General features: G+C 37.4%; 6 protein-coding genes across 7 annotated transcripts; 1 reads left to right on the top strand and 5 right to left on the bottom strand.

Moving 5' to 3' along the window:
- Positions 1-31,383: 31,383 nt before the first annotated feature.
- micall2a (mical-like 2a) lies at positions 31,384-42,722 on the bottom strand. The gene is made up of 18 exons (XM_074696995.1): positions 42,371-42,722; positions 42,073-42,121; positions 39,668-39,809; positions 39,424-39,575; positions 39,167-39,297; positions 38,733-39,097; positions 37,490-37,622; positions 37,213-37,409; positions 36,532-36,589; positions 34,934-35,093; positions 34,687-34,810; positions 34,480-34,544; positions 34,174-34,297; positions 32,239-32,341; positions 31,898-31,971; positions 31,696-31,810; positions 31,571-31,617; positions 31,384-31,492 (listed from the first exon to the last, which is right to left on the bottom strand). The coding sequence occupies exons 1-18, from the start codon at positions 42,511-42,513 to the stop codon at positions 31,413-31,415; spliced, it is 2,262 nt and encodes a 753-aa protein (XP_074553096.1). The 5' UTR covers positions 42,514-42,722; the 3' UTR covers positions 31,384-31,412.
- A 2,709-nt stretch (positions 42,723-45,431) lies between these two features.
- Positions 45,432-47,973, bottom strand: LOC141809399 (visual system homeobox 2). The gene is made up of 3 exons (XM_074696393.1): positions 47,739-47,973; positions 47,279-47,436; positions 45,432-45,842 (listed from the first exon to the last, which is right to left on the bottom strand). The coding sequence occupies exons 1-3, from the start codon at positions 47,971-47,973 to the stop codon at positions 45,432-45,434; spliced, it is 804 nt and encodes a 267-aa protein (XP_074552494.1).
- A 12,802-nt stretch (positions 47,974-60,775) lies between these two features.
- On the bottom strand, positions 60,776-84,421 carry ints1 (integrator complex subunit 1). Its single transcript, XM_074696453.1, has 47 exons — positions 84,267-84,421; positions 83,887-84,177; positions 83,607-83,803; positions 83,334-83,471; positions 83,092-83,251; positions 82,886-82,991; positions 80,968-81,154; positions 80,734-80,879; positions 80,519-80,660; positions 80,255-80,431; positions 80,054-80,162; positions 79,858-79,978; positions 79,704-79,781; positions 79,458-79,615; positions 78,666-78,762; positions 78,479-78,570; positions 76,832-76,892; positions 76,557-76,754; positions 76,346-76,475; positions 76,078-76,257; positions 75,849-75,998; positions 75,579-75,758; positions 74,077-74,181; positions 73,824-73,991; positions 73,599-73,710; positions 73,366-73,524; positions 73,138-73,284; positions 72,956-73,054; positions 72,747-72,871; positions 71,085-71,339; positions 70,836-70,995; positions 70,628-70,759; positions 70,386-70,554; positions 70,184-70,307; positions 69,991-70,106; positions 69,802-69,889; positions 67,629-67,864; positions 66,451-66,580; positions 64,937-65,070; positions 64,642-64,834; positions 64,431-64,555; positions 64,245-64,354; positions 64,021-64,134; positions 63,860-63,930; positions 63,664-63,755; positions 63,456-63,565; positions 60,776-62,226 (listed from the first exon to the last, which is right to left on the bottom strand). Exons 1-47 carry the CDS (start codon positions 84,319-84,321, stop codon positions 62,111-62,113), a joined length of 6,543 nt encoding a protein of 2,180 aa, XP_074552554.1. The 5' UTR covers positions 84,322-84,421; the 3' UTR covers positions 60,776-62,110.
- Positions 84,422-91,937: 7,516 nt separating this feature from the next.
- On the top strand, positions 91,938-103,273 carry mafk (v-maf avian musculoaponeurotic fibrosarcoma oncogene homolog K). The gene is made up of 3 exons (XM_074697002.1): positions 91,938-92,064; positions 101,758-101,836; positions 101,916-103,273. Exons 2-3 carry the CDS (start codon positions 101,792-101,794, stop codon positions 102,351-102,353), a joined length of 483 nt encoding a protein of 160 aa, XP_074553103.1. The 5' UTR covers positions 91,938-92,064; positions 101,758-101,791; the 3' UTR covers positions 102,354-103,273.
- A 5,317-nt stretch (positions 103,274-108,590) lies between these two features.
- Positions 108,591-134,042, bottom strand: tmem184a (transmembrane protein 184a). 2 transcript variants are annotated; one of them, XM_074697654.1, is made up of 10 exons: positions 133,586-134,042; positions 131,908-132,129; positions 126,552-126,717; positions 125,556-125,646; positions 121,368-121,443; positions 116,462-116,553; positions 114,300-114,469; positions 114,027-114,224; positions 110,124-110,370; positions 108,592-109,799 (listed from the first exon to the last, which is right to left on the bottom strand). In XM_074697654.1, the coding sequence occupies exons 2-9, from the start codon at positions 132,127-132,129 to the stop codon at positions 110,141-110,143; spliced, it is 1,245 nt and encodes a 414-aa protein (XP_074553755.1). In that variant the 5' UTR covers positions 133,586-134,042; the 3' UTR covers positions 108,592-109,799; positions 110,124-110,140. The 2 variants fall into 2 exon arrangements, with proteins under 2 accessions (XP_074553753.1, XP_074553755.1); XM_074697652.1 differs by having other exon boundaries at positions 108,591-110,370.
- A 783-nt stretch (positions 134,043-134,825) lies between these two features.
- psmg3 (proteasome (prosome, macropain) assembly chaperone 3) lies at positions 134,826-137,095 on the bottom strand. The gene is made up of 3 exons (XM_074697100.1): positions 136,976-137,095; positions 135,640-135,864; positions 134,826-135,277 (listed from the first exon to the last, which is right to left on the bottom strand). The coding sequence occupies exons 1-3, from the start codon at positions 137,087-137,089 to the stop codon at positions 135,125-135,127; spliced, it is 492 nt and encodes a 163-aa protein (XP_074553201.1). The 5' UTR covers positions 137,090-137,095; the 3' UTR covers positions 134,826-135,124.
- Between the last annotated feature and the right edge of the window lie 6,648 nt (positions 137,096-143,743).

Genomic DNA, 143,743 nt, shown 5'->3' with positions numbered 1-143,743 from the left:
GTGTTTGAGTCGAAACGCAGAAATAGAACGAGATCAGGGTCCACAGAGTCCACAGAGTGAGCGTATGCCTCCCCTGTTGCTGTTTAAAAATCCACAGGAAAATATATACACTAAGCACTTTCTATTACACAGTGTAGCTCGCAGACAGAGGCACAACCAGGGGCGCCCTCTACAGGCCGGCTGCCAGCTCACACCGGCTCAGTCTGACAGCACGCCTGCTGCAATGCTTCATTTGTCATAGCAGATGTTCAAAACTATTTTCCCTGGAAGCCTAAAATCTGAAGAAGTAAATTAATATCCCACCCCTCCCGTTTTAAGTCCCTCAGACTCAGTTCATAGCCTGCACTAAGTGCCCTTGTTGACTCAATTGGATTAGCACTAATATGTAAACACAGGAGGTAAGAGGAGTAATCCTCTAATAAGGGGAGAAAAAAGTGAAATAAATAAGTTGAAATGCCACGCCGTGCCTTGAACAGAGGCATGTGTCGGCTGAGCGGGATCTGTGCAGACGGAGAGCAGGTATTAAACCTGGACCGGGGGAGACGAGGAGGCAAACTGTTGTGACCATTCAGTGACAGCGTAATTACTCGTTTGTAACTGGGTTGGATAATAGGAATACAGCCTCCAGGGGATAAGACAAAGACTTGTTAATTATTAAAGCTTACATCAGCCAGGCACTAGAGAGTTGCAATTATTAATGTTGTTGTTCTTGTTTGTGCTTAAACACTACCTCTGCTGTTAATATGCTCATTAACCTAAATGAGTGATTTTATTACTCTTGATTTGGTGTGGGGTTTGTTCAGCCAATCAGGGCTCGGCTGTCGCTGTTTACTGAGGGAGAAACACCGAGGACAGGTGATGGCAGAGACAACGAGCTGATTAACTCTCAGATTCAGACTGAAAAACAAATACATGGACGCACGGTGACGTCTGCGATGAATCAGAAACTTCAGTTAGTTTCATCTCAAAGAATCGATGGATCATAGGATCAGGATTCTTTGTTCAAAAATCTTTTCTTTCTGGGTTTAATCCTTCATTTTAGTCTTTATTTATAAGTGTTTAAAAAGTGTTTTTGTCTTATTATTAGTGGAAAATGTCTTTTTAGACTCAATCTGAGCCACATTCACCTGATCAGACTTATTTCAAGTGATTTAAAGACAAAATGAGGTCTGAATTGCTGTAACAAGCTAAAAAATCTGCCAATGGAAAAAGAGAAAAGTTACTCGTATTAAGACATTTTTCTAGTTTTAAGCAAATTTTCCAGCAAATTCAAACAAGACATTTTTCTGGACTGATAAGTTGAAAGTGAAATAAGACAATTTTTACTTAAAATAAGAGAAAAACACTTGATGAGATTTCAGTTTTTTGCAGAGTGAGCTGGGTTGGTTATATGTTAAGGTGTCAGATCCCCTGAGTAAATCCTAAAAAGGGACTGAGCATTTTTTTTTGGAAAACATGGCTCCTGATACAGTCTGTAGACATCATCTTCATCTTAATCATTTAGTTTTTTCACTAGTGGTGTTAAAAAAGCAATTAAAAAAAAAAAACCCCGCAAAAATCGCAACAAAATAAATAAATAAATAAATAAATAAAAAAAAAAAAAAAAACGAAAAATAAAAAAACAGAAAAATTAAAGAATCACATTCTGAATCAAATCAACACCCCAAGAATTATAAGTATTAAATCATGAAAAAAGCATATTAATATAATCAACATAATCTCCTCTTTCCCAGACAGAATTTTACATTGCACTCAAAAACTATTTTCAAAAACTCACTCAACTTTATAAGGTCAACAAAAAGTGCTGGTTAAAAACAGATACAGATATACAAAATAGTGAAATAACAGTAAAATATAAGCAGAGGAAAAAAAAAAACAAAAAAAAAACAAAAACAAAGCAAAAACTGTTGAAACGTGCAGGAAAATAACAAGGTCAGGAGGTTTTAACTATGATGTGTCAGTTAAAGTTAAAGGTGGAGCAGAGGAGGTGAGTTTTTGGTTCAGTCTTGATGGTGGGGGGTCAGCAGGGGTCAGATGTGCTAGGGAGTGAGCTCAAAGGGAGGGGGCAGAAAGAAAATTTCTAAACCTATACAGCAGCCAGCCACCAGGGGGAGCAGTTTTTGTAGAGACCTCACTTTGAGCCAAGCAAGATGACGTCCATTTTTTTTTTACCGTCTATGGTCATCACAGCTTGTTAATTAAAAAATACACACACATGCTTCTGGCTTCAAACAAAAGTTGGTGTATGACGACACACCCGGCTTTTATACATGTTCCGGGGCCACTAAAGGCCTTTGCACACAAAGTCAGTTTACTCGTCCGAATCTTAGGCATGTTAAAAAAAATGTGATCCCATGTTATGTTGATCATGTTCACACACTCAATCCAAAACTTATGTCCATTTTTTTTTTTCGGAACAGGTACGAATTTTGCATATTTTTTGCATCTGTGTCGCTTGTTTCCAGGGTAGTTTGACCATTCAGAGATGCCGTAGGCTACCTGCAAAATCACATTTTCTGACATGTTTTCTCTACACATTTTGGGTGATGTTTAGGTGATGAATGAAGACTTGTGTGTGTGTGTGTGTGTGCAAACTGACAGCCACTGCTCAGGATCACTCTTGATGATTAAATTTTTTTCGTACAACGAATTTTCGCAAATAATACAGAATAAACGCATCGGAGACCGTGTGCAAGGTGATGGGTATTTTTCATATTACGGATCCAAAAAACAGACTCATTGTTCAAAGATCTTAACTCTTGGTTTGGTTTATTTGTTGATTGATTACAGTCCACTTTCATTTACCACAGAGTAAAAGGACAGCTTTAGCTTTCGCGGCTAATTTCCAGCTGTAGTCCGAGGCCAGTTTCCCGAAATGTAGTAATTCTGTTTTAAAACACAATGAAATACAATAAAACCCATTACATGTGTGGTCATGTCATTTCAGATGTCTGATCTTTCACTTAAACTTTACCCATAAACGTCTGGTTAGGCCCTGGCAGCAGTGATTTCAGCGTCCGCTCTGTTGTTGATGCTCCTGAGGACTCGCTAATTGGAGCTGTCTGCTGACGGAGGGAGAGGAGAAGAGGCTCTGACACACGCTGTCACATGTGCTGCAGCCGTTAGCTAAAGAAATAATGTGTTTCTGTACATTTCTAACCAAGGATGGTGATTAGTTTAGCTTAATGTTCCTCACATGTTGATAAAAACAGCTCCACCTAAAGCTGACGGTGATCCCTGAGCTGGTGAATATGTGATCCAACCCGTCAGCTGACAGGAAGAGAAAAACTTCAAATCGACAAACAATCAGAGAAATGTTCGAGCAAACAAGCAATTATATCTGTCCTGTCTCCACCCTGAGCTGGAAGCAGCTTTGGAGGGTGTTCCTCCTCCTAATGGGCCCCGCGGGGACGAAGGGGTTAATTGATGCAGATGTTGATCGCTTTTACACACCAAGCAGGGAGCATCTCCCCGGTGGCCCCTATTAGAGGCAGTTTTAATGAAGTGCTAAACAGAAGGCTTTCCTACAGCGCGGCCCGTCCTCGGGAAAGCTCGGGCGAAGAAAGCACTTCACAGGAAAACAAGGTCCCCTATTGATCGGCACGCCAAATAACTGAATCCTTTCCCAATCAATGCTTATTTCTCAACTTATGGAAGCTAATAGACGGCGCGGTGAGAGGAAGTCAATCAGAGAGGGGTTATATTAGCTTAGGGCACATGACGGAGTGTGTGCCTGTCATCAGGAGGAAAACGCTGCAGGTTATTCTGGCGATGGCGCCGATGGTTCTTTGGTTTATTGGCACTATTGTTTGTTAGTTTGTCAGATGAGATTCATACGGTGGCCCTGAAGTGCAAAACGCAACCACAAAATCAAAACACAGACAAAAAAGAAAACACACAAACAAAAAAGGAAGCAAACACAAAAAAGTGCTTTCTTTTTTGTGTTTGTTTTCTTATTTGTTTTTGTTTTCTTTTTTGTGTGTGCGGTGAACTTGCTTTTCTTGTATTCGCTTTCTTTTTTGTGTTTTTTTCTCTTTTGTGTTTGTTTTCTTTTTTGTGTGTGCTTTCTTTTTTGTTTTCCCTTTCTTTTTTGCGTTCACTTTTTTTTGTATTTGTTTCTTTTTTAAATGTTTTTGATTTCTTTTTTGTTTTCCGTTTCTTTCTTGTGTGTGCTTTCTTTTCTGTTTTTCCTTTCTGTTTTGTGTTCACTTTTGTTTTTGTGTTTTTCCTTTTTTTTGTGTGCGCTTTCTTTTTTGTGTTCATTTTCTTTTTTTGTGTGTTTGTTTCTTTTGTGTGCGTTTTTGTTTTTGATTCCTTTTTTTCCTTTCTTTTTTGTGTGCGCTTTCTTTCCTGTTTTCCCTTTTTTTGTGTTCACTCTTTTTTTGTTTTTGATTTCTTTTTGTGTTCACTTTTTTTTGTGTTTATTTCTTTTTTGTTTTTGATTTCTTTTTTGTTTTCCCTTCCTTTTTGTGTTCACTTTCTTTTTGTGTTTTTGTTTTCTTTTTTTGTGTTCGCTTTCTTTTTTGTTAACTTTCTTTTTTTGTGTTTGTTTCTTTTGTGTGGTTTTGTTTTTGAATTCTTTTCTGTTCTCCCTTTCTTTTTTGTGTTCACTTTTTTTTTGTTTTAGTTTTCTTTTTTGTGTGTGCTTTTTTTTGTTTGCACTTTCTTTTTTGTGTGTTTTTGTATTTTTATTGTGTTTGCTTTCTTTTTCGTGTTTTTTATGTGCGTTAGCTTTCTTTTTCGTGTTTGTATTCTTTTTTGTGTTCGATGTCTTTTTTGTGTGTGTGTTTTTTTTGGCGGTTGCGTTTTGCACTTTAGGGCCACTGTAGGATTCAGGCCACTAAAACACATGAGTCAAACCAAAACCCACACCAAAAAAAGACTTTTCCTGCAGCAGAGGAATCATCCCGGGTTAGGTGGCGTTGGGTGAAGTGATGGTAATGTAATGGGGCTTCTCACGCGGCGTTACCAGCTCATAGTCACTAAATTCTCCTCATTAAAATGACAAACCCAAACACACGGCTACTCAGGCGTGATCTTCAGCTGTGTATGGCATCTGGCCCTGACGCACCTCCGCCCCCAACTCCCCAGAGCCTCACACACACACACACACACACATATGCACACTCGTATGGACACAAACACACAGTAACCCCAATCAAATTTTAAAACAATCAGCATTCCTTTCATTTCCAATTTAGTCACCTGCCATGGCGCCCTATTAGTGTCCACCATGATCCAGCATCAGAGGCTTACACACGAGCACGCCGGCGCCCTCGCCTCACGTTCCCCCCCGTCAGCCTCTCCCTCCATCCGTCAGCCTCCTCCTTCCTGATTATCAGGAGACACCAATTTCAAAGAGACATCTTAATAGTGATGTCAACGTATTAATTAGAAGTGTTAATGAGCTAAAAGCAACCCAAATTAAATTAATGCAGCAATAGACAGAGAGCGAAATTAGCTTCAATTTCTGTAAATGATTCTGAAGTGTGCACAACGTATCAGCCTGTCTGAACATTCCCATCCCCCAAAGCTAATCAAGAGCTACATTGCAATTAGCTGCTTAATTAAAGCAACACTCTGCTCGGAAAATCCGGCACAATTAAGTAATGGCTGTTATAGCATGAAGACAGACTGTATTTTTCTTCTGGAGGAGAGGGAAAAAAATAGAAAACAACATATTCTCTCCCTAATGGCCTGCAGGGGATTGAGCCAGCCAAGATGTGCCAAGATGGAGAGGTTTCCATCTCACGCTTCAATGGGGATCTTTGCTCCAGCTGGAAGCCTTGTGAATCAATGACAGCGAGGCGGATCAAACTGCCGTGCCCAGGGTAGCTGAGACATCTGAATTGGCACGGGCCGGGGTGACTGTGTCCTAATCACCGGCTCTGTTTTAGCAGCTCGATGGCTTCCAGTTGGACGGAGGAGCCGCAGACTATTGACACTCGGCACATATTTCAGCGGCGGACCTGTTACTGATCCCCGTGGCTGCAGACGTTGTTGTCCTTCAGTCCCTGCTGGTGTGGCTGCAGTTTAGCAGCACGGAGGGATAAACACTGAGAGAGCCAGAGGAGGGAGGTGGCAGCAGAGTTATCTGTGATTGTAATTCATTTAGCCTTAAAAATATGAAAACAGTCAGCAAACACAGAGCGGGCGCCTAATTGGAAAACTTTGAGCTGATTAACACCTGAAGAGGAAATTTCCTGAAGAGCCTGAAGTCATTGGACGGCGTGCTCCTTTTAATAAATGACAAATAAATAACTCAGCGGCTTAAATGAGACAAAACGATGAAGATATGTTTTCCTCAGTGAGCTTAAAAACATTCGTGAGGATTTTCAGAGCGCTGCACAAACTCCAAACAGGCCTGAAAATCAGAAACATGTTTAAATGTCCAGATTCAATTCTATTACAATTTTCGGGGCTGATTCAATTTAACGTACGGTTCTTCGATATGTACGGTTTTTGCGATCTAGTGTGCTTTTTTAACGTTAGACCATGTGAAAAAGTTGAAGTGATGATAATAACGTCTTCAGACTTTATCAGGAGCCGTATTTTTACATAAAATGCTCATCACGTGAGTCAGAGAGAAACATGTCGCCCCCTGCTGGAGAAAAGTAGTAACTGTTTTCCAACCCAGTTTATAAACAAAGACTGAAATTAAGACTTTGAATCTGAAAAAAAAAAAAAAAAAATTCTGACAAAGAATCACGATTTTGATATTGTCAAACAAAAAAACATATATCCATTTTCTTTTTTTCTACCATCCCTAAAAAACATCCTGAACAAAGCCCAAATACTGACAGCAAATGTGCTGCAAAGACATGAATGTTACAAATCTAAAAGTGAACATTTCCACAAACAAACTTTGGCAGAGCTTCTGAAGAGCGGTTAGCTTTGTCAGCAACTGTAAAACACTGTCAGACTGCTACATAACATACAGAAAGCTGGCACATTAAGCATCTTCAAACCTTCACACATTCAGAGAGTATACAGGATAACAAACACATCGTAAATGATCTAGACATGCTAACGCTAACGTTTCTTCGGCAGAGGATCAGCTTCTTCCAAGGGGAAACATCCGGTTCGTAAAAAATGAAGCCTACAGTTTAGAAGTTATTAGGGTCGTTTGATTGTCCAATCAGAGACACAGCTCAGGTCACATGACTGTAGCTGTTTGAAAGGAAACTCAAAGCCAGCGTCATATCAAATGTGGCTGCTTCCGCGGATCAGCTTCTTTTCACAAGTCGTTTTGACTTTACAATGCCAATAAATACACGTACGTATGAAAATAGAGAAGGTTTGGAAGTTACGCCGGTCTGTTCATAAGCTCTTATGATTCCTACAAGTTTTTGACGCTGAGTGTGTATGAATACCAAGGGGAAACATCCGGTCAGTAAAAATGAAGCCTGTGCTGAAGTGCTGAAAGTCACTCTTCATTGAGGATCTTCTTGAGTCTGGCTGCAGAAAGACCGTAAGTCACGTACACACCCAGCCATAAAAACAGACTTTTACAGCATTAAAAACATATTTACAGCCTGGTTCAAAAACAGCTTGGGTCTAAAACTCTGATTTCACTATCAGTACACACTGAACGTTGAGTGAATATTTTTCTATCTTGGCAGTTTAGAAGTTATTGGGATCATTTGATTTTCCAATCAGAGCCACAGCTCAAGTCACATGACTGACAGGCGTCCTGTAGCTGTTCGAGTGGAAACTCAAAGCTGACGTCATATCAAATGTAGCTGCATCCACGGATTGGCTTCATTTCACAGTACAGGAGGTCCTCGACTTGGACTTGCGTCGTTTTGACTTTACGACGCCAATAAATACATGTGAGTTAGAAAATAGAGAAGGTTTCAAAGTTACGCCATTCTGTTTGTGAGCTCCTACGACGTGTACTAGCTTTTGCGGAGTGCGTATGAACCATAGACTGTATAAAACATGGACGTAGTCTCACTGATGTCACCCGTCTGTTTCTGAAACGGAAAATGAAGCAGATCGGCTATAGCGGCCATATTGGTAGTGGCAAGGGCTTTGCCTACAGCCATAGGGCGCCTGTTGGTCACATGACCCTCAGCTGTGCCTCATATTGCGGGGGCTCGCGATCTTAATATCCTCTGAACGGCCGCATTAGAAAAAAATTCACCCCCGTACAGTGGGAGCTGGTAGTGAAATTAGCGACTCAGGCAGGAGACGTTTTTTGAACCAGACTGTAAATAGGTTAATTTCTGCTTTGAAAATGGCTTTTTTTTGGCTTGGTGTGTTTGTGACTTCCTGTTCTGGGGCCAGCCTCAAGTCGACACTGGAGAAACAGCAGATTTTAGCACTTCAGCATCATCTCATATTCTCAGACCAGAAGTTGCCAAAATACCGCTGTCACAGGCGCAGCTATTGGCAGCCAGAGTCTGTGAAGTAGAGACAGTGAGGGATTCTGGGAGAATCTGAGTGGAGCTGGGTGACAAAAATATAATTCTTTTTTTCTTTAGAGAGTCGAATCACTTCCTGACTCTACCTCCCGACATATTTTACAATCCCTGAAAAAAATTCACGAGAACGTCAGCTGTCAATCATCGTTAAACGTGACGTAAAGCCTCGTTTGTAACCTCGTATAACTAATGAAAACAAAACCTTTCAGAAAAAAGAGGACGTGGATACAAAGCAGCCAAATGATATCTTGAAATCACCACAACAATCAGACATGAGAAACATTTCTACCAGGTGTATTAATATTTTAAAGTTTGACCACAGCCCATCTGGAATGACTGGGGAGATGGATTTTTGACTTATACTGCAGCCAGCCACCAGGGGGAGCAGTTTTTGTTATTTAGAGTTTTATTTAGAGATTTAGGGGGTATTTAGGGTAAAAATCCATCTGTATCAGGAACAGACGAGTGACGTCGCAGAGGTTACGTCCATATTTATATAGCCGATGGCTTCTTCACGCTCAATATTCCTAATCACGCGTAGGAAAACGTGACTTCAGTGTTAACTAACATGATGAAGAAGCCGGAAAAGGCAATGACGGTTGTTTTCGGCCTCGAATTTTGAAAAAATAAAAATACGAATGTCATTTACAGACGTCAGACAATCTGGCCTTTACTGGTTTTGATCGTAAGGAGGAGATCAGGACAGAAACTAGCCCAGTTTCCCAGTTCAGGACTCAGACTTTCAGCAGCAGCTGTCAGATCCTTCCTGTAAGTCAGAAACACCCTCTGATTTCTCAGTTGAGCTGGAAACCTCCCACTCCACCCAGTTATTTTCTACCTTTTAGAAGTGCCTGAGTGAGCGCTGAGCTGTGGTTAACAGCTTTTTTGGAGGTGGAGTCCAGGGACCGGGGTGTCAACGCCATCCTTCAGCAGGTGTAGGCCACAGCAGAGCATATGCCGTCAGGTAACCAGGCGCTTTTCTCTGTGGAGGCTCCACTGTGAGCCTTTTCCCTGGGCCGGGCTGCTTCTGCTGGGAACCAGTCGCTCACAAACACCATCTGCCAGATCCCAAGCAGCCTCACACACACCTGAAGACCAAAAACCAAAGGGAGAGGACTCTTTGTGCTGCGTTTATAGCTCCTGAGTTCCTCTTTAGGAGTCAGCCGTGTAAACATAAAGGAGTTAAAAGCAGCAGGAAGGAAGGAGAGGTGGCTCAGACCCCGCAGAGCTCCAGGATACCTTTCCCTTTAGCTGGAGAGAGGGGAAAAGACACCTGAAGTGTTTGACGCTAAATTAGCTTTTCAAAGACAATAATTAGACTTCTCCCCTAAAGGTAAATTACCTGCTAACCAACTGAACTGTGTTCTAATTATAGGATCCTGCCTCTGAGCCACCGCCAAGGATCCTTGTTCCTAGCAGGGAGATGTAAAACACATTAAGTGGTAAAGCCCGTAGAATAGAGAGGAAACATGCTCTGTGCTCGTAACAAAGAGGTTAAAAAACGGAGGAATCACTCAGATACCTGCGCTAACCTTCAGAGGATTTAAACGAGATGACTCCAGGTGGCAGGCGTCGCTCCTTCAGAGCATCCTGACGGAGGAGGTTGACTGAGCAGCTGGATGGATGACAGCGGGTACTTATCTGTGCTCTGCATATTCTGCAGCAGATGTCGTGACACTGCAAATTGATCTGTAAGACACACAGTCAGAAAAAAGATACTGAATATTTACACTCACTGTGTAATAAAAGCTGCATGTGCAGGGGTCTGCAACCTGTAGTTTCACAGGAGACGTTTTTCCTTAACTCACCTGGATTAAAGTCAGTCAGGAGCCAGAAAACCTACTTCATCTTCACAATAAAGTTTATAAGATTCCATACATAGCTTGAATCTAGGGGATAATTATCTAAATGAGAATATTTTGGATTTTATGGAATTGGACATGTGACGTCATCTTTTTTTTTTTTTTTTAATTTCAAATAAATTCACAAACATTTCAAGAAATTTTGAAATTCAAACATTTGCAGAAATTGTAAAAATATTTTTTGAAATTTTAAGAATTTGCAAAACTATCAAAGGTTTGTTGAATGCAAAAAAATTGCAAAAATCTAAAAAAAAATTTGAAATTCAAAAAGTAATTGAAATTATGGAAATTTGCGATTTTTTAAATTTCAAAACATATGCCACAATTTCAAACAAATTTATAATTTCAAAATTTTTGATTTTTTTTAAGAAAATGTTTAAATCTTAAAGAACTTGCATAGCTTTAAAGAACTTTTGAAATTTTAAAAATGTACATTTTTTTAAAATTAAATTTAATGCAGTAAATTTACCAAAATTAAATTTTTTAATTAAAAAAAAAGGGATTTTTTTTTAAATTGAAATTTCAAAGATTAGCAAATTTTTTTTAATAAAGAAAACCACAATTTTAAAGAATTTAATGTCAATTTTTGGCCAAAAAAATAATAAAAAGAAAAAGAAAAAGAAAATAAAGAAAATGTTGAAATCTAAAAAAAACTGTAATAGCTTTAAAAAACTTTTGACATTTTAAATATGTACAAAATTTCCAAAAGTTATTTAAATGCAATAAATTTGCCAAAGTTTAAAAAAAAAGAAAAAAAAAAGGAATTTCAAAAAAAATAAACGAATTTGAACTTTCAAAGCTTTGCAAAAATTTTCAAATTTGAAAAAATATGCCAACATTTCAAACAATTTTTCAATGTTATTTTTTGGCAAAAAAAATAAAAATAAAATCAATTAAAACATAAAGAAAATGTTGAAATCTTAAAAAATTGCAAAGCTTTTAAAAAAAAAACTTTTGAAATTTTAAAACTTTTTTCTAATTGCAAAATTTCAAACATTTTTGAATATGTCAATCATTTACAAAAATGTCTGTTTCTTCCATAAATACTTGAATTTAATCACACATATAGATTATATTGCTTAACTTATTCTTTGTTGTTTGCTAACGTTTTGTCACATATCAAGCATGTATCATAAGTCGGCACATTGGCAGTTAAATGAATAGGAGGAGGAGGTGAAGTAGAGCGGTGGCAGGCTTTATTGACAGATGTGATACAGATTTAGTTCAACTAAATGTTAACGCAAGATTTTATTAAGTGTCAGTGTCTTTAATCATCAATACCCTCTGGAAGAAAAATAAGAATATCTTTTAAAGCTACGGGAGCCACTGTAAAGGAGTCAAAGAGCCACAGGTTGAGGATCCTTGTGCCTGTGGGAGGAGGTGGGAGGAGGTGGGGTCTGCTCGGCCTTTGGGTCCAGGTAATTTCTCCTTGTTCTGAGCTCGGCGCCTCCCGCCAGGCGGCACTGTGGCGTTGGATCGGGCCACACATTTGAATTCATCAGCCGTGCTGATAGCCCCGCACTAATTAATATGTAAATGTGACATTGTTTGTTTACTGCTGTGTCAAACTTTGATGCGAGGAGCGGCTTCCAGGTTAACAGAGATTTAGTGGAGATTGAGGGCTGGAGACCTGCCACGTGCGCGTCCCGAGCAGCCTGTAATCGAATATTTTATTTAAATACATCCTCTAACACTGTACGTCTGCACGGCTTAAAACCTGGGAGACAGGCTAATGATATTTTATTAAGCCAGAGTAATTGAGGATCCCATCAAAATATGTAATTAAACACTTAAGCATAATTATCCAACACAGTAGGAGCTCCAATGAATTAATTACAAAAACGTCAATACATCAATTTATTTGAATTCCTTTGTCCCTTTTCTACTTGTAATAATTAACATTTTAATTGCCTTAATTTGTGATGAGCAAAAGGAATTCACACTTTGTGCAGCAGGAAGAAATGTGAGCTCACAGGAAGCAGGAAGAGGAATGCAGATTAGAGCAGAGAGGAGAGAAACTCCTTCACCGTTTATTTCTCTGGATTAAAAGTCAGACACATGCACATGTGTGTGTGTGTGTGTGTGTGTGTGTGTGTGTGGGTATATGTTCATTATCAGCAGGCTGCCGTGGTTTTGATGCATACCTGGAGAGCAACTTAATATCCTCAGGCCACTACTACATGTCAGGCCGTGAGAAAGATACACACACAAGACAGAGGAGCATCTCTGGCCCCGGTGGAGCCATTTACCTTTCTCCAAGTAGGTTCAAGATATTAATTAAGATAAATCTACCTCAATTCACACATTCTGCCATCTTCCTATTTATCAGAATTATGTTAATCATTTCTGTAGGGCACAAGAATTATTACCAATCTTGCTGGTAATTCGTATTAACATTCAGGACTTAATGATTTTGCATTCTTGTTCCATGCAAACGGCGTGCTCCATGACATGTTTGCAGCACGCGGCGGTTAAATCAGTGACACGTTCCAAACACGCACGGAGCACACGCCTGCAGTGCTCCCCACAAACAATGCAGGATGTGTCCACGCTTATCACGCTCAGCCTTACAGGGTTTGTTCTCCAGGATGCACTTTTTCACAAAAACAAGCGTCTCACAGAGATCTCAGACGTCCAGAGCCTTCTCTGTGGAGTTAATTAAACTCTGAGGAGAGAATTAAGACAGGACGGCTGCTTGCTTTTTGTGCAGGGCGGGCCGACAGGTGGCTGAGGCCTGCACAGGTGACAGCTCCATCAGACGGTGGGACGGGCAGGTCCCCTCGGTGCAGGACTCTCCTGTCAGGAAAACCTACTGCAGGTCTGCAGAGTGGTTGGACCTGGTCTCAGCTTGGAGGGATCCGCCGGCTGACGGTTGGCGGTGCAGCAGGGTCAGGGTCTGGGGGCAGGAAGGAGGGAGCCGGGCTAAAAACAGGGCAGATCACACTCCTGCACAAGCTGCGGACTAATGAGGGTGAGGACGAGGCCAGGCCGTGCTATGTGATTAAATTTAGATCTGGAGGGAGATCTTGACCCACGGTGGCCCACGTCTAAGTGACATTTACCCAGGAGAAACACAGTGCAGCTGAGGCTTATTAACCTTTTATAGATCTAAGCACTGCCGCCCGTCTTAATTGGCAATCAGATTATTAAATAGATCAAATTCAGAGTGATTTGATCCACAATGCGGAGGCTTGTGGAGACGATGCGTGCATCAGATCCATGGAGGAGATTCAATCTGCTGGATTCAACTATAGGAGAAGATTTTCAATCAATGAAAGGATCGCAACAAGCGCTGCTGAAGGAAGGTCCTGAGGTTCACGCTGAAGAAACTGTCAATAATCAGGAAACAGAAGAACAGGAAGTCATAACGATGTGCAGTTTTCTTTACCCAGAGTTCCTGGATTCACAGCCCAACACTGTCAGAGATACTCACAGATACTCCACCTGTGGCCTCTTTGGTTCGTCTGTGTGTGTGACATGTTGTTTGTCTCTTTTCCTTTTGTTTAGGCCTGTTGTAATCATGAGTTTAATGATTTTTACTGTATTTTAAATCCTAACATTTGCACTTTGCGCTGCCTACTGAAAACTGGATGAGGACCACAGCTGGAAAATAAAAAATCAGAAATACTTGATTAATCCCAGAGGGAAATTTGGTTTGACCATCACTCCTCACAAAGAACAGCAGTTAGAAAATAAGATGTAAAAGGGTCATAACATAAAATAAGTGATGGATAAACAATAAAATTAGGGAAAAAGCAGCAGCAAGTAACAAAATAAACAATAAGTACTAAAGCTGATAAGTGAAAAATTTATTAACCTTAAAAAGCTGAAGCTGAGCCTTTTACTGAGCAGTAAACTAAGGAATAAACTAAATAAACTAACAGCATACACCTCTGTGAACAGAGACATGGGCTACATTTACGTTAGCCAAACAATTTAGGTAAAAACTCTTTGCCAAGTTTTGCAGATGAATGTGCGTTTTGAAAAAAAATAAATAAATACAAAAAAATAAATAGATAAAGAAGAAGATATAAAGGACTACATGAAAGTGCAATAGGTGTTATTTAGTCTGGGGAAATATGAAAAACATATTAAATAATAATAATAACAATTTAAATAATAAAAAATAAAATAAAATAATAATAATAATAATAATAATAATAATAATAATAATAATAATTTATTTATTAATTTTAATTTTCTTTAAAATTTTGTCTTATTTTCCAACCTTAAAATGATGTCTAGTCGATTGGTGGTAACTTTGATTTTTTTCTGTTTTAAATATTGAAAGTACAGCAGTTGAAAAAATGATATATAAGGATGATAACATAAATTAAGTTATAGATTTACAATAAAATAAGGGATAAAGCAGCAGTTAATTACAGAATAAACAATAAGTACTAAAACCAGATTAAAAAAAAGATGAAATATTAACCTTAAAAGCTAACGCTGACTCTTTGTTTGTGCAGTAAACTAAGGGGGACCAAACCCTAACCCTCCACAAAACAAAACAAAATAAACTGGAACTAGATTTAGCAAAATGCTCAGCCAATAAGAACAGAAACTCTTACTGTCAAGTTTTTTTTTTATCTGATTTTCAGTGGAAAATGTCTTTTTTAGATTAATATGAGCCACATTCACCTGACCAGTGCAGAAAAATGTCTGATTTTTTTTTTTTAAGTTATTTAAAAACAAATTGAGGGCTGAATTGGTGTAACAAGTTAATGAAAAGTCAATGGACCAAGAGAAAAGTTTATTGTACTAAGACATTATTCTAGTCTCAAGCATTTTTTTACTTAATACAGCAATTCAGACCTCATTTTTGTCTATAAATAACTTGAAATAAGACATTTTTCTGGGCTAAAAAGTTGAATGTGGTTCATATCAAGTGGGATAAGACAAATTTACGTAAAATAAGAAAAATAAACACTTGATAAGATTTTATTTTTGTTGCAGTGCAAAGAGTGACAGCATACACCTCTGTGAACAGACACATGAGATAACGTTGGAGTCAGCCACACGATATAGATATAAACTTTAAGCCAAGTTTTGCAGAGAATCATGCATTTGGATAAAATAAAAAAGAAGAAAAATATAGAAGTGAATAAAAGTGCCATAGAAGTGTTATACAGTCTAGGAGGATATAAAAAAAGCATATGATTGAATTATCATTATAATAATAATAATAATAATAATAATAATAATAATAATAATAATAATAATAATAATAATAATAATTATTATTATTATTATTATTATTATTATTATTATTATTATTATTATTATTGTTATTATTATTATTGTAATTATTATTATCATTTATGTATTTATTTATTTTATTTATTTATTTAATATTTTTTATTTTATTTTGCAGCCTCAATTAATTTATAGTGGATTAATGGTAACTTTTATTTTCCTGTTTTAAATATCTTAACAGTTTATATTTTATTGTTAAATGTGTTCAAAATCTCCAGTGATGGGAAATGTCTGTAGTGTAATTTCTATTTGTTGTCATTTTCAAAAAAAAAAAAAAAATCAGACTTTAGGGTCTCAGATTAGAATAATTTTCACAGTAATTTGTATTTTTATTTTTATAAAGAACGATGTTAACCCAGTAAGCAAAGCTAAATCCCTCAACACTCCTAAAGAGCTGTGCTGCCTTTACTTTATTTTGTACGTCTTGTTCACACAGATTAAACGACAGTGTGACAGAGAAATGTCATGTCAGAGTGAATGACTTCCTGATCTTTGTTCAGACCGACCCTGAAAACACAGAAACATGTTTTCTCTGAGAGACGTTCGTCGACAGTTTCTGCTTGATGCCAGTTTTAAAAAGAACATGAGACAGATCCGTTCAGCCAAATATCATCAGTACAACAGATTTTTGCAGCAGCTCGCGCAGATATTCATTCATTCAGAAGCAGACGGCCACTTTCATGGACTTCTTACAGTCAGTTAAGATGACCGACAAGCAGTGGGAACATTAGTTCTGTGCCACAAGTCCCATACATCAACTGTCTTGTGGCGGCTACGGGAGGGGATCAACATATTCTAAATGAGCAGACATAATCCCACTGAATGTGGAGTTAAGCCATTTCATAATTAGCAGATTTTCTAATGTATGCCAGGCTTTAATGACCTTTGCAAATGAGAATGGTTGTTTGAATTTCCATCCTTCACATCGTTTTATCCCTGCCATATCTGCCTGATAGAATGAGTGCACCAGTTGATGATACGCGTAAGCTTAATGAACAAGTGCACACACTTCTGAATGGAAACTGATGGGCTCAGGCCGGGGAGATTGGAAATGCATTTCCACACCTTGCATATCATCATCATGGCCATAAGTGGAGCCTCTCTGACCCGTTAACAATGCATTTCAAGCCTTTTGCTTCAATTAGGTACACTTCTCCCTCAGATCTCCCTCATCAAAACCTTATTAGCTCGCTATACTATAAAAATATACAAGTCTCCTATAGCCCTGCTAGCTTTAACTGTTGTAAATGACAACATTATCCTTCGTCAACAGTGCAGATGACAATCAGGGAGAGCAGAGAGTCGCCTTCAGTCTGTTAATCACAACTTATCACGTCGATTTATACAGCCGGACAGAAACTCAGAGGCTCTGCAAACTGTTTCTTTATCATTCATGTGACGGTTTACATAAAACAAACTATTTACTGATCCTTTAGCATTAGAAGTGATGAATTTGGGGCTAATGGCACATGCTTCTTAATACCTGTACGTCTTATTCTGGATGTTATTGACTTTGTTCCGAATTTGATGGTTAAAAAAAAAAGATGAAAATAATGCATGGATATTTAAAACTGGTGGAGACCAAATACAGAGGACATGCCGGCCTTTCTTCTGTCAGGATGCACGTTGTAGTGGCCGGCTATATGTAGTGCTATCGGCAGCGTGACAACAAGCTAACTTTGTCAGTTTGTAGCGTAGCTTAGCAGCTGCTATATTTCTTTCTCTCCTCACAGCCCGGTGCTCTGAGACGTGTCTGTAACGTGTAACGTTAGTGAATCCTGGTTCTGTCCTACCAGAGCTCATCTACCAACTCCAACCTCACCAAGCAGAGCTAACGTAACCTGGCCCTTCATTTTATTGATAGACTCAAGTTTGAACAGACCACTGCAGAATAACTGCTGACTGTGGGTTGGGGGCAACATTAGCACAAACAGGTTAGCACTTTTAGCCTTTAGACGTGTTTCAGCCTTAAGCTCATGTTTTATCCTCAAGTTGTGTTTTAGCCTTTTTGGCACAAGTTTAAGCCTGTAGCTCGTGCTTCTTCCTTAAGATTGTTTTTTTTTATCCTGTAGCTCATGTTTACAACGTTAGCTTTTGTGCTATCCTTTTGCTCATGTTTTAGCCTTTTGCTTGTGTTTTAGCCTTTGGCTTGTGTTTTAGCCTTTAATTTGTGTTTTCACCTTAAAGGGGTGCAAGTTATAGCCTTTAACTTGAGTTTGTTCTTTTAGGTCATGTTTTAGCCTTTAGCTTGAGTTCCAACCTTCAGCTTGTGTTTCAGCCTTTGTTTCATGTTTTAGCCTTAAACTTGTGCTTTGACTTTTAGCTTCAATTTTAGCCTTTGGCTCATGTTTTAGCTTTTAGCTCAAGTTTTAGCCTTTAGCTTGTGTTTTCACCTTAAAGGCACGAGTTATAGCCTTTAGCTGTGTTCTATCCTTGGCTCATGTTTTAGCCTTTAGCTTGTGTTCTATCCTTCAGCTTGTGTTTTAGCCTTTGGCTTGTATTTTAGGCTTTAGCTTGTGTTTTAGCCTCTAGCTTGTGTTTCAGCCTTTAGCTTGTGTTTTAGCCTCTGGCTCATGCTTTAGCTTTTAGCTCATGTTTTAGCCTTAAGCTTATGTTTGATACTTTAGCTCATGTTATAGCCTTTGACTCATGTTTTAGCGTTTTCTTCTGTTCTAGCCTTTAGCCTGTATTTTATCCTATAGCTTGTGTTTTATCCTTTAGCTTCTGTTTTAGACTTTAACTTATTATTTATCCTTTAACTCATGTCTTAGCCTTTAGCTGGTGCTTGTGCTCAATCTCTCTCGTGTTTAGCTTTCACTACAAAATTGGTCCTGCTCGACCTGACCAGGAAGCTAAGAAGTAGCATTTAGGAATAACTTATATTGATGCTGATAATCTCAATTTAAGGTGTGGGTTGGGATCAGGCAGATATCTAGAAGAGAGATTTTTTTCAAGATCACTAAGAAACTCCTTACAGGGACTTAAAGCTTCAGTTTAATAAATGAATGACTGTCAACAAATGTTTTGATTAAACACAGATAAATCAGACTTCCAATGATAGCGCAGACATGCTGTAACTAAAGCTACTGTAAGCTAAGCTAACTGATCATCCTGTCTCCAGGTGCAGGGATCTGTTTCCTGTAGTTTGGAAACATTAACCCTCACATGGAACAATCCCTTCACGCTCATCCAGCGGCCTGCAGCAAACTGCGGTTTCTCCTCGGCTGAGAAGTTTTGGGCTGTTTGACTCGGTGGCTCAGAAAGACTAAGAGTTAAATCAAATTACAGCTGTGATGTATTTAACGCCGCACACTCGGCTGCCTGGCTCTGCCCTCGTCAGACGCCTGCTAAGACGCCACGTGGTGGGCTCTGCCAAAAGCCACCAACATTCATCATGGCTTTAATGCTATCAAAGTCTAATCTGTCTGGGATTTCATGTGTGTTAACATACTTACAAACGCAGAGAGCAAACACTCCAACAGCACTACATAAATGTCTCAATATATTAACGAGACAATAAACAACCTATTCAATTCCAGGGATTTGCATGAGAAACGTGAGCATTAGGGAGCAGAGACAAGTCCTCTGCCTCTCTGCCGAGGGAGCCGTGGCTTCAAACATGATCCTTTGTCAGACGGGATGGGAAAGCAGACGCAGCAGCCCCTCGCTTCAGATCGAGGCTCACAATGGCGTAGATTAGACGCAGCCTGACCACAGAGCCGCACTCGGCTAATTGCTTAATTAGCTGACCCAATTCTATAAGCTTCTTTGGGCATATTAACAGCAGCTATGTAACAAATACTTGTGTTTCACAGAGGTGCTGTTTGTTTATGGAATTACAATAATGAGGATCAAACACAAACATATGCTGGGTGGCTCTCCTTTTATGGCGTTTCAGCTTTACAAAATAAAAGCTTTGTTTTCCTGACGAGCTGTAATTTCTGTAAAATCCAGCTTTAGCCTGATCCTGCTCCAAATCACGCCTCACACCTGCTATTATCTGTTCTTTTCCTCGTTTTAAAAAAAGAAAAAACAATTAAGCCACTTTGGGGAATAGTTTGACCGCCCTCTCAATATTTCTGGACATTTGAGCAGCGACGGACAAACCAGAGAGAGAGCGGAGAGAGGGGGAAATCTTATTAGATTGAATGATGATTGAAATGGATTTACATTTCCTGCATGCATACTTTACATGATCTTTGCTCAGCACAGGGAGTTGTGGGCAAAAGAGCACTATTTGTATGAGATGAACTCATCTATATGCTAATTCATTGGCATGTAGACCTGCTTCATTTCTTCCATTCAGGACTGTTTACCTATTAGCTCTTATGGATGCAAAGGGAATTGGAATATTAAAACCAAAATGCTAAGGAATACAGAGCATTAGCAGTACATCAGCTGTTATTATATTTATATTATGGACACATTTTTGCCCTTTGTTTAAGCTGGAACCAAAAGCCAACTTCCCGGACACTTCTCACAAATAAAATAAACAACTCCGTCACTTAAGTCAGACTTGTTGCCCCTGACGAAGGCAAAGAGGGTTTTTTTAGGTAGGTCTTCAAAGGATGGGAGCAGAAGTTCATAAGGTTTACTTTTTAATTTTACAAAACATTAATTTCAAACACAAAAAAATGCAAATCATGTGTTGGAGTTTGCAGTTTTTGTCCCATTTCTCAAATGTCAAATTTCCTCTTAAAAATTAACACTAGTTTAAAACAAGTTTATGTTTGTTATTTTCAGCATTATGTTTTCAAAATAATCATTAAAACCTGACAAAGCTGTTTTAAAATTTATTTAAATAATTTATTTAGATAAAACTACGGTGGCCTGTGTGTGTCAGATGATTTTCAAAAGCTACAACACGAATGCAAACCCCACAACACACCGGAAGTTAAAAGAGGTGACTCATCCAAACGGACACAGAAAAGTTGTTAAAGTTAGTAAATGATTAAATTCATCTGTGATAAATGAAGCTTTAAAGGTGTCACCTTGTGATATCCTTTAGTGATGCACAATATATCAGTATCAATATCGCTATCGGCCAATGTTGGTCATTTTTTAACGTATTCTTTCAAGACCCAAATAATCTTGTTTCCAATGACTCTGTAAACACTAAAACTACCTAAGAAGAGGTACCTCATCAGTAAATATCAGTTATCGCCCATAACAGCAATTTTAATATCAGATATTGGTATCAGTATCCCTAATATCCTTCATAGTTCTTATATTTCTTTATTAACATTAGCATTAGAGCTATATCTATCAGAACTTAAGTTACAAAAGAAAACTATCATTGACTCACTTTCACAACTCTTCTCAGTCTGTTAGGAAAACTGTCCTCTTAACTTCCATTTTGGCTGAACTTCCATTGTGGCTTTTGCAAATTGGCTGACACCTATCAGCCACCGTATAAAATAGTTGACTTTGTGCGTGTCTGAGAAATCTGCATCAACTGTGTTACCCGTTGAAAAAAACCCTATAAATCATCAATGGTTTGCTCCAAAGTCACATGACCCCAATCAGCTGAGGTCCGAACCTTTTTGGTGTGAACCTTGGAGAAAGTGTGTCATGTTTCAGCTCCTCCTCATCAATATTTCATCAGAGTGATTGTCTGTACATGGGGCGCATTAACTGTTCATCAACTGTGTTTCCAACATTTTCTGGTGGACTTACCAGGGGCTCGGCATGGGTGGGCCCCAAGGGTCCCACGCCCACACACTTTCTGACAGGCCCACCTCAAACTTTTCTTTGAAAAAATAATCCTCTCTTTTTTCTTTTGTTTTTTTTTTAATTTATTTATTTTTTATTTATTCATTTAATATTAAAAAATATATAATAATAATCATTAATATCAATTTCTTTCTTTTTTGAATTTATTTATTTTTTTCATTTTTTTTTATTTTTTATTATTTAAAAAATTAAATTACAACAATCCTTTCTTTCTTTTTATTTTTTAAATTATTATTATTTATTTTATTTTATTATTTAAAAAAAAAAAAATCCTTTATTTATTTTTTACAAAATCTGTTTAAACTCTTTCACTGCCATTGACGTATATAGACGTCATTTCAGTGCGGAACGTTGCCCGCTTAAGAACAGAAAAAGGTAGAGACAATCTGTTTTTTTCTGATGAAAGAAGAGTGTCTTCTCTTTATTTTGTATTTTTGTAGTTTCTGTGTTTACAGAGTCATAGAACTCAATATTCTGTGGGTCTGGAAAGATAGGTCAAAATGTGCTAAAACGGCTGGCAGTGAATGAGTTAAAGAGGAATATTGTTAAATTTTGACGCTCATTTTCTTATCGTAAGACGCCCTGTCTTTGTGAAACGAGTTAGTCAATCTTTTTGCCTGTTGGTAAAAAAGTTATGACTCATTCAGCCTCATGTTAAACTGTTAGGACTAGGGAATGATTTTGAAAAGTCTGTAGATTTTTGTCTTTTATTTAACTGTGGTTAATGTTGCTGCTCTTACAGACTATAATGTACAGGAAGTTGAGGCAGCGCAGCTCATTGGTGCGTTAGAGCGCCACTCTTTGGCCAATACCATGCACTAAAATTTTATCAAATTAAAAAAATAACAATGCTATAGATGTTATAAAGAGCAAACTGTGAAGAAAAGGAGCAGAAATATGAGCTGATGGAGATCAGGTGGTGCCATGTTCAGGGTCTGCAGTTAGCACAAGGGACAAAACTGTGTTAGCATCACTAAATGTGGTAGTTACTGGGATTTTTGAGCCATAATTCTTTTAAATGTTGTCTAAAATGTGAATTAAATGATGAGGAACATTTCTAGGGAGCGTAGTCTGACAGAGAAACGTCACAACTTTTGTCCATAACAGTCGACTGACTTCATTAGAGCTTAATCATGTTAATTAATGATAGTAGAGTCATTCTTAAATGATGCTGAAAGAAGGAAAACAGCTTCAGCGTCCTGTCCTCCAGGATCCAGTTTGAAACGTGCAGAAACGCCGTCGTGGCTCATCGTGGTGATGTCTGACGGATCACGTTACAAGTGATGCCTAAATGCTAATGTAATTTCATATGAACCGGGCTGAAAGAGATGCAATCAGCCGCTCCTGAATCAGCCCACTGTTGTGTTTAAGAGGATGACAAACCCCTTTCTTATTGTCTATGTAATTCACCAAAATTGCCACTTACAGCCGCTAAGAGCAGGACGTTTCATCTCCAAGCTTCCTCTGGTCTCTGCTACTCATCCCATTTCTACTTCCTCCAAAAGTGCCACCACTTCATTAACCTTGCCAGGCGTGAGATAAGAGAGGCAGTGCATCAAAGCTGCCTGCCCACAGAGAGAACAGAGCCCTGCATGTCTCCATCACACACACTGGCACACACACACACACACACAGAGTCCACCAGCCATCCGGCATGCAGAAAGGACCTTTTGTGTTGCAGTCTGTCATTCAGGAGCGGTTTTATCCCTCTTTGTGAGCAGGAAATCATCATGTTTTAAATGTAATTCTGAGTGGGGTGGAAACATTTGCTGGTGGTGGAGGTTTTAAGGAAGTTTGATTGGAAATGAATGCAGGATAATTGGTCTGGGTTGGACTCTTTATGCCTCAGAGCCTGCAGACACTTATTTAAGGTGTCTCATCGCTGTGGAGGTACACAGGGCTGTCATCAGACGGGAGAAAAAAAGCCTGAAAATGAGAAAATTAAACAAGAAAAGCATCAAAGCCAACTTCAGCGCGATGAGTAACAACTCCTGACTTCCTCAAAGCATGAAAGTAGATGCTAGGAAATGTATTAACTGAGTCACAATATTGTTTTACTTGCACCACATACAAATCTCTCTGGTGCATTTAATCCCTCTACCCACAGTTTCTCAGAAAGGAGGATATAAATTATTTTCCTTTGGTGGAAACTGCAAATCCCTGTCTGGATTCTGTTAAAAGGCTTAAAATGTCACTAAATGCCAAGGCTGAGACTCCTGCTAACACGCGGGTCTTTAAGACAAGATGTTAAAGCGCTGAAAGTTACCTGAAACTGATGAGGTTAATATTCTTATCACAATGTGAGGCTGCGGTGAAAGTGGATATTGAAAATAGCCGGGTAACCCTTTAATATGAGAGGCTATCACCAGGATTAAAGCATAAACAGCAATTACACATTTAATTGTTTATTGTCAGAAGCATTTGGAAAACATGGGAGAGTGTAAAATGAAAGGATTTGGATGTTGTAAGAAGTGTGTGTTACAGACGAGGAAGGCAGAGGAACGTGCAAATGAGTAATTTAGCATGAATATCCTCTCCATCCCTTTACGCTCATGTGACCACGTTGCAGCAGCACGGACGGGTCTGTCACCAGGATCTGGAGACGAGGACAAAGCAGCAGAGAGGTTTGTGCAAGGAGGTAAAAGACGGTGCATTAAGTCCAGCTCTGAGGCAGCACACAGGAGGGAGAGTGAGACATTCTGCTATCTATTAAGACTTGCCTCGTGTATATATTGTGTTTGGGAGGAATTTTACTGATCCACAAAACCAGCGGGAACGGATAAGAGTGAGTCCCTAAGACCATGTGGTAAGCAACTGCAGAGCAGAATCTCAGGCAAGTTGAAAGTTGCCGTGGCGTCGAGGAGAAAGTCTGGCAGAATCCTGCGCGCCCGCTGATAACATGCTTGGATTAAGGATGTTTAAGGGAAGTGAAAATTATTCATTTGAGATGGATGAAAGCTGCACTTGTCAAGTCTACCAGTCATGCACTTTATACATTTCATTTCCACTCGCCAGCATGCATAATTTCCCCTCAATGCAAATTTCTACACACTGGAAATTGTAAGCATATTTACCCCGCTCCCTAACACATTCCCTGACACAGAAAATGGATCATCTCCGTCCAACAGGAGGGGGGGACGACGACAAAACAATGCTGTTTTTGTTTGCAGAGGTTTGAGAATCTAATTCTGTGCGAGGAAAATAAAGTCACAAGAGTGAAGACGCAAACAGACGCTTTCTTTTTAAATCAAATCAGACAGGAGCAGCTTTTTCCTCCTGCTCAGGCTGGAATCAAACCCAGCTCACACCTAATTATCAAAGAGAACTATCAAAGAGAAGAAAATAAAATAATAAAAAAAAATAAATAAATGAAAATAAATAAATAAAAATATAATAAAATAAAATGAGTATAATATATATAAATATAATATAATACAAATAAATAAATTATTCTTTTTAAATCAAATCAGACAGGAGCAGCTTTTTCCTCCTGCTCAGGCTGGAATCAAACCGAGCTCACGCCTAATTATCAAAGAGGAAAAAATAAGATAATAAAAATAAAAATATTTAAAAATAAATAAATAAAAATCATAAATATAATATAAATAAATACAAATAAATAAATAAATAAAAATTATAAATATAATATAAATATAATATAAATAAATATAATATAAATAAATATAAATAAATATAATATAATTTAAAATAAATACAAATAAATAAATCAATAAAAATTATAAATATAATATAATATAAAAAAAATATAATATAAATATTTAATAATATAATATAATATAAATAAATAAATAAATAAAAAAAATAATCTTTTTAAATCAAATCAGACAGGAGCAGCTTTTTCCTCCTGCTCAGGCTGGAAACAAACCCAGCTCATGCCTAATTATCAAAGAGAATTATCAAAGAGAAAAAAATAAAATATTAAAAATAAAATGAAAATAAATGAATAAATAGAAATAAATAAATATAATAGAAAATAAAATAAATATAAATAAATAAATAAATAAAAATATAAATTTATTATAAATACATAAAAAATATCCTTTTTAAATCAAATCAGACAGGAGCAGGTTTTTCCTCCTGCTTTGGCTGGAAATTATCGCAGCTCACGCCTAATTATCAAAGAGGAATCGTGTTGTGATTGCAGGGACTGGTTGTAAGTCAGAAAAGTCTCAGCCTGCGTGTTGGTTTAGAGGCTTTTAGCGGGAACATGTACTGTAGATCTGTCTCTCCGTACAAATATTATGATCTCTCTGATGAGAATTAAGTCTCCAGCCTGGATGGCCAATAAATTAGAGGCACGCTTCTCGTTTACTCATCAGAGCTAATGAGCCTGATAAAATTACCTCGAGGATCATAATTACAGGCTAGTGGCAGAGACTCTGGCTGAGACACACACACACACACAGAGTTCAGAGTGTGTGTGTGGAGAGGAGTGTTTCAGCTTTAACTCTTTATTTTTCTCCTCAGGAGGCCGAACACAGACACACACCACAAAAACTGAAATCTTATCAAGAGTTTTTGTCTCATTTTCAGTAGAAATGTCTTTTTAGACTCAATCTGAGCCACTTTCACCTGATCAGTCCAGAAAAATGTCTGATTTCAAGATATTTAGAGACAAAAAATGAGATCTGAATCTGCCAATACAACAAGAAAAAAAGTCTTAATACAAGAAACTTTTCTCTTCTTCCATCATATGAAGTCTAAAAAGACATTTTCAGCTCTGAATTGCTGAAACAAGTAAAATAAACAAGAATCTGCCAATGGAACAAGAAAAATTTGCTCGAAAATGTGCTTAAAACTACAATTTTATCTTTAAACAACTACAACATGACATTTTTCTGGACTGCTCGTGTGAATGAAGCTCATATTTAGCATGGAAGGGCAATTTTAACTGAAAACAAGTCAAAAACACTTGATAACATTTCAGTTTTTTGCAGTGTTCTCATCTTGTTTTTTTTTTACGCTGCAAAAAACTGAAATCTTATCGTGTTTTCGTCTTATTTTGAGTAGAAAATGTCTTTTTAGACTTAATCTGAGCCACATTCACCTGACCAGCCTAGAAAAATGTCTGATTTCAACTTATTTAAAGACAAAATGAGGTCTGAATTCTTGATAACAAGTTGTAAAAAATCTACCAATGGAACAAGACAAAAAATTACTTAAAAATTTTCATTTACCTGGAATAATGTCTTTAAATAACTTTAACCAAGACATTTTATGGACAGGCCAGGTAAATGTGGCTAATAGTGAGTATCATAAGGCATTTTTTACTGAAAATAAGACAAAAACACTTGATAAGATTAATTTTTTTACAGTGTACACATCCTGTTTCTTTTTACACTGCAAAAAATTGGACTCTTACCAAGTGTTTTTGTCTTATTTTCAGTAGAAAATTTCTTTTTAGACTTAATCTGAGCCATATTCACTTGACCAGTCCAGAAAAATGTCTTATTTCAAGTCATTTAACAAAAATCTGCCGATAGAAAAAGAAAAAATGCTTGTAATTTTGTATGAAACTAGAATAAAGTCTATGAATCACCAGATTTTAGACATTTTTCTGGACTGGTCAGCTGAATAAGGCTCATATTAAGCTTTAAAAGACATTTTAACTTAAAATAAGACAAAAACACTTGATAAGATTCCAATTTTTTGCAGTGTACTAATCTTGTTCCTTTTACACTGCAAAAAACTGAAATCTTATCGAGTGTTTTTGTCCTATTTTAAGCAAAAAAGGTCAAATTATACTTGATTTGAGCCTCATTCAGCTGATCAGTCCAGAAAAATGTCTGATTTCAGTTATTAAAAGACAAAAATTAGGTCTAGATTTGCTTTAAATAACATTTAAAAAGAGCTTTTTATGGACTCATTGAGTGAATAATTCTCATATTGAGCATAATTAGGCAGTTTTTACTAAAAATGAGACAAAAACAATTGATAAGATTCAGTTTTTTTGCAGTGCACTCATCTTGTTTCTTTCACACTGCAAAAAAATGGAATATTATCAAGTTTTTTTTTTTATTTACAGTAGAAAATGTCTTTTTAGTCTCAATCTGAGCCACATTCACCTGACCAGTCCAGAAAAATTTCATGTTTCAAGTTATTTAACAACTAAAATGAGGTTTGAATTGCTGTAACAAGTCCAAAAAAAAAAAAAAAAAAATCTGCTAATAAACAAGAAAATTTTGCTTAAAACTACAATATTGTCTTTAAATAACTTGAAACATGACATTTTTCTGGGCTGGTCAGGTGAATGTGGCTCATTAAGAGCGTTCAAAGACATTTTTAACTTAAAATGAGATTAAAAAAAACACTCGATAAGATTAATTTTTTACAGTGTACACATCCTGTTTCTTTTTACACTGCAAAAAATTGGAATCTTATCAAGTGTTTTTGTCTTATTTTCAGATAAAAATAAAAAAGGTCTTTTTTTTTTGCAGCGTCTCATTTTTTGGGAACGTACACATCTTGTTTCTTTTACACTGCAAAAAAATGAAATCTTATCAAATATTTTTGTCTTATTTTAAGCAAAAATGGTCAAATTATACATGATTTGAGCCACATTCAGCTGATCAGTCCAGAAAAATGTCTTATGTCAGTTATTTAAAGACAAAAATGAGGTCTAAATTTGCTTATACCTAGTTATAAAAAGGGAAATTTGCATGAAAATTTGCATAAAACTAGAACAATATGTTTTATTAAATTTAAACGAGAACTTTTTATAGACTGGTCGGGCAAATTTGGCTCATATTTAGCATAATAAAGTGTTTCTGAAAATAAGACAAAAACACTTGATAAGATTTCACTTTTTTGCAGTGTACTCTTATTGTTTCTTTTACACTGCAAAGCAATGGAATCTTATCAAGTGTTTTTGTCTTATTTTTAGTAGAAAATGTCTTTTTAGACTTAATATGAGCCACATTTAAATGAAAAGAGAAAAATGTCTTAACTCAAGTAATTTAATAATAACAATGAGCTTTGAATTGCTGTTACAAGTAAAAAAAAATCTGCTTGTAAAACAAGAAGATTTTGTTTAAAACTACAATAATGTCTTTAAAAAACTTTAAACGTGACCTTTTTTTGGGCTGGTCAGGTGAATGTGGCTCATTAAGAGCGTTCAAAGACATTTTTAATTTAAAATGAGATTTAAAAAAACACTCGATAAGATTAATTTTTTACAGTGTACACATCCTGTTTCTTTTTACACTGCAAAAAACTGAAATCTTATCAAGTGTTTTCGTCTGATTTTGAGTATAAAATGTCTTTTTGGACTCAATCTGAGCCACATTTAAATGAAAGGTTGAGAAAAATGTCTTAATTCAAGTAATTAAATAATAAAAATGAGCTCTGAATTGCTGTTACTAGTAGAAAAAAAAAATCTGCTTTTGAAACAAGAAAATTTTGCTTAAAACTACAATATTGTCTTTAAATAACTTGAAACATGACATTTTTCTGGGCTGGTCAGGTGAATGTGGCTCATAATAAGCGTTCAAAGACATTTTTAACTTTAAATGAGACAAAAACACTCGATAAGATTAATTTTTTACAGTGTACACATCCTGTTTCTTTTTACACTGCAAGAAATTGGAATACTATCAAGTGTTTTTGTCTTATTTTTAGTAGAAAATGTCTTTTTAGATTTAATCTAAGCCACATTCAGCTGATCAGTCCAGAAAAAATGTCTGATTTCAAGTCATTTAACAAAAACTATGAGGTTTGAATTGCTTTTTTCAAGTAAAAAAAAACTGCCAATAAAACAAGAAAATTTTGCTTAAAACTACAATAGTGTATTTAAATGACTTGAAATGAGACATTTTTCTGGACAGGTTAGATGACTGTGGCTCACATTAAGCTTTAAAAGACATTTTTAACTTAAAATGAAATAAAAACACTCGATAAGATTAATTTTTTACAGTGTACACATCCTATTTCTTTTTACATTGCAAGTAATTGAAATATTTTCAAGTGTTTTTGTCTTATTTTTAGTAGAAAATGTCTTTTCAGACTTAATCTGAGCCACATTCAGCTGATCAGTCCAGAAAAATGTGGCTCATGTGAATGTGGCTCACATTAAGCTTTTAAAGACATTTTTGACTTAAAATGAGATACAAACTCTTGTTAAGATTCAGTTTTTTTGCAGTGTACGCTCAGAAACATGAAGTGTTTGTGCTGTTTTTCTGAAAACTGCCCAGGATTAAAGGTGGCGGTGGTGAACATTGTTCCTCCTTCCTGTCAGAGCAAACTGATTTTAGCACCCTTTCATAAAGATGAAGCACTTCATGGGTAATGGCATATTTTAATGAACGATGGCAGCCTGGACACCAGAGCTCACCTCGGAGGATTCCATTTCATCACACATTCACAGGATGAATTGTTTTACTTATGAATATTAATGTCCCTCTAATTTGAGGCTGTTGTTAATGCTTGTCGCTAGGAGCTCGGCAAATCAGGTCCCATTCCTGTTAAAACCATGTATTAGACACCCCCCCTGACACTAAGCCCTCGCCTTTGATTCTTAATTGCAGAAGTGCAAGCATTTGCAGTAGATGGGGCGCAAAGCTTTAATTAACTCTAATATCACACATTGAGTCTGGACTGTCAGCCTCATCACGCGCTGCATTCTGCACACAGAGCATCCTCAGCCCCGCTCGGCGCCAAAGACCGCGTTCAAGTTCATGATCACGATTTCATGCATCTCAAAATGAGGGAGTTTTAGAAACGGTGGCGATACACTGACGCCGTGAATTATCAACATGTCATCCTGAAAAAAAAAAAAAAAAGAAAAAACGTCTCATTAGGAAGCAGGCGTCGATGCAGCTCTGTGATCACTTCCTGGCTGAGAGCGCGGCGTGTGATGTGGAGTTTTAACGCGACGAGCGGAGTGATGGAGAGGTCAGGGTGCAGACAGGAAGTCACATGTGTGCTGTGTGCAGCTTCCAGTTAGTAAATAAGTCAAACACGCTAATCTTCAGAGGATTTATTGAACAGATTCGAGGGTGAAATGCTAAAGCTCACACAGCGTCCCACACTCAGACGGCGTTTTCACACCCCACTGACTTCCTCTTTCCTCTTCCCTCTCTCCTCTGAAGCTTTTAACAGAGCAGGTACGCAGAATTTCAGATGCAGATATTAGTAAAGAGTAATGTTTAATTAAACCAGTTTGAAGATAAAAAGCTCAATACAACCTATAGTCTATAAGCCTCGGCGGCCATAAGCTACTGCTCTGCTAATCCTCTTTCTCATAACATTATTGCATCAGCACAGCTGAACATTTTTCAAGCATTTATAAAATTAGCAAAGAAATTAACTGTCCGTACTGTGGCAAATTGGATTTCCAGGTTCCTGCTGGTGATAGAGCATGCCCAGGCTGCCACCTACAGTACGGCGTGGGAGAGGACGCCAGGAAGTCTGCAACACGTGTGGCTCAGGAGACGCTTCCTCCTCACCGTCCAGGCTGTTTCTGACGGATGACATCCTCACAGAAAATTTGTTAAAAGCCATTATTGGATAAAATGCTGGAATAATTTCATTTGGATGAAGACGGCTGAAGGATGACACGTTTATTCTGCTCGTTCAACGATCCTAGCGCCAGTTTTTAACCACAAACTTCAAACATCGTGGGGTTTAATTAGCTTAAACTGACTCACAAATAAATACAGAAGTTTGTCATGTAGATATTCAAACACACATCTTTACATCCACACTCCAAACAATGAAATCTAATCAAGTGTTTTTGTCTTATTTTCAGTAAAAAAAAGTCCAGAAAATCTCTAATTTCAAGTTGTTTAAAGACAAAAATGAGGTTAAAAAATCTGTTCACCAAATGAGGAAATTTTGCTTTAATTAATTATTAAAATTAAGACAAAAACACTTGATAAGATTCCAGTTTTTTGCAGTGTATGTGAACATCATTCCAGATATTTAGATTAAATTAACCTTCAGAAGAAAAAGAAAACAGAAGAAATCAGAAACAGCAAAAACCTTTCATCCAAAATATAAAAAAAAAAAAAAAAAAAAAAAAAAAAATTAAAACCATTATTTATAATTTTCCTTCAATAATAAAATGTGAAAATGTCATTTTAAAAAATGAAATAATTCAATATTCAGAATAAAAACATCACTCCACTTGTCTTTTACTCCTCCGCCTGAACAGTTTGGAGACCGACGACTTCCTCTTAGTTTTTCCTCGTTTCACTCCTGTCAGGCAGAAAATAAAGGACGTTATAAAAGTGTTGGTAATTAATCTCGAACGCAGGATGTGGTTCAAACTCTCACCGAGGTTTTTCATCATCTCGCTCAGCTGCTGATCCTCCTCCTCCTCCCTGAAAAGGATCAAACGTCCAGCTTTAGTTTCCTGCCTGTGCGCTCACGCGTGTGGAAAACAAAATGCGTCGTGTTACCTGCGCCTGTCTTCATCCAGGTTGTCCACTATCGCGTTTCTGCCGTCCACGATCTCCACCAGCCTGAGCATCAGCTTCTCCTCCTGCTGCTGCTCCTCTCTGGACTTGAGGTGGTCTGTAGGAGTTTTCAGAGTGTTTTCAGTGTGAGTGGATGAAGTGTGAAACGAGAAGACGACGGTCTGGGTCTGGGTCTGGGTCTTACCTGGTTTCTCCAGCAGCCTGCGGAGCTCCCCCTCCACACCTGGCTGCTGCCGCTCCAGCTCCTGGGTCCTGGCACTGACACACGCAGCCATTAATAGCATCAAACAGAGGAAGGCTTAGCTCTCTTATCATGCACGTGACATTTCAGGATGAAATGAAAACAATTTCTAAGAGAAATATTTTTGGTTTGGCAGAAAAACGTCTGCAGGAATAACGAGAGATGAGGAGAAAACCCACAGAGTTTTTAGTTCAATGTGAATTAAAAAAGAAGAGAAGAGAAAACAGTTAGCTCAGACACACAAAGAGATTATTTTAAAGTTTTTATCAGCGAGAAGAACTCACGTGTAAACCAGCTCCGACTCCTTCCTGATGAACATCTGCTTCCTCTGGATCAGATTGAACCAGTCCACCATGAGCGGGTCCATCAGGACGTCTCCATCGCCCTCTGAAAGACACGTTTTATACACTTCAATTAAAAAAAAAAAAAGTTTTATTTTAGCTGCAGGTTTACTGAGATGGGGTCTGATTCTCCTCCAGGGACCGTGTCAGCTCGTCTCTTCAGGGACCGTCAGACAATAACACTCCTAAAATGTATAATCTGATATTTACAACTCAGTGTTAATGTAACAGTGGTAAATTAATTTAACCTAAATGCTAAGAATATAAATGAGAAATTAATTGGTATTGAGGATAAAAATAAAAAACTGTTTTAATGGTTCATAATTAGCCAGAAAGTCAAGAAATCCCTGGACAGTGATTTTTATCAATTCTCACTTTTAGTTAGTTTAAAAAATTCAGAATAACTAAATAGATAAATAAATGAATGAATAAATTAATAAATAAGTACATAAACAAAAATAATAATAATAATAATAATAATTAAAAGAAAATAATAATAGTAATAAGAATAATAATAATAATTAAAAAATAATATTAATGATAAGAATTGCACTATAAATAATAATTAAATACACAAATAAATAAATCAATACATATTAAATGAGAGAAATAATAATAATTCAATTATCATTTAAATATTAATAATGACACTGTAAATTATAATTATATTTCCCAACAAATAAATAAATACATTTTAAATGATAAAATAATATAAATTAAATATTAATAATGACACTATTGATTAGAATTAAATACCCCCAAAAATAAATTAATTAATCCTAAATGACAAAAGTAATAATAATTGAATAATGATAATAATAATAATAATAATCATAATCATGACACTATTAATTATAATTCAATACACAAATAAATAAATAAATAAATATTAAATGAAAAAATAGCAACAATTAAATAATGATATTATTATTATTATTATTATTATTATTATTATTATTATTATTATTATTATTATTATTGTTGTTATTATTATTGTTGTTGTTAATAATAAATAAAAACTTCCACTACTGACACAAATGTTCCCCTCTTTACCTTAATTGCTAATCTAGATGCTCAGCATGATTTTGATAAGAAAGTTTTGAGCTGTAAAAAAGAAAAAAGATGAGTCATCCTCACTCATTTAACCATGACGAGGCAGAAATCTGTTTCAAATACCCTTTAAGTCTCATCCATAAAATCATTTTTTTTAAAACTGTTTTGGGTTTTAAGGAAGTGTATACCTTAGAATTAAAGAGAACGTGTGGGATTGTTTGTTGTCACAAAGCTGAATTTGAACCAGCACCACCTGAACAGTCCCTGTCAGAGTTTACACCACCTGACGGTTAACGATCTCTGAGGCTGTGCACAATCGATGTCAAACTCCCGGCCATGCAGCAGCATGCTCAGGATCCTCTGTGGCACTTTGTCAAAAAAAAAGAAAAAAGAAATTGAGCAGAATATATATTACAGCACATGACTACAGCGAGTCATGTTGACCTTGAGCGAAGCAATCACGGCCCCGACTCCCACTCCCTGGAAGAGGAGCTCCATCCCTGTGGGCCGTCTGCAGCTCTCACCTCATTTGGCTGCAGAAACAGTAATAGAAATGGGCAGTGTGTCCCCTAAACACACTCCCACACATCTCAACTTCCAGCTGACACTGCCTCTGTGTGTGTGTGTGTGTGTGTGTGTGTGTGTGTGTGTGAGGACAGGACACAGGACACACTCCCGCTCCAGCAGCAGTGGGATTCAGCAGTGAGCTCAGTCAAACACGGGGTAAAAACTGAGCGTTGTGTTGATTTCCTGCCGCGGCGTTCACAAACTGCTCCGTTTGTTTCTGTAAATCAGCGTCTGGTTCAGAGCGAGGGTGAAACCCACCTTCCTCACAGCTGCGGAGCCTCTTCTCCAGCTCCACTCCCTCCTTCTCCAACTGAGCCAAGTTCATCTCAATATCATCCAGCTGCCTCTCAATCTGCGCGGCGGGGACGTGATAAGGCTTCACCTGATAGAAAACAAAGAACTTAAGAGTCAAACAGAGATAACTTTAATTTGAAAATTCTGACTTTGGCCGCTTAAACGCAGAGAAGGTCGACCATTTTTCCTTTTTTTCTGCGGGAATGTAATGAAAGCATATTTGTAGAGCTGTTAATTAATCTCTTAAGAGACTTAATGGAGGGAACTTACAGAGGGTGACCTCATTTCGGTCCTGGAGGCGTTGGTGGGTGACAAATACTTTCCCTTTTTAGCGCCTAAGAGGTAGATAAAATGGGATTAGATCGTCCTTTCATGGCAGCTTTTCAGAAAAGCATTGTCACATTCCACTTCACCTGATTTATTTTCTGAGGAAATTCGACTGCTCATAAGAAATCAACAAGAACATGTTCCACCCACGTGAAGGATTCCCGTGGTCGGCTGGAGCCGGCGTGGACGAGCTGGTGGAGTCCTCGGCCGGACGTCTGGGCGGAGATTTCACAGACGAGTGCTTCTCAAAACCTGAAACAGACGGAGACTTTAGCTCAATCTGCTGATGAGTTTTTCTGATTCTGAAGGAAATGTTGACGTGAAATCAACAAACAGAGCAGCCCCTCTGCTGGCCTCTAACGTTCATACACAGACGTGACTCACCGCGGCGTGCAGCGCCAGGCTGAGGTTTCTGAGGAGCTGCTCCTCCAAACTGTGAGGGGTCAAACGGAGCGGGGTCGACTGCTGGAGCTGAAGGAGGCTGCGTTGTCCTGGTGGAGACGATGGAGGAAGTCTGGAGCGTGAACCCAGGATCACACACTTCAGTTTCAGTGTCTCTGTCAGAAAAACACACCAGGAGAGGCCTTCAGGTGTTTCAAAATGTTATCAGTAACCTTTACCTTCATAGGAGCCGTTTTTCCTCAGCTCACATGAATTAAAGTCATTCAGGAGCCACAAAATCTACTTTATCTTCACAATAAAGACAAAAAAAGTGAATCAAATTCTAAACACAGTTAAAAATCTAGGGAATAATAATAAATAATAAAGAAAGAGAAGTTTTTAGAATTCATAAAATTGTACACATCAGTTTTTTATTGTTGATAAATTTGCAAAAATAAAAAAAGTGTTTGAATTTTCTAAAATTTGAAGAAAATAAAAAAAACTTGCATAACTATCAAAAACTTTTAAAATTTGAAGAATTATGAAAAAAAATTCAAAACGTTTTGAAACTTTAAGTATTTGCAAAATTTTATTTTTTTTTAGGAAATTAAAAAAAAACTTACTTAACTTTTAAAAACTTCTGAAATTTTAAAAATATGGAAAAAAATGTGAAATTCAAAACAACATCAAAAACTTTTAAAACTGTAAAAAATTTGCAAAAATTTGTAAAATCTAAAGAAAAAATTCAAAAAGTTTCAAAATTTGAAATAAATTGCAAAAAATGTTTAAATTTAAAGAAAAAAATTCAAAACATTTTGCGACTTGAAGAATTTGCAAAATTTTCAAAAATGTTAGGAAATTCTAAAAAAAAAACTTGCATAACTTTCAGATACTTTTGAAATTTGAAAATTTTGAAAAAAGGTAAAATTAAAAAAAAAATTAAAAAGTTTTGAAATGTTAAAGATTTGTAAAAACTGTCAAATTTAAAAAAATTGTAATTTTTTGTTAAATTTGACGAAAAAAATCAAAACTTTAAGAAACTTGAAGAATTTTCAAAAATTTTTAAAAAATTTTAGGAAATCTAAAAAAATCTCATGACTTTCAAAAAATTTTGAAATTTGAAAAATTTGGAAAAAAAAGTTAAATTCGAATAAAAAATTCAAAAAGTTTGAAAATTTATCTAATTTGCAAAAATTGGTGAAATTTAAAGAAAAAAATCAAAAAGTTTTGAAAGTTAAAAATTTTGCACAAATTTAGGGCTAGCAGTCCTGCAATAATTCACCTCTTTCAGTGGAAGGTCTTGCCTGTTGCCTCATTTATTTATTTATCATTACTATAATTATCGTCATATTGAACAAACTTGGTTGTCGTATATACTGTTTCATTTTAAAATGTAATCCTGCTAAATAATCCTCCTTTTAATCGAATATACATATAATCTGATTACATATTTTTTTCTGTACTGTAACAGATTATAGTTATATTTTTATTCTCATCCTAAATATGTATCCCCAACCCTGTCTGACACAGACTGAGGAGGAGAGATGAATCAAAGGAGAAAGAATGAAGCAGAGATTAGAAAAGAGGAAAAAGCCTCAATCTGAGCATGCTCACTGTGAAGCTGGCTGGACGTTCACAGGTTCAGGCTCTGGGTGACTTTCCTGGATGGGATCTGTGGACATGAAGACAGAGAGAAGCTGAAGGTGAAACAGCAGCACGATGACTTGAGGAAGTTAGCTCCACCTCCGTCACAGGAAGTTAGAATCACCTGTTTCTGACTCTGCTTTAAAGTTTGTTCGAACACAACGCTCTGACTTCTCAGTGTCAAACTCACCTCTGCAGCTAAAAATGAGGAGTCTGCCTCACGCTAGAAGTCTTTTTATAATTTAATATTTCCTCTATATTTCCATGCAGCATAATTACTTTGGATAATGGAGGAAGTTTAATCAAAGAGGATCGTTTTAGGACGGGTTCATTAAAAGCCAAAAGTAATTGTGTTTCTGTGGAAGTGTCGGGACGCTGCAGCCGGCCTGCACATCACTCCAAAGAGAGTGACAGCTCGGCTCTGACACTTCATTAGACGAGTGACACAGAAATTAAAATGTCACCATCCCACATGGAGCTAACATCAGGCTAAACGCAGCGGCTGCATAAAGAGGCCAGGAATGACAAAAGCTCTTTGTTTTTCTCTGAAAGCTTCGCGGGCAGACAGAGGGAGCTGGCGAGGAGGCGTCGGAGTGTTGGCGAGGTGTCAAACGACGGATCAAGAAGAAGTGAATGAATTTAGAGGCTCGCCTGCAGCTGCTGTGTGTACGGCCGTCGGCCTGGTGTCGTCTTTGTTGACGGCCTTCAGACGTGGAAACTCTGGGTTGTTCGTCTGGCTGCTGGAGGGCCGTCCTGTCGGCCGTCCTGTCGGCCGCCCCGCTGGGCCTTGGCTGAAGTTAGCGTTTCTGTGAGTGGGGCTGTCACTGATAGCTGGCTCCTGTCCCAACCTGCAGACAGAGAGAGCTCCATACTAAAAGACTCAAAGTCTCCTGAGTTTACTACAGGAACCTCCTCCATCAGCTCTCACCTCCTCTCAGCCGGGCGGATGCTGAACAGACGTTTGTTGTTGTTGTTGCAGTTTTCTTCAGCTAACGTCTTCCCCATAATCGTCTTGGCTGGGATCTTCTTCTCCTCAGAGCTCACAGGGACATTTGGCCTCCCTGAAACCAGAGGTAGACCAGGAGTCTGCAACCTTTGCTTTCATAGGAGCTGTTTTTCCTCAGCTCACCTGGATTAAAGTCATTCAGGAGCCACAAAATCTACTTTATCTTCACAATAAAGACAAGAAAGTGTAAAATATTCTCTACAAAGTTAAAATCTAGAGGGTAAATATCTAAAACTGATTTTTTTTGAATTTTTGAAATTGTATATGAGATGACAAAAAAAGATTTTTTAAATTACCAAATACTTGCAAAAAAAATAAAAATAAAAAAATTATATATATATATATATATATATATATATATATATATATATATATATATATATATATATATATATATTAAAAATTAAAATTGCAAAAATTTGGAAAAATTTCAAATAATTTTAAAAAATGAAGAAAATTTGCAAAATTCATAAATAACATTTAATAATTATGCAAGAATTTCAAAAAATTTTGAAATTGAAATTTTTTTGCAAAAGTTAAAACAATAAATTACATAAATTCCAAAACTTTTTAAAAAATTAGCAAAATATGCACATTTTAATTAAAACATTTGCAAAAATATAATATTAATAATATTTGGTATAAATTTGCCAAAAAATCAAAAATTGTATTTTCAAAAACATAAAAAAATTAAATGCATTAAGTTTTCGATAAAAGCTTTTTTTTATTTCAAACATTTGCAAAAATTAAATTATAATAATAATAATGATAAATTTGCCAAAAAACTGAGATATCAATTTTTTTAAAATCATTAATTTAAATGTATTTAGTTTGCAATAAAAACTTAAAAAAAAAAAAAAAATTGCAAAAATAAAAAAATAAAAAAGGACATTTAAAAAATTAGCATTTCTTTTAAAAGAATTTTTTATAAGTATTTATTTAGATTTTTTGAAATTAATACCTGAATATGATAACATACATTAATATAGGGTGGGTCATGCTGGAGACAGAGCAGTGAGTGCAGACAGAGAGGCACGGCCTTATCAGATTCAAAATAACAGTTTGAAATGGTTGTTAAATTGTTTCTAATCAGCTGTTGTAAAAAAACAAAAGACAACACTAATACTCCTCAAAATGCTGAATATCCGCATCGATCTATCCTTACCAGAAACGCTGCAGCTCTCTGTGGGCTTCCTGTTCCCTGCCGAGGCCTCTGGTCCAGGCTGAGGTCCGGTCTGGAAGAACCTCTGTCGAGCCGACTGGGTCTTCTGGGCCGACGCCGTCCAGGACGGGGAAGGTTGTGAAGGAGTGAGCGGCTTCACGGTGAACTGAAGCGGGGCTGTGAGCACAGACAGGGGGCGTGATGCCGGCTGGGTCTGGATGGCGCTGTTACACCGCCCCGATGAACTATTTTTGATCCCAGTATCGGAGGAGGAGGAACCGTTGTGGTGGGCGGTGCAAATGAAAGTGTCTGGAGCCTTTCCAGGTTTGTAGGCTCCTGCGTGGAGCGTGCCTGAGCAGTCACAGCACCTGATGGGAGGAAGAGGAGTTAAAACCAGGAAACAGAGACTTTAAAGAAGGAGGAGGAGGAGGTCTGACCTGAAGCAGCTCCTGTGGTACAGCTTCCCCTCCACAAAGTGTCTCTGCACCAGGTGGATGTGGCTCTTACAGGCTGCACATTTGCTGTTGAGAGTCCCATTTTTGTTGCTGTTTTCTGCAGGAATCGGCTTCTGGAGGAGACGACTGTAACTTAGGTTGTGCATGCACGGATGACAGATACACTTTTCTCTCTAACAGAGGAGAAATGAGTTTAATGTGTAAGGAAAACTACACTTTGAGGATTCAGAATCACTGACCTGAGCAGGCGACGTCTGAGCCTTGAAGCTGGACGGTGAGCGCTTCTCTGCCGCTGTTTTAGACACAAAGGTTTTGGCAACAACTGGGAGGTTTTTCTTCCTTTCTGACGGCTCCTCCTTGGAGCCCTCTGCTGGCCTCTTCACGCCTCCCACTGAGGAGGAGGAGGAGGAGGAGGAGAGCAGAGTTAGTTTCAAACACCACAGGAGAAAGAGAAAGACTTTTAATCTGGAGCAGGCGTCTCACTGGGGTTGCGTCCGTTAAAGTAGTTGTAGTACTGGGAGACGTAGGTGAGGATGCTCAGCCGGTCTGGGATCCGTAGAGCCACCATGTCCTCAGCGTCTAACAGAGCCGGGATCCCCAGCTTCTCCTCTGCCACCTGAAACGCCTGCACAAGAAAAACCACAGTCAGCTCATAAACACAGCAGTGAGTGTGTGCAGCGTGTTTAACACTGTCAGACAAACAGTCAGCTTTAAATAGAGCAGCAGGCCGAGGGGTCACAGAGGGCGTGGTAATGAATAGAGCTTTTCCTGCGAGCCGGGATAAGAAAAAGGACGGAGGCAGAGCGATAGCGCGGCATTGTTTAGCATCAGCCTGGACATGCTCATTAACTTTAAAGCAGAGTCCATCTGAATACCCAGTCTGTCTGTAACAGGAAAGCACTCACTGATTGTACGGTGCAGTGAAACAGACACACAGACCGGCTCTCATTAAAGCTCCTGGAGAAACACGAGCTGGTCATGAAAAATGGAAAGGTGTGAATTACACCTCTGCTCATCCTCTCCTGCTCTGCTTCACTGAGTTTTTTAAAAGTTGCTCAAACTAAACCGTCTTTAAACACACGGCTCAGAGGGAAACTTCTTCTTCTTCTTCTTCTTTTGTTAATAATAATAATAAAAAATAACATTTGTGGCGTGGAGTGAGCCGTCAGCAGCAGGATGACAGCAGACCTCATTCAAAATGGATGTGAGCCTCCTCCCTCAGCTCAGGTGTGTTGCTGACACCGCAGGGGTCACCTGAGACATCAGGGAAGTCCCAGTGCAAGGGTCTTCAACCTGTGGCTCTGGGGCCTCATGTGGCCCTTTGACTCCTTTGCAGTGGCTCCTTGTAGCTTTAACTAAGCTTAATACATGATTGATATGTGGTAAGACATTAGCAAACAACAAAATACAGTTCAGCATTATTATGAATATCTGTTATCAAATTCAGGTTCTTCCAAAAATGTTGAAGTTTTTTCAAATTTAAAACATTTCTCCATTTTTTAAATATTCTTTTAAATATCTTTTGAGATGTTTGCAATTGTTAAATAAGTTTAATAATTTTAAAATAACCTTTAAGTTAAAATATAAAACATTTCATAATTTTTTTTGCAAATTTCTAATTTTCAATATTTTTTGCAATTTTTGAAAAATTGTTAAATGCTTACTTTACCTGAATTTTCTTTAAATTTTTGCAAATTTCTTATTTTCATTTTTTTTTAATTTTCAAATTTTTGAAAACGTTGACCTAATTATCTTAATTTTGTTTATTTTTTTTGCAAATTTCTAATTTTTTTTGGCAATTTTTGAAAAAATCGAAAATACTGACTTCACCTGAATTTTCTTTACATTTTTGCAATTTTCTAATTTTCATTTTTTTTGCAGTTTTTGCACTTTAAATGTTGACCTAATTATCCTAATTTTGTTTAAATATTTGCAAATTTATGCAAATTCTTTGAATTTTGAAATTATTTAAAATTTGTTTAAATTTTTGCCATTTTGTGCAAATTGTTGAATTTCAGTTTTTTTTAAGTAATGCACAATTTAAAAAAATTTCATGACATTTTTCAACTTTTTTTAAATTTCTAAAAAAATTTCAAAATTCAGAAATTTTAATTTTTTAATATGTCATATTTTTCAAAATCATTTAAAATTTTGAAAGTTTTAAAAATTTTAAAAGTTTACTTAAGTAGTGTACTTTTTTTTACATTTCAAAAAAAAAAAAATTTTTGAAACTTTTCGGTGTCTTAAAACTTTTTTGAAATGTTTGTCAATTTGTTAAAAAAAAAAACAAAAAAAAAAAAACAGCTATGATGTCACATGTGCGATTTCAATTCAAAAAGCTTCTCGTTTAGATAATTATCCCCTAGATTTCAACTATTTATAGAGTTTTGTTCACTTTCTTGTCTTAATTTTGAAGATAAAGTAGATTTTGTGTCTCTGAATGACTTTAAGGAAGCTGAGGGAAAACGGCTCCCATGACAGTAACTGTATAAAGTAAAGTAAAGGATGCAGAGCCTGTCATAGAAAGAGGAAACAGAGAGGAGCTCTCACAGGAAGCTGCTCAGATAGAAGACTCCTGAATAATGGAGCTTCCCCCCTCGGCTCTGAGCGGCTCAGGTCACAGCAGGGTTAACAAAATAAATGAGGTCAAGTGGACAGAGGCAGGGGCGCAGTCTGAGTTTCTGAGTTTTAAAAGGAAAGCAGCATTTGAAAGAATCAGAGAATGACAACAGAGGCTGGAGAAATGCTCAGAACAAACAGAGATGGAGATGCTGGACGCGTCCTCCTGACTCTGGGGTTAATAATGATGATGAGGAGGGGGGGGGGGATTATGGAGCTGGAGGCTGAATCAGTGATGATGACAAAAGTTCAACAGCTTGACTTCTCACCAGTCTGTTGTTCTCCAACACATCCTCCTTTCTGAGTGAGTCATAGTCTCTGGAAAAACAGGAATACAATGGACAGAGGTTAGACATGGAGGGGAAAACCCGTCAGAGAGACTCTGAGGGCTCAGCTCACTGGGAACAAGAGTTATCCAGCATAACAGCATGTTTAGCTCCAGTTAACAGAGGGGGACGAGTATAAAGACTAAAGTTAAACCCAGGAAAGAAAGACCCAAACACCAGAGGTTAACTGAGAGGATGGGGGCACAGACAGCCCAAACTAGAGTCTGGATCCTGTACTCACATGAGGTCCGGTCTGTACTGGTGTATGAGCGCACAGAAAGCCAGTCCGTTCCTGAAGGAGGTCGTCATGTTGGTGATGGTCACATCTCGGTATCCCTCACAGTGGTTTTTACACCACTGCTCCAGAGCCTTGATGGCGGCCATGCTCCCACTCGGCGTGCAGCCCCCACAGCACTCAGACCCACAGACCCACAGACCCACGGAGCGCAACAGGCGGAGAGAGGTTTCAGAGAGGAGTCGGAGGAGCAGAGACACGAAAACAAAAGTCTGTGTTGAGGGTTTGACCGTGAACTGCGGCGCTGCAGCTGCGTCCTGTTTCCTCCTTCACCTGAGAGCGCGCACGGAGCCTCCAGGACGAGGTGCTGCTGTGTGTGACTGTGTGTGTGTGTGTGTGTGCATAGAGTGTGTCTCTGTGCACACTTCACCCTGCATCTGACACAGACTGATTGTCATTCGCAGTTTGAGAAAACACAGGAAGGAAACAGAGTCTTTAATATAAACTCCAACAGCACAAACTGGAGTTTACATGAGTGAAGGGTTCTCCTACAAGGAGAAAAAACACGAGTTAGCTGTAATCTGGTGATTTTTACAAAGAGTAGAAAATAAGCAGGGGCGCACCCAGAAGGAAGATTCAGGGTGGCACGTGCCCCTGGAAATCTTGGCCACCCCAAAATCCCAAGGCGTAAGAGGTGAATTATTTTTTTTTTTAAAAAGGACTATTATGTGGACTTCAGATTTTTTTCACACAAAAGAGGTTTGTCATAGACGAATCAGTTCATCAGAAGTTTTTTTTTTTTCATTTAACCTTTATTTAACCAGATAAAAACCCATTGAGATCTGGATCTCTTTTGCGACCTTCTGTGACCTGGCCAAAAGGTCAAACTCCTGCACACTGGTTCATGCTTGATAAAACATGTGACACCAAAGTTAAGCCGTACTTTTTGACAGTGAGACGTAACACAGAAGTTTCTTTAAGTTTTACATCATGACTTTCGATAAACATCAACGTTTTGCTCAGGGGATTTATTGGGTTAGTTTTCAAAGTTAAAAACTTGACTCTCTGAAATATGAGATACTTAAATTTAAAAGTCAAAGTTTAAATGTTGCATTTCAAACATCTGGTTTCAAGGTAAACAAGTACCAAATATTGCTCTTTTAAATTATTATTATTATTATTTATTTATTTATTTTTATTTATTTATTTAATATTAAGAAAAAATAAAGACTAACATTATTTCTGCAACCTCTGACCCAGCTCCGTGATGCTATGAAATGTGAATGTGTAAAACAAATCAAAATAAAACAAAACAAATAAATAAATAAATAAATAAAAAAAAATGAAAAAAATGAAACACCAAAAAATAGATAAAAAATAAAGCACCAAAAAAATGATAAAAAAATGAAACACCAAAAAATTGATAAAAAATAAAACACCAAAAAAATTGATACAAAAATAAAACACCAAAAAATTGTAAAAAAAAAAATAAAACACCAAAAAATTGATAAAAAATAAAACACCAAAAAAATGATAAAAAAAATAAAACACCAAAAAATTGATAAAAAATAAAACACCAAAAACAGATAAAAAATAAAACACCAAAAAATAGATAAAAAATAAAACACCAAAAATAGATAAAAAATAAAACACCAAAGAATAGATAAAAAAAATTAAAACACCAAAAAAATAGATTAAAAAGATAAGTTTATAAATAAATTAATGAATTAAAAAAAAAAAAAATTAAATAAAACAAATTCAAAGTGGAACAAAACTTAACCGATGTTAATATTTATTTATCTACTTTTTTTTTCTTATTTTGTTTCATTTGTTTGTTTTTAGCTCTTGGCCTCATTTTTTCCTGTTTGACTCTCTTCTTAGTTCCCTTTTTATTGAACAGCCCATTATATTTATCGTCCTTTAACTCTCAGGAAAGGACCACGCTGTAGGATTTTCAGAGTAATTAAACCCGGGCTGGGATCTGGTGCAGCGTATCCAGGTCAGCGTGCAGTGTGTGAACAGGAAGAGGAGGAGAAACTGTGACATGCGTTTTACCTCCTCCCTCAGCTCTGTGTGGGGCCTAATTGGGGACTAATTGAGGGCAGCTATTGTCTTATAAGGATTCCTGCCTCATTAGCACAGACTGTCCCACTGAATATTTGGGAAACTGAAACTTTTTTATCGAGAATCAAAAACAGACATAAAATCCTTCAGCTCTGAGATATTTTGTGGGCAGAGTTTGAGCCAGAGATCTTCATCTTCATCTTCATCTTCCTTTCAGTGTTGCTGAGTGTTTACCTTCTCTTACCTGATTGTGTCTGAGGACGTCCAGTAGGTGGCAGCGTCACACTGCACAGATCAAAGGCAGTCACACAGGCAAAGGAGCCAACAGTTAAAGCTACTAAACAGAAATGTAGTTAAACCAGAGACACAAACATGACCTGCTTAACATCTATCAGTTACAACTCAGACAAACGTGTTGACTTTTATTTCACTCTTTCAAATTGTGTTTAGAAGTTTAGAAAAACATGTCAGATAATTTCATCACATCTCTTAGTGGTTGAAAAAAACACATATGCATCTGATATTTCTCTCTATGAGTGTGTGAATCTATAAATGCATTATCCACACACACTCCTGTGTCATGGTTTCATCCTGCAGCTCCGTTTCCTGTGAGGACATGTGTCTGCACGCACACATCCTCTGTAACCCGAGGGGTCAGGGATGAGCTGTCGTTGGTGAAATCGTGAAGGGATGATTTCTTTGTTTCTGTTAAAGCCCTGATGGAGTGAAAAGATGAGGTTACAGATCTGAGAGAGACTCAGCTTACAGCTAAAAGCCTCAGAGAGGGAAAGATAGAGACGAGAAGACAGAGTCAAGGTGGAGGTGACGTTGATGGATTGTTGGGTAGAAAAGTTTTTACTGATTAAAAAAAAACAAAGTTACGTTTTAATCTCCCAGACTTAAGAAAACTTAGGAAAGCAGATCTCTTCAACTAAAAATGACAAACAGTGATGTGACGTCTTCTCGGCTCCAGTCCTCCACAAACAGGAAGTGTGTGAGCTGCTCAATCATCCCGCGTGTCGTCAGCTTCCTGTGAGCGTGCGTCGCCTCCTGACGAGCTCACAGGTCTGTGGATCTCGGCCTCGTGCTCTCTGGCTTTGGCCCTCAGCTTGGCGATGCTGCAGAAACGCAGCTCCTCTGAGCTGGGCCCCTCCGCCCTCTCCCACTTCCCCGACCTCGGGGTCAGGGGCTGCGTCCGCGCGCTCAGCGCCGTGTGTGCAGCTTTTGTCCATGGATGGTTTCCTTCCTGTCGTCTCTCCCAGAGCTCTCCGTCAGAGTTTTCTGTCTGAGGTTTCAGAGCTCCGCTGGATTTCTCAGACACTTCGTCAATGTCTGTGTTTGCTAACGGCCCTGAGAGCTGGCCCTGGAGCTTCAGCTGTCGCCTCATCTTTGCGCGGCGGTTCTGAAACCAAACCTGGGAACAAATCAAGGAAACTATGGATGAATAAGGACCACACAGCCACACATGTAAACACAGCTCAGGCTACAGTTTTTTAACAAGACACATATTAGCAGTTAGGGTTAAAAAAAAAAAAAAAATCTGAATGCTATATGTTTCTTTAAAGCTTTGAAGTGGATGCATATTTTCAGTCACATGACCTTGATATACGCCAGGTGAAGCAGTAAAAAAGTGAATACTGACATTCTGCACACCTGAGCTCATTAGGGAGAAACATCTAGATCACTTTCTCATCTATGTTTCTTTTTCTTTTTAAGATTTTTGCATCATTTTTTCACTTTTTGCAATTTTAAAAAAAAAATTCAATTCTTTGACATTTTTTAAAATTGAGAAAAAGTACATTTTTTTAGATTTGACAATTTTTTTTAAATGTAATTTCTTTGAATTTCTGCAATTTTCACATTTTGCAGCTATTATTTTAATTCCATATTTTTGAAAAGTTTTGCAATATTTTTCAATCTTTTAATTTTTAAAATGTTCCAATTTTTTAAACTTTTTTTTTTTGCAAATTGAAGAAATGTCAAGACCTTTGGGAATTTTTCATATTTCAGCACTTTTTTAAATTTAATTGCAATTTGAAAATAATTTTTTTTTAACTTATAGGCATTGTTTGATTTTACAAATATATGAAATTTTTAAATTAACATAGTTTTTCATTTTCTTTTAATATTTGGAAAAAAAAATTGCAAATTTTTGAAATGTTTTCATTTTTTTTAATTGTTGCAAGTTTTGAATTCTACTAATTTTTGCACATTTTTTAAAATTATTTTTTGAAAAAAAATGCAATTTGGAACGAAAATTTTTTAGAAAGATTTTGCAACTTATTGACATTTTGCTACTTTATGACATTTATAATATGACATTTTTCTTTTTTTCTCTTATATGTATTATTATTTTTTTTAATAAAAAACTAAGACATCACATGTACAATTTTATAAACACAAAAAACCTCTTGTTTTGATAATTATTCACTAGATTTTATCTGTGTATAGAATTTTATACACTTTCGTTTATACCTTAAGTAGATTTTGTGGCTTCAAAATGACTTGAATCCAGGTGAGCTGAAGTAAAACAGCTCCTGTTAAAGTAAAGGTTGCAGACCCCTGGTTTGAAAATGATTTTCTAAGAGTACCGAGGCCTCTCATTGGTTGAAAATGATTTTCTTTTAAATATATTTTTGGATGAAGCAATTTCAGAAGACTTTGATAATTATCTCTTACCCAACGTCTGACACTGTGTTAGACATCTACTGTGCAGAACAGGGACACACACACACACACAAATAAAATCAAGAATCTTCGTTGTAACGCCTGCTGACATTTTAAGTGAAGAGCCAAATGTGTAAATATCAGAGTCAGCAGAGTGAGTATCTGGGTCTGCGCTCCCGTCACCTGGACTCGGGCCTCGATGAGGTCCAGCCTGACAGCCAGGGCCTCCCTCATGAAGATGTCGGGGTAGTGGGTGGTCTCGAAGGCCTTCTCCAGCTCCTCCAGCTGCCAGCTGCTGTAGTTGGCCCGCGCGCGACGCTGCTTCACTGGCCTCTGTTCATCTGGAAAGCACAGCGCGAGCACCAATTACACCACCGCCAACGGTGACAGCAGCTAATGGCTCTGGATTGGCTAATTAACGGCGCCGTCATTAGGCCCACTTTAACACGGCTTGATAATTGATTGTTAGTTACGAGCTGTTAGCTGATCTTTGGTAAACATTTACTCTGGAATCAGATGGTGCTGACGGAGGCCGTCCAAGAGAGGGGGCTTCAGAGCTGCCAGTTTGGCTTAACCACTTTGGCTGAACCAGTTTGGCTGAACCAGTCCTGTTTTAAGACCCAGTCCAGTATTTTGCACTCACCTACGCCTTCTGTGAGCGTCCCGATCCCAGCGGACTGCGAGGCCAGCAGCAGAGCCTCTTTGCACGGCTCTGGGTGCAGATAAGTCCTCAAGGATTCGTAGCTGATGAAGGGCCCCGGGATCAGGATCTGGGGCTGGGAGCCCAGTCTGGTTGGGAACGCCGGGAAGAAGTGAGCCGCAGGCGAGTGGAAAACTGCAGGAAGGAGCGCAGACACAAGCTGCCGAGGGCCAAACATGGCCAAACTGAATTCATAAGAGTCCAAAGAGGAGTCCAGTGAAGGGGGCCAGGCTGGGTCTTAACTGGATGCTGCTGGATCCAGGACAAGCATCCCAAAGTCCGGATTATTCAGGAGGGGAAAGAAAGTCCTCCCGTGGCTCCGGCTGGTTTTTGGAGCTGATCTCAGGAGCTGCTCAGGGAGTAAAGGTAAGATCTGAGTGCTGGAGGTGGGCTCACCTGAGCTTTCTACTCCTCTCCTCTCCCCCTCCTCCTCCTCGTGGTCACATGACCCCAAACAGAGCGCAGGGCTGGCTCTCAGAGCAGGTGAAACGCTGTGATTCATCTCTCAGTGGATTATCAGTCTTACTCCATCAGTTTGTTGTATTCGTCATGACTTTCCTGAAATCGTGTGGTTGGATACTCCGCTCCGCCTTCCTGGGACAAGTTGGAACAGCTTCGTGGCGTCAGGGAGATGGACGGCGCTCAGTGGCTTCATGAAGACGTGTGTTTTCATTTGGACCTGCTCACCAGGAAGAGACGCAGCGCTGGGTTCAGAGCTGTCAGATGAAACGAGAACAAATTAAAGGAGACAAACGAAAACACAACTTGTTCAGTCCAGTGAGACAAAAACACAGACACACGAAGCAGATGGACCTGAGCAGCAGGTTTGGAGATAAACACACTTTTCATGACACAACCAAAAGTTAATGATTTATGCAAGATTTTATAAAACTGTTTCAGAACAACCACCACTTCCCCCCAAAAAAGTTTTTCCGTGATGTAGGCAAACTAGCACTAGGGCTAAAGTTAGCTTCCACAGTGTCAACAATGATCACTGCAGCTAAACAATCTCCCCATTTCACTTCCTCCTGGTCGTGTCAGAGGTTTTCCTCCTTCTCTACTAATTTCTTTTTTTTGTCCCTGTCTTAGAATACATGAAGATTTAACCTGTGTACGGTGGCCTGTAGGTGTCAGCCGATTTGCAAAAGCTACAACAAATTCAAAGAAAAGCACAAATGAAAAAGCCATATAAATGCAAAAACTTCAACACAAATGCAAAAGCTACATGAATGAAAAAACTTCAACAAAAAATGCAAAAACCGCAACACAAACGCAAAAGCCACATGAATGTAAAAGCTACAACACAAATGCTAAAAAAGTCACTGCACAAATACAAAAGCCACAACATGAATGCAAAAACCACATGAATGCAAAAGCTAAATCAAAAATGCAAGAGCAACACCACAAATGCAAAAGCTACATGAATGAAAAAGCTTCAACAAAAAATGCAAAAGCTGCAAAACAAATCCAAAAGCCACCACATAAATACAAAAGCAACAACATGAATGCAAAACCTTCAATAAAATATGCAAGTGCCAAAACATGAATGCAAAAGCCGCAACACAAACGCAAAAGCTACATCAAAAATGCAAAAGCTACAACACAAACGCAAAAGCCACATTATTGCACAAGCTTCAACAATAATTGCAAAAGCCACAGCATGAATGCAAAAGCTACAACATAAATGCAAAAGCCACAACATAAATGCAAAAGCTACAACATAAATGCAAAAGCCACAACATAAATGCAAAAGCTACAACATAAATGCAAAAGCTACAACATAAATGCAAAAGCCACAACATAAATGCAAAAGCCACAACATAAATGCAAAAGCTACGGCATAAATTCAAAAGCCACAACAAAAATGCAAGAGCAAACAAGCAAATTCAAAAGCCACGTGAATGCAAAAGCTACAACACAATTGCCAAATCACCATAAATGCAAAAGCTTCAACAAAAAATGCTAAAAAAGCTACAACACATATGCAAAAGCCATAACAAAGAAATGCAAAAGCTGCATCACAATCCCAAAAGCCAGAGCACTAATGCAAAAGCCACAACACAAATGCAAAAGCCACAAGAATGCAAAAGCTACAACACATATGCAAAAGCCACATGAACATAAATGCAAAAGCCACATTTTTGCAAAAAGCTTTTTCAAAAACGCAAAAGCTGCAACACTAATGCAAAAGCCACAAAACAATTCCAAACCTACAACATGCAAAAGCCACAACACAAATGCAAAAGCCACAAGAATGCAAAAGCTACAACACATATGCAAAAAGCCACATGAACATAAATGCAAAAGCCACATTTTTTGCAAAAAGCTTTTTCAAAAACGCAAAAGCTGCAACACTAATGCAAAAGCCACAAAACAATTCCAAACCTACAACATGCAAAAGCTACAACACAAATGCAAAAGTTACAATATGCAAAAGCTACAACACAAATGCAAAAACCACAACAAAAATGCAAAAGCTAACATACAACAGAAGTTTGGAGGACAGTTTTTCTACAGCACACAGAAAAGTTGTTGATGTAACAAAATGTGATTTTCTTTTGTTTGTTTGTTTTTTTCTTCCTCTAGCTTTGATAAACATAGCTCCAGTGCTAAGGTTTTGATTTTCAAAGCTAAATAAGAGATGACTTATTTTTACCAGTAAATCAAAAAAAGTTATTATGAAGGAGATCACGAGGTGAGATGCTTCAAATCTTTATTTATCATGGATGGTACCAAAAAAGAAACATTCCCTGAAAAACACGATCTGTTCACGGTAGCAGCAGACCGCTGGTGGTCCATGGACCACAATTTGAGAAACACAGCAACCTGGTGTTTTATTATTTAAGTAGACTGGCTTGTGCAGAAGTTTAAGTTCTTTTCTGACGAGTTAACATCAACCACCAGGTGTTTTAACGTCCTGTCCTGTTTCTGTTTCACGCTGCGATGCTCTGATCTGATCTATTCACAGCTCTGTGAAGCGTTTCGACGGCAGTCAGTCTTTGTTGTCAGGATTTTTCCATCTGAAATCAAAGCATCAACACATTAACGTCCCGACAGGAGGATTATTAGCACTTTTCCCTCCGCGTGAGGCAGCTGTAGCTTAGCGCTGATGGATCCCTGATGAGACGAACGTCAGCGCCGTCTGTGTGAATTAAACACAGGTGTGACAATTAATCCGCAGATACATTTCACCTCACAACACGTCCCTCTCAGCGCTCATCGGCTCAGGCTGTGGTGGAAACATCCAGCCGTCAGCGACGGGCCGAGGCCGCTTTGATCAGCGCTGCGTCCTCTGCAGGAGCAGGCTGGTCCCAGATCTGGTGAGTCACAGTCCGCCCTCCTCACCTGTGGCCTTTCATCCACACCTGTTCAAACACTCAGGAAATGCTTTAGTGGGTCTGAGCTGTTTGGATTTCTTCACAGCTCATCCTTAAACTGACAGCTGAAGAAAAAGAGGATCTGATTCAGGATTTGATCAGTCCGTCTGCGTTCAAAGGGGTCAACACAAAACCGAAGTTCCTTACAGGAGCTTTAAAGTGATGCTTTAAAAACCAGCTTCATCATCATCATCATCAGGCTCACTTTATTGTCTTTCTCTGTGTGTGTTTGTGTGTGAGACTGAAAGAAACTTTTTCTCGTGTCTGAAAGTTCTGCAGAAAGTGAAACAGATTAAAGTGTCCGCTCTGAGCTGAGGCTGAACAAACTCTGTGTGTGGTGGAGCTGACGACTGAAGAGCCGTCTCCGTTTGTCCCGGCACACAGGTAGTTACAGGGATTTCTGCTCTGTTTGGAAGTAGACCCCGTCCCCCAGCCCCCCCAAACCCTGTGTTTGTCTTGGCCTGGTCCTTTAATGCCTGTTGATCCAGATAATCAGGGACACAATCAGTGGAGGAGCAGTGGGGGAAGTTGTGACAGTGGGCTCTCCTCAGAGCTGCTGGTGGCTAATTGAAGGAGGCATTAGGACAACAATAGTAATGGCTGACGCCAGGACTCGTTGGTTTCTCTGGTCTCTGGATGACAAGGCAGCGCTGGAGAGGCGAAGCAGGCATGGCGATCATCCGGTCATTAGCAGGACTTCAGCTGCAGGGACAGACCGGGCTTTATCTGAGGGTTTAGGGGAACCAGTGGGACGTCCTTCAGGTGTCCACAGCCTGACGTGGACTTGTTTGAGCTTGTTTTAATTCATCACAAAGAAAGGGAGGAGAGTGACACTCAGGTGGGCGTGGTTTCCAGATCTCAGTTAGAGACTTTCTTTGGTTTTTCACTTTTCTTGGCTAAACTTCACCAAACAGAACCAGACTCTGACAGCTACTGACTCTTTTCATTTTTAGACATTTTTGTTTTATTTTATTTATTCATTTGTTTATTTATTTATTTGTGAGTTTTTTGCCTCAAGGGTGTATTTTTTATGTCTTTATTTTTGGTCAAAAGTCTGAAAAAAAGTCTCTCTTTTTTTTATTTATTATTATAATTTTTTTAATAAACACAATTTTCAAAATTTTGTAAATCACTTAAAAGTAAACTCTGGGTGTCTTTATAAAATTCATATTGTTTATAATTTATAATATTTATAAAAGCTCTAGAAGTGTTCACATTACATTCTCTAAGTTTTTTTTTTTTGTTTTTTTTTTAAACATAGGGAGCATAATTCTGAAAAAAAAAAATATATATATATATATATATATATATATATATAAAATCTGAAAAAAAAAAGGTTTTCCGTGATCTAATTCAACACTTACTACAAAAACACTCCAAGGTGTATGCTGAGCGCCCATGATCCCTTGGGGTGTCTTCATTAAGACCCCTGGAGTGTTCCTGTTATGTTTTTTCTGCAATTTATTTTTGGTCAAAATTCTGAAAAAAAAAACCCTAAGGGATTAGCCTTGGGTTTTTTTTTTAATTTTCCAAAAAATGAAAAAACATTTAAAGCTGAAAATTGTGGGCCAATTAACCTACAACACATCTCATTTGGGACCCTAAAATGTCCCCACCGCTTATTTATTTTATTTTCTATAAAAAAAATAAAAAAAAAAATCGTGTGAAAATTAAAAAAAAAAACCTAAGGGGTTAGCCTTGGTTTTTTAAAACTTTCCAAAAGTTGAAAAAACATTTAAATCTTACAATTTTGGGCTCATTAACCCATAACATCTTTATCAGGACCCTAGAATGTCCCCATCGCTTATTTATTTTATTTTTAATTAGAAAAAAAAAAAAAAAAAAAAATTGAGTGAAAATTAAAAAAAAAAACCTAAGGGGTTAGCCTTGTTTTTTTTTAAACTTTCCAAAAGTTGAAAAAAAAAATTAAAGCTTGAAATTGTGGGCTTATTAACCCAAAACACATCTCAATTGGGACCCTAGAATGTCCCCATCGCTTATTTATTTTATTTTTAATTTAAAAAATAATAATAATAAATTGTGTAAAAATTCTGAAAAAACCTAAGGGGTTAGCCTTGGTTTTTTTTTATAAACTTTCCAAAAGTTGAAAAAACATTTAAGGCTGAAAATTGTGGGCCAATTAACCTACAACACATCTCTATTTGGACCCTAGGAATGTCCCCATCGCTTATTTATTTTATTTCAATTTGAAAAGAAAAAAGAAAAAAAATTGTGTAAAAATTAAAAAAAAAAAACTTAAGGGGTTAGCCTTGGTTTTTTAAAACTCTCCAAAAGTTGAAAAAACATTTAAAGCTTAAAATTGTGGGCTTATTAACCCAAAACACATCTCAAATGGGCCCCTAGGAATGTCCCCATTGCTAATTTACTTTATTTTTAATTTAAAAAAAAAAAGGAAAAATATTGTGTGAAAATTCTGAAAAAACCTAAGGGGTTAGCCTTGGTTTTTTCAAAATTTTTCAAATGTTGACAAACGTTGTAAAGCAGTTCCCTGGTGGCACATTAATCCCTACACTGTCTATATATTAATTTTAGGAGTGTTTTTTGTGTTTTTTCAGCCACATATTTTTAAAAGCAAAAAAATCAAATGGAAAAAAAAATAGTTAAAATTTTTGAAAAAATGTTGGGGGTTAGTTTTGTTTTTATGAAATTTTCTGAATGCTATTAAAAAACACTTAAACGTGTACCCTGAAGGTTCATGAACCCTTACGATGTCTTTATAAGGATCATAGGAGCGTCCAACGTGTGTTTTTCTCTGGTTAAAGTTTGAAAACAAACAAATGTACAAAAATGTTGTACAAAAAAATCCTAAGGGGTTGAACTGGTTTTTTAAAACTTTCCAAAAGTTGAAAAAACGTTTAAAGCTTAAAGTTGTGGGCTTATTAACCCAAAACACATCTCAATTGGGACCCTAGAATGTCCCCATCGCTTATTTATTTTATTTTTAATAAAAAATGAAAAAAAAAAATAAATTGTGTGAATTTATTTTTTTAAAAACCTAAAGGGGTTAGCCTTGGTTTTTTTTAAAACTTTCCAAAAGTTGAAAAAACATTTTAGGTTGAAAATTGTGGGCTTATTTACCCAAAACACATCTGAATTGGGACCCTAGAATGTCCCCATCGCTTATTTATTTTATTTAAAAAAAAAAAAAAATTGTGAAAATTAAAAAAAAAACCTAAGGGGTTAGCCTTGGTTTTTTTAAAACTTTCCAAAAGTTGAAAAAACATTTAAAGCTTAAAATTGTGGGCTTATTAACCTAAAACACATCTCAATTGGGACCCTAGGAATGTCCCCATCGCTTATTTATTTTATTTAAAAAAAAAAAAAAATTGTGAAAATTAAAAAAAAAAACCTAAGGGGTTAGCCTTGGTTTTTTAAAACTTTCCAAAAATTGAAAAAACATTTAAAGCTTAAAATTGTGGGCTTATTAACTCAAAACACATCTCAATTGGGAACCTAGGAATGTCCCCATCGCTTATTTATTTTATTTAAAAAAAAAAAAAATGTGAAAATTAAAAAAAAAACCTAAGGGGTTAGCCTTGGTTTTTTAAAACTTTCCAAAAATTGAAAAAACATTTAAAGCTTAAAATTGTGGGCTTATTAACTCAAAAAAAATCTCAATTGGGAACCTAGGAATGTCCCCATCGCTTATTTATTTTATTTTTAATTTAAAAAATAATAATAATAAATTGTGTGAAAATTCTGAAAAAACCTAAGGGGTTAGCCTTGACTTTTTCAAAAATTTTCAAATGTTGACAAACATTGCAAAGCAGTTCCCTGGTTGCTTATAAATCCCTCAAGTCTATATATTAATTTTAGGAATGTTCCCATTGTGTTTTTTCAGCCAAATATTTTCAAAAGTAAAAATTTAATGTTAAAAAAAGTTAGTTAAAAATTTGAAAAGTATTAGGAGTAAGTTTTGTTTTTTAAAAATTTTCAAAATGCTAATAAAACACTTAAAGGTGTACCCTGAAGGTTCATGAACCCTTACGATGTCTTGATAAGGATCATAGGAGCGTCCAACGTGTGTTTTCTCTGGTTAAAGTTTGAAAAAAAAAATCCTAAGGGGTTAGCCTTGATTTTTTTAAAAACTTTCCAAAAGTTGAAAAAACGTTTAAAGCTTAAAATTGTGGGCTTATTAACCCAAAACACATCTCTATTGGGACCCTAGAATGTCCCCATCGCTTATTTATTTTATTTTTAATTAAAAAAAAAAAAATTGTGTGAAAATTTAAAAAAAAAACCTAAGGGGTTAGCCTTGGTTTTTTAAAACTCTCCAAATGTTGAAATAACATTTAAAGCTTAAAATTGTGGGCTTATTATCCCCAAACATATCTCTATTGGGACCTTAGGAATGTCCCCATCGCTTTTTTTTTTTTTTTTTTTTTTTTTTAAATAATAATTGTAAATTGTGTGAAAATTCTGAAAAAACCTAAGGGGTTAGCCTTGTTTTTTTCAAAATTTTTCAAATGTTGACAACCATTGCAAAGCAGTTCCCTGGTGGCTCATAAATCCCTATTTTCTCATTTTATATTAATTTTAGGAATGTTCCCAATGTGTTTTTTCAGCCAAATATTTTTGGTTAAAATTTTTGAAAAAAATGTTAGGGGTAAGTTTTGTTTTTTTCAAAATTTTCTGAATGCTAATAAAACACTCAAAGGTGTACCCTGAAGGTTCATGAACCCTTACGATGTCTTTATAAGGATCATAGGAGCATCCAACGTGTGTTTTTCTCTGGTTAAAGTTTGAAAACAAACAAATGTACAAAAATGTAGGGGGTTGGCCTTTGTTTTTTTCCAAGACTGTTTGAATGTTGAAAAACACTTAAAGGTTTAGCTTGGGTCCATCTGCAACAAAGACAAATAAAATGTAGTTTTAAAAATGGTTTATTGGTTGATTGATGGTAAAATTCTTGAATCTTGTGACAGAGTTATTTGCAGCGTCTTCACAGTTTAAGATTTTTTTCAACAGGAGTTTGGTCAAATTAAACAAAAGAACAAGAGCGTCAAGTTTATTCAGAATAACATCATGAGTTTGGAGTAATGTTGCTTACTTAATTAGGAACAACAGACCAACGTTCACCATCTTTTATCTCTGTTTGGGTCTCCTCCACCCTGAGTTTTCCTGTGCAGTGTGAAAACATGAAATCTGCTGTGAGATCCTCTTTTCCCTGACGGACACGTCTGAAGCAGATGAAGCGCTGCTCTCTGCGCTCATTTTGATGAAGACACGATCTCACATAATGACCATCATGAACACTGCACATTATTATTCTTTCTCATCCAGCACAATGGCTCTTCAGCTCATGAAACAAGAGGTCTGCCAAATGTCACGCCGAGATGGATGATTATCGTCAGCTCGGCTGTCATGGGAATTTATCTATGGCCTGTAATTTGCAGGCTGGAGCAGCAATGAGCAGAGATAAGATCAATATTTAATGACAGTGTAAGTGAAGCTTAAGGGTTGTCACTTATGCCTGTGCTGTTAATGACATGTCACATTATCATACTTATCAGATTGGGTCAATCTTAACTGCAATTACCGCCTCATTTCTTTTTAATTCATTACAAATGTTGGATCATTTCAGTCCGTTTCTCTGCAAACACCAGGAACCTCCTCTCTGGGTCTCAGCTTCAGACTTCATCTGTTACAGGGAGCGTGGATCGCTGTAATTCAATCAACAGCGCTAAAAGGTGTTTGTAACTTCAGGGAAAAGTGTGTTTCATGGCTGAGGAAGCCCCTATGCGCGGCGCCCCACTCTGCCTGGTAATAGTATCCCACAGTGGGCCCGCTGATTGTTTTAGTCCTGGATCAGTGGCCGCGCTGTAAACCTGAGAGCCCAGCCTGCTTTTCATGTCAAAACCTTCAAGGGAAAGCGGCCACAATCCAAGAGCAATCACACTTGAGACATCAAAGTGCCGGAGAGAAGAGAGGCGAGAGACGGTCCGCATTTTTTCCACGCAAGCCAGGAGCCGGTGAAGCGTGGAGGAAGAGGAGATGATCTAAGGGGAGATGCCATCCAGAGGAAGACGGAGAGCAGACAGATGTGCGTGGGCAGGTCGCGGCACATCAGGGCCTCTCCTCTGGCTCAGAGACACCGAGAAGCCAGCGCTGGCCACATTCCTGCTCCCTGATCATCCACTGAGACCAGCCCTGGGTCTGCAGCCTGGGTCTGCAGCGTGGGTCTGCAGCATGAGGCTCTCAGCGCAGAGTTTCATGGTCAAGTTTGGATAAATAAACCAAAGTTGAATAATTCAATCAGTGTAACATTATTTCTCTAATTCAGTAACTAACAGGAGAAAAAGTTATTGAACAAAATTTATATTTGAAAATAGAAATGAAGATAATGTTGAGTTGAAGTTCAGGCTGACACAGCAAAAAAACTCATACAGTCAGATTAAAAAAAAATCATCCAAACAAACACTTTTGATTCATAAATTCTTTTTTTGACATCATATAAGATTTTTCATTTTTTAAGTGTATTTAAGGGGCTGTGAGGAGTTGAGAACTGATCTTGAAAAGGTAGAGAATCTAAGTAAAGAAGGGTGATATTGCACAAGCTAAAGGCTAAAACACAAGCTAAAGGCTAAAACACAAGCTAAAAGTTAAAACACAAGCTAATGGCTCGAAAACATGCTAAAGGTTAACATGAGCTAAAAGGCTAAAACACAGGCTAAAGGATAAACCATGAGCTAAAGGCTAGCACACAAGCTAAAGGCTAAAACACAAGCCAAAGGCTAAACATGAGCTAAAGGCTAAAACAGGAGCTAAAAACTAAAACACAAACTAAAGGCTTTAACATAAGCTAAAGGCTAAAGTATAAAGAAAGGCTAACTTACATGCTAAAGGCTGAAACACAAGCTAAAGGCTAGAAAACACTATAAAGGCTAAAACCTGAGATAAAAGCTTTAACATGAGCAAAAGGCTAAAATATGAGCTGAAGGCTTAAACACAAGCCAAAGGCTAAAACTAAAGGTAAAAGCTTAAACAAGAGCTAAAGGCTAGAAAACCCTATAGAGGCTTAAACATGAGCTAAATGCTTAACTAGAGGTAAAGGCTAAATTACAAGCTAAAGGGTAAAACATGAGCTAAAGGCTAAAATATGAGATAAAGCCTACAACACAAGCCAAATGTTAAAACACGAGCCACTGGCTATAACATGAGCTTAAGGCTCAAACATGAGCTATAGGCTAAAACACAAGGCAAAGATTAAAACACAAGGTAAAGATTAAAACACAAGCTGAAGGCTGTAACTTAAGATAAAAGCTAAAATAAGAGCTAAAAGCTAGAAAACACTTTTAAGGCTAAAACACGAGCTAAAGGCAAAAACAGAAGCTAGCAGGCTTAAGCATGAGCTTAAGGCTTAAATATGAGATAAAGGCTAAATTACAAGCTAAAGGCTAAAACACAAGCTATAGGCTAAAACATGAGCTTAAGGCCAAAACACTAGCTAAGGGCTAAAACACAAGCTAAAGGCTTAAACATGAGCTTAAGGCTAAAACACAAGCTAAAGGCTAAAACAGGTTTGTGTGTTAGTGCTAATGTTGACTCCAACCTACAGTCAGCAGTTATTCTGCAGTGGTCTGTTCAAACTTGAGAGTCTATCAATAAAATGAAGAGCCAGGTTACGTTAGCTCTGCTTGGTGAGGTTGGAGTTGGTAGATGAGCTCTGGTAGGACAGAACCAGGATTCACTAACGTTACACGTTACAGACACGTCTCAGAGCACCGGGCTGTGAGGAGAGAGAAATATAGCAGCTGCTAAACTACGCTACAAACTGACAAAGTTAGCTTGTTGCCACGTTTCAAAGCGTAGCGCTGCCTAGCTGTTGATAAATACCTTACCTCGTGGAGTTGGATCCAGTAAAACGTTTAATATTTTCTTATTTTTCTTGTTTTGAACCCAAACCCCTGATGGTGAGTATGAGAAAAACTCAAATAAGTTTAATCTGACCACACCTGGCCACTTGAATCCCCTCCTACAGGTGTTTGTTGACGCTTGCTGTGGACGGGTTAATCATTAAATGTTGAGTGTGATAACAGAGACGTCAGAGCAGCTGTGTTTCCCGCCTGCTGTGATGAAGAAAGGCAGAGGTTGTTAACTTGTCAGTGGTCCGTCACTCCTCCTCCTCCTCCTCCTCACCTGTCATTCATCTCTGTTCCGCCTCACTGCTGCCCAGCCAATAGGAAGCTGGCGCCCGACCAACGAGCCCGGGCTGCTTGGACTTGTGCAGCGAGCTGATTGATAAGCACAAACAGAGCTTTGCAGCAGTCACAGGACACCGTACAGGTGCAATTAACACATCAGACAGAGCTGGCAGAGTGATCAGGAGGTTTAAGGCCTGATGTGAGGAACATGATTGGGTTTTCATACCGAGATGTTAATTATCAGCGCGGCTGTGTGGATAAATATTCATTAAAGAGGATTCAGAGGCGTCATTAGGATCAGGAGGACAGAGGTCCAGTTTATAACCAGAGCTCAGCGTTGAATTTAAATCTGATCATGGTGGTTGTCACAGCTCAGCCTTTCTCAACCTTTTATCGCTCAATCAGGTTTTTAAAACATTTATTTTTGCTCTTAAGGTTTTTTCTTGAGAGCATTTAAAGATCCTTTGTTCCTGATATTTTTTTTGCATTTTAAATAAAAAGCTGCAGTAATCCACAACCTTTGCTTTCATAGGAGCCACTTTACTTCAGGTCACCTCAATTTTAGTCATTCAGGAGCCACAAAATCGAATTTGATTAAATGTGATGTCCACGTTTTTTCTTTTAAATAAATCTGCTAAAAATAATAATAATAATAATAATAGGAATAAAAATTGAAAAAAATTGCAACATTAATTCTATGTATTTGCAAAATTTATGTAATTACAAAAAGTTGCAAAATATCTCAAAAAGTTAATTTTTTAAAAGTTAAAAAAAAAAAATGAAATTTAGAAAGATGCGCAGAAGTTCTCAAAATAATGAGAAAATTTTGCAAAAGTTTTACAATAAATATTTGCCAAAATTTAATTAATGTGCAAAAAAGTTAAAATTGTAATTTTGTAATATTTGGTTAATTTTCGAAAACAAAAAAAGAAAAGGAAGAAAAATCTGAATTTTTCAAAATTCTAAAATAACAGAAAATTAAAAAAAATTTGAAATTTACAAAAACTTGCCAAAAATTTTATACATTTGCAAAAAAACTAACTAGCAAATTGCAAAATAACAAAAATGAAATTTAAATATTTTGCAGAAACTAATACAAAAATCGATTTGCAAAAACTGCAAAAATTTGCAAAATCTTCAAAAATTTAGTTTTTTTTCAAAATTTTCAAAAAAAAAAAAAGTAAAAAAAAAAAAAGAAATTCAAAAAATTTTCAAAAATTCTTTAAAAAATTGAAAGCCTTGTTGCAAGAAGTGATGCAGATTTGGTTCAACAAAATATCAACATATGCTTTTGTTTTATGTCATTTTCTTTATTCATTAATATTGTTTAGAATAAAAGTAAAGATTCTTTATTTTAGTATTTTTTTCGAAGCTACAAGGAGCCTCTGTTAAGGAAGAGTTTTTGCTAATGAGAGCTGTAGGTTGCAGACCTCTGTGCATTGTTGTAGACTGAAAAAGCTTCTGTGTTTAGTGCTGAACGTCCGTTGTTTCTGACTGACAGATTTCACTGATGCACCAGTGTGGGCTTGTCTCACCCTCTCTGAGTCTCCTCCACCCTGCAGCCGCCCCAGCTCCGCCGCCTCCTCTGTAACAAAACACCAGCAGCAGCAGCAGCAGCGCGTTCAGTAAAAGCTCCTACCCTCATCACGTCTTCAAAGCCTCCTTTGGTCTGTGTGATTGAACAATTACCGCCATGCTTAATTTGTTACCAATGGGGACTCACACTCTCCTGGTTTTACCTGCATGCCTGCCGTGTTTACCTTGTTCCTTTGACTCCATCAAGAGGTTTGCAGATGAAGTCAGTTACACCGGGCAAAACAACTCACACTTTCATGGCAAAATGGTTTCCATCACAGCGTGCGCATCACGCCTTTCTTTAGTGTGGAGATGGAGATTTAAGAGATGTCTCTGTTGGAAACCTGATCCACAGCTGGTAAATCCTCACTCTGCTTCTGGTCAGGTGTGTAAAAAAATGTGTATTTGAGGCAGCCAGGAAACAATCACATTTATTCATTTCTCTAATTAACTCGAGGTTAATGACACTAAGTTGAACACATGAAAAATCTGCAGCATCTCAGCTCGGATTTTGAAGTTTGAACTCAGAATTTAATGTAAAAGTAAAATAAAATTGTTCCACAACTTTTTTTCTGTCAGATTTTTTACTGGGGAATTTATTTCATTTTTTATTCTCTGAGTTATTTTTATCAAGCTAACAATGCAATGAGCTGTGCTGTAATTATAATAATTTGTGCATCATCAAATATCTGCAAATTAAGAATAAACATGTAAAAGTTTATGTCCAATTTCAATATTTGAAGTGAGTGAAATCATAAATTTGATTTTTTTCTCAAACTCCCGATGAGTTTTACTGAGTTTTAATCGACCATTTTTTAAATATTTAATAAAACCAACTTATAATATTCAATTCCTGCTATCTGTCTCCATTACTACTTCCTGTTACATCATTAGTGTAAAATAACTGACATCATTTGAAAAGCAATAAATGCCTTAATTAAGGAATTAATACAATAACAGGGGTTTGATGGTTGTAATTATTACATTCTGCTCTCATTTAGAGGGAATTTAAACACTTTGAAGTCATTCAATCACCCACAAGTTATTACATTACTACAGCTCATTGGGAAAGCTTTCATCTGCTCCTCTGAAGAGCCGCAGACGTCTGTAATCTGTGTCAGAGGCCGACGATGGGAAATAATAATCCAGCTCTGGAATGCAGAAAACTGATGGCGCTGTTTTTAATCAGAGTTTGAAGTTACGTGGTTGCTTCCATGTGGAGGACCTTCATGGACTCAGAGATCATGGAGCTGGTGTCGATCTGTCCGTAGATACCCACTAAAAACGCCTTGTGGAGCAGGATGTCTGCGTGCTCTGTGAGGAGAGGAAAACACGTCATGTGAAGTTAGGACAAGATAAAAATCTGTCTGCATATACTATTAAAAAAAAAAAAATTCTTGTGGATTATTTATATTGCCATTTTTTTTCTATGATTGGTTGACCAATTTTCAAGTTTCAAATTTTTTTGCAAATTTTCAAAATTTTCAAGACTTCAAATTGTCAATTTTTTTTTGCAAAACTGCAACATTACATTTTAGCAATTTTCTGGGATTAAAATGTTCTTGATTTTTTTCAATTCTTTCTTTTTTAAAATTTCACTTTTGCACTTTTTTGCATATAGATAAATTTTTGAAATTACAAAAAAAAAGTGTGGATGTTTTATGTTGCAATATTGTTTTACAATTTTTGTGCAAATTTTCAAAGTTTCAAGAATTTTTGGAAATTTTCAAAATTTCAAAATTTCATTTTGTAAAAAAAGTTTGCAAAATTTTTGCATTTTTTTGCAATTTTCTGGGATTAAAATGATTTTGATTTTTGTGCAATTCTTTCATTTTTTTAATTACACTGACATTTTTGCATTTTTTGCAAATAGATAAATTTCTAAAATCACAAAAAAGTGGATTATTTATGTTGCAATATTGTTCTACAAATATTTTGCTAATTTTCTAAGTTTCAAGAATTTTTGGAAGTTTTCAAAATTTTATTTTGTAAAAAAAACTGCGAAATTTTTGCAATTTCTAGGATTAAAATGTTTTTGATTTTTTTTCAATTCTTTCTTTTTTGATTTTCACTTTTTAAGTTTTTGCATTTTTTGCATATAGATAACATTTTGAAACTACAAAAAAAAAATGTGGATTATTTATGTTGCAATCATGCTCTACAAAGTTTTTGCAAATTTTCCAAGTTTCAAGAATTATTGGACATTTTCTAAATGTCATATTGTTAAAAAAGTTTTGCAAAATTGCTTAATTATTAGATCTTTTTTGGGGGGAAATTTTTTAAATTTCACAAAATGTTGCAATTCAAAATAAAATACTTATAAGTGAAGTTTGCAGACCCTCGAGGATACGTCATTTTACAGAATATTTTATTCTGTATATTTCTTTTAAACAAATAACCAGACATTCGACCACACTCACTGAAGCGTGCAGTGACATCAGGATGATTTCGCCCTGGACACAGAGGTTTGAATACGACACGCAGATACTCTGAGGGAATGAGGCAATGAGAGCATGACTGAGAGCAGAGGAGGATCGTCTCACCCTGACAGAGGAGCACGTATTCTGGAAGGTTCCTGAGAGCGGTTTGCACCACGTCAAAGTTCCCGCTGCCCATGCAGTACATGAAGGTCGGCAGGAAGTCTGTGGCGAGGCTGCGAAGCACGCGGTGAGATGTGAACAAAGAGGTCAAACACTTTAAAACACATTTCATAAATCGATGGTTGTTTTGTTTTTGATGTTGTTATTTCACCAGGGATTGTTCTGGATGCAGCGCAGCGCCAAACTGAAGGCCATGTTCCGACACAAGTCCTCAGAGGACGCCATGAGTCTCTGCAGGTCGTTCTGCAAACAACAACAACAACAACAACAACACACGGCTGTGACTGACACGTTACACACGCTGACACACACTCCTCTGGATGCTGCTGTTTCTGTTTGTGACTCACGATGAAGTACTGGATGATCTCTGGGCTCCTCCTCGACTTCTCATCCACCTCCGTCAACACCTCCAGCACATCTACAGCAGAGAGGGGAGAAGAAAGAGCGTATTACTCACTGTGATACAGGGTTTATACAGATGAAACAGCCACGGCGGTGTGTTACTCACCCTCCACTGCCTCTCCTCTCGACATCTTCTTCAGGTACGTCGTCATGTCGGCCGCACTCAGCGAGACGGAGGCGGAGATGTTGACGAGGGGCAGGGAACCTGTGGCCATGTCGTCTGGAAAAGAGCAGAAAGAAAAATCTGAACTTTGTTTTCAGTAAAAACACAAACAAGGATGTTATGTTTTTAACTTTTCAGATAGGAATAAAAAACCCTCATGAACTCACCCTCTCCCTCCTCAGGAGCCACCTCAGCACACGAGCTCTTCACGGGCAAAGTGAGTCCAGCTAGGAGAGACTTCAGCTGAACCAGGTCTGGGTTTTCTGCACACAAAGTCCTGACAGGAAGAGAAAAACAGTCAAAATGCTGGAAAAGGTTAAATCGGACAGATTGTTTCATAGTAGTCCACTCACTGCAGGATGCCAGAGTGCTTCTGTAAATAAGGAATAGCAGCCGCTGCATCATGGGTGATGTATTTCTGGGTGAACTGCAGAAACTTGTTGATGAAGAGCAGCGGGGAGCGCGTCCTCTGGAAGTTCTGCAAGAAGAAAAACACAAACATCCTTAAAAACACTTAGATTTGTTGCTTTACAGGGTGAGGATGCCAGCGTCTGAGCCTCCCACCTGAAGGACCTTCATAAAGGACAGAAGGCAGTCCTGAAGCGCCCTCTGGTGGTCACTGTGGAAAACAAGCGGCTGCAGCAGCTCCAGGATGGCGAGCACGTTGCTGAAGAACGTCATGTGGTTCTGCTGACGAAACTCCTGCATGTTGAGGTGGATGCGGCCGTGAAGGAGCCCCGCGATCATCGGGAGGTGTCTGAGGATGGACGGAGGAAAGGAGAGGAGTCAGCCGGCTGAAACATCGACCCAGGCCACAGAGGATCGAGGGTTGAATCATAAAGTAGATAAATGTTTTCACCTGAGCAAAAGGACGGGGTGGGACACGGCCAGTTTCCGACAGGCGAGGTTGGCGTCAGACGCACGGCTCTCAGCCGACTTAGAGTCTCCAACATCGGCAAGGAGGGAGACGAGGCGATGCACCAGGACGTCGAGCTGAGGTGATTCATGAGGAATAAAGTTTAAAGTTTGGATTTAAAGGACAGGTGTGTTTTTATTTTTCTCACAGAGGGTATTGATGATTAAAGACACTGACACTAAATAAAATCCTGCGTTAACATTTAGTTGAACTAAATCTTCATCCCATCTGTCAATAAAGCCTGCCACCGCTCTACTTCACCTCCTACTACATCAACAGCCCACCAACTTTCCATGCACCTGTGGCTAACCTCAAGTTTTACAGCCCTGGGAAGATAACTACATCTACAAAAAGACTAATCTGGAAGAAAATACTGATTTTAATTCTGTGTGGATGAATTCATTTAACTGACAACTATTCATGCTTGATATATGGCAAAGCATTACCAAACAACAAATGTTATCAATATATGTTTTCAAATGCAGTATACTTTCATAATTAAAAAAAAAATTGAAATAACAAAATAAAAAAAAATTGCTCATATCTTAAAAAGCAAAAATCTTTACAATTTTTTGAGGTTAGGATGTTTTTGAATCTTTTTAAATTTTTCCTTTTTTTAAATTTCACTTTTTTATTTTTTCCAAATGTTTGGGTTAAAAAAAATAAAATTACAAAAATATTTTTGGGAAGTATTTATAACACAATTATTTCCATAATTTTGGGGGGATTTTCAAATTTCAAGAATTTTGCAAATTTTCAAAATTTCAATCTGCTAAAATAATTGCAAAACTTTTTTATTATTATTTTTTTTGCATTTTTATCAAACTTTATTTATTCAAATTTTGAAATTACAAAATTGCTCAAAATTATTGCAAAATGTTTAAATTGCAAAAATGTTTAAAATTTAAAAAATTTGCACTTTTTGAGATTACGTTTGATTTTGATTTTCCTTGCAATTTTTACTTTTTTAATTTCAATAATTTAAATGTTTTCTAATTTTAACAAAAAGACTGAAATGACAAAAAATATTTTTTGTGAATACTTTATGGTTAATATTTTTGTTCAAAATTTTTTGCTAATTTTTTGTTAATTTTAAGAATTTTTGCAATTTTTCAAAATTTCAAATCGTTAAAAACTTTTGGAAAAAATTGTTTGAAAATTATTAGTATTATCCTTTTTTACTTTTGCAATTGTTTGAAATTTCAAAAAAAATTGAAATTTAAAATTAAATATTTTTAAGTTAAGGTTGCAGACCCTTGCTCTAGAAAACATAATTATACAGAATATTTATTTCTGAATACATATTACTAAAAAATTACCAGACATCTGACCACACTTATCGAAGCTTTCTGTGTCAACAACAAATGGACGATTTTGCCCCTGGGACCCAGAGATTTGAATACGATGATAAAATCAAAACCCTGACGTGATGATAAGTGTAAGACGAACGTATTTACCTTGCAGCTGGAGCCGTGTGCCGCCCCTCCACTGCTCAGGGTGCCTTCAGGGAGCGTGATGTGCTGGATGACCTCTGGGAAGTGCAGATAGATCTGCAGCAGCAAGCTCTGGCACCTCTTACTCATCGCACTGCATCAGAGAAATGAAGGAAAGCAGCTGAGTGGTGTGAGCGATGTGACGGATGGAGAGAGTTTTTACAAAGCCAACTTTGTTCTTCATTTCAAAGAAAATATTCCTTCAGATTTCAGAAATTCACACTCTCCATCTCTTTGATCAGATCCTCTGCTCGTGATAAAGCACTCCTCCATTGTTAGGGACTCAGAGCAACATAATTAATGTACATTAATACAAACTAAGTCCATGAATAGATTAATGTAATTCTGGGGCATTTCCCTTTAAGTCACAGTGGTTTCATATAATCCTCTAAGGCTCCCGTCAGGCTCAAATGATGCACTCTTTACTTACTGAGGAGTTTATTACAGCCCTGAATTAAGGGAATCAGAGCGACCTTGACCACGAGGAAGGAGTCTGCAGCTTGTTCAATAGTTTGTGTGTAATTGGAATAAACAGCAGCTTATCTGAGAGCCAGCTTTCACAAGAAGAATGCTAAATATGTTTACTCACACAAGGCCAGGGCCCTGTTTTTTATCCTGATATATTTCCACCAGCAACCATTTTTACCAGACAGCTTAGCTCTTCTTAAAATACTGTAATTCGGGAGCTAATTTTGCTTGACCTTGGCCAAAGTTTCCTCATTAAAGCGGTTTAATAAGCAGAGACATATTCATGAAAGGAGGGTTTGACTCCACAAAGAGTTGCACCCTGATCTCTGACAGCTAAGTCAGAGCAGGAATTCACAACACAGGCAAGTTTAGAGCTGCAGTCTTAATCCTCTTGGTTTCATTATGAGACACTGACCTTTTAAAGAGATCACAGAACAGACGACTTCTGCTGGTTTTAATTTCACACCAATGGATCTAATTATCGAGTTTTCCGCACACACACATCAGCATTGTGGTTGACAGAAGGAGTCGAAAAAGTTCGTCTGCACCCAAAAGTAAAATCTACTGCGATTCCCTCCGAGTGTATCACCAGAAAACGTCTCTCTGCTAATCAGACGAATGATGTGAGGTGTCAAAATAAACAAACTGTGACGAGACGGAGACCTGGACCTCACCTGTCCTCCCATTTCTTTGTGCAGTTGATGAGATACTCAGAGACTTTCTTGATGTTCTCCAGCTCCCCGCCGCAGTAGGAGTGAAGGAGGGGCAGCCGGGACTGGATGAGGGAGCAGGACGCCTGGTCGTCGTGGGCTGAATCGCGGCTGTTCACCTCTGACTCGGATAAGATCAGGTCCACCAGACTGATGAGCTCCTCTGAGCTGAGGCGCAGCACCAACTTCTCCGTTTTCTTCTGCACAGACGCAAAGAAAAGAGTCATTCAGGATTTATGTTCTCACACATGATGATAATAGTAATAATAAAAATAAATAAATAAATAAATAAATAAAACATAAATATATAATAATAATAATAATAATAATAATAATAATAATAATAATAATAATAATAATAATGATAATAATAATAATAATAATAATAATAATAATAATAATAATAATAATAATAATAATAATAATAATAATAATGATGATAATAATAATAATAATAATAAAAATTTGTGTAGCACTTTTCAAAAAGTCAAAGTGCTTTGACAACAGTCAGGACATAAAACAAGAAACACAAACTTTAACACACAGAAATCAAACAAAAGGCTTAGATCGGACGAGACAAGTCTTAGAAATATTGTAGCTTTATATGAGAAATAAAACAAGACAATTTAAGAACCATGCAATATAAAAAATGAGACTGGAGGACCAAAATAAAAGCTGAAAACATTGATCAGCAAGAAAAAGAAAAAGAAAAGGCAATAAAAAGGAAATGGGAGCAGGAAACAGGACGGCAAATATAAAAAGATAATAATAAGAGTGTTAATTGACTGATTAAATAATAAAATAAAAATAAAAGCGATTAAATAACGGGCACGAGATTAAACAGTAAAAAAAGCAAACAAGACAACAAAATTTAAGTATGATAGAAATAAAGGAGATAAAAGATAAAAGAAAAGATAAAGGAAAAACAGACAAAAAGAGACTGTATCACATAAAAGCAAGCCTGTAAAAGTATCCAGCAATCAGTATCGGTTAGGGATGCACCAATACCGATTCTGGTATAGGGTATCAGTGCATCGGTGCCCCTCAAAGCTGGATCGGTACCGGTGGGGTCCTGAATAATTGATTTGGGACATCACCTCTGACTCATTTTATTTGTTTTTTGCTGAATTAACAGACTACAGGGTAAAAAACATGACAATTGATTATTAATATCTGCACATTCTGAAGCATGTTTTTACCAAACTGATGGTAAAAATTAAATATTTTATAGTTTAAATAAATATTAACTTCAGGCACTCCATATACTAATTTTTTGCCTTTTACCTAAAACATTACCAGTCTTATCCCTTAATAGGACATTCAGGTTTTTATTAAACACAGGGTATCTGCCCAGGTATCAGTATCAGTACCAGAACCAGAAAAGTTGGATGGTAGCATCCCTCAACAGTACTAATTTTAGTTTTTTTTTTTGTGTTGACGTGGTAAGAAATGTGTGTTTACATTAGGGACGTTTGATATCACTTTTTTTTCAGACAGATACAGGTACAAGTACTCCCACTTGGGTACTCATTGATACTGATAGCACAAGTACTTTTGATACATAAAATTTAAATTAACAGTGACAGATCATTTTGATCATGAAGTTTAACACAAAACACAAAAATTTCTCTTCAAGTTTATGATTTGTTTTTAATAAAAAACAGACAAAAAATCCTAACAGCTGTCAGAGTTTTCGTCATTTCTAAAAAAAATAAACTTAAATGCAACATAAAAAAGCTTAACTGTGAACTCTGGTTTATTCGTATTGTCTTAACAGGACCTGGTGCACATTTGCCGTGGTGCCAAACTGAAGCAATGAAGCGCCAACTACTGGTGAGGAGGACTGACTAGATGTAAGATATGCTTTGAGTATCGACAGCCCATCCCTAGTTTATTTAATAATAAAAACTCAAAGCTTTCCAGTTAAGCATATTTACTTCTCAATATATATCCTTGTAATGCTGCATTCATGTCCAGCATGGAAAATCACCTACTCTTCCACTCCCTCACAGTTGCAATGATGCGTTTAGGTACCTAAACATGGTAACGTTTAATTTTTAATTGGTTTTAATTGGAATTTGGTCGCTACCTGTAAAAGTACCTCAGAAAGGCTGACAGCAGAGGAATCTGGTCTTACCTGGGGGATCTTCTGGTCACGTCCCTGCCAGATTCTTGGGATGTGGCTGCAGGCCCACAGGAAGTCCAGAGCAGAAGATGGATCGAGTCTGAAAAACACAAAAAACATTAATTCACATCATCCCTTAAAAACATCAAGACTGGATCAGGCGACTCCTGTCAGAAACCATCAGCTGATGAACCAGCGTACTTGTAGTCTCTGCGTTTGCTGAGCAGGGCGCTGATACACTGCAGGAGCGTGGACCAGTTGGACTGATGAGTGAGCAGAGCCAGCAGGTAGGGTCTGTACGCCGGCGTCCCCCGGGCCTGGAACATCAGAGAGTCGTTTAGGATGAGCAGGGAGATGATAGAGACACACGGTATGAGGAGTCAGGATCATTCACCTTATTCAGGGCAAACAGGAGCTTCTGTTGGAGGTCGGGACACACCGAGGTGACCTCAGGGTCCAGGTGCTCCAGCCAGTCCACCAGGAGCCCAGAGCTCAGGCCGGACTTGGTCATCTCCGAGCTGGAGGAAGAAAAGGAGAGGTTAACACACTCGGTCTGCAGCGCTGTGTTTGTAACAGAATCAGACTCTGATGCTCACCTGTTGGAGTCCGCCTCCTTTTTCCCAGCTCGCTCCTCGCTTTCCTGAAGCAGCAGAGAAATCACGATGGCCACCGGGCCGGCCGACCCCGTCTGTGTCCCCACGGTCATGAGGAGAGTCAGCAGCTCCTCCAGGTACGGGGACCTGACCTCGATGAGACCCTGTAACACTGAGACGGAGAAACAACACGTTCAGGAAAAGTCTGAAGATTCATGATCAGAGAGTTTCAGACGTTTCTTCACCTTTCCCAACGAGCTCGGCCTCCGCGTTACACCTGTCCCCAGCCTTCAGCATCGCCATGACGGCTCTGAGTGGGACCTCAGTGTCTCTGTGATACGCCAGAGCTTCAGCCAGGTGGAGGAAACCTGTCCGCACTGCGAGGCAGAAACACGCATCACTTCCTGCTCACGCAAACATCAACAAATCTGTTTCTCAAACGATGAGACTCACCGTCGCTGTGCCGGTGTTTGTGGGTGTTCTGACCGGCGAAGGATTTGAGCAGAGTCTTCAGAGGTCCCGCCTCCACTGTGGGGTTGTCCAACCAGATTAACATCTCAACCACGACCTTCAGGAACAGAGAGGAGAAGGCGACGTCCTGCGACACCAGACGCTAAGAAAAATAAAAAAATCAGATGAAGTTTTCAGGATTTCTGGATTCAGAAAGAAAAACGCAGCAGCTGACGGGATAGAGAAACTCACCTGATAGAGGTGGAGCTGACGCATGAGAGGGCAGGAGAGGGCGTGGCTACGGTGCATGGACATGATGATGGGTCCGGCGTGAGCAGACGACAGCAGAGCCACGAAGGCCTGGAGGAGCCGAAAGGCCAAGCCGGCCTGCTGGATCTGCCCCTGCTTGGCCCGCATCAGCTCTTTGGCCAGGGCCTGCTGCAGAGCCAGGGAGAGCTGGCTGGGAGGGGGGCCATGCCAGCGGGGGTCCACCTTCAGGGGGAAAATCTGTCGAAGAAGGAAGAGAAAAAATCTGTGTTTTTTCTCTCATATTTTATTCATTCATATATATTTACAAAGTATAAACCTGGGATGGACTAAATTTTTCATTTTGCTAACTGTGTTATGGTCAAAAGTTGTGACTATTTTTTAGCATAAATCCATATTATAACAAATTTAGAGTTATTTAACATTTCTCTGTCAGACTACACTCGCTAAAAATGTCCCTCATCATTTATATCACAGTTTAGACAAAATGTAAAAGAATTATGGCTCAAAAATCCCAGAGAAAAGAGAAACCTGTCTCTAAAATTCTACATTTAGTGATGCTAACACAGTCGACAATTCCTCCGTTTTTTGTCCCTTGTGCAAACTGCTAACTTTTTTTTTTTTTGTTAAATTGTAAGATTAAAAACTGTTAAAAATATATATATAAATTATAAAAGTTCTTAAAATTTTTTGTAAATTCTTGATTTTTTTTTTGTATAATCTTGCAAATATTTATTTATTTATTTTTTATTTTTGCAAATATTTTTCATTCTGTTTGCATTTTTTTGGATTAAATAATGCAAGTGTTTTTTTTATTTTGGATTTTATTTTATTTATTTATTTTTATTTTTTGCAAATTTCTAAAAAAAAAAAAAAAAAAAAGACGTAACATGTATAATTTTGTAAATAAAGAAACTTGGAATAATTTTTCTTACCTGTTAAAGAAATGTTCCTCAACAAATTGTTATAAAAGATGTCTAAAGTATCATTACATTAATAAAATTAACTAAATTTATTAAAATAATTTCTAAATTACCAAAATCATTTATGTGTACATTTTTTGATTGTTTTTTTTTTTTTTTTCTTCATTTATGGTCATTTTTTCTCTGGAGTCACTGGCAATCGTTTTTAAAACAGCTGTCATGTTTTCATAATTTTTTTATTTTTTCAAGATTATTTTAACTTAAATGTCTTTCCATTTTTTTACTTTTTTCTGTGCAAAATTCTTTATATTACTATTATTATCATTTTTTTCTACTTTTTAAGCTCAATTTTTTTTTTCTATTTTTTGTAATATTTAGGGTTTCTTTTTACAATGATTTTACAGAGAGAGTGTGGTTAAAATTTAGTCAAATTCCTTGTATTCTTGAGATACTTGGTGAAAAAGGCTGGCTCTGAAGAGTAAACTCGACATTTGAGAAATCAGACAGCACAAAAACTGCAAATTCCAACACATGATTTGCATTTTTAGCTAAACAAAGTGAAATATCAGCCAAATGACCCACTGTATAATTTATAAGTTTACCTCATGGACTTGAAATGTCCCCCTAATTATAGAATCACTCACTAAAGAAAGTAAAGTTCGGAGGGGGGATTGTCGGTGATGAGTAAAGAAATGTTAACAAACATGGAGGGAAGGGGTCGTACCTGAAGCAGCATCCCGGTCAGATCATCCTCTGGTCCCACAGCGGGAAGCTGAGAGGCTGCTCTCATCTTCACAGAGCTGTGCGGCGTCTCCACCGTCACTTTGGCTTTACTCGTCTCAGCAGAGTCTGACAGCGAGGATAAATTATATTTTTATTATTCAATAATTTATAAAACAGTTAAACTTCATCATTTTGGACTTGGTCACCAACCTCTGTCTGGAGGCAGAGAGGAGCTCAGTAAAGAGTGGAAAGTGTGCCCCCCAGTGGCTCCTCGCTCATGCTGCACTTCAACCAGGTGAGCCATGTAGTCTGTGACAGGAAAAACAACATGAGATGAATACTTCCACCACAGACGTCGAACTGTTGAAGCAGGATGTTTGCACCGCTCTCACGTTTGTCCATGATGTTCTGCTCCAGTGATTGTGGATCATGAGAGACCGCCTGGTCCAGGTACTGCAGCAGTTTGCTCATGCTGGACACGGGGATGCCGAAGGACTGGACGAACAGCAGCAGCTGCTGAGGCTCCAGGTCGTGTAAAGCTGGAGGGGAACCCACAACCTGTTTTATTAAAGAGTAAATTTACAGACGCAAACACACAGTTTCAGCTCAACAAGCCGTACCTGCATCCACCAATCGAGCAACTTCTGATCGGATCATCCTCAGTTTCAGCCAATCAGGCAGAAGGAGAGCCTCCTCTGACGTGTCCACCAGGAAGGCGGTGGGGAGAGGCTTTTTGTCGGGAAACCAAATGTCCAGAAGAGCGTAGAAATCACTCTCTCCTGTGAAACAAAGATAAACTGTTATTAAAGCTCCTGGGACATAAAATCCTGATCTGTGGAGAGGAGAGGACGACCTTTAGGAGGCCCCAGCGTCAGCAGGATAACCATGGCGTGGACCACAAGGATGTGCATGGTGGCGGTCTCTCCTGTGGTCCAGCGTAGAAACACCTGATCCTGAGATTCAGACTGAAAGAGACAGAAAACGTTTTATCCTGTGAAGCTCTCGACTTTCAGCTTCACAGACCCCTGCAGTCAGAAAGAGCTGCGTTCAGTGATGTGGAGTCAGAACCAGAACTGACCCAGCTGTACAGATCCTCCCCCTCTTTAGTCTTCCTCATCCTTTTGATGTAGGTTGAGAAAATGGTGAGGAAGGCGCTGAGAACGGCGTCGGACTCCGGCCTGCAGGAGTGTTTGGAGAAGAGGCTGTTCATGATGGTGGAGCGCTCCACGATGAGTCGAGCCACGTCCTAAAGGGGGGCGGTCAGAAACAGGATCCATGTCAGAGCTGCTTTAAAAAAGTTAACATCAAAGATTTTCTTTTCTTGTTCTTACCAGAGCGAGGTCGTTGTGAGAGGCCTGCTCTTCCACTGGTGCATGCTGGGAAAGGTAGATGAGATAGGCACTGATGGTCTGTGGGTCTGTCTCCATGTGGATGGCCTTCAAAGAGCAGAGAGACCGTCAGAAAAGGACAAATATTTACATCAATTTAAACCTACACAGGAAAAAAATTAAATGTTATCAAGTGTTTTTGTCATTTTTTCTGTAGGAAATTATTTTTGATACTAAGTCTAGTTTCAAGGAAATCTTCCAGCAAATTTCTGTGTAAAACTTTTGCTAGTTTTTTAAATTCCAACATTGTCTGACATTTTTTAATAATTATTTAAATTAGTTTTTTTTAAACCTTTGCAAATATTCTTCAGTTTTTAAATCGTTTGAAATTTTTGCAAAATTGTTGACATTTAATTTTTTTTTTTTTGTTAGCATTTTTGACAGTTTTTTTTATTATAATTTGGATTTTTTAACCTGAAATTTATTTTTTTTGGCCAACTTATGAAACAATATATTTTTTTATTTTTTGCAAATATTTTAAAATAAAAGAATGATATTTGCAGATTTATCAAAAAAAAAAAAAAAAAAAAAAAAAAATATATATATATATATATATATATATATATATATATATTTATATATATATATATATATATATATATATATATATATATTTTTTTTTTTTTTAAATATTTGCATTTTTTTTATTTCAAAATCCCAGAAATGAATGCAATTTTTTTAGTTTTGCAACATTGTCTTAAGTTTTTTAATAAATTTTTAAATTAGTTTTTTTAAACCTTTTCAAATATTTTTCAGTTTTTAAATTGTTTGAAATTTTGCAATTTTTTGACTTTTTTTTTTCAAGTTACCATTTTTGACAGGTTTTATTTTTACTATTATTTGGATTTTTTAACCTGAAATTTTTTTTTTTTTTTGCCAACCTATGAAAAAAAATATATATATTTTTTTTGCTATTTTAAAATAAAAGAGTGTAATTTTTGCAGATTTATTAAATCTAAATATATATATTTTTTAACTATTTGCATTTTTTCTAAATTTCAAAATCCCAGAAATTAATGCAATTTTTTTAGTTTTGAATATTTTTAGTAATTTCAACATTTTTGACATCTCATGTACAATGTCATTATTCAAAAATCTTCTCATTAAGATGGTTATTCTCTAGATTATAACTGTATCAAAATTTTACACTTTCTTGTCTTTGTTGTGAAGATAAAGTAGATTTTGTGTCTTCTGAATGACTTTAATCCAGGTGATCTGAAATTAAACAGCTCCTTTAAAAGTAAAGGTTGCAGACTCCTGCATTGGCTGACTTTTTTTTTACTTGTTACAGTAATTCAGACCTCATTGTGTCTTTGAATAACTAGAAATAAGACTTTTTTTCTGGGCTGCTCAGGTGAATGTAGCTCATATTGAGTATAATAAGAAAAACTCTTGATAAGATTTCAGTTTTTTGCAGTGTATCCACAGTCAGGGGAGACATTTACCTGCTGGAGAGCGGTGGACGTCATGCCTCGGACGCTGTCGAACAGAGGCAGCTTTGGGAGGTCTTGCAGCAGCCACTGGTACCCAGGTAAGAGCTCAGCATCTGCAGAGTCCTCCTCCATGGGCTGGTCCCGCTCCTCTCCATCCTTTAGGCCTCCTTCGATCAGCACCAGAGACAAACCCTGCTCACACACAGAAACGGATCACAAACAGATTCACTCTCTGTCATTGAGTCTGTAAACCTGAGGTGGTGGTCTCTGCACCGTTCCTACCTTCATGGCCAGGACTCTCGACGCCACCTGTGAAGAGCTGAGGCGTCGCAGGAAGTAGTCCAGCACTTCACATGTGGTCTGTTCGTCCGCCTTAGGGCCCAGCAGGAGATCCTGGAGACGCCCGAGGAGCTGCCTCTGTTTCTGCTGTCTCTAACAGGACGAAGGGAAATCATCAGTGTTAAGGACTTTATAAGACAGAACTGGATCCTGCAGTCCAACATCGACTTACTTGTCTCTTCTTCGCTTTCTGCTCTTTGCTCTCACCCTCTTCATCATCCTCGATGGGTAAACTGTCGTCAGCGGCGTCGTGCAGCAGGAACTCACACAGGCACTGCACCGGGAGCACGTCCAAGGACCCCTCACTGGACTGGACCAGGTCTGCCAACCAGGGCATGGACTGGGAGGAGGCCTGGGCAGAGAGGATGAAGGGAGCACAGGATGAAGGTGGAGACCAGTGAAATGTGGTTTCTGGTGACGGAGGTGTCGCTGAGCTTCACCTGTCTCTGGATGATGTTGAGGAGGAAGTCTGGGTTGCGGCTGCGGCAGAGGAGATGTCCCAGACGCAGAGACTGGTTGAGGCTCTTCACCTGCTCCTGCACCTGAGGAGGAGGTCTACGAGGAGGACCCCTGAACACGAGACACACAGATGGAGTTAGACTTCCAGAAATACGTGCACACACACTTCCTCCACGCGCCCCGCTGTCTTACTGAGGATCCAGGCTGGTGAGCTGGGACAGCAGCAGGCTGTTGCTCTCGGTGATGGTCTGTTTGGTGGAGGCTGCAGCCAGGTGGCTCTCAAAGGCCAGGATCTCCTGCTTCTCCCTCTGGGAGATCTGCAGCTCCCTGTTGATCATCTCTGTCTTAGTGTCCTCATCGGCCACCGTGCATGGAGGGTAGGTGTAGTTACTGTGGAGGCAAACGGAGATATTCATCAGTAAAAACGTAAAAATAAACCAGTCCCATTGAATTCACTGGTCACTTACTTTGTCATAACCATCTCCATGAGCATCTTCAGCGTAGGATAACCGTCCCAGGCAGCCAAACCTGGAGGAACACAGGAAAAGAAAATGTCCTCATTTAAAATAAAGAAGATTTGTTTTTCAGTCCCTTCAGGCAAAAGATAAATGAGCAAATATAGAAAACAACCTGCTCCTTCCTGTGGAGAGAGTTTGATTGAAGAAACATCACGAGGTATATTATTTTTCAAACACAACAGAAGTATAAAACTACCAGATGTTGGAGAGGGGAGGGCTAATCACTGTCATGTCTTTTGGGACTGTCCCTCAATAAAGTCACACTGGGTGTGTGTTCATATCAAGTAAAAAAAGCTGTAACACAAAAACAGATTAATGCAAAGGTCAAAGACAGGGTTTAAGTGATGTTCAGAATCTTAACCGTGGAAAGACTGGCGTACTCGCTCAGATTAAAACTGGACAAATTTGAAGAAAAAATGGATAGAGTATACAAAAACTAATGAGTTGCATTTTATTACATAAAGGGTAATTATCAACATCTCATTTCACACTACAGATTTCGATTTGTGAATGTGACTTAAATTGTTATTCTGCGTTTTATTGTTAATATTGTGATAAATGTCATTTTCATGATTTGGACAGTTTTATTTATTTATTTTAAATCTGGTTACAGATACACACATATTTAGGTTTTCTCATTTATGATTCCTTAGTCTCTTATCATTTATTTATTTATTTCATTTTTTCGAATATGAATATTATTTTATTAATATTAATTGATGTTAATTAATTAATTTGTTCATTTTTGTACAAAAAAATTGTACCATTTTTGCCTTTGGTCCTTTTTTCAGATAATTGTAGATGTTAACTAAACAGCTATTTTTCTGAAGGTCAAGTGGATTTATATGACAGACTATAAATCGACAAGTGAAAAAATGTTGTTTTTTTTAATCCATTTGGAATAATTGTCCCATAAAAATAAATTCCCATCTGAAATGATAAAGAAATTATGGTAAATTTTGGTATTTTATTAGAGTGGTTTCTTTAATTGTTTTTTTTTTTCTGTTTAAACACATCGTTAGGGATGGATGCCGAATTGGGTACTTTTATAGGTACCTACTGAATTACTGAATTCTGTCAAAAGTAAACGCATCCTTGTGACTGTGAGAAAGTGGAAAAGTAGGAGATTTTCTATACTGGATATGAACACAGCACTGCAAGTTTATATGTTGAAGAATAAATATGTTAAATTGAAAAACTTTGAAATTTTATTATTAAACAAACTGATATTTTTACCATCTACACACAAAAAAGTACCAAAAATTGGTACCATTGAGTACCGGTACCAATTGCCAGGTACCAGGCATTGGTACCGTATCGTTTCAGATGTGAAAGGTACCCATCCCTATACATCGTACATCTTATTTATCTCTGTTCTGTTTTGTTCCGTTTTGTTATGTCTTTAACCTGTTCGAATATACAAACAAATGAAATGAAATAAAAATTGATTCACTATGTTAATTATCCTTGTGCTTATGTTTTATTAAAAATTGTAAAAATCAAAGAAATAGGAAGATTTGTATCAAAGGTGCATTGAAAAGTGATATAGTGACACAGCATTTTAATAAAATGAGAACTAAAAAAATGTAAATGTACCTATTTTCTGAGGATTGAACGCAGCCACGACGAGCAGCAGCAGCCAAGCTTTCCAGTACAGAGTGGAAATCGCCAGGTTTGGAGGCTGGTACCTGAAACAAAAAGAAAAACGAGTCATTTTTTATTTAAGGTCACAAACTTTACAGTATGAAAGCACTTTAAGAGCTATTAAAGAGGGCTGTGTTACCCTGCAGGCAGCTGAATGTTCTCTGGGTGGTGGTACGTGCACAGGTTCAACACGGCGTCGATGAGCTGGATCCTCTCCACTTTCAGGACCTCCAGATCTGTTTGAGCCCAACAAGTCAGAGAATCAAGTTAAAAGTTTCCAGATCTATTTTTTGGGCAAAAACTATGATTGAAACAGACATACCTCTACAGTTTTCCACTTCATCTTTAGTAAATGTTGATTTTCAAATTAAAAAATAGAGATGAAAACCTTTATGGCTTTACTGTTACTAGACAGTTGTTGCTTCCCAAACCCCCCACAATACAGGAGTGGATTAAAATTGTAAATTATAGTTATGCTAGGGAAAAGGTTACTTTGTGTTTACGTCTGCAAAAAAAGATGTTTTTGTTAAACTGTGGATTAACTGGGTTGAATGTGTCAAATCTGTTCAGACAGATTTTGCTGAGGTGACGATTTAAGGAATTTGTGGCTCTATTACCTTAGTTAGCTCTTGTGTTAGTGTGGTTTTATTCTACTTTTCTTCCTCTCGGGATTATTTTACTTTGTTGATTCTGCACACTTTGTCTCTCCTTTGTTACATTTAGTTTTTTATATTTAAATAAGAAAAGAAAAGACTGAATGGCAAAGGAAACTCTGTTACTTCTTTCATGAATATGACTTGTTCTGATGTCTGCCTTTCAGAATCAAAAAGAAAAAATAATAATATATTTTTTTTAAGTATTTAAATCTATAAAATTGAAGATGTTTATAAATAATCTCAAGCAAACAGAGATTATAAACATGGACACACACCGTCAGACTGAACTCCAGCAGCTCTCTTCACCAGGTGATCTGCCAGCTCCATGGCGTCCGCGGGGCCCAACGGCAAATCACGTGACAGCCCGATCACCAGGATGCGCATCAGCGTGTCCTCCAACAGAGGCACCTCGGAGCAGAGGCGGAGGAAGAAACTGAAGAATCAACCAAACGGGAATCTTAGTCAGGTGACCGCTGAGCTAGAGATAAAAATAATCCAAATTTGAAGTAGAGGAGCCTCACTTCCTGTCGCTCTCTGGGGGCCAGTTGTCCCACTTGTAGTAGGTCTCAGGTTGCTCGGTGAAAAGCACTTTGTGGAGGCTGCAGAAAAAAAACAGAAAGGTCAAAACAAAATCAGCTGAGCAGTCTGAACAGGAAACACAGCACAGCTACCAACCAGTGAACGTAGTCTTTGGCGCCAGTTTTGCTGATGGTAGGAACCACGGTGTGAAGCCACCACACCGCGTCTCTCTGGATGGAGGCGATCTGGTTCTGAAACGACCTCAGCACCTCCAGATCTGAGAGGAAACAATCAGTCGAATGTTCAAGGAAAAGTTCAAACTGTGAGTGAAAGAAAAAGAACAAACACTCACTCTTCTTCTCTCCTTTGTCCCACGCAATGCCTGCTTCTTTGACCTGAGCGGTGATGCCCAGCATCATCGAGACCGTCAGCAAATCCGTCACTTGGATAACGAAGCGCTCCTGCAGCAGAGAGGAGAGGAGGAGCACAGGTCAGAGCCCAGGAGTGAGGAGTGAAGCAGACATGAGGGGATTTTACTCTCAGATGTGTTTACTTTGAACTCCATGTCCACATATGTCGCCTCCTTCCTCTCCTGCATTAAACCGAAGCAGAAGGACTGGAAGTTGATCTCATGCTTCGTCTGTTTGATGATTTCCCTCAGCAGCGCTCTGGAGGCGCGGAGGTAATCGTCCTTGTTGGTGAGCAGGTCCTGGAACACCATCGCCAGGAACTACAGACGACGACAGAGGAGGTGAAGGATGAGAAACACAGATTTTAACCTCCAGAGATGCTGAAACACTGATTTCATTCCCCTCACCTTGGGCGCCTGCTCCGGGCTGTGCTGCAGCACGGTGTGCAGCACTTGCATGTTGTTTGGATTCCTGGCGTTCGACAGCTCGTTGAAGATGACCAGCTTCACCATGGTGCCCAGGTTGTCTCTGTGTGCGTTGAGCAGCTCTCTGCAGGATCACAGCAACTGTTAGCGCCAGTCAACAACCAATCAAAACCAAGCAAGCAGAGAGACCGACTGACCTGACACACAGCATGTAGTGGTTGAGCAGGACTTTGGGTTTGAGACGGATCTTGATCAGGTTGGAGATCACCTCCATGTCGTCTGCTCCGTGGGTGTTACAGTTCATACACAGAGACATGAGGAGGTCCTGGGCAGGTCGAGTCAGCTGAGCAAACACACACAAAAAGTGAGTCCTCTGTGTTTCAGTGCAGGTTTAAAGAAGGAGTGAGATGCAGTGAATCTGGGTTTCTCACCTTTGGGTTCTGAAGCCACATCTCCAGCCGCTGCACCGCCATGAGCCGTGCCTCTTTGTAGCCACACGTTGCCGTGAGCAGACGCAGCAGGTTTCGAGACACGTTGTCCATGGGCTGCCTGCGGTTCAGCTGATCTCTGAGGACGTCCAGTACGTAGTCCTCCACGCTCTCTGCCAGCTCCTCATACCTGGAACATTCAGTGAACAAGAGACGACACATGTGAGTAGGGCGGGAATCAAAAACCTGTCCTGTTGAGAATCGAAAAGAAACGTTTTAATCCATCGGTATTGTTAGCTTTTGTGCTTAACAATTCCATTTTTGATTCTTTACACTATGCCCAAGCTGCCGGACCTCACCTCGACTTCTCTGCTGCAGCTGTTGGATAAAGTTTTCCAAGAAACTCTGATTCCTATTTAGGATATATGCTGAAATCCTGAGGTTAAATTCAATACCTTTTCAAGACTTTTTTTAAAACCTTTCAAAAATTCTTAAGACCTTAGCGTGACTTTAAGCTGTTGTTAGCAACCGTTCTTTGACAGTTGTAGTTTGCATTTTAACATGAATTAGGAAAGCTGAGAAGGAATGAAGCTTGAAAGAATAAATGAAACTAAAGGCAGGTTAATTGACATTCCCATTCCCACAAAAAGTCACAGCCGTTATTTCAGGCCAACTTGCAGAAAAAAACTATGATTTTATATCATCATTGTTAAAATTTAGGACATGTGCTTGAGATTGTGTTATTTGCTTTTTTTCAGAGTTACATACGGACAGCTACTAAACTACTGTACAAACTGAGTTTGTCACATTAACCTACGGATATGTTGGGCTGCTAGCGCTACGTTTAGCCCGCGCCTCACAAAAGTAACAACTTTGCTTGTTGTCACGTCTCAAACAACAGCGCTATTTAACTGTATTGATAAATACCTTATCTTGTCACATTGTATCCAGTAAAAAGGTGATTTAACAAAGAAAATTTGATCATAAACAACTGAGATCAAAGGAAACTTTCTCTAAATCGTAAGAATCCAAGATCCCAGGTCCTTGAAAGTCAGAGAAATTTTCTCAGGAGGCTTGAGAAACTCTTATGATCTAGAGTGAAATATCTTGAGAAGCTAAAGCTTTTTCCAGATCCTCACGCTGGTCTGTGATGAGTGTGACGAGCAGAGTGATCGTCCAATCACCAGGTGTGGTTATTTTTGAAAGTTCAGACCCTGAAAACATTTTCCAACCAGATGGACTATTTCCGTGGAGGATACATGGAGCTGTCTGTCTGGTCAGGTTAGTTTGTAACAGTCGCAAGGAGGAAAATAAATATTCATACGATTAAGGCTTTTTAATACTTTTTAAAGGCCTTAATTTTCCCACAACTGATTCATCAAATTCTAATACTTTTTAAGACCCCGCGGACACCCTGATATTCAGTGCATTCACCATGGTATAAATCTCCTTGTTTACCTAAAACGATATAAACAAAATAGTGCTAGCTTGATGCTAACGTATACAGGAAATTGCATTGATATGCTAGCGGTTAGCATACATCAGCTTCAAAATAGAATTTAAGCTATCATCACAGAAACACCTCACAGTTAGTCTTTGTAAAAAACAGTGAAAACTCCAAATATCAAAATACTGGCAGGCTCATGGCTTCATAACCACTTGGAGACACTTGCTTGCCTACTTGAATTAATGATATATTACAAAACAGTGCATCAACATCACATGACGTGCAATTTTTACTTATTTCTGTATAATTCTGCCCAGAGATATCCAGATCCAGTGACCAATTTTTTTATTTACTTATAAACTTAATTTAATGTTGTTGGCCCAGAAAACCTGTAAAGCTACTTTTTGTACAGAAAAAGTTCAAATCCAAATCACACCCAAGTTTTCCTAAGATCGACACAAGTTTTTTCTTTACCTTGGCATAACCTGCCCTTCATCCTCAGGGCTGAGTTTCTCCTCCGCTATCAGCAGTTCAGTCTGGCTGTCGTCCTCATCGGGGGTTGAGGGATGAGGGCTGCTTCCTAAAAACACAGACAGCAAACCGAATCAATACAAGCTTCCTGAATCAGCGAGAAGTATCATCCAGCAAGGTGTGTGTTTGTTTTTGTTATGTAACTGCACCTGCACTGAGATCTCCACCGGTGCGACCCGTGTCAGCCTGCAGCAGCATACTCTTTGGGGGCATCTTAGTCCCAAAAGCGGTCTGGATGTTGTCTACAAAGTTTTTACAGTGAGAACTGTCCACCCAGATTCTCTCCCCCAGAGAATCCTCAATGTACACCTGGAAAAACATTATATGTTTAAGAAAAAAACACTCTAGTAAATTTATACGAGCAGTCTGAGAGATGATTTTTGCTTCTTACTTTTACAAAGATCTCTGGCCAGTTCTCATCCTCCTCATAGGCTGCCATGAGCAGATTACAAGCCAGAACAGACACAAGGCTGTTTCCTTTTGCTTTGAAGTTGATCGAAGCATCTCGACGCAGGAGGCTGCACAAGGCCTGGAAGATCAGACAAGATTTAGTCCAACACCGATATCTGAAAGATTCACTGTGACATTATGTAAACAAATCATGCATGAATGGTCAATCTGAAGTTGTAGTAACTGGATGAAAGAAAGAAATCAGAAATCCTACCTCAATAATTCCTTCAGTAGCAAAAACATTGGGCTTGATTTTCGCCAGGAACATGAGGCTGAGGTACAGGGTGATGTCAGGCTTGGCTCTGTTCATCTTCAGCTGTTTCACCGCTCCACACAGCAGTCCCTCGATGCGATCATCATTTCCCTCAGACTCTGCAGCTTCGATCTCATCCAGCAGCACTGCAGGTGAAACTACAAAAGACAGAGTTTCAGTCTGTCAGGTATGATAAAATGTGCGACTTCCATTGTGTTTAATAAGCTCAGTGTTGGTTTACCTTCAATAGGCACCACTGACGGCTCCTTTATGGAAGGGGAGATCGCTCTCTTGTCCACAGCTGCTACATCAGCGAGTCGCCCCAAAGCACTGACCGGTGGGGTGGTGGAGAGTTTGGGCCGTTTAGCGAGGCTGGACAGACCAGAAGAGGAGGACAGGGTGGAGGAGGTCTCCCTCTTCCGATCTGCAGGTAAACCTGAGGAGGCCGGCTTCAGGAGCACAGCGGGGGCTTTGGGCTCTCCTCCCTGGCTCTTTGATCCAAGAGCGATGAAATCTCCTGGTGGTGGGTGACCTGGGGGAATGACATGTCAGAGAAAGGTGTGACTTTTCATTTCATTGAATTATTTGTATTTTTAAAGCAGTCTGGTGTGAAGGTTGTACCTGATGGTTTTGCAGCGCTGGGGCGTCTCAGAGTTGTTGGCTTTGGTCGATTCATGATGACTGACAGGCACAGGTCAGTTAATCACAGTAAATCAAACGTGGGGCACATCCAGGTCTTGAATATTCTGCAAATGAGAAAAACATGAACAAACACACAATAAGAAGTTGTAAAATAAAGTCATTTCAGTCAGGGTAAAGTAACAGAGCTGTAGCGAATATCATCCCCTAGCAAAGCAAACGACTGATAACGGGGTCTAACATAATGAGAATAAATGTTTAAAGTCTCAGAAGACAAATTAAAGTTTATAAATTACATAAATTTAAGATATCAGTCACAAACTATCAGACTGAAAACAACAAATAGAAAAACAACGACGTATGTAGCCGGTAGCATCTTGGCTAGCCGTAGCTTTCGTTCATCGTATAACTTGTCGTTTTTGGGATTAAACGTCCTTCTAATAAACAAAATGTAATAAAAATCTCCTCACGTATGTGTTCGGTTTCATTCGGCTGATCTCGGTGAACAAGAAACGTGAATTTTAATCAGAAATTCACGTTTTTCAGGCTCAAAACTCCCAAACAGGCATCATCAATGGGGAGACTTCTTCTGTGTTTTAAAGCTGACCGTTAGCAGGAAGTGACGCATACAGCGCCCTCTGCTGCTCTGGAGATTACATCGCTCTGTGTTCACAACCAGTTAGTATGAAATTACACACATTTATCTTTTTTTTCTCCACCTTTTAAAAAACTTTTTTCGTATGATAAATTTCACTGCAGTTAAATAATAAAGTAAGATATCGTTAAAATGTTTTAACTGTCACCTTCAAATTAAAAGAAAGGAGATAAGGTTGAACTACGACACTTTTCCACTGTTTAGATACCCTCTCATTCAGAAAAAAAATACCAGAGGAAATGGGGTCATTATTATTATTATTATTATTATTATTATTATTATTATTATTATTATTATTATTATTATTAATTATAATAATAATAATGATAATAATAATAATAATAATTTCTATATATTTATGTATTTATTTATTTATTTATTTGAGTAAGTAAGTAAGAAAGTATTTATTTAATTAATTGCTTATTTATTTGCTTACTCCTTTTGTTTATTTTCAATAAAAAAAAAGAATCATTTTCAATAAGATGAACAATTTAACCCAGAAAAGTGGAGGAGAGAAGTTTTCATGCATGCTTCCCATGACCCAAATTGAACACATGGTGTTGGCATTTTTAATAAATCTTTTTGTATGATCCATTTCACTAGAGTTACATCATAAAGTTAGACATTGTTAAAGTGTTTCAACCGTCACCTTTAAATTTAAAAGAAATGATATTTGGTTGAACTATGACCCTTTTCCACTGTTTAGATACCCTCTAATTCAAGAAAAAAATACCAGAGAAAGCAGGGTCATTAGTGTTTTAAATATTATTATTATTATTATTATTATTATTATTATTATTATTATTATTATATTCATTATTTATTTTATTTATTCATTTATCTATTTATTTGTTTATTAATTTTTTATTCATTTAAAAAAAAAATCAATAAGATTAACTAACCCAGAAAAGTAGAGGAGAGAAGTTTTCATGAATACTTCCCATGACTCAAATTGAACACATGGTGGCAGCATTTTCCATTCTTTTATGTTAAAGTGAGAGCAGTGCTTTAGTTTGAGCTTTCTGTTTAGAGTTGTTAAACCTCAATGAAATTAAAGAAAAATTGAAAGTCAGGTTTTAAGTCAGACAAAATAGTCACATTTAAAAACTCTATGATGAACTTTTGAAGGACCAAAGCCACTTAAGATACAAAAAGTGAAAAAAGGATGCAGCACAAAAGGAAAATTATGGAAATAATTCATATGTGCTGTCATCACTCCACATTTCTAAACTCCAAACAAAAAGAGGGAAAAAAAACTGAATTCAGCACAAAAAAACATGAGCTCTAAAGTTCAGCATCAGCCCAGCACACGGGGAACAAGATGCAAATTTTTTGAGTCTGAAGTCATCAGGAAAGCTTCTGATGATGAGTCACACAACAAAGCAATGAGAAACAATGTTTTTTCAGAAATGTTTTCATCCTAACAACTGTTTCCTTCCATAAAAGAATCCATGCCTTAAAGGTTTAAACCTTCCTCAGCCCTGACAGTCTCCATATTTAGCCTTCCTATGGTTAAAGGCAGCGTGTTTGTCTCACCGCTAAACACAAGACTTTCACGTAAAGAGAAGAACTCTCAGCCACACTCCTGAGTCTCAAGCTGTGTTATTATGGCTTCTTCACTCTCATTTTGTCTGATTCTGGTGACTTTGGTTCAGCTCGGCTTTCTCCAGCTGCCACCACGACTACTGTAACTGCACCATGTTCCTTTCCATGCAGCTCAGACCTGCCAGCCGGTTACGTAAAGTGTTTTCATATGAAACAGATTTCGGTGAAGTCAGTGGAATGTCCAGTCAATGTTCCAAATTAAATCTTGTGTCATTTGGGAAGTCGACAAATCTGCAAAAACAATCCTTTGCCTCCTGACATTACGTACGGCCCACACAGTGCCAGAGGCAGCTGTCTCATGTGTCAGGCCTTCTTTCCAGATATTTCTAAAGCATGTGAACAGCTCCACAGAGGACCCTGAGATGAATAATTCACTCTTTTTATCCACTGGGGTTTATTCGGCTTTTTGGTAATGCTTCACGATTCGGCACGGTCATATCAGTATCAGCCTTAACTGCTAATAATTTGGAGCGTTTTAATGAAGGAGAAAGGATCCTTGTGCAACAGAGGGCCTCTTTGTGCCAGATCACATTTCTGAGTTCAGCAGTCTGAGTCAGAAAGTAGTGAGATTAGTGACTCAATGTTACTTCCTGTAATCTGACACGACCTGTGAGACCCCACAGCTCGCTGATCTGACACAAACCCGACCCGCCTGCTCCACATGCTACTCTGTTGATGTTTGGTCCGGCACAATGGGTGTATTTCAGGTCATCTACGGACAGGCATTGACTCGCCTGGATGTCTGACTGATGGGGGTCAGTGGTGGTCCTGATGAAACTTTGCCTCAGCACTTTATCTTTTTCAACCGTCATAAGATTAGGGGGGAATATATATATATATATATATATATATATATATATATATATATATATATATATATATATATATATATATATATATATATATATATATATATATATATATATATATATATATATATATATATATATATATATATATATATATATATATATATATATATATATATATATATATATATGTATATATATATATATATATATATGTATATATATATATATATATATATATATATATATATATATTTTTTTTTTTTTTTAATTTATTTTTTTTTTTTTTCCTGAGTCAATTCAATTTTAATTTGGGGTCTGTGATTTTTTTGATTTTTTTTTGTTTTGTATTATTTATTTATTTATTTATTTATTTATTTATTTATTTATTTATTTATCTGTTCCACCAGACTATGTGAAAAACTTAAATAATGATGTCTACAGACTTATCAGGAGCCACAATTTACATCACATGTAAGTACGTTTTTAAGATTTATTCAGGGGATCAGATATCTCTTTTTTTTCATTTTAACACATAAACAAAGACTTTAATGAAGGGTTTAAATCTGAAAAATAGATAAATAAATAAAAAAATAGGTATTTTTGGAAAAAAAGATCCTGATACTTTGATATAATTTCTTTTTCCACCCATGATTTGGGTCATTTTAGCAATCTCATCTCATTTAATCTCATTTTATCTGAGTATTATCTATATTTAATCTAAATTAACCCATTTTTTTCATCTTATCTCAATTTCTAATGCAAGTGTGGTTCATCAGCATGTTATTTGACCTCTTATTTTATCTTACCCTCATGTTTAATCTGATCCAGTCACACTCAAACTGCTTTTTACCTCATTGTAAAAGAAAAAAATGTGTTTTATTCGAGTGAAAGCAGATAAAAGAGAAGCTGTGAACAGCCTGTTTGCCGTAAAGTTGTAGTAAAGTGAAGCTTCACACAGGAAATGACGCCGTGTTTTGTTGCTTGTGGTCAACGCGCTGGTGGGGACACCAGAAAACAAAGCCGATTACTCATCCAGTGAAGATATTCAGTGTTTTATTCGAAACATGCTCCAGCTGCAGATGAAAGCCCTGACTAAACCCAGCTCTGGTGACAAAGTGGTTCCACATGGGATTCAGAGGAAAAGCTGGATCTGTTGAGTCATTAACCATAAACCACCAAACAAACCTGGGACAGTCTCCGTCCCCGGCTCAGAGCCTGAAAGAGACGAATTCCCAGGAGTTTTGATTCGAGTTCTCCTTTGTGACGCAGAAGAGTCAATATTTGAGTTCTCCTCTGACATCAGTGCTTTGGAAAAACTGCGCCAGGAAAAGCTGCTAACAGCTTTCCAAAGTAACTGTTGACGTTTTGATAATTTAGCCTGAGAAGTGGCTCCAACAAACTCAGCATGAAGCTTTGATTCTCCAGTCGTAGCTCTCACGCTTCATCCAAAGGTCAGGATGACTCCACGCATCAGAAACAATGTGTCTGCTCTTATTTGTGTGGCTGTGTTTCCTCTGGGCTGTTATCTGCACAAAGCAGAGCTGGCTCCTCTTGACTCATCTCCCTTGGAACTGGTACTGGTGTTTTCCCTCCTCTGCAGATAGTTCCTGCTAACGGGGGCTGAGTCCTGAGGCACAGCACGGTGCACTGATGGGTTTTCAGATTGTCAGAGAGACACAGACCTGCTTTACTTTACAACATAATCCATATTATGAGTTTTTAGCATCCTAAAATAAAAGTAAAATGTGTTTTTGTTTCTGTCTGATCTGTCCTAGTGTTACAAATCAATCAGCCAAACTCAGCCAAACGATTGTATGAGTGTGTTTGACCAATTTAAATGTTGAATTTTATCCATTTATATATTTATTTGGCTCCATCCTCTTACGGCTGACTGCAAAAACAAAAGAAACCCATAACATTGATAATAGTTGTGATCAGGGGTCTGCAACCTTTACTTTCATAGGAGACATTTTTCTTCAGTTCGCCTGGATTTAAGTCATCCAGGAGCCACAAAATCTACTTTATCTTCACTATTAGAAGACTATAAAGTGTATATATATAAAAAAAAAAAAAATCTAAAAAGTTAAAATCTAGAGCATACTTATCTGAATGAAAAGTTTTTGTAATTTATAAAACTGTACATGTGACGTCATGTTTTTATGTTAGAATTTTTTAAATTTTGATAAGTTTGCAAACATTTAAAAAGGTTTGGAAATTTCAAAAACGTTCATCACTTTCAAAAACCTTAAGAATTTGAAAAAAAAAATTGCAAAAAAAATCAAACAATTTCGAAATTCGAAAAATAAAAAAAAAACAAAGTTCTTTAAAATTTTAAACATTTGCAAAGCTTTTTTAAAATCCCCAATATATGCCATTTTTTTAAAAAAAAAATCTAATTTTAAAAATCTGCAACATTTTCATTTTTTAATCTTAAAAAAGTTGCATAACTTTCAAAGAAGTTATAAAATTTGAAAAAAATTGCAAAAAATTCAAATAATGTTGAAATTCGAAAAATAAAAAAATCCATGATTTGCAAAATTTTTGAAAAAAAAATAAGCCATTTTTTTTAAAACCTACAAAATTTTTAAAATCTTTTTTGAAAATTTAAAAAACTTTCATAACTTTCAAAAACATTTAACATTTAAAAAATTGCAAAAAAATTCATTTTAAAATTAGAAAAAAAAAATCAACATTTAAGAAATTTCAAAAAGTATGCCAATGTCTTTTAAAAAATTGAAGTTCTGAAGAAAATTTGCAAAAATATAATTTTTTTTAAAAGAATACTTGAATTTGATAACACAAATTCATAACATTGCTTTTCTTATTTTGTTGTTGTTGTTTGCCCACCTCTCTCCACATATTAAGCATGTAAAATAAGTTTAAGTGGCAGTAAAATTAATAGGAAGAGTAGGAGGCAAAGTACAGCAGTGGCAGGCTTCAGTGCTAGTTGTGACACATATTTTGTTTGACAAAAAGTTAACGCATAATTTCATCTCTTGTCAATGTCTCTTATCATCAATACCCTCTGTAGGAAAAATGAAAAAAGTAATTGTTTAAGTAATTTTTTTTTTTTTTTTGCTCCTGCAGAGGAGTCAGAGAGCTGCATGAGGCCCCGGAGCCGCAGGTTGAGGACCATTGGTTATGACAGAAGTGTGTTAACAGCCTGGCATGAAAACACTTTTGTACCCATGACCCATTTTTTATTTTTGGCAACTTGCAAAAGTCATTTTGAATCATTACTACAATTATTATAATAATACAGCTAAGAGTTATAAATAATTAGTCAAATTTAGAATGGGAAGCTATCCTTAGTAAGACCTGGACTTCACCTCTGCTGCTGAGTTAGCTGAAGTCAGCATTTCCAACATGGTGTCTGTCATCTTTGAGCTTCATAACAGAAACCAAAGGCTGATGTGTCTGAAACCTGGACCAGGTTTTAATCTGTCTATGAGCCACAGCAGAAAAAGTACCACATACCAAGAACCGTAAACCACCTGTCTCCATGTTTCACCTTCAGTCTTTAAACCCGGTCCCACTCTGTGTGGATCCAGATCTGCTTTAATCCTTCATGGGTTGTTTTCACACTGCTGATATTGATCCAGATTATGCAAAATCTCTGACACCACGACATGGGTTTGGTTTTGGTTCCTAAGTGATGCTTTTCAGCGGTTTAGCTTTTATTTCCTGCAGAGCAAACTTGTGATAAAACAGGATAATTAAAGCCTTTGGAAATGTGCTCTGAGCCGTGTCAGCTGAGGAAAAAAATGTGAAAGTGCGTTTTCTTTCTCTTTTTTTAGCCTTGTTTGAACTGCGGAGCCCGCAGTGTTTATAGTGTAAACACACTTCATCTGTTTTTAACAGGCAGCAGAGTCTGAAGCCACCTCAAAGCTCAGCTCAAAGCTCAGCTCGTCTTATGTCGGATGAAGGAACAGGGAAACCCAGCAGAGAGCAGCAGCCCTTAAAAGGCCACTGACTTAACATATTTACATTCAGGACTTAATTACCCAGAATAACCTGTGACGTTACTGGCAGCAGAGCGGTTAAATTAAGAGAAATCCTGTGACTGCTGGGCTACTACTCCACATACTTTCCTCAGGAATGGAATGCTGCTGCTCCCAGAGCAGACGGAGGGAGGAGGGCGCTGTTTTCTCTCAGCTTATGCACATTTTTGAATACCTTGTAGTGAAGACCATGAAAGAGTCTCCTTATAGGAGGAGGAGGAGGAGGAGGAGGAGGAGGAGGAGGAGGGAGGGGGGATGTTTACCAGGACAGCTCTGGGTTCAGGGCTCCCTGCTGGCAGCACAAGCTGAGTGTTCCTCTCCTGAAGAGCTCTGAGCTCTAACTCAAGCAACAGGAGCTGACTTTGTACGGATTAGTTTTGTAAAGTAAGCAAAAGCAGTCGCCAGCGGTATCTATCTTCTATTTCTGGCCTCCCCCGGCCCCCCTCCCAGACTGACGTCAGCAGAAAGTTATTTTCATGAATGGAGGGGGCGGTCACGAGGAATCGGTGACGTGGGTGCTTGCGGAAGCAGAGCGTGGAATGTTGTTCATTGTTGTTGTTTTGTGTTAATTCAGTGAAGGAGGATCCACGGTGCGCGTCTGCTGGACGCTTTACACGGAGCGTGTCGGGGATCTGCGTGGCTTCAACGGAAAACCCACTCCACTGCTTTTTGAGTGTCCTGGACCACAGAGACCCGCGTTCACAGAGGTGAGCTGCTTTTTATCAATACTTGAGGAGATGTGTGAACATTCCTCCCTGTAAAGAGCTGGAGGTGTCGCGGTGGCTGTCAGCGCGCGCTGGGGGACGCACACTGCCACGCGCTCCTCAGGTTCCGATGAGTTTTTTGATCCCGCTTGAGAAAGTTTGAGGATTTGTTTCTGCTGCGTGGACACGTGTTGTGCTGGAGTAACACAACACAGTGTCCCGCAAAATGTCCGAGAGCTGAACACAAGACGCGCAGCAAAAAATGACGAAAAATTATTTAAAAAATTAAATTAAAAAAAAAACTCCACTTGTTTGAAACATGTGACGTCATCGAATTTTCTTAGTCTTTTTTTGTAAAAAAAAAAAAAAAAAAAAAAAGGAAAATATTTTTTTTTAATATAAAATAAAATAAAAGCCTTAAAAAAATCAACAAAAAACAACCCTCAACTCGATTAATCGATTAATTTTACGGTTTTTTATATTAACGTTATGCTCCAAATGCTAAAAACTGCTGTTACAACACATCCTCATTAGTTAGTAAGGCCTTATCACACAACCCAAACTGTGTCATAAGGCAGCGCGCATATTCTGATTTGCGTAATTCGCCTGTTTATTTATAGAAACACATTTTTTCAGGGGGAAAGAAGCGAAACTCGTGAGTTTAAACTGATTAATCGCCATTTTTTTTTCTAAAAGTCATGTAATTCGTCCACTCCCTCTAGCTTATTTTGGTAAAAGCTGATATAACACAAATGCCAGCCTACTTCTGCCTTTGGAAACAACACGTGGTCTGCATTTTAGACATGTGGGACAAAGGGCACGATGTGGAGCTGGACCACCAGGGCTGACTGGTCTGTTCAGAGGAAATAAACAGACAGCAAACAGCAGGAGGGGCAGAGTAAGACTCTATAACACAATACATCACTAGGGGGAACCTCACCTTAGAGATCATCACTGCTGGAAACAGATCAAGAGATTGTTTTTAGAGTGTTTACATTTTAGCCTTTTTCTGTCTATTTAAAATCTGAACCCTGATCTCTGGAGTGGGCAGTTTTTGTGTCATTTGTTCCTCTTTGTGGTTCATGTGCTCTGTGCTTGCTGCTCTCAGTGGGAGTGGGTGCACTTCTCTGTCATGAGGCGACCATGTGGTTTAATCACAGAAGTGATGATGATAATAATGATGATGATGATGGCTCCTCTGCTTGGAGAAGGAGTTATCAGCTGACTCATCTGTCCGTGACAGTGACAGAGCACATCAGGAGAAATCCCCCTTTTCTAAAAAGGATGTTGTTGGTTTGTCAGCAGACATTTCTCCCTGTCTGAAAGCAGAATGCAAAGCGTTCCTGCGGTGGAGTATTGTGAAAGTAAAATAGCTGTGGTCGGTGATGTGATGACTCACAGGGAACACGTTTGGTGCTGTGTGTTTCTGCTCCGCTTCCTGGAAAAATAGATGTCAAGTTTTTTTGCTTATTGACTTAGGGAGCGTGTGATTTTTCTCCACAGCTGAACATGCCAAACACAGAGCACACAGGCAATAACAGAGCAACGTGTGAACACGCCTGTGCTGCCTCCATCCAAAAGTGACTTCCTGACAGTTACACAGAGCTCCGTCTGCCACCCACAGAGATCAGCATCCTGTCTTTTCATGCCGCAGAAAGCAGCTGCTTTCACCTCATCGTGCTCTGAGGAGGGGGCCGGTGTCAGGTTCACATATTTATTTATTCTGAGGGGTTGTGTTTTTGGGAATTCCTGGCCACTTCCTGGTTCAATGTCAGATCATTTCTCTTGGCAAACTTCCTGATTCCAGTGTGACAGGTTGCAGCATCATGAGGGAACACATTCAGCATTTTGTGACATCTATTTTCCATCCACTTGTTGGGAAATTAGAGATTTGATGCTGTCATGTTTGTGTTGGATATACAGAATTAATGATGTGTTGCTGCAGTGACAGGCAGAAAGAAGTGGGACACCTCTTTTTTCTCCTTCTGCATTCTTGACATTTCTTAAAATCCCAGCTTCCCTGGTTGAGGAAAAATCTCTGCTGAGGTATCAGGCGAGCTCTCCTCCCTTTCCGCCTAAAAAAAGAAAACTTCTGGTGGTCATGCCAACCATTTCCAAGGTTCTGTGTTCTTTCCTTCCTCCCCATGAAACAACGGGATTTTCCAGGAAACGTCAGATTGGGAGGGTGTGATTCCCTGCCGCTGGTTGTCGCTTTTACCAGTAAACAGCATGACTCACCGCTCAGCTATGCTCTCCATTTCCTCCACATAATATCCCACCAAATGTGCTGCGCTGGAGAAAGAGCAGAGCGCCCGGCGCAGCAGACTGTGGAGAAATCTCTCCTCCTCCCTGAGAAAAATGCAGGAGGAAGGGATCCGGCTGTCGGCTTTACCTGCTTCAGAGTTCAAACTTAACGAGGGGAAAACAAAGAGTGGTGGTGAAGTGGGTCTGCATCCATCACTGCAGCGTGAGCCAGCTCCTCGGCTCTTTGATTTGCTGTTTATAAAAGGAGAAAGCTGGGCCTCACTGTGACCTGCTGCAGCTGAAGGGGAGCCTTGAACTTGACCAGATGCCTGTCTGACCTAAAACACATAAACATGTGACATCAGGGAAACAGTGATTTGTTCAACTGACTTCATCTTAATACACACATCATTCCTTAAAACTACAAACCACACGCCCACACAGAGAACACTGGAAAAACTGAAACCTTATCAAGTGTTTTTGTCTTATTTTAAGTAAAAATGACTTATTATGCTCAATATGAGCCACATTCACCTGATCAGTCCAGAAAAATATCTTGTTTAAAGTTAGTTAAAGACAAAATTGAGATTTGAATTGCTGTAACAAGTAAAAAAAAATCTGACAACGCAGGAGTCTGCAACCTTTGCTTTCTTAGGAGCTGTTTTACTTCAGCTGAGCTTGATTAAAGTCATTCAAGAGCCACAAAATCTACTTTATCCTCACAATAAAGACAAAAAAGTGTAAAATTCCGAACATATTTAAAATCTGAACAATACTGAATAACAAAAAATTTGATAAATAAATAACTAAATATATAAATAAATAAATATAAATAAATAGATAATAAAGTAATTTAATAATTCAATAGTTTGTTAATTTAATAATAAAATAAAAAATGCAAACATTTCAGAAAGTTTGAAAACAATAGAAAAAAAGTCAAACAACTTGAGAATTCAAAAAAATTGCTAAAAGTTAGAAAAAAATAAAAATAAATTTGCAAAAATTTCAAATAATTTTTAAATCTAAAAAATTTGCATAACTTTCACATTTTTTTAAAATGTTTCAAATCATTTACAAGATTAAAGAAAGAAATATTATAAATTTTCAAAAATTTTAAACAATTTTTAAATTTAAAAAATTGGCACAACTTTCACATTTATTTATTTATTTTTTTAATCATTTAGAAAATTAAAGAAAGAAACATCATAAATTTGCCAAAAAAATTAATCTTCAAATTAAAAAAAAATAAATAAATAAATTTACAAAACTTGAAAAAACAAAAATTCTTTTAGTCCAAATTTTTTACTTTGCAAAAAAATAAAAAAATAAAAAAATAAAAATAATCCAAATCGAAGAAAAATATACGTTGCTCCAAAGCTGCAGGTTGCAGACCCTTGTGCCAATGGAAGATGAACAATTTTGGTCAAAAATTTGCTTCAAAGTAGAATAATTTCTCAATACAAAAAACTTTTCTCCAATTTATAGGCAGATTTATTTTTCACTTTTTACAGCAATTCAGACCTCATTTTGTCTTTAAATAACCTGAAATAAGACATTTTTCTGGACTGCCCAGGCTTGTGGCTTATATTAAGTCTAAAAAGACATTTTCTACTTAAAATAAGACAAAACTTTTTCCGTTTTTTTTTTTCCAGTCGAGTCTGCTCAGCTCTCTGTTTTAGACAGTTTTAAAAATAGTCCAGAGACGGGTGAGTGCACTCTCCAGGCCGTGTGTACTCACAAAGAACAAAGAGGACTGGTTTCCTGGAAAACATGACGTTTTTCACATGAACTGAGACGTTGGCTAAAGTTAAACTCTGAAATATGTCTCCATGTTTTGGAAATGACGTTCAGCTGAGGAGAAACTCCGACGTCACTCCTCCTGAGAGTTTTATCTTAAATAAGTAACTGAGCTGTTAGTCATCAGAGTGTCATCCTCAGGAATAAAACATAGCTTCATGTTTTAAAGCGCTGCTGGAGTAAAACAGCGCCTGTTTGTTTACGTCTCACACTGTGGAGCGTAATGGACTCCTGACTCCCACATGTGCTCACAGGCTGCCTCTGATTTGTTTGGGCAAGTAAAAAGATGTGAGACGTTTCTGAATTCCAGACATTTTGTGAATTTTGAAGCCGTCTTTTTTTCTAAACGAGCAGGAGAGTCTGAACCCCACCCCCACAGCTAAAGTGCATGGCAGGACATACTCAGGCTGCAGTGAAGGTCTGCTGCTTTGTGCCTGTGACCTGTGAGGGTTTGCACATGTGTGTTCACTCAGGAATGTGGTTTTGTTCTGAAGCGCGCCATCTGCGGCTTCTCTCTGAGGTATTTTCCCAGACTCTGCCTCAGCGCTGGGGAGAAGTATGTGCTGTTATCTTGATTTGTTGGGAGCTGAACTTGACGTCTTTAAGGTAAAGATGGGATTTCTGTATCTGTCAGTGATTAAAGCTGCTCTTCCTTCCTGCAGCCTCTGCCGTCTTGATGAGGGAAAGCATGTCCTTCTGTGGGTTGCAAAAACATAAGCACATGCCTCAAGAATTTGAGGGAAACAACCTGGCCTCTTAGCTCCAGCTCGGAGGCCTCTTGTATGTCGAAGGGAGGCCCCACACCACTTTTCCATGATCTTTAAAAGGAATATACCCAGGGACCCCCTCTGACGCAATCCCACTTAAATTGGGGTGTTTTTAGCCAACGTGCTGTCGAGGAATGCTGTTTTTTTTAGTCTCATTTTTTATTTGATAGTTGCGTAATCTGAATTATGCAATTCTTTGCAAAATAAATAAAGAAGATCAGACAGTGCAGATGTTCCCAAGATCTCTAAACATGAGTTAATGTGGCTGTGGGTTGGGCTGTTTGTGTTCCAGCTCTCTGCGAGGACCATTTACTGCTGGAAAACAACCCCAGAGAACATTCTGCAGACGAGGGATGTTGAGTTTTAACCACCTCCTACAAAGAGAAGCTGAGATGTTTTCATGTTGACTGTTTCATGCACTATTCCTCCTCAGTCAGCAGCTCTGAAGCCCCGCATTAGCATTAAAGCTGGGACATGGGAAAATATGATAAACCTCCCAAAAAGAGACGCTCCACCCTGAGTTATTGACACTGAATAAAATCATTCATTAACATTTAGTTGAACTAAATCTTCATCCCATCTGTCAATAAAGCCTGCCACCGCTCTACTTCACCTCCTACAACATCAACAGCCCACCAACTTTCCATGCACCTGTGGCTGACCTCAAGTTTTACAGCCCTGGGAAGATAACTACATCTACAAAAAGACTAATCTGGAAGAAAAGACAGATTTTAATTCTGTGTGGATGGATTCATTTAACTGACACTGTGCCGGTTTAATATACATGATTGAAATAAAGCCAGACATTAACAAACAACCAAAAATGATAAGTTAGGTTATATTATCAATATAAGATATAAAATACAAGTATTCTTTAAAAAAAAAATAATTTAATAAATTTCCATTTTAAAAAAAAAATGGCAATTTATTTTTTTTTATTACATAATTTTTTTAATTTTTAAGTTTTAATAATTTTTTGCAAATTTCCTTTTTTTTCAAATTTTGTGGCAAAATATTATTATTATTATTATTATTATTATTATTATTATTATTATTATTATTATTATTATTATTATTATTATTACTTAAATCTTATATTTTCCGTTTTTTTTTTTTTTTTTTTTTTCAAATTCCAATTGTTTGGCCAATTAATGAAATCTCACTTTTTTTTTAATTTTTGCATTTTTTTATAAAGTAAGGGTGAAATTTACGCAGCTGTTTGGAATTTATTCATTTATTGTAACTTTTTGCAAATTTTTACAATTTTTAAAAATGCTTGCAATATTTTTCCTTTTTTTTTGCAAAATTTTTGGTAATTTCAAAACTTTTTGACATCTTGTACAGTTTCATAAATTCAATAACTGCCCATTTAGATAGTTGTTTCCTAGATTATTATTTGGAAATATGTATATTTTTCTTTTATTTAAAATTTCATTTTTTTGGCCAACTTATGAAATAGTATTTTTTTCAATTTTTGCATTTTTTTTAAAAATGAAAGAGTGACATTTTTGCAGATTTATAAAATTATTATTATATGTATATTTTTTTACTATTTGCAATTTTTTCAAATTCCAAAATCATAGAAATTTATGTGATTTATTTAGTTTTGAAAAGTTTTGGTAATTTTAACATTTTTGACATCTCATGTACAGTTCCATAAATACATACATTAAAAAAACTTCTTATTTAGGTAGTTACCTCCTAGATTTTAACTGTATAGAATGTTGACACTTTCTTGTATTTATTGTGAAGATAAAGTAGATTTTGTGGCTCCTGAATGACTTTAATCCAGATGAGATTAAATAAAACGGCTCCTCTGAAAGTGAAGCTTGCAGACCCCTGACTTGTCCCGTGCTCACCTAAATTGTTTAGTTGGCAGAAATTTGTGTCAGCACTGTGGGCTAAATATATCCTCCAGAGTTAAATAAGGGCATGGAGCTGCTCAGGAAAGCCCAGTGTAAGGGGATCCAAGCGGCAGACGGAGCCCTGGATCCATAGACTACATTGTCTCACAGCAGAAAATACTCGTGTGACTATAAAGGAAAGTATTTCTGTGTGACACTCTATCTCCAGGAATTTTCCACATGCGTATGAAGTGCTGCGTAAAGTTCAGCTCCACTGTTCTGCTGATGTGATACGCTGCTGTATCATCTGATGAGGAGGAGGAGGAGGAGGAGGAAGAGTGTGAGGCTGTTCACAGATTAAAGGAGGGATGAATCTGAGACGATAGGATAAAAACAAAGAGGAGCTGAGGAGCACAGACACAGGAGGCATGAGCAGCTCTGCTGATTTGTACTATGTATAGGCTGTGTTGCGGTTATGAATGAGACTTGTTTACCCTTTTGGTGACCATGTGACTCACACTCCCACACCCATTGGCAGGGCGTTTCCATGGCAGCAGCTGAGCATGGAACAGTGTGCTCGTAGTCAGGCTGGACGGCAGGTCCTGAAATGGAGCCTTGGGGGGATGTGTGCCTCTCACAGGATCACAGCTCAGCGCTCGGGCTTTTTTTGGCCATGGCAGCCGTCTGGAAGGCATGTGGCTCAGTGTGTAATGAGCTCACAGAGACTCCTCTCCAACGGCCGGAGAGCTTTAATGCAAAGACGTGAGAAGACAAACAGAGGGAGGGACAGACAGCTTGTTTCTAATCTCGCCTGGTCTAGTGAACTACATTGGTCGAGGCCCTCCTTCTCTGCGAGTAAACACAGAGCTCCCAGAGAGGCGGGTTAACGGTGTTAGGCTGCCCTCTGCTGGAGAAAGGGAGCCTAACATGCAAACACAAATATTGACACATGACGCAACACTGGAATGTTGTTGTGATGTATTTAAAGAGGATTTATGAGAAGGAGTGCCAGCATTATGGAGTTCCCAGGATCTGCATGGGACCAGAGAGAGCCTCAGCAGCTGCAGTTTACTGACACAAGAATTAAACAGAGCATCATCACTTCCTCTTTGGGTTATGTTACGCAGCCATTACTCTGACGCTGGAAAACTTAAAGTCCCTGTGAGGAGTTTCCATTCTCCTAATCCACACTTTAACATGAATTTATCAGCACCAATATTACAGGTTATTCCTCAATGCTAATTCTTGGCCTCCTGAGCAGGTTGGACGTCTAAGTCTCCATGGCAACACCACGCTAGCTGATAAAGTTTAGTAGAGAGAAGAGAGGTCTGTTTTTCTCTGCTAAAATCGATTCCTATGATTAATTTTGTAGTGATGGTGGACACTGGAGCCGAACTGTCAGACAGAAAAAGGACAGAAGAGCAGAAGAAAGAGAAACAGGAGAGAGATAGAGCACGAGCTAAAGGCTATAACACAAGCTAAAAGCTAACACATGAGCCAAGGAGTATAACAGTAGCTACAGGCTAAAACATGAGCTATAGGCTAAAACAAGAGCTAAAGGCTGAAACACAAGCTAAAGGTTAAAACAAAGTCAAAGGGGCTAAAACCACAGCTAAAGGCTTAAATGAAGGCTAAAGTCTAAAACACAAGCAAAAGGCTTAAACCCAAGCTAAAGGCTAAAATGAGAGCTAAAGTCATGCACTTAAAGGCTAAAACACAGGCTAAAGGTGAAAACATGGAGTAAAGGCTAAAAAACTAACTTTAGATTAAAACACGGGCTAAAGCCTAAAACACAAGTTAAAGGTTAAAACATATGCTAAAGGCTCAAACATGTGCTGAAGGCTAACACACACATTAAAGACTGAAATAAAAGCTCAAGGCAAAAACACAGGCTTAAGGCGGAGACACAGGCTAGAAGGCTAAAGCCCAAGCTAAAGGCTACAACAAAAGCTAAAGTCTAAAACATACACTAAAGGCTAAAACACAGGCTAAAGGCTAACACATGGGCAAAAGCCGAAAACACAAGTCAAATGCTAAAACATATGCTAAAGGCTAAAACACAGGCTAAAGAATGAAGCACACGCTAAAGGCTAAATATACAAGCTAAATGCTATAACACAGGCTTTAGGGCTGAAACACAAGCTAAAGGCTAAATCACAGGCTAAAGGGCTAAAACACAAGCTAATGGCCAAAACATGAGCTAAAGGCTTAAACACAGGCTAAAGACTAAAACACAGTTTAAAGACTAAGATAGAGGCCAGAGGCTAAAATATTAGCCAAAGGCTATTATACGAACTGAAGACGAAAACACAAGCATAAGGCTTCAACATGAGCTAAAGGCAAAAACACAGGTTAAAGTGCTTAAACACATGCTAAAGGCTAAAACACAGGCTAAAGGGCTAAAGCCCAAGCTAAAGGCTTAAATGAGAGCTCAAGTCCAAAACACAAGCTAAAGGCTAAAACATGAGCTTAAGGCTTAAACACAGGCTAAAGCCTAAAACACAAGCTAAAGGCTAACAGACAGACTAAGACACAGGCTAGAGGCTAAAATATTAGCCAAAGGCTATTATACGAACTGACGACGAAAACACAAGCATAAGGCTTTAACATGAGCTAAAGGCTAAAACACAGGTTAAAGGCTACTAAACTACGGTACAAACTGACAAAGTTAGCTCGTTGTCATGTTTCAAAGCGTAGCTGTACCTAACTGTTGATAAATACCTTACCTCATGGAGTTGTATTTGGTAAAAAGTTGTCTTGAACAAAGAAAAGTAGATCTCTGTTCATATCCAAAACAAACACACGCCGTGTTCGGAGCCAAGTCTTCGCCACAGTGTGTGAGACTCCAGGCCAAAAGGTGGCGCTGCAGTTGATCAAAACAGATCATCCTCATAGCCTCTTCAACAAAAAAAATAGATTTTTGTCAAACCTGAATTTGTAAAGTGTCTCCAGATTTAAACTCAGTGATAAACTCTGTTAAAGAGGAAATAAATGAATGTGTAGTTTTTAGTCTAACGTGTGTTTCCTCTCTTCTTCCTCCACAGTGTCTCTTCTGTGAGCTTCTGGCCAGTTGTCTGCATGCAGGGAATGACGACTCACTTTAAGACGAGCAAAGCTTTAAAGGTGAGTCTGAGGAGTTTACCTGAGGCCCAAACAGCCGCCGTGTGTCCGTCTGTTCTGACTCACCTTCCCTCCCCCGCAGGTCAAGAGGGAGGCGGGTGAGAATGCCCCGGCGCTCAGCGACGATGAGCTGGTGGCCATGTCCGTACGGGAGCTCAACCAGCACCTGCGCGGCCTCACCAAGGAGGACGTTGTACGGTTGAAGCAGCGCCGGCGGACCCTGAAGAACCGAGGCTACGCCGCCAGCTGCCGCATCAAGCGCGTCACCCAGAAGGAGGAGCTGGAGAGACAGAAGATCGAGCTGCAGCACGAGGTGGACAAGCTGGCCCGGGAGAACGCCAGCATGAGGCTGGAGCTGGACGCCCTGAGAGCCAAGTACGAGGCCCTGCAGTGCTTCGCCCGGACTGTGACCCGCGGGCCCCTCTCGCCCGGCAAAGTGGCCACCACCAGCGTCATCACCATCGTCAAGTCGGCCAACCACAACAACTCCAGCCCGGCGCCCTTCTCGGCCCCGTCCTAGTCCCGACAGGACTGGGCTCCTCTCCTCCTGCCTGGTCCTTTCTGGTTCCGACCCAGCTTGAGTCCACTCATCCTGCGCTGAGAGGACGCTCAGCGGTTAGACTGAAGGATGGGATGGGCCGACGAGCTCTCCGTGACGTGACGCTGCGTTCACCTCTGTCTCCCTCTGCGTGTGTCTCTCTTACACAGCCTACACCGTCTGTGCACTGTGCAAACCCCGCCCCCCCAGCACCGGCAGGCCTCAGGCCTCTGTGACCCCCCCACTCTGACCAACACTCTGTGGTCTGAGACGTGTTTAACACCGTACTGAGGACAGCTCCAACACTTGATGCACGGGAGCTTCCAGCCTGAGATGGTTTGATATCTGATCCTAAAGCCAAATGAAAAGTTTTTACGTCGAGCCTTTGAAGCCGTCGCCTTAAGAAGATCTGGGAATGATCTGAGTCGATCATCTCCTGGTCGAACACAAAGTGATTCTGTTGATCAATCAGAGAGCTCTCCATGATGCAGTTTGGTTTCTGACCAACCCCCAAAGGCTGTACTCGGTATTCCTGGTTATTCAGGTTTCTATCGGGTCAGCTGTGCCAAAAATACGCCAGGGGATTATAATCTGTGCACTTAAAGTTCGACTTCCCCACACGCCTTTGTTAAACTGCAGAATATTCACCTGCAGACGTTTTCCTCTGACTTCACGCTCAGGCTGTCTGATGTTTTAATGTTGTGTTTGACATTCACACCACACTTAAAAACAAGTTCACTTCAAAATAATCTTTTTTTAATGGCAGCTTCCAAAAAAGTCTCAGCTTCACTGTAAAAAGTGAAATCTAATCAAGAGAAAACTTGTTTCATTCAATTCAGACCTCATTTTTGTCTATGAATAACTTGAAACAAGACATTTTTCTTGACTGATGTGTTAAAAAAAGGCTTATATCAAGTTTAAAAAAAACATTTTTTACTTAAAATGAAAAAAAAAGCTCAATTAGGTTTCAGTTTTTGCAGTGTAGACTCAGTTTAGACTTTAAAGTTGAATTCAAATCAGATTTTTAAAAGTACGGGATCTTAAAGTGCATAAATGTTCACATTAACAGGTGTTAAATTGTAGTTTGTTATAAAATGTTTGTTTTAATTTGAAATATTGCCCCTTTGCCTCCATTACACTGCAAAAAAAAAAAATGTTTTTCTTATTTTAAGTGAAAATTGTTTTGTTTTACTTGATAAACAATTTTGAAATTTGAAAAAATTGGCACAACTTTCACATTTTTCACTAGTTTAAAGCAAATTTTTCTTGTTCAACTGGCACAAGGGTCTGCAACCTGCTGTTTCGGAGCATCATGTATTGTTTCTTTAATTTTTGCAAATTTGTTTTTGCCAATTTTATACATTGAATTTTTTTATTTTTTTTATTTAAAAATTCATTTTGGGCAAATTTATAATGTCTCTTTTTTATTTTAAACCTTTGAAAAAAAAAACATCATAAATTTGCCAAAAATTGAATTTTGGAATTTAAAATAAAAAGAATAAAATAAAAAAATAAATGTATAAAATTTGCAAAAACTAAAATATTTTTATGCAAATTTTATATTTTGCAAAAAGAAAAAAAAATGCAAAAATTAAAGAAAAAATACATAATGCTCCAAAGCTTGAAATTACACATTTTTTTAGACTTTAACTGAAAATAAGAAATAAGATCTCAGATTTTTTGCAGTGAAGATTGTCAACACAGCACTACAACACGATGACATCATCCAAAAGCGTGACGTCAGAGGAAACTAACCTCTGTTTGTATAGTCGATTAGATCCTTTGATAGTTTTGTTTAAAGATGGCCACGTGTGCCTTTAAATGTCCCTGCAGGTCGTCCCCTCATCCTTTTGTCATTTTCTGTAACTGTAGCTGAGATATATATAAATATATTTTTACACCGGGGCTGAAATTGATGTGAACTTTCCGTTGTATCTTCAGTTATAAGATGCTCGAGGTGAGCGCCTGTTTCTTAGATGAAACTGTCTTTTTAATTCGTTGCTGATTCGTTTGGATCCAGAAGATCCGACGTTGCCTTGGGTCTATCATTGAATAGCACTTAGTAGATGACTGTTCAGATACAGTATAAAAGAGAAACACAGGGCAGGAGATTCCTACATGTGGAAATAAATGATCCAAACTAACTAAACGAGCATCTCTGAGCTCCAGAGGCTGAACTGCGCGTAGATGAAATGTGGTGAGACCACAGAGAGCAGGATCCAGCCCGGTGTGACTGAGGATGCTTTCTGCTGCAGCACTGATCAGGTTTTAAGTGCCCCTCTTTGGTAGGTAATCCATATTGGATTTAGTGATAATGAGAGAGGTCCTTAGAAGTGAAATGCAATCCATCTTACTTCCTGTATATTACAGATTACTGACACGTTAAAGCTCCCACTGCCTCGCCGTCACTTTACATGAATAACTCCGTCCAAATAGAAATCATTCCTACTGCTGGGTCACTGAAAGTGCTGCTGCTGGTGTTGCTAACTCTCAAACAGTAGCTACCAAACTTTGCTTTTGACACACTCTTCTGCAAGAGAACTCCTGATGCCCATCTCTAAACGACAGCGGCGTCCAAACGCAGTCGGCGCCTTCCTTCTGTCGTCTGTTTTAATGTATTTAACGATTCATTTCACTTGAAATCAAGCCATTCATTCAGAGGATCCATTCCTTCTTTGGAGTGAAGTCATTAGAGATTGCTCATGTCAGGATTTTCTCTTGGCTAAGAGGACATGACTGTTTTCCCCTGTTCCAAAGCTGCAAAGAACAGTACGGGGAACCTTGCTGCTGTACATCCTGCTGTGATTCGAAGCAGGGGCATTGCTGTGTTCTTACTCTTGTTTTGTATTCTCATTGGTTTCTATGTTCAACAACCTTTGTTTTCTTTCTGATACTTAGTTTTATATACATATACAATATATAAATATATATATTACATATTTTTCTATATTTATGTCTTTTGCTATCCTGGGAGTGGTGTGATTATGTAATCATCCTTTGGAGTCTGATCATGTGGATGCTGACCTTTTCCTGAGAAAGTTGTATTTACATATACGATGAGAAAACTGCTCTTAAGTCCTCTGTGGGAGTGTTCACACCCTGTGAGTGCTCCTCTTCTGTTTTATAATCTGCCATGCACACATTGGACAGTCTAAGACTAGTGTTACGAACAGGGTGCAGCTTTTTATCTGTCGCCGTCCAGATGCAGCTGTTTAAAACGAGCGTGGCATCAGATTCACATGGTTAGAAAAGTGAATCAGACTGATTTCATCTACGAGGAAAAAATCTGTTTAGATCAGGGGTCTGCAACCTTTACTTTCATAGGAGCCATTTAGCCTCAGCACACCTGGATTAGAGTTAATCCAGAGCAACAAAATCTACTTTATTTTAACAATAAAGACGTTTAAGTGTCTATAAATTATTTAAAATCTAGAACAGAATAATTATGTAAACAAGAACCTTTTTAGATTTATGACAATGTACATGTGATGTCTTAGTTTTTTTTTTCTTTTTTAATTTTTAACATATCTGCAACAACTTGAAAAATTTGCAAAAATTTTGGAAATTTAAAATTAAAAATTTTGATTTTTTTTTTTTTTTTTTTTTTTACAAAATTTGCAAATGTTAAAAAAATAATAATTTTATACATTTGCAAAAAGTGAAAAAAAAAAGAAATTTCAAAATTGGCAAATGTTTTTTAAAGATTAAATTTTATACATTTGCAAAAAAAAAAAATCAAAAGTTCAGAAAAATTTGCCATTTTCAAAAATCTAAAAAATGATCAAAATATTTTGAAATTTGCAAAAATGAAATATCAAAAATTGGGAAAATATATTTTTTAAAATGCCTAAAATTTTATTCAAAAAATTAGAAATAAATAAATTTGCTAATTATAAAAATATTTTGAAAGTGGCAAAAATGAAATATCAAAAATTGGAAAAATATCTTTTTTTAAAATGTCCCAAATTTTACCAAAAAAATCCAATTAAATAGATTTGCAAAAAATTGAAAAAATTCTGAAATTTCACAAATTTGCCAAATTTTAGGAGTTGATGCATATTTAGTTTAACAAAAGGTTAACCAATGATTTTTAGTGTCAATGTTTTTAATTACCAATATTCTATGTAAGAAAAAAACATTATTTCAATAATATCTTTTTTAAGCTAAAAGGAGCCACTTTATGAGTGTCACAGAGCCACGAGTTGCAGACCCTTGATTTAAATAAAGCAAAGCCACAACAAACAGGAAGAACTAACAAAATGCTAAGGGCTAACTCACACTTTGAGTTCAGAACTTGAGATCCCAGCAAAGCCTTAATTCATCTGATGAATAAATGATATTTCATTGACGATGAAAAACATTCTCATATTTTGGAGCTTTAACAGGTTTCGTCAGTTGTTCTGATATAAAAAAAAAAAAACCTGACAAACCTTAAACCTTTTTTTATGACGTCTGTAAAGCTTTTCAAACTTGCCAGAAATAATTTCTAAGCTGCTAAAAAAACTTTCCATCCAGACCTCTTTGTTTTAAAGCTGAAAATAAAGATACATGTTAAATGTTTACAGAAGTAATTTTTTAAACGTCACGACAAAAACGTTTTCTGATGAGCGTTACAACGACCCCTAGTGGTAAAGCCTCCAAACAGAATGCTGTTTGATTTCAGCACTTATTACTGTATTTTGATCATACCTTATAATAACGACATGTTAGAGAATATATTTCTGTACGGTGCCATAAAGACAAACCTCTCTCCAGGTGAACAAAGTACTCTGATGTTAATCTGACATCCAGTGACTGAGCAGAGATTCATGTTGCTCTCAGACCGTCAAACTGCAGGCAAACATTTAGAAAACACAGTTTATCCATCTCTCTAGAGACACTCTGTGGATATTTTAGGGAGAGTTAACCCTCCATCATCCCGACTGAAGCTCGTCACTCTGAGGAGCTGTAGAAGTTATTCAGGATTTCCACATGAACCATGTTAAAGCTAGAGTACAGAAATGGAAAAGGTTGTTAAGGTGAGGTTCAAACTGTCCTCTGAACACGTCTTTGATAAATAAGCTTTTCACGGCTCTGCCAGTCCTACAAGCTACCGTCTGTAACTTAAGAGTGTGGAACGTTCGATTGTTGGTTGAGGAAGTTTTGAGTGAAAATTCAATGAAGCTTTTTAAAGAAGGAATAAAGCATGTGTTTGGATGATGGGTCAGATCAGGGGTCTGCAACCTTTACTTTCATAGGAGCCATTTTGCCTCAGCCCAAAATCTGCTTTAGCTTCACAATAAAGTGGATAAAATTCTAAGCATTGTTGAAATTTATGGAATAATAATCTGAATGAGGAGTTTTTTAATTTTTTTTGTGAATTACCGTTATATTTTTATTTTTTTGATAAATTTGCAAGCATTTCCAAAACTTTTAGAATTTTAAAAATTCACAAAAAAAAAAAAAAAAAAAAAAAAAAAAATATATATATTTTTTTACATTTAAGGAAACTCACATAATTGTTTGAAATTTTAATAATTTGAACAAACTTTTGATTTTTTATTGTTTTTTTTTTTCAAATAAGAAAAACTGGCAAAATTTCAAACAATTTTGAAATTTAAAAATTGCAAAAAAAATCTTTTTTTTTTACATAAAAAAACTTGCATAACTCAAAAGAATGTTTAAAATTTTAAAAATTCAAACAAATTTTAGATTTTTTTTAAAGTGTTTTTTTTTCCAAATAAGAAAAACTGGCAATTTATTTGTAAATTTGCAAAAATTCATTTTTTTTTTGAATTTACAATAATTTGCAGAACTCAAAAATTGTTTGAAATTATAACAATTTAAACAAATTTCAGATTTTCTTTTTTTAATTTTAATTTTTTTTTTTTAAATGCCAAAATTTCGAACAATTCTGAAAATTAAAGAATTTGCAAAAACTTAAAAATTTTAAAAGAATACTTTAATCTGATAAAACTTTTTTTTGATATTGCTAAAAGCATCTTTTTTTGTTTGCCAATTTTTTTTCCCCACATATCAAGCATGTATAATAAGCGGGCATGTTGGCAGGTAAATGAGCTGACTCAGAGCTGTGGCAGGCTTTAATGCGAGGTGTGACACAAATTTTGTTTAACAAAATGTTAACACATGACTTTATCTCATGTTACTGTCTTTAATCATCAATACCCTCTTCAAGAAAAATGCAATAATTGTTTTTCAATAATATTTTTTTAAAGATACGTGAGGTTGCAGACCCTTGTGTCAGGCAGATGTGAAGGTGGTGTAACAGCTGTGGGATCAGTGTTACAGATGGAGATCCTGGTTCTGGTTTTGTGGTAACGTGTTGAAGCTTCATGAGCAACTGTCAGAAACACGGCAGCATAAACTGAGTTTGTACCCAACTTGTCATTAGTCTGCTCATATATATTTTATATTTATTTCTTTGAATTGTGTAATTTTATTAAAAAAAAACACCTAAATTATTTTTACATCCATGTATTTACATGTTTTCTCAATGAACTACCCTCATGTACAAATAAAACCTGTTTTTGTTTCTGCTCTGATTTTAAGTTTGGTAAATTATTTCTCTAAATGAGTCTGCTGTGTCTGTTTTTGTACTTTCAAATAAAGCTTTTCCTTCAGCGAGATGTTCATATTTACTCCACAGATTCAGGGCTGAACAAAGTAAAACGCTTTAATCTCAAACACAAACACACAGGTCTGCTATGTTTTGTATTGTTGGAGTAGGAGTTTGTACACGAGTCTCTGCTTAGCATTGGCACAAGAGTGTATCATAGTAAAAACAACCTGGTTTGACATGTACATGTGATCACTCAGTATTACATTAAAAACAGCCTCTTTAAAAACACAGGTGGAGAATAAAACAGCTGGTAAGTCACACAGTTTCATGTATTCTCTCTGCTAGTATAAAATCATGGTTTAACTACATCTAAACCACACGTTTACTCATAAAATCCTTAAATTAAAAGTTTAAGCTTTACACACAAAGAACATAAGAGTTACACAAATCAAATTCAGGACACATCTGATCCGTGGATTAAAGCAGACATGATCGTAGTGCTGTGAACTTCTGCTGTACAGAAGCTGAATCATCTTCTTTAGCATGCTGGGAGAAATCATACCAACACCTCCAACCTCACTTTCTGGGGTTCATCCAATTTGTCAAAAGGAAACAAAGGATTGTGAAGTGCTACGGCGTGCAGTTTGAAGAGCCGGCTCCAAAATGAGCGAGTCTCTGAAACAAGTCGTCCCATTTGTCAGGAAACCACGCAGCACGCACTTCAAACGCGGGACACAGTCCATGAAGTGTCATTCCCAGCCGTCAGCGGCGTCCCCCGCTCCCCCACCTGCAGTCAGGTATTAATCATCTCCTCTTTGAAAGCGTCAGGAATCAGAGGGAAGGCGCTTCAGGCGGCTGCAGCATCGGCTCTGACATAACGACAGAGACAGATTCAGGATCTCTGCTGAACGACCAGCAGCTGATTCACAAAACGCAAAGTCTGTCTCTGAATCTTCCTGCTGAGCTGGATGGATCCGCTCTCTGGTCACTGAGCGATGAATTTAAAAAGCATTATTAATCTAAATCTCCTCGTGGTGCTTTAATTATTCACTAAAGTGGAACAGACAGAAGTGGTCCATCTTTAATACTGGGATAATGACAATTAAACACCTTGATTCAATCCAGCTCTGTGGGCTATGAGATACAGCTGGGACAGGTGGGGACAGGTGGGGACAGGTGGGACCAGGACTCACCCGGACGCTGCTGGAAACTAGAACTCATCATCGGAGGTGATCAGCATGATTTTGTCAGACTTGCGGCTGCTCTTGTTGCTTGAGGAGACTTTCCCGTTGGCGCTGGGCTGAACCACTTCCTGTGTGGACTGCTGCGTGTACTGCTGGTAGGCCGGGGAGAAGTTGTGAATGGCGTCCTGGACCATGTCTCCTGGGTTTATGGTCTCCTTCAGACCGCTGGAGATGCTCTGTAAGGGTGGGCTGTTGGCTGCGGACAAAGGAAAGAGGACAAGTGGTCACTGCTCTGTGTCCAGACCAAGAAATCCATGAAAAAAGTTTTACATTAATTTAAAACTGGTTTTCTGTGAAAAATCTAAATTTAACTTCTTAGAAAGATTAAATCATGGCCACATAAAAAAAAAGAATTAAAACGTCCAAAAATGTGTTTGAGAAAAGTTAATTTTGTGTATTTTTAGATGTGATAGTTTGGTTTATGCTCCATCTGTTAACATGGAGTGGATTTTATGATAGATACTGCAGTCAGTCAGTAGGGGGAGCTCTAATCTTTGTGCAGAACACATTTACAGAGTCTGTTTTATTAATTACATTAATATCACTTATTTAGAGAGGATGAAGGGTCCTGCACTCTTACTGATCTGATATTTTAACATTTTAAAAAAATTAATTAACTTTACGTCATCAGTGACTGTCTTTATGTATCCTTGCTCTGTGTGAGCACCTTATAGCTAAATGTGCTCAAAAACTCACCAAAATTAGCACACTCATCTGATTCAGCCAAAAATTCAGTATAATACAATACCTGACCCCCAAAGTACCAAAATGTGCTCTCTAGCGCCACCTAGGCACACTAAAACTGCTCTCAGTGGCAGTAGGAATATCATAGAGAGACCAAACTAATGTCAAAATGTTTGTCTCATTGAGACACACAAATTACACGCAGACACCCCTGAGCTATCTCAAACAGGAAGCCGGCAATTTGCCTTTCAAAATAAATTTAGGCCACATTTTTGGGCCTGAAACAAAAATGATCTTCTCCTTGGCCATAAATGGTATCGGGTTGAAATTCACACAGATGACAGAGTGGACCCTGTTTTACAAAAGCTCTGCATGAATTTGTTGTTTCTCAAGCGGTTTTTGAATGACAAGCCCTCAAAGTTGGTGAACCCCGAAGAAGACGCCATTTCAGCTCCCTTCATTAGAATGAATGGGAGAGGACGATCTAGCTCCACACAAGCTGCGGCAGTTAGGCCTCTACACAAAAAAGTAAAAGTGGTACAGCTTTAAAAATGACATGGATGGATTCCTGATTAAATTTACTACAATATATCTGATTTAACAGAGATTTGGTCAAAATTGTGGCATCTATATTTAAAAACTTGGGTCAGTTTCTCTCCTGAGAGGGGCAGCAGTTGGTGATGATGTCACAATGATTGAGAGTTCCGTGCAGCTGGTCATGTGACTCACTGAAGGCGGGAAACACACTCTATAAGAGGATGAAACCTTGACCAGGAAATGGTTTATTATTAAAATAACTCCTGAAGCTGTCTTTTTGCCTTTGTGGTTTAATTTTCTCTCCTGGTTCGCTGCCCTCTTGTTTCAGCTCTGCTAAACCCGACCTCTCAGAGACAGGGTGGACATATTTCACAGCTGCATTAAAGCCAACACTAAATCAGAAAGAATTGTGCCTTTCATCCTCACATTTTTCAGAAACAACCTAAATGAAGTGAACAGTCGCAGTCATCGCTCCTACGCTGGCCCCTGCACACCCAGCTGTGAACCAGGTCCAGTTTAGTGCAGGACTAAAAGGGTCTCCAGGCAAAAAAGAAAGAAATAAAGAAGAAGCAGACAGACATCTACAGCCTTCTGCTTAAGGGTCAGCGGCAGAGCTGTCGGGGTCGGCTTGTGGAGGTGGCAAAGAGATGGGGAGGTGTGCGAGGAGGAGGAGAGGGGAGGGTGTCGGTGTGGAGCAGTTAGGCACAGTCTGCTGGGTTTCTTGTTACGGCCCGCCTGCCTCCCCGCCTGCCTGCTCCACGGGGCCGCGGCAGATGAATGGGAAGCCAGAGGAGCGGCAACCTCTGCAATCACACACATCAACACCTCAGGGTGGGTGCAGCTGCAGAGCTGGGATGTTAATGTGACTCGTGTCAGGATAACAGGGCTCCTGCGGATCCTTGAAAAGTCTTAAAAGGCATTGAATTCATAGTTCTAAAAATAAGGCCTGAATTGGCATTAAAATGTCTTGAATCCAATTTTCAAAAGTCTTAAAAATGTAACCACATTAATAAGATTTATGTTAGATTGAATTGAAGAAATATTTAGCAAAATGTATCTGTTTTTAAAAAAGAATTCACTGATTTGTTGTCATGGCAACATCGAGTAATCACAAAAGCAGAACTAACAAAGCAGTGATGTGGCTGCACCAGGATCTTCCAGAGCAGACGCATGTCTTGGTTTTAACTACAGTGCCTGGAGAGGGAAAAAAAGGCGAAAAATTGGCAAAAAAAAAATAAATCCAAAAGTGGCTTAGAAAATTGGTTATGGCAGCAAACTTGGAAATTAAAATTGAAATAAAATGTCAGAAAACATGTAAAAATTCCCAAAATGTTTCTGACTGTGGTCAAAAAAAAAAATAATGGGGGCAAAATAGGAATGAAGGAATAAAAACGGGCTTAAAAAGATAAAAATGGTCCAAAAGTGGGACAAAGTGTATGAATAAAGGTAAAAAACGGGATGAAATTGCAAAAACTGGGAAAAAATGGTATGAAAGTGGGAAAAGGATAAAAAAAGGTGCAAAATAGGTATGAAATTGCAAAAATAAATAAATAAATAAATAAAGATTGGGAAAAATTTGCAAAAAAATCCAAAAGTAGCTTAGGAAAATAGTTTTTGGCAGCAAAATTGGGAATAAAATTTGATATTAAATAAAAAAAAAACATGTAAAAATTAGAAAAATGTTTCCGACAGTGGCCAAAAAAAAAAAGATGAATGGGGGGCAAAACAGGCACAAAGCTGTAAAAATGGGGTTAAAAAGAAGACAAAAAGTGATGTTTTATTTAAAATAAACATCCGGTTAAAATGGCCTCTTACCCAGGTAAATCATGTGGTGTTTTTATTTTGTTGTTTTGTTTGTTTCAATTGTGGTTCGTTGTCGACTTGGTCTTAAATTTGATTTCAAACGGCCTCAAAAAAGTCTTAAATAGTCTTAAATTGAACTTGGCTTGAGCTGTAGGAACCCTGGATAACAAAACGACAAAAAACAAAAGAACAAAGAAATGTAACTGTTTAAGGACAGAAAAGTAATTTCCTCTATTTATCTTCATTGATTCTCATTTTCACTCAGAGAGAAACAGTTTTCATCATGGCCTCCAGCGCTTTGACAATCCACACAGCTCAAACGGAGACGGGGTTTCCACTTAGCGGGAAATATGGCAGAATGACTGATATTGCTGTTAAAGGCTTTTCCCTGAGCTTCCATTGATGTGTAAGGAGGGCCCAGTTACTGTACTGTGGCGTCAGAGTCCTCTTCATCATCTCCTCCCTCTGAGTTATGAGAGGAAACGAGCTCTGCTGAGGAAGATGAAAGCCCAGACGCTCTGACACGCTGATCACGACAGCGCTGCGTTTGAGTTGAGTTAAGAAGTGTAAATATGGATGAATAAATCCAAATGGAGGGACTGACTGTGGGATCTGAATGTGAGAGTGAGTCTGAGTGGGATCGACGGCTGCAAAAAGCACAGAGTAATGCAATTACTGTTAGTGCTAACACCTCCAGCCGGTGTCAGTCCGTTTTCTGCGGGGGAGAAGGGCAATTAGCCTCAGAACATGTCAACGTTTTCAAGGCGAGGGCGAGGAGGTAATGATCAGCTTTTGTCCGCGCTTCCCCGAGCGGACCACGGCTCTCACCTGGCACGTCGTTTTTCTTCTCCTGGTAGACGGTGCAGGGGAAGGCGTATTTGAGGGCGATGGCAGCGAAGAACATTTCAATGCAGATGATGAAGTTCTGCCAGCCCGCTGCCACGGTGCCGGCGCCGACCTCCTGTCCGTCGATGAAGAGAGCGTTGGGTATGACGCCGCAGCGCTCCAGGATGGCGAGGACCATTCCTGCGGAAACCAGAGGTTTTTATCTGCAGTTTAAGCTTTTATTAACCAGAACAGGAGGTGAAAGGGTGAACTTACCCTGCCAGAAGGAGAGGAAGATGACGGATTTGATGGTGAGGAATTTGAGGACGGGCTCATACGGCCTGAGGAGGTCACTGGTGGCGAAGAAGAAGAGAAAGAGGGCGTAGAGAGCCAGGCTGACGGAGAAGTTGTAGATGATGGTGATGTAGAGGTATCCTCCGTTTATGCTGCACAGAAACAAGAGGAAAGACACCTGTTAGTGGATTAATAACAAAAACATCCTCAAACGTAAGAGCCACAGTTTATCCTCGAGGTGTCCCTCAGGGTTCGATGCTTGGTCCCCTTCTGTTCATCAACCATCAACATTTTATTGTAATGCAGATAAAATTCAGCTCTATGTTTCCCCCAACTCATAACCCCACACTCACACACTCCACGAACATCAACTGCCTCACTGAAATAAAAACATGGATGCCCTACAATTTCCAATCACTTAACTACAAAAAATAATCTTTTTTTTTTTCTTTCGAGAGTCTAATCACTTCTTGACTCTACCTCCTGATATATTTTATAATCCCTGATAAAAACACACGAGAAAGGCAGCTGTGGTCATCGTTAAACATGATGTAAAGCCTCGCTTTTAACCTCATATAACTAATGAAAATGAAACTTTTCAGAAAAAAGAGGACTTGGATACAAGACAGCCAAATAATATCTTCAAATCACCACAACAATCAGATGAGAGAAACATTTCTACCAGGTGTGTTAATCTTTTAAAGTTTGACCACAGCCCATCTGGAATGACTGGGGAGACTGAGTTTTTGACCTATACTGCAGCCAGCCACCAGGGGGAGCAGTTTTTGTGGCGAACCAAGCAAGATGACGTCTTTTTTTTTAACGGTCTCCTCTGGAGCCAAATTGTCCCCAAAAATCCTCATCACGTGAGTCAGAGAGAAATATTTCGCCCCCTGCTGGAGAAAAGTGGTAACTTTTATCCCCTCCAAGACTTGGATTACGAATCATGATTTTGATATTTTCTAATAAAAAATCTTGATATATTCATTTTTGATTTTTTTCTCCAACCCCTAATTCACCAACCTCAGAGAACCAAGCACTGAACCCAGGGAGACTGAGCGCCCTCTATAGCCGCCTCCACCCTCTGCTTTGACTTGTGTTCCTTGCTTGATTTTAACAATCGTAAAGTGTCTGAGTTTTTGAAAAGGGCTTTAGAAAGAACTATCATTGTTTAAACAGAGCTGCTCGCCATCTGATTTCAGGGTATTTGTCTGTATTTATTCGTGAGCCTCCCTCACATCACCGTTCCTCTGAGGACCCAGCTGCGACTTCATTAATTACTTCCATGCAGTGTGGAGGGCACGCTCGGCTGAAAGCGTAGCAGTAAACAATCTGTGAATCATCACGCCGCGGAGCTTAAAGAAAGACGTGAAAACGGATGGTTAACTCTGCCGCCTAATTGTGCCGTTGAAGTATATGGAGAAATAAGCAGGTAGGATCTAATCAGGTCTATCTTTCAGCCCGGCGCTGAGAGGATGATGATAGGAGGCTGATTGGAAACGTCTGTCTTGACTCCTCCTTGAACTCGTTGCTGTTTCTGAGCAGTTTAGAAACAAGTGTTGTCACAGCTGAATCTTCAGAGAGACGATAAACGGGGAGGCGGGGACGAGCACCTGAATAAAAGTCAAGCAGAGTTTATGGGCTACAGATTTTATAGCTTTTGATTTCAGCAAAAGACTCTTTGATCAAATTTATTAAACTCTCCGTTTTCTGTGAGGCCCTCATTGGCTCTTCACAAACAAGTGGAAATACTCTCAGATTGAATTTGTCTTTTGTATCCCTGGATGTAAAAAGCAAAGTGAGAAATCAAACAACGAGTCTCCCTTTATGCTCGGCTGAGTGCATCAAACAGAGAGAATTAAAGATCTTCATTTCAGAGCTCTGCAGACACATTCGGGAGCTTTTTATATGAAGTGATATCGTTTCTGAGTTCATCTCAAAACGCCCTGAGTCTTTGTGAGAGCAACAATAACCAGGAGGAGAGATTGACACAGCTGGGACCGTATGGAGCACGCTCCACGCCGTCTCATGCTCCATACGACGCCTGTAAACTCAGAAAGGTTTCACAAACAGAGCTACTGGCTGTGACACGGATCTGTTAGACACACAGGGAGAGAAATGGGAGGAGAAGAGGTGCTGCTCACTTAAAATCTCCGTCGTGATATTTGCCAAAGGCCTGCAGGATGATGGTGATGGCGGCCATGATGGGTTTGACAACGCAGAACTGGAGAGTCGCCTGGAGGAGACATTAGGATTCAGAGTGAGACACATGAAACAGACGTCAAAGTGTGTGTCCGTCTCATCAGGTGAACTCAAACACACACTCAGGTTTAGCAGGAAAGAGGTGAAGAAAGGTGAAGTGGTGGTTTTCCTCTTCAACACCAGAAACATCATCTTTTCTGAAGCTGTGCAGGAAAAAAAGTAAATGTCACTAATCGTCTTCCCCTGGGTCATGAAAACGTCCCGGCTGCTCGGACGAGACGCAGCGACACGTGGACCTGCGCGGCGTATAAACCAGGACAGGTGTCCTCTGTGTTGACTACTGAAGCCTGAACCAACCAATTTGACAGAGGCTGCTCCAAACTCCCGTCAGCGACAGAGCAGAAGTGTTGGACGTGATTGGCTGGAGGGAGACGACAGAGGATGGCCGGAGCTGGCGGTGGGTTTGATAAAATGACATCAGTGATTGTTTACGTTCCTGATTTTCTTTGAAGCTCTTCAGTCTGACACTCTCTGCTCCTCACACGCTGCTGCCAGCGCCGGCCTGTCACTCTGAATGTTCTCACAGTAAATACGTCTGCATGATGCTTCATGACACGCTCCACATCCAAAACACAACGTGCTTTAATAACACGGCTGGATTAAAGGCAGGCATCATCACATCGTCACATCATTTATACATCTGTACATCTGTAGACTACGGAAGCCCATTACTGCCAGTTTAAAAAAAAAGTAAAAAAAAAAGAAAATTATGAGGTAAAAAAACAAACTTATGAGAAAGCAGACAGGAAGAAACCAATCGATAATTATGACTTCCCACTTTATAATTTCAACTTTTTATCTCATAATTTTGATTTTTTATTTCATTGTTATTTTAAATAGTATTTTTAAATTTTTATTTGACAATTTCACCTTTTTAATTATGATTTCCATATTTTTGTCATGATTATGATTTTCTCATAATTTTAATTTTTAAACCCAATATTATGTTTTTTTTCTCAATTTTTTCACCTTCTTAATTCAGAAATATGACTTTTATCTCATTTTGCTTTACTTTTGATTTAAAAATTATGACTTTTTTCTCATAACTTCTGCTTTTTTATCTTATAGTTCCAATTTTTTAATAGTTTTGACTATTTCATCTTATTGTTGGGTCTTTTGTTGCTTAATTGTGACTTTTTAATCTCCTAATTATGGTTTTTTTATCTGACAATTTCAACTTTTTAACTTGCAATTGCCATATTTTTGTCATGATTATGATTTTTTAATCTCATAATTTTTATCTTTAAACGCAAATTCAATTTTTTCTCAAAATTTTGGCTTTTAATTCAGAATTTTGCCTTTTTTATGATTTACTTCTTTATCTTATAATTTCAACTTCTTATCTCATAATTATAACTTTTTTTCAATGACTTTTATAATCTAATAATTTTAAATTTTTATCTCATAATATGACCTTTTAATCAATTAATTTCCACCTTTTGTCTCATAATTATGATTTCCTAATCTTTTTATTTTGACTTTTTGATCTCATAATTTCTTTTTTATATCTTACAACTCTTATATTCAACTCATAATTCTGACTTTATAATAATAATGAAGTAATAATAATAATAATCAAAATTTTGACTTTTTATCCCATAATTATGACTGCTTTTATCTCATCATTTCAACTTTATTATCTTGTAATTTTTTTTCCTTTTTTAATTTATTTTTTTAACTGGCATGAATGGGCTTCCGTACATCACCTATCAGAGTCACTGTGTGACACTGATTTAACAAACTCCTTGAAAACTAGTTTATCTAAGCACTGGATGAAATGATGAATCCATCATATCACATTTATTGAGTCTTGTCCCCACTTTTCTTTACGACACTGAAATTTGTGCAGCTCTTGTATCGACGACCAGCATCGTCTTTGTATGTAATAATTCACAGTTTGCAGTTATTGACAGCTCTGATTTTCAAATTTCTCCTGAGTCCAATTAAGAGCAGCACCTCTCCGAGCTTAACAACGCGGCCCTCAGACTCATCCATATTGATAACAGCTTAATAATGAAATCGATGCAGCAGCGGGCCGATGGTTTCACCGCCGTCTGTGTTTTCAGCAAACTTCCTCCTGACTCCTGCAGCTCGTCGTGCTGTCTGCAGGTTGTCAGTTTGCTCTGCGGTGTGATGTTTCTCTAACCGTTGATTCAGGGGATGACATCGGGCTGAGTTTACTGACGTGTCATCGCTAAGTGGCAGCTGCCAGTCAGACGGGAGAGGAGGACGGAGAGAGAGCTGCCAGCCTGATGAGCTGGTCCCTGAAAAGAAGTTGGACCTCTGCGTTTGGCAGCTTTTAGGGTTTAACACGACGACAGGGGGAGGATGGTGGTGACAGCGATATGTGGACAGGATGCTACGGAGGCCTCTGAGTGTCAGGAAAAAAAAAAAGAAAAGAGTCAAATCCATGAGCACGGTCACTGATTGTTCACTTCCTCCTTCCTCCTTATTTATCTGGATCTCTAAAGCTACCCCACCTTCTGGCCCGGGGTCTTACACACACTGTCATTAATGACTGTTAGCGAAGAGTGTGTTTGTTTTGGAATTAAACTGAAACAAATTTTCTTTGTTCAAGACAATTCTCAACTGAATACAACGCGCTGAGGTAAGGTATCTATCAGTACAGTTACGTAGTGCTACGGTGACATGAAGCTAACATTGTAGCAGCCGGTTACATGTAGTGCTATCGGCAGCCTGGTGCTCTGATGTATCTGTAGGCTAACGTGACAACAAGCTAACACTGTCAGTTTGTATGTAGTTTAGTAGCTGTTTATATGTAGCTCAGCTAACAGCCCAGTGCTCTGAGACATGTCTGTGATGTTCAATGAAAAGGACATTATCACAAACAGTTAGTCCCTGTGTTAGCCTTTAGCTTGGGTTTTAGCCTTTAGCTCGTGCTCTATCTCTCTTCTGATAAGCTTTCTTCTTATGATCTTGGATATTGGTGTTGATATTCTCATTTTTAAGTGTGGATTATAATCAGGCAGATATCTAGAAGGAGACTTTTTCAAGACCACTTCAAAACTCCTCACAGGAACTTAAAGTACTAACTATTTTTCTTCTTCATTTCCTCCTTCTTCTTCATCTTCCTCTTCTTCATTTTCTTCTCCCCTTCTTCTTCTTCTTCTCCTTCTTCTTTTCCTTCTTCTTCGTCTTACTTTTATCCTTTGTATTTTTCTCCTTCTTCTCCTTCTTCTCCTTCTTCTTCTTCTTCTTCTCCTTCTTCTCCTTCTTCTTTGTCTTACTTTTATTCTTTCTATTTATCTTCTTCTCCTTCTTCTTCTCCTTCTTCTTCATCCTCTCCTACTTCTTCTTCCCATTCTTCTTCTTATTATTCTTCTTTTCTCCTTCTTCTTCTTTTCTTCTCTCCTTTTCCTTCTTGTCATTCTTCTTCTTTTCCCTTTTCTCCTTCTTCTTCTCCTCCTCCTCCTCGTTCTTCTTTTTCTCCTTCTTCTTCTTCTTCTCCTTCTTCTCCTTCTTCTTCAACTTCCTTTTCTTCTTCTCTTCTTCGTCTTCTTCTTATCATTCTTCTTATTTTCCTATTCTTTTTCTTCTTCTTTTTCTCCTTCTCCTCCTTTTCCTACTTCTCCCCCTCGTTCTTCCTCTCCTTTTTCTTCTCCTTCTTTTTCTACTTCTAAAAAATAAAGTATTTTATCTACCTATCCATCTATCCTTTTTCTCCTTCTTCTTCTCCTTCCCATACTTCTTCTTCTTCTTCTTCTTCTGTCCTTTTTGTGGTCAGTCTGTGAATGTTTTTCATGTTTTAACTGAGTGCAGGAGACTACATCCCTTTTTTTTTTTTTACCTTTCTTACTGGAGTTTTTAATCTTTTTGATGTTGTATTCTCTGGCCCTGTATTTGTCTGTTGCACTGAGTTCAACACGGAAAATAAATTTCAGTGCCAAATTTTAAACTTTTAATTGGTAATTGGTTTTAACTGGTTCTTCTTCTTCTTCTTCTTCTTCTTCTTCTTCTTCTTCTTCTTCTTCTTCTTCTTCTTCTTCTTCTCTGGGCTCAGTCTTCTTCTCGTCTGACTCTCAGCTGCTCGGCGTGATCGATATAATCAGGTTGTGTTGTAATCCACTCAGAATAAATTAATATGTATGACAGGAAGTCGTTATTCTGATCCCGGTTAGTCGGTCGATTTATGGGGGAACCTGCAGAGCAGCGTCTAATCGTTTCTCAAACGCTCGATGGATTGATTTCTGAACTGCTCTGCTGTGTGTGAATGATAATCAGGATGACGTTTCACTCGTCTCTTTCCCACCAGCTGATCCTGATCCTCCTGTCCAGTCTGGAAACGAACTTTGACGAAGAGAAACCTCCAGAGGGAAGAGTTTCTCAGTGTAGTTTCCTCTGAGTCTTTGTTATTTCCTGCTTATGAAAAAAAAAGCTTCATATCAGCCGTGTTTTGTTTTGAGGACATAACTCTCAGTTTCAATTTCCATCAGTGAGTCTGGGAGGTTGCGCGACACCCTGAGACACGGGGAGGGAGCCGGCGCTGACAGCTCATATCACCTTTCAGTGTTTATTATCAAACGGCTTTCACCTGGCCTCGATTGCTTTCCTTCTCTTTCTCCGTCAGAGGATGTTATCCCGTGAAAGCACAGGAGCAATTATATCAGCTGTCACTTTTTAGCAGCCTGAGCTTTGGAGAGGAGAGTAATTCAAGGTGAAGTATTGTTTTCAAAAACAATTTGATGTATTTCCACCGTGTGCAAATGTGCTCCGTCCGTCCCCAGAAGCGTCTCCGGGGGCAGAGATAAGTGGATGATTGAAGCTCACCTGTTTGCAGAATCTTAAGAAGCCGATGGAGTAGCTCATCCCGACGAGGCAGCAGGTACCGTACATACAGCTGGACCTGTGAGGACGACAGGGCTGATGAGGCATTACGGCGTGTCAACACGGACAAATCACACGGACAAATCACACGGCTAGGATCAGATAAAAGAAGCAGGTCTGTGTGAGGACAGGATGGAAAAAACATGAGCATCATGTGTTCACGTGATCCATCATTTAACGTCAGGATCATCTCACCCAGAGACGGAGGATTTCTCCTCCAGCAGCATCTGTCAGGGTGCTGAGAGTGATTCACAGTTTAACACGGCTGTCAGAGGATAACACGAGGGTTTCCTGATGTTTGTTAAACAGACGAGGGCTGGGAACACGTCGCCTCAGGCAACAAGAGTTTCATTAACATGTAAATAATTCTACTCTGCAAAAAAACTGAAAACTTATCACGTGTTTTTGTCTTATTCTTTCTTATTTTGAGCCACATTCAACTGATCAGTCCAGGAAAATGTCTCGTTTCAAGTTATTCAAAGACATAAATCAGGTCTGAATTACTTGGAACAAGTTGAAAAAAATCTGCCAATGGAAAAAGAGAAATTTGCCCGAAAATTTGCTTAATTGGCAGCGAGAGTCTGCACAGTAAAGGCTTTAAAAGAATCTGAGTGAATCTGCATAAAATAAAATCTGATTTTAAAAAAAGTTCAATAATTTAAAAAATAAGAACATTTTTTTATAAAAAAAAAAAAATAATAAAATAAAAAGTGCAAATTTTTGCAAAAATTGCCAAAAAAATAATATTTTTAAAAAAATTGCCCAAATTTCATAAATTTGAAAAGAAATGTTATTTCAAAAATTTGCTAATTTTTCAAAAAATTATTAACATTTTAAAAAGAAAGATAAGGTATTTTAATATTTTGCAAAAACTTGCCAAATATTTAAAAAGTGTTGATATTTTTTTTCTAGTTTATGACCACAGCTCATCTAGAAAGGCTGGGGAGATGGATTTTTGATCTGTACTGCAGCCAGCCACCAGGGGGAGCAGTCTTCGTAGTGACCACACTTTGAGCCAAAGCATCCATTTTCTATCATAAGAGCTCACGTGGATTAAAGTCATATAGGAGCCACATAATTATTGTTTTTCTACAATAAAGATGAAAAAAGTGTAAACAAAAACAAAAAAAAAAATCTAAACAGAGTAGAAATCTAGTAAATAATTATCTTAAGATTTTTTTTTTGCGTAAATAAAATTGTACATGTGACATCTTACTTTTTTAAATTTCAATGAATTTGTTAATATTTAAATTAGAAATAAAAAATGTAATGTTATGTATCTCATAAATTTGCAAAAGTATCAATTTTTTAATGAGTTGCAAGTTGTTTCGAAAATTTTAAAATTTTAAAAATTGGCAAAATCTTCAAAAAAAAAATTATAACTGTAAATTTTTTATTTTTTATTTCAAAAATTGCCCAATTCTTTTTTTTATAAAAAAAAAAGCCAAAATTTCACAAATTTAAAAAAAAAGAAGAATTAGTTGCTATTTTTTTTTTACTTTAAAAAGAAAAAAAAATTATAACTATTTTTTTTTAAACTTGCAAAATCTTCAAAAAATTAGGATTTTTCTTTTTAGTTTGTGGCCAGAGCCTATTTGGAATGACTGGGAAGATGGATTTTTTTTTTTTTACCTTCACTGCAGCCAGCCACCAGGGGGAGCAGTCTTTGAGGTGAACTCACTTTGAGCTGAGCAAGGTGATGTCCTTTTTTTTTTCTTTTCTTAACAGTCTATGGTTACACACATTTTAGACCTCAATTTTATCTTTAAATAACTTGAAATTAGACATTTTTCTGGCCTGATCAGGTGAATGTGGCTCATATCCAGTCTAAAAAGACATTTTGTACTTAAAAAAAAAAAATGGAGCTCAGTCTAAGTCTTTCTGAAACACCTTCAGATTCATAAATCTGAGATGCTCTCCAGATTGAAGCATTTTTTAATGATACTCTATGTCAACACATTAGCCTCTTCTTTGAGATATTTATTGAGTCAAAACTCAAACACACCCTGCTCAGTTGCAAACAGATGCATGAATATTCAGTCGAACTCAATTTGAAAAACAAATCCAGACTGGCCTGAGGCTGAAAGGAGTCCACGCATGTTGTCTGAGCTGATTCACAGAGACTTTGGACATCTGAGGTGAATTATTACAACAAATTTCATCTCATCGTTTCATCTCTTCCTGGAACGATGATCGTGCAGTTTATCTGTTTCAATCTAATCAATTCAATCTAAGAGTTTTTATGACTTAAAGACGTTAAACGTGAGTGTCTCATGAACACGGAGGCTGAGCAGGTTGTTTCTGAAACAGAAGGTTAAAAATATGTGTCTCCATAAGTCTCCATAGCTCATGTTAAGTGTTACTATCATTTATCAGGGATCAACATTAGTGTCTCACTCCTCTCCCTGCAAAGAGCTGCAGCCCTGTGGCTGACTGAGTCATAAAACACGGCCTATCAGAGTCCGGTCTATCAGAGTCCGGTCTAACCCTCAGAGATAGGGGGAACTTTCCCTGATAAGAAGCACGTTTGTTTACGGCTGCTCTTCCTGCTCTTTCACTGTATGGTCACTATCGATCTAAAAGCTTGTTCAAGGGCAGCGAGGTGGACGTTGGACCTTTTGTGATTCTAAATGTGGGAAGTGAACCATACTTAAGTTTACAGCAGATAAACGGAGGAGGAGACGGTGTATAAGAGACGTTTGTGGAGGATCTACAACACGTAAAAATGGATTCAGAGTTTTTATTCATATCATTAATTCAAACCATGTAGTCAATGAGATTACATGTTCATGTCATATGCTCATCTTCTGGATGTGTTTCAGTCGGTCTGAGGTCAACAGAGGTCAAACGAATAAAGCCGAACACGGAGCTGATGATGGAGGGAGACGTCTCTGCTTCTCCTCCACTCAGAGAACTGATCAACCACACACAGCGCCGTCTCAAGAGAGCCGGACTCATTACGTCCTCTGCCCCGTGCGTTTTAATACGTCTCATGTAGTGAATAATTATTACAGAGTCATCTGCTGTGTTCAGGAGGAGCAGAGTACGACCTCCTGACACCAACGCCAAGCAGAGCTGGATCACAAAGTTTGACTTTGACACATTAAAACATGAAACCAATGATTATATTCTGAAAACAGAAGGAATTTTCCTCTGAAACAAACTGGTTTATTACATTTAAAACAATGCACATGTACAAGGGTCTGCAACCTAAGAGCCATTTACTTCAGCTCACCTGGATTAAAGTCATTCAGGAGCCACAAAATCAACTTTATCTTCACAATAAAGACAAGGACGTGTAAAAATTTTACACATAATTAAAATCTAGGCAATGTAAATCTTAATATTATTATTTTTTATTTATTAAATAGTACATTAAATTTAAAAATTATTTTATATGCGAAAATAGATAAATAAATAAAAATAGAAATTTCATAAATTTGACAATAATTGAAGTTACATTTAAAAATAAAATTAAACTTTTTAAACATTTAGAAAAATCTTTTTTTATTCAAACATTTGCAAAAATTTTAAGAAATTATATTGCAAAAGAAATTCCAAATTTATTATTATTGTTTTTTTTTTTTTACCAATTTCAATGCTGTAGAAAAATTACAAAGATTGTAAACTATTTTAAAATTTAAAAACTGCAAGAACATACTATTTTTTGTATTTTAAAACATTTGCAAAAATAAAAAAGTATAAATTCACCAAAAAATAGAAATTTCATAATTTAAAAAAAAAAATACAAAAAAATCTAAATGCATATTTTTTTATTTTAAAAAAGGAATTACAAATGTTTGCCTAAATTAAAAAAAAATAAATCAGTAAATAAAATTAGCAAAAAAGGGAATTTTTAATATTTGCAATTTAAAAAAAAATGGTAAATAAAAAATTGGAAAAAAAAACAATTACTTTTTCTAAAATTCCTTAAAAAATTGAAATTTTCAAAATTTGTAAAAATCTGTTTTGATAATAAAAATGTATTAAATTAGTTACACTTCATTTTTTAAACAGGTTACTAAATTTTAGCACTCAACTGATAATTTTCAGTGGTCTGTTTGCATGAGGCTGCAGAGCTGCAGGTTGCAGACCCTTGCACGTGTGACTTTGGTGACTGTCAGCACTCACTGTATGGTCTTCCCTCGGATCTCCGACATGATTGCGCTCTCTCCTCCCAAATACTCAAAGGACAGGCTCAGGAAATTATAAATGACAAAAGCTGGAAGAGAAAAAGCAGAGAGAGGTGTGTGAACTCTTCATGGACTGACTTCTCTTCAGAAACATTTCTCATCACCTTTAACGACATCTTCAATTAAAAAAGGTCAAACGCTGCCTGAGCTGAGAACACGTATGATAAAAACATAATTAGAGCTACATTTTGGAACAATAACTGTTTCAGTCCTTACATTAAGAAGCTTCCCAGGGTTCTGTGTCTTGGAAATCCCTTCCTAATCCTTTGTTGCTATTTAAGGAGGGATTAAATGAAGCTAATGCAGATGGTGTCCAGTCAAGAGGAGGTTCATTATGTTTTAGCCGTCGTCTCTGCTGCTGTTCGTCTCTCTCTGCTTTCTGATGCTCTACGCCATCAATCAGCCACAAAATTGGCCCCAAACTGGAAACTAATCTCCTGAATAATGGATTTCCTTCTTTCCTGTTCGCACTTTGCTTGTAATCCATTTTGCATATGATTCACCTTTGCCATGAGTGAAAAGCTTGGGTCTGAAAACTTCAGCACATAAACACAGTCGGGGTGTAGAAAGCAATCTGCACATCAGAGTTTGATCAGAGTTTGATCAGAGTTTGATCAGAGTTTGATCAGAGTTTGATCAGAGTTTGATCAGAGTTTGTGATGTTTGGATCAAGAAAACATCCCAAACTGAGTCCTGTGGACTTGTTTAGCCTTTGGTGTGAAAAGACAGAAAGCAGTGAACACAAAGGATCCTCCCTGAAATCTAACACCTCACATAATAAAGCTCGACCGAGGTGACAACAAAGACTGCTGTTCAAACGAGTTTGGTCACTTCCTTGTCTTTCCCTCTCCCGGCTGTGATCTCAGACTTGAATGTAGGGCAGAAACAACCTCCTGAGGCAGAGGAGGTGAAGGTGAGGGCTCGCCGTGCTCACCTTCGTAGCAGTCTCGAACGGAGTCGAAGTAGACGTAGTACTGGTCGTTGACGATGAAGAGCAGGCTGAGCCAGGAGTCGAAGGCGTAGACGGGGACGATGAACAGGATGCGGATGATGTAGCGCTGCTCGTTGGGAACCGTGTAGGATCGGAGGTGTGTGTAGATCTACAACAGAGCACGAGAAAACATGAGGAGAGGAAAACACACACTTCCTGCACCAGATGAGCCGAGTCAAAGGACGAGTTTATCAGTTTAATCACTGAGGAAACTTCATTCCTGTAAAATGAAACTAAACAGCCTGCAGCAGAAATCCTGAAACACCACAGATTTATTTCCTCCTGAGCTCTGCCCTGAAAAACAAACCCTGCTTTTCTATTTATTCATCTATCATCTATTCAACATTTAGTTGAACTAAATCTTCATCCCATCTGTCAATAAAGCCTGCCACCGCTCTACTTCACCTCCTACAACATCAACAGCCCACCAACTTTCCATGCACCTGTGGCTAACCTCAAGTTTTACAGCCCTGGGAAGATAACTACATCTACAAAAAGACTCATCTGGAAGAAAATACAGATTTTAATTCTGTGTGGATGGATTCATTTAACTGACGATGTGCCAGATTTATATACATGCTTGATATGTGGAGAGACAAAAGCAAAAAACTAAAATTGATGAGTTGAGTGACACTATCAATACATGCAGTTGAATTCAAAAAAATCTTTTGAGTTTTAAATTTAATTTTTAGGAATGATTTTTTAAACAATCTAAAATTCCAATTGATTTAAATTTTTACAAATTTTCTAAATTTCTTTTTTAAATATTTTTTTCAAATATATTTTTTAAATATCTTTTTAATTTTTTTTCAAATTTCTTTTTTAATGGTTGAAATTTTGAAAACTTGATATTTTTGCTGATCTCATACATTGAATTTCATTTGTTTTTTAAATGTTAAATTTCAATTTTTTGCAAATTTTGCATTTTTTTAAAAAATGTTTTAAACTTTAAAAGAATGAGTTTTTTTACGTATGTTTTAAATTTAAGATTTAAAAAAATTAAAAAAAAAATAATAATTTTGGGCAAATTTATTAAAATTTTTATTTTTTTAATTTAAATTTTTGTAAATGTTTTTAAATTTTGACATCTTATGTATTATTTTATAAATTAAAAAAAGGAAAAACAAATAAAAAAAAAAAACAAAAAAAAACTGTCCTTTAGATACTAAGATTTTAACTATGTTCAGAATTTTTACATTTTTTTGTCTTTATTGTAAAGATAAAGTAGATTTTGTGGCTGTTTAATTACTTTAATCCAGGTGAGCAGAGGAAAAATGGCTGCTATTAAAATAAAGGTTGCAGACCCCCGGTCTAAGGGAAATTTTATGCAACTTCCGCTAAATCTTGCCACAAGAGCCTGTGTTTATTTTCTGTGAATTTATCCAATTAATTTTACTGGGCTTTTTAATAAAGCAGGTGGATTTTCCTTTATCTTTTTTTTATTGTCTTTATTGTTAATGTGTGTGTGAGTGTTATCAGTGCGTGACGCCCACTGGAACAAAACCCAGTTGTCAGTGTTGACACAGTAATAAATTATTGAATCTTGAAAAAAATCTTAAATCTGCGACATTAATGAATCTGATGAATGAATCACTGTTCTCATTAACACACTCCTACCTGTATCTCAGAATAAAAAGGCTGGATGATGACAGACGTTTGGTTTGTGGAGAAAGGACGTGCACCAACAGGTTTCCTGACAGTAATTACACCAGAGCAGAATAAACCACATGGGTGTGATCGATCTGATCCACCAGCGCCGGTAAAGAAAACACCCAGTGGATGATGTTTATCTGGATGAGCAAATAAATAATTTATCTTTTATAAAAACAGACCTGATTCTTTCTTCTTCTGGTGTTTCATTTATAAACAGACACATAAATAAGACATGTGTGATGCTTGACGTTACAGTGAGGCCAAACAGGGACAAGCCCGCCTCTGCTATCTCAAACAAATACGTTATGATCTGTAAGTCAACACAGACAGACATGAGTTCAACAGAGTGAGTAATGGACGGATGATCGCCGCCTCTGAGGGCCCAACGTCTACAGTCCACCGCCGTCACTCAGACATGAGTTAAACTACCCGACGACTTCGACTCAGGGTTTCTTCAACAAATCAAACGTCTTTTTCTAAACTGATGAATGTGATTAGTCTTAAAATGAGTTGAATTTCTGCCTTTTCAGTCCGTCTGAGAGGAACCGGAGCATCTGCAGGTTTTGGATCAGTGGGTAAGACGACAGCTCAGACTCCATGATGGTGATGCTCAGTTTTATGGATCACTGCTTGAATCTGACGCTTTATCTCTGAGTCTTTTTACTGTAAATTTCAGCCTTAGCTGCAGACTAAAGTTTGGACAGTTACTCTAACTTTTCTTCTCCAAACATCAGTTTATACAACTCCCTCTTCTCTCTGTTAATGATACAAAGGTGTGTTAACTGTGCTTACACTGATGCTTACATTTCTCTGGAAATCACTTCATCAACCAGCAGCTCTGCAGTACTTTCCACATTCTGTAGTTTTACTTCACAAACACTTTTCTCTGGACACGACTTAGCGAGTCTGCCAGACACGTAGACGTCCCACATTAAAGCCTGATTACTGAGAGGGTGGAGGAGGCATGAAGCTGTGTTTGTTGATCTCTGCATGAGGAGTGAAGCATAAACACAGATCTTAACCTGGACAGGGACAGTTAATGATGAATGGATTAAAAATAAAGGCTCCCAGTGGAGGGGGGGAAGTCCTGGATATACTCAATATATCGTGGGTTGTTGCATGTCAGATGTATGAAATGGCTAAATCACTACCAGGGCTGAACAGTTAATTAAATTGAAACAGACGTGTAATAGAATGCAATTTCCAAATCCCAAAGCCAGAAATTAAAATTTTAACAGTACTAACAAAAATAATAGTTCTAGTACAACTACTACTACTACTAATAATAATAAGTACATAATTAAATAAACAAAATTATAAAATAAGTAAATGTTAAATAAATCTAGAAATAAACCTATGAATTAAAATAATTATAATATAATAAATAGAAATGAAAATAAATAATATTATGAAAAATAAAATTAAAAATAATGAATAAAGTTACAAAACAATAAAAAATAAATAAATTGATAAATAAAATAAGTATTAAAATAAAAAATCTAAAAATTAAATAAATCATAAATAAAGATTATATTATAAAATGATGAATAAAATGATAAAATAATGAGTAAAAATATTTAAAAAATATTTTTAAAAATAATGTTATAAAATATTCAATAGAAATGTAAATAAATAATATTATGAAAAATAAGATTATAAATAATAAATAAAATTACTGAATAAAAAATAATACATAAATGAATAAATATAAATATTAAACTAATACATTGAAAAACTAGAATTAATTATAAATAAAAAAATTATAAAATAATGAATAAAGTTTTAAATAAAAATATTGAAAATATATTAAAATCAAATTAATTATTAATAAAAAATAAAATTGTAAAATAATAAATAAAATAATAAAATAATAAATAAAATATAAATTAATAAAATTATAAAAAATGAATTAAATGAATCATGCAGGATAGAATTGTTCATACGCTGAAAGCATCATTCGTATTGATGCTCAAATCATAGGAGGATTTATTGCTTGTGTTTATCAAATAATGCAGATGACAAATGCTTTCCACTTCAAAAAAATATATATTTTCCAAAATTGTTCCACCCTAATAGTGACCATTCAGTACAAATAGTCATGCAAATGTCTTAAGAAGTCGGTTTGTAAATCTCAAAAGGCTGGGTTTAAAATTCATATAGGGATTTAGGGGAGGAATCAGAATATCAAGATGTATGCTGTGCACCGCAATATAACTTAAAAATATCAGGTTATTGGTTTTAGACCAAACCGTGCAGCCCCAGCTCCCTGCACTAAGTTCAGGCTGATCTCTGCTCTGACACAGTTTACACTAGAGGAACCGTTTGTTAAAAACCTGCATTGTTCAGATTAATCACAGCCCGTATAGTGAGGAAAAGCATGCATTTTAATGTGACGCAGCCATACTTTACTTTACACGTGGACGGCTGCTCTAAAGTTGCAGAGGGACCAATAAACCCACCAGCTCACACTCCGGCAATTACCAGTCCAAAAAGCACCGGCCACTTTCCAGCACAGGGGATCTGAGGTCATTGTCTCTGCGTGTTAGTATTCACAATGTGAGTTTAAGACTCTATAGCAATCCTCTGGAGCCCAGTCAGATGAAACACCAGCAGCATTGCAACACGAGTCCTGCAGACCATTTCATCCTCCCTCTGTGACAGATGCTCGCCTGTTGCAGACCCGCTCCACTCTCCCGGTGGTATACTTGCTATTTATTTGTTCAATTAGAATGTCTTGCTGGCAAGTGTTTGGCCAAACAAGAGCTATATTAAAAAGATAGAAACCAATTTGCTGTATATTGAGTCACAAATCCCTGAACAATGATTGTGTTTGGATCACAGGATGCAACATGTGGATGCTTTGTGAGGGTATTAAAGCTGAGATCGCTGCCATAAGTGTTACAGCTCTTTAACAGACGCAGTAACGGCCGTATGCGTGTTCACAGGAACATGATCCTGGTGCATCGCTCTCAGCCTGAGGACTCTGGATGGATGCACATTCAATTGACTAAATCTGGGTGCTATTAAAACCACAGCCAACACAAAAACAAGGCGCTCATCCTTTATGACCCTGCAAATGTTATCGCCGTAGCGATTGATTTCCCTGCAGATAATACACTGCACCCTGCTGCATTCTCTGCAAATGATAAACCATAATGATAAGCTATCATCTTCACACAGTGGGTAACTCACAACACGAGAGGGAACGCTGATTTACAGAGACAGAGAAATGCTTTCTGGGTAAAGGTGGGCAGCGCTGACCATCGTTTGCTCATCGTGAATTCATCGTCCTCTAATCAGCTAAAGGATTTCAGTCTGTTTTAATCTGATAGACACTATCAAAGAGGGAACAACACTCCCACAATGCAGTGGGGCAGAGAGCACAAGACCTGCCTGGTGAGAAAGAAATATTTTATGACCAGATAAGATAAAGCATGTGTGTGAGAGGAGGAGCGCGCTGGAAGGTAATAACGCTTTATGGAAACAGGAGCGTGTTCCTGTCCCTGGTGAGGGGGGGTCCAATCTGTCTGAACCAACTCTGATTACACATTTACATCAGAGAGAGTGCAGTGCTGTAAAGCTCCATAACTCACACAGAGGCAGGCCCACACTCAGACACAGTCCAGGCTGCTTCTGATGAACTCACCTGGTGGCAGGTTATGAGCAAGGCGGTCCAGACGAACAGCCCCGAGAGGGCCTGGGCGGTCACCGTGTTCAGGAACATCTGGTCCTCTATGATGGAGCCGTTGCTCGTGCGGATGATGGTCATGTTAGAGATGTCTGACTTGTCGGGGAGGATTGGTGAATCCAGGTGAACGATGGAGCCGTTTTCTGCCGATGGATCCACGTCTGCGAATGAAGCGCTCATCTGAAAACAGAGAAACACAGACAGTCAGTGTAGGACAGGAGCTGACAGGTTCAGAGAGAGTAACACCACAACCTCTGATTGAGGCAGATCCAGCATGAGCAAGAGTCCTACACCTGTGGCTCTGGAGCTTCATGTGGCTCTTTGACTTTACTGGCAGCCCACCAACTTTCCATGCACCTGTGGCTAACCTCAAGTTTTACAGCCCTGGGAAGATAACTACATCTACAAAAAGACTAATCTGGAAGAAAATACTGATTTTAATTTGGTGTGGATGGATTCATTTAACTGACAATGTGCCAGATTGATATACATGCTTGATATGTGGCAGGACATAAGCAAACAACAAAAATGGGCAATAATACCATATACCAATAAATGCAATCAAATTCATGTATTCTCTTAAAATCTTGAAAATTTTAAAAATGTAACAATTTTTTTTTCAAATTTTTTTTATTTTAATTTTACAATTTTTGAAAAAAAATGTAATCATTTTCATTTTTTTAATTTCACAAAATTTCTTTAATTTTAATTTTTCAAATTTATTTTTGAGACTTTCTTCAATGAATTTTTGCAATATTTAAAAAAAGGATTTTTAATGCAAGTTTTATTCATTTAAATTTTGGAAGTTTATTTAAAAAATGTTACATGTTAATTTTTTAAGCAAATTTATGTTTTTTTATTTTTTTCAAATTTTCTTAAATAAAAAAGTTAAATTTTTGCAAATGTTTTCACTTTCAAAATTGATTGAAATGTCTTTAAATTCATTTTACAAATTTATTTTATAGAATTTCTTTTTATTTTTTGCAAATTTTTGCAATTTTTATAAAGAATCATTTTATGCAAGTCATATACATCTAAATTTTGCAATTTTTTTTGTATTAACATGTGAAATTTTTTAAAGCAGATTTATGGGGTTGTTTTAATTTATTTTTTTTTCAAGTGTTTGCAAATTTTCTTTAATTTCAAAATTGTTGGGTACTTTCACAAATTTTTCACATTGAAATTATAATTTTTTAGACTTTTTTGCTATTATGTTTCATATATTTTTTTATTATTATTATTATTGCATTTTTTGGTAAAATTCCACTTTGTCACATCTCATGTTCAGTTTCATAAATTCAAAACTCTTCTCATTTAGACAGTTCTCCTCTAGATTTTAACTATGTATATAATTCTAGTCATAATTTTGTCTTAATAGTGAAGATAAAGTAGATTTTGTGGCTCCTGAATGACTGTAATCCAGGTGAACTGAAGTCAAACGTTTCCTATGAAAGTTAAGGTCGCAGACCCCTGATTATGGGGGACAGACACAAGCAGGATTTTACTGTTTAACAACAAATAAATATATTAATTTAATAATAAAAAACACAAAGGCAAAGAAACATAAACAAAGCCCTACAGTAATGGTCACAGTCAAACACTCCTTGCGTTCAAAGTACGTCAGCAAACTGCTCACCTTGTCCCTTCAGGTGAAGCAGCGTCAGTCCGTAAAGGAGGAATATTCCGTCCACTGCCCTGGACTGAGTTAACCCAGTTTCATCAGATCAACATGAAGATCAACATGAAGGTTTATTTCCTTTAGGAGACCTTAACCGAGCTCCTCCACAGCCATGGACAGACGGCCCGTCGCCTCCGTCACAGCCGGGCTCCACACACTGGACTTCCTTGTTTGAGACAGGTGCCAGACCGAGGTCGAAGTCCACGCAGCGGGTTCGGTAGAAAACTCAAACTGAACCTGAATCCACGGAGAGAGATCCCACAGAAAGGCGGGAGCCCGAAGCGTTTACTGAGACAAACCAGTCCAAAGCAAACTGAGAGGGTAAACACTGGGGGATTTGTCTGTCTCCTTCAGCGGCGAGTCACAGGAATGGAAGAGATAAACAGGTTGGGCACAGGTGAGCTGATCACGTGCCAACTGCTCTACATGTCGTCATCACGTTGCCTTTATCTTTGAGGATTAAGGTTAAAGCTTAAGGGACGTTAAACTGACGCATGGCATACAAACTCTGATCTGAATATCACTGTCAGACAGACACAGGTCAGATTCTACATTTCTGCTGTTTTAGTTTCATGTTTCAAGAACAAAGAAGATATAAACCCCCCATTTACTGAGGACGTTACAAACATGACACTGTTACAGGATTTTTAAGACTACTCAAAGAAATGATGCTGCATTTTTTAAAACTTTAAGTCTAAAAAGAACATGCTGAGTTACGGTTTAAGTAATTATGTAACAGATCAGATGCGGCAATCACTCCTCAGTATGAAAAAAAATAAAAATAAAATAATTTAATCAACAAAATAATATGAATTAAATTAAATAATAATTCAAAAATAAAAAAATAATAATACAAATAATGAATGAATAAAAAATGAACTAATAAAATAAATTATATATATATATATTAATCAACAAAATAATGGGAAATAAATTAAATTATGAATAAAGATTAATAATTTAAAAATAAATAAAATTATACAAAAAATGAATGAATAAAAATAAATAAATAAATAAATATAAAATGAATGAATAAATTAATCAGACTACTAAGACTTTTGTCCACAGGGGGAGCCACTACCTTTCTTTATCATTTGCTTTACAGAAGGAAAACACAATTTCACACAACAAATTTCATTCAACTTTTTATTCTCTGAATGACAAGAATAGAAAATTTCAAATTACAAAAATATACGGTTTGAAGAACAACAAACTAAACAAAGATTAAAAGAAGAAAACACATTTTTAATAGTTACAGATTTGGAGAAGTTGGTAAACAGTATACAAAGGCTGATGCAACTTTTCTTTTAGGAAATCGTGGCTCACAGAAAATCCTTCTTCATATCTACATCAGATGTTTTTTTCATGCATTTCATGTCTCATCAGTTTCTTTCATTCCCTTTGTTAGAAAAAGCCTTAATAGATTAGCTATCATTTCCATGATGAGTCTGTGTGTATCAGTTCTCAGGAATCATGTCCATCCGACTCCTTGACTTCCTACCAGACTTTACAACTCCTGATGACCTCTTTCATTTGATTTATTGCATCCAGGGACGAATCCTTCAGTGCCAGTCCCAGCAGGACCGGCCTGTTACCAGCTTCTTGTGACACGAAGGTTGCCAGGTTTTTGGCACAGACATGTGTGAGCGGCTGAAAAAAGAAAAAAAAGAAACCAGGTCAGACTTTATCAAACAAAATTATAGTCTGAACTTAAATCTCACACAAACCATTATTTAGGCGTGTAGCAAAGTTGACTTTTGAGTAATGTATCCAAATCCGTGTTTACACATTAATTCAGAACAGAAATTGGTTTCCTGGTATTAACTTTAACATTTTGAAGCTTAATGCCAGCGCACATCTTATCCTCTCCATCTACCACAGAAAATCACAACCAATTTGATCTGCTCTTTTACAGCGTGAAATGAGTTACTGCAGCAAGTCTGTCTGGAGTCCTGCGCTCATGTCCAAATCACACTAATCCAACGTTTATCTGAATAATTCATCCAGGGTACCTCTTCCTTGCCCAGCAGCACTTTGGTGGAGAATGTTGAGGTGCTGATATCATTAGATCTGGAGTCAGGAGTCACTGATACTAATGTCCCAATTTTGCCGTACTGAGTCAGAACGATGAATATGTAATTGCTGAACTCGGTGCAGACAACCTGCGTTGAAATTCCATTGACTTCTTTCTCAGTCTGTTTTGATCTGATGATAGGTTCGGGAGAAGTCATTTTGTCCTGGGGAAGAAAAGGGAAACAGAAAAAGTAGTTTCAGTCAGATTATTTTAGGGCTATGGCTGAGACAAAAATACTGATCTTTCTGCATTTTCCTTCAACTTTTATGAGTTATACTTATGCTCCTAAGTTACATACCTGAGCAGAATGTGTCATTTACAAAACCAATCATTTTCCACTTTTTTATCTAAGTTTGAACAATACTGATTGGCATTTTCAGATCTTTGTGTTTCATATATAATAAAATGCCCAATACTTCACAACATCTACAAAGATAACTAAGCTTAAGAGCACAAATGTCCTCTTTTAAAAACACATTTTTATAGATGTGCTTTGAGTGGAGATTTTTTTCAAATGGTTTTTAAATCATCAAAATGCTTTTATATATTATTTTTATTTATTATTTTATTTTTATTTTTTATTCTCTGACAGTAACATTGGGAGGATCTTAAAACCTTTATCTTTTGTTTTTTATTATTATTATTTTTTAAAATCTTTCATTATATTTTATTTTACAGATGTTTCCTTTCCTTTATCTGGTCTCAGCCTTTTATACATTTCTATATTTTTCCTCACATTTCTCTTTTACTTCTTCTCTTTATTTTTCACTTTTTGTTTTATTATGTAAATCACTTTGTAGCTTTATTTTTTAAAAGTGCTATATGACTGAACATTATTATTAATATTATAAATAAATATTCATATGAGTCCTGGTCAAAGTAAATCAATATGTAGTAGAAATGTGTCATAAAATTCCCAATGCTCGATGATAAAAACTAGTAGTCTACTCTCATATATCATAATCATATATAACAACAGATCCATAAACATGTATTAGGACTCAAACAAGCTACATGCTAACAGTTAGCAGCCACTGGATGAAAACAGAGGCTTGAATATTAAAAAAATGAGACCAAAAGATCCTCACAGATGTATTACTTGGTGAACTTTAAATCGTGAATGTGAAAGAGAAGCTGAGTTGATGCTCAGAGATCACCACACGCAGAGCTTTAGCATCATGCTAACCCGCCGTTAGCTTCAGTTGTTCTCTTCACGGTTCACAACGGAAAAACCTTCAAACTGCGTCAAAATGAAATAAAATAAAGTTCCTCACCCTGTTCTCCGTCTGTGCTCTGTGTAAACTCTCTGTAAGGACAGACTCTTTGAGAAACTTCAGCAGCGCTCTGTCATTCACCGCTCCGACAACAAACGTGCCCCTTTTCCGCATACGTCACAGACTACGTGGTGACGTAGCTTCAACCCAAGCCTGACTTCCTGTTTATTCTCTGGTTCGATTCACAAAAAATGAAACTGATTCAGAATTATTCAAAGTTAAACGACATCGTCAGTTTATGATATGAATTAAATACTTTAAATAAAAAAAAAAGACAATAAACTCTGACAGCACTGATAGACGATAAAAAGCTAAATTAATCTCCGCAAAAAATAATAATAATAAAAAAAAATCGATTATTATTACTATATTGTGAACTCAGTTTCTCTGTTTTTCTGTTTATGCTGGATAAAAATTGTATTTAAAGCCTGAGCCCTGTTTGCAAAGCATGATTGCACTTAATCTGAATGACTGTGATGAACTGAGGATGATCTGACTGAAAATTAATTTGAGTATTATCCAAGTGAATTATTTTGACTCTATGAGTTGATCCTCTGCGCTGTTACATTTCAATCATATTAAGAAACAGAAACAACTCTTCCAAAGCAAGAAACCTAAAGAAGCAAGAGGTTTTTAATTAACTGTAAATGGAGCTTTAATTTAAAGCGTGGATGGAGTCGTCACTGTTTGTTTTTCATTATTTAGAGTTTAAGAAAATACCGTCAACCTGAAAGGTGCATTATTCACTTTGAGAGAGGATGCAAACACTTGAAGAAAGAACAATACATGGAGGAAATTTGGTGGAATAGACTTTCAAAATTTATAAACTAGGTTGAAAATCCAAAAATTTGGATTAATAGATTAATATATTAAACTTGTGATGAATAAATACGTTTTAAATACAGAATTTGTACTGACAAAGTATTCAAACTGCATTTACATGCTGTGAGAACAACTTAGCAGGACTCTTATTTTGGCAATTAATTGCTCAACAGCATGCAGTCACACCTGCTTTCACGGCTGCAGAAGAGTCAGCCGTTCAGGAAACTTCCCCGTCAGCAAAAATGTTTGAGTGACAATTTTTTTCTCAGGTGGGGCTCCACTGAAGTCTGCGAGTGCTGCATCAGACGGATCCAAAAGGAGCCATCTCTGTGAACATGACACATTCACAATGTCAAATTGAGCCTGCTCAGCAGAATTGTTATGCACAGAGAGTAGGCAGCTGTAGATATGAAATTGGTTGGACCCCTCCCTCTAAACTTTGGCTGACCCTCCGTGTCCTTGAAGGATCACTGTGATCTAAATAAAGTTTTATGAAACTAGCACCGTATAGTGTTTAAGCACTGCTAACACAGCAGTGTAATGTTACGCCGCACTGTGAGACAGACTGGGAGGAAACACAGAGGAGACTTTGATACCACATTATCAGACTGCTTTAAGATGAAACATGTGCAGTGAAAGCCATCAGTTATTCTATCACTGTGTGTCATCTTAGATGATGCCATTGTTTTTCCGGTCATGTCCATCAGAGGCTTGTTTTCCCATTCAAAGGGTGTCTGTTTGGGTCACTTTGCTCGGTTAATGACACCTCTGAGAGGATTCGTGTCGTGTTTGCCTCTTTGATTCAAAGTAAAGACCAACTTTCCAAATTAACGAAAGTCTGGCAAAAAGAAATTTGTGACCAAAACAGTTTTAAATGAGGTCAAAGAGAGGTTAAAAAGATATTCAGTCATTACTGATGTTGCATCATGCCTGCCAGGGAATAAGTAGTGCTGTTATATGAGGAAAGTCAACTACTCTTTGGAGTGTGAATACCCTACAATATGTCAAATAACATGTGACAAACAACACTTTCTTTACAGTAGTCATTAAAATTGACTCTTTGTATCTTGGTCTGCATTGTTCCATGCTTTCCCATATAATATCCCCTCCTGTCTGTAAAGGCCATGCACTGCAGGATAAATAACACCGGACACACTCTAATAGGGTCTGTTTCAGGGTTCAAGGGTCATCGAGGTGTTTCCCTGGAAAATGAGAGGTGGGTAATTAACTATACAGTGATTTATGTGGCAGTAGCTGGTTGAGAATATTTATATCTGTTTTAAATTAGTGTTCAAGCTGTAAATCTGCGTTTGGGCGCCTTAGGTACACTGTAAAAAAAAATCTGTTGTTTTGACTGGAAAAAAAAAAGAACAGGCAGCTGTGGTTGTTGGAGAAATTTTGAAAAAATAACATAAAAATGTTTAAAGCTTCACTGAAAAATCTGTCAATTTTACAGTTTAAAACTGTTGTTATTTACAACAAATTACATTTTAAACTGGTAAAATCAACAGCTATTTTTTTGTGCTGAATTAGCATGACCACAGACCTTTTTCCACTGAAAAATACTAAATAAACAACATTGTTCCATTGTAAAATCTCATTATATTATATAAAGTATATTATAATATTTACTACAAAGTCACTTCAAGTGTATTTTTCTGTAGTGATGTCATAGTTTTACAGCGTCAGCAGTCAAACTGAAGAAGCTGAAACTTAACTTACCTACTCCGTTAGCATGGTGTTGATGATTACACCAATGCTAGTAAAAAAAAATAAAAAATAAAAGTAAATAAATAAATAAATACATAAATTAAAAAAAATAAAGGTAATTAAAATTTTCACATATATCCTTGATATTAATACCATATAAATTAGCAACATTTAATATGGTTTATCTCAGCAAAAATAAATAAATAAATATGAAATTAAAATAATAATAATTAAAATTTTCACATATATTGTTGATATTAATACCATATAAATAAGCAATGTGCAATATGGTTTATCTTAGTAAAAATAAATAAAAATTAAAAAAATCTATTTGACGAAAAAAAATGAACACTGTCTCAGTGTAATTTTAACTTTGTTGTGTTGTCTTTGGTTAAATATTATTTCTGTGTTCTCAGTACAGAAATCTTAAAAAACTACCAAGAAACATGATTATATTACCATGTTTTTCCTGTAAAATTGACAATTGTGTTTAGTTCAGTACTTCACAAAGCAAAATGTAAATTAAACACTGCTTTGTTGTTTTTCAATTTATATTTTTTGATGTTGCGCTTCACGGTTAATTTCACAGACATTTTTTTTTACAGTGTACCATAATCTTTGTATTATTAATACTTTTTTTTTAATTAATTAATTATTTTTTTTGGTTGTGAAAATTAAACAGTCCCATGTTAAACAGGTATTTTCTTGAGCTCTGGAAGAAGATGTATTTTCAAACTCTCATGGAGTAAATTCTTAAAGTAGTTTTTTTTTGGATGGTTCCTCGGGGCGATAAAAATGCCACACACACACACACCGGCTGTATCCTAAAGTTTAACTGTCACAGATTTCTAAAAGAGTTGATGGTGCTTAAGGCTTCTCCGTTTCACCTACACAGCCCGTCTCTGCGCCCGTATGACTAGTCAAGCATTTTCTCTGTCTCTGTCTGCAGACTCCATGTGTCAAAATGTCAGCCCAGATGAAAATATCTTATTTGCCGGATGAGGCACTTCCTGCCCGTCGCCGCCCCGCTTTTCATTTTCACATTCTGATTGCTGAATGTTTGTCTCATCAAGTCTCTTTGGTGCACGCTGAATACACATCATGCAGAGTAATTTTTCTCTCTTTACACTTTCTGATTTAAAAGTACCTCGCCACAAGTTCATCTGTGATTTCAACATTTCCCTTACAACATCAGAGACGCTCACGGAGGCTGATGGGGGCAAAGAGGCACCTTCATGCCTCAGTATACTTCATCTTACACTCACACACACACTCACACACACAATTATTACCCTTGTGGCCACTAGAGTGCTGTGCTGTATTACAGATAGAGCTCAAAAGCAACTTTACTGTGACATTTGAAAGTTGCACTCAAGCCGTGTGGGATTAACCACTGGGGCTATTTTTCTGAGAAGTGTTTTTAAAGTAGAGGCAAAGACAAACCAAAGGGGAACAAACAACATGTTCAGGGCATTTGTCAGAAAGCCTTAACAGAGTGTGATTTGTCTCTCCAGAGCAGCACGACTTTGATTTTTTACTCTGGGTTCATGGAGTTGGAATTTCTATACCACGGTTGAACGTCAGCGACTGAACTTTGCGGTTTCTAAATAAAGAAAAGATGAATCTTTGCCCTTTGGAGTCCATTTATGTATTTATTTATGAGTTATTCTGAGGGACAGGAAATCTGGGGAGTACAGAGTGAGGGATGACGGCAGCAAAGAGTCATGGTCAGTGGTCTGCAACCTTTACTTTCATAGGAGCCATTTTTCCTCAGCTCACCTGGATTAAAGTCATTCAGGAGCCACAAAATCTACTTTATCTTCACAATAAAGACAATAAAGTGGATTAAGTTCTAACCATAGTAAAAATCTAGTGAATGATTATCGAAACAAGATTTTTTTTGTGTTTATAAAACTGCGAAATGGTATAAAATTATGATTTATTTGTTCTCCAATTTTTTAAAAAGATTGAAATGAAAATTCCATAAATTTGCAAAATTTTGAAAATTTCAATGAGTTGCAATTTTTCACAAGATTTGAAAAATTTCCCCCCAAAAATTACATATATTTAAAAAAAAAAAGAACTTTAAGAATGTGCAAAATAATGCCATAATTCCTACATTTTTGCAATTTTAAAAATTTACCAAAATGTCATTAATTTATAATTTTTGAAAAAAAATTGAAAATTGCATTTAAAAAAAAAAAAAGAACTCAAAAGAAATTTGCAAAACGTTGAAAATTCTTAAAATTCTTAATATTTGGAAAAATTTGCTAAAATGTAATTAACTTGCAGAACAAGTTTTAATTTCAAAACTTGGCTTTTAAAAAATAAATATGTTAAGAAATATCAACCATTTACAACATTTTCCTCAGAAATTGAAATTTGGAAAATTTGCAAAATTCTTTAAATTTAAAAAAATCACAAATTTGCCAATTTTTTTATTAATTTGCAAAACAACTTGTAATGTTAAAGAACTGCTAATTAAAAAAATATATTTAATAAATTTCAACAATTAAAAAAAAAAAAAAATCAAAAATTGGAATTTTAAAAATTGGCAAAAATTCTTGAAATTTAGAAGTTTTAAAAAACATTCCAATGCTTTTTAATTTGCAAAACAAATTGTATTTTGAAAACTTAGCTTATTTCTTGAAGAATATGTTCAAAAATGTTAACAATTAAAAAAAAAAAATCCAAAAAGCTTAGAACTCGAAAAACTTGCCAAAAAATTACAGAAATTAAAAAAACTAAAATAAAATTGTGAAAAATTTGTTACATCTTCAAAAAAAATATATATATATATAATTTTTTTTTTCTGAATCGGATAAGTATCAATGAGCCACATGAGGCTCCAGAGTCACAGGTTGAAGACCCTTGGTCGTGGTCGTCAAAAGTCTTTATTTTTTTGCTCCTGTTCCAGGAACTCAGAGCTGGGGTCTGTCCAAACTTTCTTTTTCCTCTCAGTACAGTTTTGGCACATTTAATGCTTTGTTAGTGCGGCTCAGATCATTTTACACAAACAGGGCTGATGTTAAAACACATTAAACTTATGCAAATTTAAACAACTGCAAAACCAACTTTAAAGTTTAATTTATAAGAGTCAGACGCTCGAGGCAAATGTTTCTTCTTCTTCTTTTTTTTTTTTTAAACTTGTGTCCGTGGATCTGTAGCTGTATTTATTTATGAGTGGTTGAGCTCAGCGGCCCTGCGCCTCTGAATGAACAAACCAGCAGCCAATTTGTGAAAGCTTCCCCAAAAGCCGATGCAGAGGCAGCCAATCATACTTCAAGGTGTAATAAATTAATACTCTGGGAGAAACAAACACAGATGCTGAAGTAATCTTTTAATCCAATTTTAATCCGATTACACTATCTGTCAAAAATAAAAAATAAATTCAATAAATTTAAATTCTTTCATTTGGAGGTCTTCTTTTTTTTCACAAACTCCATCTGTACCTTGACGTATCACAGAGTTTGTGACTCTGGGGTCAGAGTAATTTTAGCTGTAATCTAACTTTAAGTATTTGGGTTTTGGTTCAGTCATCCAAAGCTGAGCCGAACTGTGAGAATGGTTTTATTTGTTGCAACAAAATGTCAAAATAATAAAAAATCTGTTTGTGAGGAGTTGGAGAAATCTATTGAAATTGAAGTAGATGCCTTTGAGTGACCTACGTAAGAAAAGGCGACCACCAGCGAAGAGACTGACAGATTCTAGATAATGATTTCCAGCGGCTGACGACACGCTGAGGGGGTCGCTGTCACAGCAGATGATTGACAACACGCTGAAGAAACAGCCTGCCTTTACTTTTTCAGGTTATTACACTGAGAGATGTGTTTGACTGGGAAAAGGAGAGAAGGAGGAGATGTTTCTGGAAGGAAATACACATCGAAAGCATTCAATTTCCAGTAAGTGAGTTTTTCATGCATTCAGGAGAGGATACAAGGAAAGGAGGAAAGGAGGAAGGAGGATAGGAAACTGGGTTAAGCATGCTATGAGATGGAAAAAAGCCAGGATTTATTAGATTAATAAGTAGTTTTAATCTGAAATGTTTTATTTTCTGTTTTTACAGCATGTGTTGAAGCAGAAGAGTTGGCTTGTTGGGGTCCTGTTACCGCAGTGGTGTGCACAGGAGGGGGGCTAAAGGGGCCGCTGCCCTCCTTAGTAGCTAAAATGCAAAAAAAAAAAAAAAAAAATGTGCGTTTAAGTGCCTTCTTATTTGGAAAAATACAGTACACCACC

Source organism: Halichoeres trimaculatus, unplaced genomic scaffold, assembly GCF_033239565.1.
Source record: "Halichoeres trimaculatus isolate MK-OKI-2021-1 unplaced genomic scaffold, fHalTri1.1 fHalTri1_scaffold_20, whole genome shotgun sequence".
NCBI classification, from domain to species: domain Eukaryota; kingdom Metazoa; phylum Chordata; class Actinopteri; order Labriformes; family Labridae; genus Halichoeres; species Halichoeres trimaculatus.
The sequence above is the reverse complement of the archived record's forward strand: the minus strand, read 5'-3'. Positions and strand labels throughout refer to the sequence as shown.

Coding starts and splice junctions, on each gene's coding strand:
- psmg3 (XM_074697100.1), bottom strand. CDS start 137,089: ATGCGGAAAAGGGGCACGTTTGTTGTCGGAGCGGTGAATGACAGAGCG. Junction 135,865..136,975: donor GAGCACAGACGGAGAACAGG/GTGAGGAACTTT, acceptor TTTCTTCCCCAG/GACAAAATGACTTCTCCCGA. Junction 135,278..135,639: donor TGCTGCTGGGCAAGGAAGAG/GTACCCTGGATG, acceptor TTCTTTTTTCAG/CCGCTCACACATGTCTGTGC.
- tmem184a (XM_074697652.1), bottom strand. CDS start 132,129: ATGAGCGCTTCATTCGCAGACGTGGATCCATCGGCAGAAAACGGCTCC. Junction 126,718..131,907: donor TGCTCATAACCTGCCACCAG/GTGAGTTCATCA, acceptor GCTCTGTTGTAG/ATCTACACACACCTCCGATC. Junction 110,371..114,026: donor GAAGAAAAACGACGTGCCAG/GTGAGAGCCGTG, acceptor CTTTGTCCGCAG/CCAACAGCCCACCCTTACAG.
- LOC141809399 (XM_074696393.1), bottom strand. CDS start 47,973: ATGTTTGGCCCTCGGCAGCTTGTGTCTGCGCTCCTTCCTGCAGTTTTC. Junction 47,437..47,738: donor GACGCTCACAGAAGGCGTAG/GTGAGTGCAAAA, acceptor TGTGCTTTCCAG/ATGAACAGAGGCCAGTGAAG. Junction 45,843..47,278: donor TCATCGAGGCCCGAGTCCAG/GTGACGGGAGCG, acceptor ATTTGTTCCCAG/GTTTGGTTTCAGAACCGCCG.
- ints1 (XM_074696453.1), bottom strand. CDS start 84,321: ATGAATCGACCAAAGCCAACAACTCTGAGACGCCCCAGCGCTGCAAAA. Junction 75,999..76,077: donor AGAAAGCGAAGAAGAGACAA/GTAAGTCGATGT, acceptor TCGTCCTGTTAG/AGACAGCAGAAACAGAGGCA. Junction 72,872..72,955: donor CTCTCTGCCTCCAGACAGAG/GTTGGTGACCAA, acceptor CCTCGCTGTCAG/ACTCTGCTGAGACGAGTAAA.
- mafk (XM_074697002.1), top strand. CDS start 101,792: ATGCAGGGAATGACGACTCACTTTAAGACGAGCAAAGCTTTAAAG. Junction 101,837..101,915: donor AGACGAGCAAAGCTTTAAAG/GTGAGTCTGAGG, acceptor CCTCCCCCGCAG/GTCAAGAGGGAGGCGGGTGA.
- micall2a (XM_074696995.1), bottom strand. CDS start 42,513: ATGGCCGCCATCAAGGCTCTGGAGCAGTGGTGTAAAAACCACTGTGAG. Junction 39,810..42,072: donor TGTTGGAGAACAACAGACTG/GTGAGAAGTCAA, acceptor TTTCTTGTGCAG/GCGTTTCAGGTGGCAGAGGA. Junction 31,618..31,695: donor CTGGATGAAGACAGGCGCAG/GTAACACGACGC, acceptor GATCCTTTTCAG/GGAGGAGGAGGAGGATCAGC.